The sequence below is a fragment of the Mugil cephalus genome, chromosome 20 (genome assembly GCF_022458985.1).
Source record: "Mugil cephalus isolate CIBA_MC_2020 chromosome 20, CIBA_Mcephalus_1.1, whole genome shotgun sequence".
Lineage (NCBI taxonomy): Eukaryota > Metazoa > Chordata > Actinopteri > Mugiliformes > Mugilidae > Mugil > Mugil cephalus.
This window is the reverse complement of record NC_061789.1, coordinates 22,014,724-22,158,902: the sequence shown is the minus strand read 5'-3', so window position 1 is coordinate 22,158,902 and position 144,179 is coordinate 22,014,724. Positions and strand designations below refer to the sequence as shown.

At 40.8% G+C, this 144,179-nt stretch overlaps 1 protein-coding gene and 3 long non-coding RNA genes across 5 annotated transcripts; 2 read left to right on the top strand and 2 right to left on the bottom strand.

Annotated features, from left to right (window-relative positions):
* Positions 1 to 35,759: 35,759 nt before the first annotated feature.
* LOC124998293 lies at positions 35,760 to 40,396 on the bottom strand. The gene is made up of 2 exons (XR_007111045.1): positions 36,524 to 40,396; positions 35,760 to 35,961 (listed from the first exon to the last, which is right to left on the bottom strand). It is a non-coding gene; the product is annotated as an uncharacterized LOC124998293 (long non-coding RNA).
* A 1,523-nt stretch (positions 40,397 to 41,919) lies between these two features.
* LOC124998292 lies at positions 41,920 to 81,500 on the bottom strand. Its single transcript, XR_007111044.1, has 3 exons — positions 81,004 to 81,500; positions 43,278 to 43,352; positions 41,920 to 42,210 (listed from the first exon to the last, which is right to left on the bottom strand). It is a non-coding gene; the product is annotated as an uncharacterized LOC124998292 (long non-coding RNA).
* Positions 81,501 to 88,718: 7,218 nt separating this feature from the next.
* LOC124997349 lies at positions 88,719 to 90,653 on the top strand. The gene is made up of 6 exons (XR_007110957.1): positions 88,719 to 88,775; positions 88,917 to 88,964; positions 89,053 to 89,163; positions 89,251 to 89,370; positions 89,469 to 89,549; positions 89,640 to 90,653. It is a non-coding gene; the product is annotated as an uncharacterized LOC124997349 (long non-coding RNA).
* Positions 90,654 to 104,120: 13,467 nt separating this feature from the next.
* c20h17orf75 (chromosome 20 C17orf75 homolog) lies at positions 104,121 to 132,146 on the top strand. 2 transcript variants are annotated; one of them, XM_047571747.1, is made up of 10 exons: positions 104,122 to 104,423; positions 105,343 to 105,417; positions 105,710 to 105,835; positions 107,295 to 107,423; positions 109,335 to 109,395; positions 109,483 to 109,602; positions 129,612 to 129,676; positions 129,805 to 129,944; positions 130,023 to 130,126; positions 130,356 to 132,146. In XM_047571747.1, exons 1-10 carry the CDS (start codon positions 104,260 to 104,262, stop codon positions 130,563 to 130,565), a joined length of 1,194 nt encoding a protein of 397 aa, XP_047427703.1. In that variant the 5' UTR covers positions 104,122 to 104,259; the 3' UTR covers positions 130,566 to 132,146. The 2 variants fall into 2 exon arrangements, with proteins under 2 accessions (XP_047427704.1, XP_047427703.1); XM_047571748.1 differs by lacking the exon at positions 105,343 to 105,417 and having other exon boundaries at positions 104,121 to 104,423.
* Positions 132,147 to 144,179: the final 12,033 nt, after the last annotated feature.

Sequence of the window (144,179 nt, the reverse complement as noted above, 5' to 3'; positions counted from 1 at the left end):
CAGTGAGAATGTGTATGAATGAATAATGGGTTCTGTAAAAGTGCTTTGGGAACCACTCTGTGCGTTGAAAAGCGCTATATAAATCCAATCCATTATTATTATTATCATTATAATTCAAGCACCTGTAAGACTGTAAACTGTAAGACTGGGTTATTTATCTTGGAGATGGCTTTGGGATTATACCATGAAGCTGTAAAAGTTATGTCTTTATTATACGTTTTGAGGATGTTTTTCTCAGGCCACTCCTAACTACCAATCTCCCTAACACTAGTATAGGCCCACCGAAGAGGGTATCTAGAATTAAATGCTATATGCTGATTATTAATTTTAATACCAGTTATATCTTTCTGAGCAGGTATGGCAGGAGGATCTTTGCAAATATTTTGTAATCACTATTTAAAATGCTCAAGGGTCTATAATTGCTCATTTGTAAATGGTCCTTGCCTGGTTTAGGAATTAAAGAGATAGTTGCCTGATGCATAGTTAATGGCATAGAGTGATCGATTATTATGTCATTGAAAAGCTGCGTTAACAGTGTTGTAAGCCTGTCCTGAAAACATATATTATAACACATATTATAATGGAAGAGAGTTGATAACAGATTTTACTTCATTTTCAAGGATGGGTGACGCCAACAATTCCTTTCCTATAAATAAATATATATACATAAATACACACACATGTATATACATATAAAAGTTGTGAAAATAGCAGATCTAGAAGTTCAACACATCGTAACACATTGGGAGCTTGTAATTTGTCTATTTTCACCAATAATTACAATAATAAAGGAATGGTTTTAGACATAAAAGGTTTGCACCCAACAGCAAATACTTTTGAATCTACTAAGAATTATGCATTACACACAGATAAAGTGGTAACAGTGTAACAATGTTAATTACTCAAAATGTAATGTGAATTACTCAAAAAAGTCAAGAACAAAAGCAATCTTACTTCGGCAATTGTGGCTTTATTTCTGAAAATGTACTAAAGTACAATGAACATATACAAGCCCAAAATATGAGCAATGGATGAGAGCACTTAAATGCTCAACTTGATCTTGTCTGCCAGACCATACTGTCACTGAATGTAAACGTGGCTGAAAATGCCACTAACGTTACAGAAGCCCAGTGTGCTGTTCATTTAGATTATATCGGAATGTCCGTATCGATCCAGAAATACCACTTCTTCCGAAACTAGAAATATGTTTTTCAGAATTGATCTTCACATCAAAATATCGATACCACGTACATTTATGACACCGAATCTGTAATCAATTCTAAAAAAAAAAAAAAAAAAGCAAGAAGCATGAGAGAACCCAACACCTGAGACAGACCTCTATGATGGAAGTCTTTAAAGTCAGAGACAAACTATATCCAGGTATACATCACAGTGCCTGTCACAGGCATATACATGTAGATCATGTCAACAGGCTGCTGTTTCTTAACAAAAACATACAAATGGTAAATGATAGAGAATTTAGAATGAGACCTTGCCAATGTTCAAGTTTATTCAAGTAATAAACTGAAGACCAGACAGAAAGGTCACAGAATTATATTGAAGCCAGAACAACTGTTCTTATTTACATTTTTGTTCGAGATCTTTTAAAAATGTGATTTGCTTCGATTTTCAGTTGACTTCAGTTCTCTTAAATTCTCTGTAATTGCTCTGATTAAAGAGAAGACTGATATATGGCAGGCTTTTTTAATTCTTATACAGAGGTATAGAATACATTTTTCATAATTACATTCACAAATGTTCATTGTAAATGTCCTAATTTTCATATACACAAGTATTGGTATCAGCATTGGAGTATTAGCCTTAGTGAGAGTGGATACACTCTGGGTACAGATGAACCAACAGCTTGGAAGACAAACCAAGATCTGGTTGAGTCGCATGTGCAGGGAAAACCGCCTAATAATATCACAGGAGCTTCAACAGCAGTGGTCAAACCAAACTGGTTTCCAGTGTTGCACCCACATCGTATGTGGTCGACTTTTAGATCGTGAGAAGCTCCAGATCAATGAGAGACCGAGACACACAAGAACTAGATAGTCAAGAATTGGAAGAACATTCTGTGGTCAAATGAGTCCAGTTTCCAGCTTTATTTTCCTGCTGCTAATGTGTGGTTAGGCAGAAGGCCAGGTGAAGGTTTATCTCCAGCATGTACAGTACCTACTAGGCGATTTTTGGTATCGATCCAATATCAAGTAAATACTGGGCTAGTGTCGCAGACACCGATACCTTTCCTGGAACGTCATGATCACTGAATAATTTCGTAATTTGGCCTTTAATTAGTTGATTGTGATAAACTACAAGACAAGCCTGTCACTGATGGAGCTTTCCAGGGCTCTGACAGTCTCGTACAGGGGGTGGGAGGTACCCATGATTGACGACAGCTTCGCCAACATCCTTCTGAGGACGTTCTATGGACCTATTCCTATGGTAAAATCATCTTGCGCTTTTCTACCTACTCAAAGGCACTCTTAAAGGCAGAGACACATCCATTCACTCACACAAGCATACACACATTCACACACCAGTGCCAGGATACTTCGGCATATGGCACACTCGGGGGATCGAACCACTAACCCTTTGGTTCATGGACAACCCGCAATACCTCTCTACCTACTGAGCCATAGAAACATTACATGTCAAAGGAACCCCTGATATTGGTCAAGCAGTGAAATTGCATAGTGGAGCAAGATGGGGAGCTCTATTGCAAAGTCTTTTCCCCAGAAGGTGATGAGATCTTGCAGCTGGTTTTACCTCCATCCCTGAAGAACCAGGTTTTACACCAACTGCATTATGTACATGACCACTCATACGCCTCTGATCTCTCTCTATCCACAGAATGCTAATGCTTCGTCACATCCAGTTCCACCTCAATGGATACACATCACAACCTCAGGAAACCACTTGAGGGTAGAACCTCCGGACCCTCAGAGTGCAGGCCAACCTGTTGAGTTTGAAGGTGCAGTAAGAAGGACCACCCATTCCACTGCTGGAAGACACACAAACATCCACCACCTTCCGCAGGCCATGGGCAACAGGGCGATTGGGGCTGCTATTTCCCAGGTACCTGTCTGCAAAATGTAGGTCAGCTCCTCCCTGGTCCAGCCCTTCCTATCAGCCTGATGGCAACACTTGTGTCCTCAAGGCTGTAGCTCTGCTTTCATCTGCCTGCTGGGTTCTACGGGTTGCCTTGCTGTCTCCTGCCTGTTCTGCCTGCCTGGTGTTGGTAAGAGTTGTCACAGGTGGCAAAGTTAGGATCAAAGTGTCTATTTCACACTAACATGAAGTGGTTTCTGATTCTAGGTGTTTAGCTGCCTCTTGATCCTTTTAGTATTAGTTCTGCCTTGCCAGGAGTGGCCACCCGACTAAAGCTAAGCTTGTGTATCAGGTCTTAACAACTGGTCTAAATTTATTGTGTGTTTTTTTTTTTTTCATCCTTATTGTATTAATTGTTTAATTTATTCTTTTCAGTGGAGCTGGTTGCTAGGTTAGTAGGGGTCCCCTCACCGTGTATAGTGGTAAGAGCACTGGGGCACTGTGTTTTTATAACATTTGCTTGCTGTGAGTAGTGGTGTGTCATGATTGGTTGCTGTGAGCACTCGTGTGGTGGGTTGCATGCTTAGGATATATATATATATATATTTTTTTTTTTTTTTCAGCTTTTGACAGCACAATAGGCAGAAGTGTCATGCATTTTTAACATCAGTCAGATCACCTGCTAACATATACCCCCAGTCTCATGTTGTCAACAAAAACTCACACACACAGCTCGACATGGTTAGCTCATCACCATCATGTTAATTAAAAAAAAAGGGTGTCAACGCAATTACTTTGTTACGAAAACAACAATGCAGTATGCAATTGTCAAGTCAATGTTGTCAACAACAGCGCAGCAAATATTTGGGATATTTTATCTGTTTATCTCGGAAAATGACATTTGGATAGACATTTCTTCAAACAATATCACGTAATTCTAAGAAACTCTATATTCACCTTTTACTGACTATTGCCATTACATATCATAATTGGAATCTTGTCTTGTTGCCAAGTATCTTGTGTATCACACAAAGAAATTCTCTACAATACTGCCCTCCCAGTGAACCATGTTCTGTGCCCTGACAAAGTAAAGGGTAACAACAGAGCTTATGGCTATGAGACGAGTAAATGCAATGGCAAATAAGGAGCTGTTTATGCAAGTAACATGATACTTTCTAACGCAGGATGTGATTTTTTTTCTCACTGTAAAATAAAGAATTAAACCTCAAGGAGAGGGTAGCATTATAGAAACAATACCGTTATCTTTGTTTGTGGTGACTGACAAGCAACATGTTCCCAAACAGTGCATGTCTTATCTTGCATAAAAAAAGGGCACACAGTTGAGGGCGGTCCCTATTACCTCCATGATCAGCTCACCTATTGTACCTGTTTGCTGGCACCTTTGCTAATCCATATGCAGTTTCCCATGCATGTTGAAATTAAGTAAAACAATAATGTGAGTGTTATATTTTTAGACCTTGAAAACAGCGGAGTCAAGAATGTTGGACTTCTATTGAGGACACTCACAATACATTTATATGGTAAAGTACCACTCACTAAGCTTGCTTATTACCCAGCACCATCCCATCAATGGATTTCTTTGAAGGCTTCCGATTCTGTCATGAGTCATCAAAACTATTTAATTCAGTTCCCTTAAAAGGATGTGATGCTCATGTGAGAAGTTGGGCTTAATGTGATATCTCTGTGCCACTGCATTCTGTACTGTGGTGTTATAAGCTGGTTTAAAACAATGAAAAATATGGGCACAGCATACGAGTACATCCTACACTGATCAAGTGTATCAAGTTACAATAATATAGTGTTATATTTGACCAGGATATGTCCTTTAATTCTCACATAAAGCAGGTGACCAGGACTGCTTTCTTTCACCTTCGTAATATCATCAAAATTAGGAACATCCTTTCTCAGAGTGATGCGGAAAAACTAGTTCATGCATTTGTGTCTTCCAGGCTGGATTATTGTAACTCGTTACTGTCTGGCTGTCCAAGTAGCTCTTTAAAAAGCCTCCAATTAATTCAAAACGCTGCAGCAAGAGCACTGACAGGAGAGAGCAAGAGAGATCATATTACTCCAGTATTAGCTTCTCTTCATTGGCTCCCTTTAAAATCTAGAATTGAATTTAAAATCCTCCTCCTTACATACAAGGCCCTGAAAGGCCTAGCTCCATCATATATGAAAGACCTCATAGTACCATACTGTCCCAACAGATCACTACGATCTCTAAGTGCAGGTCTTCTTGTGGTTCCTAGAGTTTCTAAAAGTAGAATGGGAGGTAGAGCCTTCAGCTACCAGGCTCCTCTCCTATGGAACTAGCTCCCAGTTTGGGTTCAGGAGGCAGACACAGTCTCTACATTTAAGGTCAGGCTCAAGACTTTCCTTTTTGAAAAAGCTTATAGCTAGGGATGGACTTAACCATCCCTTAGTTATGCTGCTATAGGCCTAGCCTGCAGGGGGACGATGCACTGAGGACGTGTCCTCTCCTCTTTCTTCTCTGGCTCCTGTCCTCTAATATCTTATCATTTTATTTTCTATCTCTTATAATTTACTAACCACTGTGTCTTACTCGCTCCCCTCCCCCTCCATCTTCTTGTGAGGGTCTCTGGTCTGGAGTGCTGAATATCTGACCTGTGGAGTTCTAAGCTACATCTGCTGCTGTGGCCTAATCAACCAGCCCAGTCTTCAAGGTCTGGAGTGCTGTGTATCAGACCTGTGGAGCTCCATAAACTTCATCTGCCCCAGCCCCTCCTACCCAGATGAACAATTCACCAACCTGCCCAAGATTCCTGTTATACTCACAAACTGTCTCACAGATCATCAGCTATGTGTTATATTACTAGATCCTACATGTTTCCTTCAGCTTGATGTATGTATCTGTGACAGAAGTTTGTTTATCTTGTTTCTCCTGTTCTTCTTTTTTCTCCATCTTCTCTGTTTCTACCCGGCAGATGGGTCCCTCCATATGAGCTGGGTTCTGCTCAAGGTTTCTTGCTGTTAAAATGGAGTTTTTTCTTCCCACGTCACCCTCAGGCTTGCTGTGGAGGTCTCAGGCTGGTTCTTCTGAAGCATCTTGAGACGATTTGTATTGGTTTTGGCGCTATATAAATAAAACTGAATTGAATTGAATTGAACTGAATAATCCAGCCTGGAAGACACAAATGCATGAACTAGTTTTTACGCATCACTCTGAAAAAGGATTTTCCTAATTTTAATGATATTACAAAGGTGAAAGAAAGCAGTCCTCGTCACCTGCTTTATGTCAGAATTAAAGGACATATCTTGGTCAAATATAACACCAAGGTTTTTCACTGTAGTACTGGACGCCAAGGTCATGCCATCCAACGAAACCAGGTGATTAGATACTGAATCTCTGACATGTTAAGAGCCAAACACAATGACTTCTGTTTTGTCTGAGTTTAAAAGTAGAACATTACAGGTCATCCAAGCCTTTATGTCTTTAAGGCATGCTTGGAGTTTAACCAGCTGATTAGTTTCATCTGGTTTCATGGATAAATATAGCTGGGTATCATCTATGTAGCAATGGAAGTTTATGCCGTGCTTTCTAATAATATTGCCTAAGGGAAGCATGTATGATGTGAATAATATTGGTCCTAGCACAGAACCCTGAGGAACTCCATAGCTCACTTTGGTATATATAGAAGAATTGTTGTTTACATGGACAAACTGGAATCTGTCTGACAGATATGATTCAAACCAGTCTAGCGCAGTTCCTGTAATCTTGATCACACTTTCTTTTTTTTTTTTTCTTCCTGTCTGCATTTGTCTGCATAGTTGAACACCACAGGGTGTCAAAATTATATGAGGTTGATGCAGTTATATTCTTGCAGCTGAAAGCTTTATTACTTCAGTGCGTGAGTGTGACCATCACCAGCCCTCCCTGATAACTGTCCTGTTGATCTTTATTGAGTGTAGTGACCTTGTGTGGCAGGGAGGGCAGTGCTCCACCTCAGTGAATAGAGGGGGGGAACAAAGGAAAGAAAAGATGTAGAAGGATGGACAGTGGAGGAGATACATGTGGTGCTAGTAGGAACTAGTGGAGTGCAGGGTTCTGTGCTTCCCAAGTCACCTCACTCAAGTATGACTGGGTACAGTCATCTCTGGAGAGATGAGAGAGTCCAGGGGGGGTAAGGGTGTCCCAATGGAAGGAGAGAAGTCTGCCATAGGGCACGTAGTGACGCAGGGCAGCCATGGACACCTCTCCAGCCGAGAGGACTCCCCCAGGAGCCCAACAAAGCCCCCGCAGACGGGCACCGGCCAAGCGCCAAACCAGGGACGGGCCATCCGAGCAGGGGGGCCAAGGTGCTGGCCCCATGCCCCTGGCGCACCCAGGCCAGGGAGACCACGGGAAGAGGGAACCCCCACCCGCCAGGGAGAGACCCCAGCCCCCCATCGAAGGGAGAGGGGAAGCACCAAGCCACCACCCGAACCAGTCGATACCGGAACAACCGGGTACCCAAGGGAGCCGCCACGAACCCGTCGCCACGCAGCACCAGGAGACAAAGCCAGGCCAAGAGGACACCAGAGAACCCAGGTAGGTACCCCTACCAACCGCCGTGGGGCCACAGACCGCCAGTCCAAGATCCCCCTGCTAGCGGAGGACCAGGCCCCCCAAGCCGTGCCAAGGGATAATGAAAAGTGACAGTGTTCCTATTACTGTGCTTCCTCAGTCCCTGATGAGGAAGCAAGCCCCTACACCGTGACCCTGTGACCCTGGATGTGGTGTGGTGCATTAAGACAGGGGGCAAACAGGAGGGTCAGGTGGGTCAGAGGACTGCAGCACACTACTGTCCTGCAGCCTGCCCTGACCCAGACCGATCCTGGGTGGACCCCTAAGGTGAGGTGCATTAAAAACTTGGGATGGGCGTGTGTGGTGTACCTAGCCTTGGTTGTAATGGGCGACATAGTGTATGGTGGAGTGTGAGGTGAGTGCAATTTAGGAGGCAGGCAAGTGAGGGCCAAGTCCCCAGCAGCAGGGCCAAGGCGCAACAGCAGCCCATGGGACCCACAGACGGGGCGAGGGCCCCCAGGACTCAGGAAGTCCCCCGACCAGACCCCGCCCCCAGCCCAGAACAGCAACCAGGATGCGACAGACCCCCAGGAAACCCCGAAGAACCAACACCGACCAGCCGAGCAATGGCATCAGCTAACCCCCCATCCACCCCCCGCGGTGGCAGGGGTGCCCCCAAGGCGGACGGAGACCCCACCCCCCGCAGCCCTCCCAGCCCCAGCGCGACGGAGCGACCGGACATGCCCAGGGTGGTACTCAGGCAGCCCCCCACACCCTCAGGCTCCGACCCCAAGGCGCCGGGTGTGGCCCCGACCGCCGGGGCCCCCGGACTCCAGGAAGGCCCCCCACGACCAGCGTGGGCCCAGCCACCAGCGGAAGGAAGGAGGGGCCGGAGGAGGAGCCGGGCGAAGGGAGGAGGGCAACCCAGGGGTGAGAAGGAGTAGGGCACCCCTAATGCATGCTCAAGGTGTTGTGGTCCGGGGATCCTCCTTAGTGAACCTGGATGAAGAGGGCAATAAAATCTTTTCCATAACAACATTCATCACTGTAAGAGAAATATTAGTGACTGTTTGTTCTTCCAGTTCATAAGGATTGTTTTCTTGGCGATGGTGAGAGCTACAAGGACAGATTGTGATAGATGGTGAGGAAGACTGATTGTTTCCAGGTCACCAATGAGGCACAAGTTAGGGGTTAATGGGATTCTGCAGTCCAAAATTAAGGTGAGTTTCTGTGTTACAAGTGACCAGAAGTGCTGTACCGGAGAACAGAGCCAGAACAGAGCCATCTTGTATTGAGTTGTGTGTGGTCTGTGGAGTACTTTAAACTGGATCAGCTGTAAATTCGAGTTTTCGGTCATTTTAAATATATTTTGGCAGATCTGAGTCCAGAAATCAAAGTCTGTAGACAGGGAAAGATCGGCTTCCCATTTTGATATTGGTACATGTATTAAATGTGTGGTAGATAGCAGCTTATATATTAAAGAGAGGGTTTTCTTCTTTTTCGGTATGAGTTTTTTAATGTTGGTGACGAATTGTGGTGGCTGTATGCAGTTCTGGAGCACTGGGATTTTCTTTCTGATTGTCTTGGTCACCTGTAGGTATTGGAGGAAGTTTCCATTTCTTATTTCAAACGTATCAAATAAATCTTTGTGATTCATAAGTAAGTTCCCCTGGAAGAGGTGATGGAGGTGGGTTATTCCTTTATGCTTCCAAGTGCTGAGGTGAAGAGGGACTTTGTTATTCACAAAGTCAGGGTTGTGCCAAATTGGGGAGAACCCACAGGGTTCCAGCAGGGATCCTGTGGTCTCTAGACTCTTCCACCAAGCCGACAGGGTGGTGGCAATAATGGGGTTTTGGAAGCAGTTATGACGCTTAAGGGTGATTGTAATGAAGGGCAGGTCCGAAATGCATATGTTGTGGCAGTCGGCCTGTTCTAATTCTAACCACGAATTGTAATCTGCCTCTGGGTTTATCCATTTGGTGATGTATTGTAGCTGATTTGCCAGGTAGTAGATTGTAAAGTTCGGTGCATCAAGTCCTCCTTCTGATTTATTTTTTTGAAGAGTGGTGAGGCTAATTTTTGTCTGTTTGTTTTTTGAGTAAAATTTGGTGACTGCAGAATCTAGGTTCTGGAACCATTTTGCTGTGGGTTTGAATGGGATCATGGAAAATAAGTAATTAATTCGTGGCAAAATTTTCATTTTAACTGTTGCTATGTGTCCCATCAGAGAGATAGGAAGATTAGTCCAGCGCTTCAGGTCATCACAGATTTTATCCAGGAGTGGATCGAAGTTCAGTTGCACTAACTCTGACAATTTAGGTGAGATGTTTATGCCCAAGTATTTGATATTACCTATGGAAAAGGGTAGTTGGGGTTTATGGTCTGCAGGATCCCATGCTTTGTCCGTTATTGGTAGTATTGTTGATTTGGACCAGTTGATTGAGTAGTCAGAGAGGGCTGAAAATTTTGAAATACAATTATAAGCTTCCTGTAATGATCTCTGAGGTTGTTGCAAGTAAAGTAAAACATCGTCAGCATATAGATTGATCTTGTGTTCAGAGATGGATGAGTGGATACCCTGGATACTGGAGTTCTGACGTATTGCTGATACGAGCGGTTCAATAAATATAGCAAACAGTAGGGGAGACAGGGGGCATCCTTGTCTGGTGTCCCTCTGGTGACTGTGGCCTTAGGTGAATTATACAGTGCAGCAACCCAGTGGATAAATGACTCTCCAAAGCCAAAATTTTGAAGGGTGGCAAAGAGGAAAGCCCAGTTAACTTTATCAAAGGCTTTCTCAGCGTCCAGTGATAAAACAATGGCTTCTGTATTTATACGCTGGGACATGCTGATCAGGTTAAGGAGCCGTCTAACCTTATTTGTAAATTGTCGGCCTTTGATGAAACCTGTTTGGTCATTGAGAATTATTGATGAAATTACTTTCTCTAGTCTAGATGCTAGTGCTTTGGAAATAATTTTGATATCTGTATTAATCAATGACAGAGGGCGATAGCTGGAAGGGAGTGTTGGGTCTTTATCAGGTTTTAAAAGTAATTTAATTGCAGCAGTATTCATTTGGGATCTTATGCAACCTGTGTTTTTGATTTCTGTAACAGTCCTTAGGAACAAGGGGGCCAGATCTGACCAGAACTGTTTCATAAATTCGGCAGGAAAACCATCCGGCCCAGGAGCTTTGCCTATAGGCATGTTTGGTGGCAAATCCAATATGTTTCTTTGTTCTGCCGTCAGTTGGGGTAGATTGAGTTTTTTGAGGAAGGCCTGAATGTCGTCAGGATTCGGGTTGGTTGTTGTTGAATATAATTTTTCATAGAAGCTGTAAAAGATATGATTAATTTCCTGTGGTGATTGAGTGTGTTTGCCACTTGAGTCCTGAATTGCATTTATAAGAGATTTTTCTCTGTTGCGTTGGAGTTGATTCGCAAAAAAATTGCCTGATTTGTTGCTATGCTCAAAATTTTGGTATCTAAGTTGTTGAAGTACGAATTCTGTTTTTTTGGTCAAGATATTTTCTAATTGTAGTTTCGCATTTTGTAGTTGGGTCCATAATTGTTCATTTGGGTTTGCGGTGTATTGTTCTGTTATTTCTTTAATTTTATCCTCGATGTTTTTTTCTGCTTGTTGGTCCCGTTTTTTCTTGTAAGAGGAGTAAGATATAATTTTGCCTCTGATTACGGCTTTCCCTGTTTCCCAAATCAGAGATGGGGATAAATTTGGAGAGTCATTTATTTCTAAAAACCCCTTTCATTCCTCACTTATTAATGAGTCAAATTCAGGGTCTCTCAGTAATGAGGTGTTAAGGCGCCATGTGGGTGATGGTTTTAGGGAGGGTTCTATTTGAAGGTGGAGGGACACCGGTGCATGATCACTGATTATGATAGGGTGTATACTGGTGTTGATTCTTTGTACAATAGAATTGTTTGTCAGAAAAAAGTCAATTCTAGAAAAGGAGTGGTGTACTGGGGAAAAGAAAGTGTATTCCCTCTTTGTGGGGTTTTTGATTCTCCAACCATCGCCAAGTCCAAATTCATCCATGTATTCTTTGACGACTTTGGCTGATTGTGATTTTTTTATGTGTGTCGAATTATGGGACCGATCTAGAGAGGGATTCAGGACTGTGTTAAAGTCCCCTCCAATAATTGTAAAGGGTGTGACGGCTATGTCAGATAATTGTGAAAAGACTTTGTGAAAGAAGGCCGGATCATCGTTATTCGGGGCATAAATGTTTGCAATTGTGTATAATTTATTAAAGATTGATGCCTGAATGATGATGTATTGACCTTCTGTGTCTGTTATCAATTTGTTTAAGGTAAACACGAGTCTCTTATGGACCAAAATCGAGACTCCTCTTTGTCTACTGTTGAAACAGGAAGAGAAAACTTGGTTAAAATTTGGATCTATAAGAGATTTTTTTTCTGAATCTTGTAGGTGAGTTTCTCGAATTAGTAAGATATCGGCTTGTAATTTGGAGATATAATCCATAATTTTAATTTTTTTCGCCTGCGAGCGAATGCCATGTACATTCCAAGAGACAACAGTTAACTGCGACATTGAGATTGAGAGCATTCAGTCCTTCTTTGTATGTTGTGTTGGTAGAGGATTTTGTATGTCTTTACGGGGTCGTCTGCTGCTGTCAGCATGAAAGGATGTACAGACAATGGAGAGAAATCAGGAGGTGAGTGTTGGAATGCTTGATTATACCTGGTACAAACAATGTCATACAGACATATCAACAATAGCATCAGTTCCTGGAAAATGGATTGTTAACTTAATAACATTAGCACCACGAGAAAGGAAATTATTGTGTCGGAGATATGTGGGGGGGTGAAGGGGTGAGTGGAGGTAAGTGTGGAGGGCAGGGAGACATGGACAGAAGGAGAAGAAAGAAAGAAGAATAGCAGGGGGGGATGTATGAGGTGAGTGAGTAGGTAAGAGGAGTGACATACATTAACGTTTTGTGAGGTTTTTTTTTTTTTTTTACCCTATTCTTAGTATTTATATTTATATATACAAATGTACACCTTTATAATATACATACAAATAACAAATATACATGGCTTATTTTTCTTAATACTTATCCGTCAGTAGAGCCAGGGGGTGATGTTTGCATCCCGGAACAGCTGACGGTCGATGTAAAGTTTGTCCACTGTAAGTGCGGCCCTCTTTCCTCTCTGCCGATGATCCTTGAGGATCGGGTACAGCACTTTACGCCTCTCGTTGATTTCTTTCGGGAACTGGTCGTTAATTCCGAAAGTGGTGCCTTTGAGTTCACGTCCTTTGCTCTTCACAAGTACCTTCTGTTGAAAATGTTAAAATTTTGCAATGATGGGACGCGGACAGTTTCCTCCTCGGGCTCCGAGCTAGTGGACGCGGTGAAAGGAGATGTTATTCACCGTCTCCGTTGGCAGCTTGAGAGCGGTGGTCATGAATTTTTTAATCAGGGCCTCTGGATTGTACGGGGAGCTCTCAGAGATCCCTGAGAAAATTAGGTTGTCCCGCATACTCCTTGATTGTATATCCAGGACAGTCTCTTTCAGTTGTTTATTTTCTTTTTTGAGCTGGTTTACTTCCACTGAAATGGAGGTGATGTCCGCTCGCAGCTCGGCGTTATCTCTTTGAAGATTAGCGATCTGATCGTACGAAAACTCTAAGCTTGACTTGAGATCCTTGATCTCCTGGTGCATAAGGCTTAGCAGATCTAGTTTTTTATTGATAGACTCAAGTACTGATACCTCAGCTGTTATTAGATCGCTTGTGTCCGTGGAGGAGTCAGCTTTCTTTCTCTTGGCCGGACTGTCAGGATGCTCCATGACGCACCGCAGGTAGCACTCGTCGATAAAGTTTTCTAGGGCCTCCACTCTGGCGGTATTACAATGTTTTAATTTAGCCTCTTCGATTGCGAGTGGAGTCCGCGGATCTCTGTTGATGTTATTCTCTAAAGTCTTGATTTAATCGGTTTAATCGTGCAGTGTTATGCCGCCATGTAACAATTCAAAACCTCACCCGTCTCGTGAGATCACAGCATCTCGCGATCACCTCTATCACCTCGCGATCACACTTTCAAGTCTCTGTAGTAGAATACTGTGATCAATAGTGTCAAATGCAGCACTAAGATCTAACAGGACAAGTGTAGAGTCAAGTCCATCGTCTGAAGCCATGAGGAGATTGTTGGTAACTTTAACCAGAGCCGTTTCTGTACTATGATGAGCTCTAAAACCTGACTGAAACTCTTCAAACAGACCATTCCTGTTTAAATGATCAACCAACTGATTGGCAACAACCCTTTCTAAAACTGTAGAGATAAAACGAAGGTTGGAAATTGGCCTATAGTTGGCTGAAACATCTGGGTCAAGAGTGGGATTTTTAAGTAATGGTTTAATTACAGCAGTTTTAAAAGAGGGGGCATATATCCTGTTAATAAAGATAAGTTAATCTGATTTAATATGGAGGTATTAATTAATGGAGAAACCTCCTTGAGCAACCTAGTCGGGATAGGGTCTAGAAGACAAGTTGATGGTTTAGATGTTGTAATAACTGCAGTGAGCTCGGAAAGATCAATTAGAAAGAAAGAATCCAGATATTGACTCTGTCCTACAGAGGTTTCTAATGGCACTGTACTTACATCTTTGACAACTGGAAGGGTGCTATGAATTTTATTTCTAATGCCAACAATTTTATTAGTAAAGAAGCTCATGAAGTCATTACTGCTGAGGGCTTAAGGAATAGATGGCTCAACAGAGCTGTGACTCTTTGTCAGCCTGGCTACAGTGCTGAAAAGAAATCGGGGGTTGTTCTTGTTTTCTTCTATTAATGAAGAATAATATGCTGTCCTAATCTTACGGAGAGTTTTGTCTTATAAATTGTTAAACTATTTTTCCAGGCTATGTGAGCTTCTTCAGAATTAGTGGAATGCCAAATTGTTTCCATCTTTTGAACTGCTTGCTTTGAACTACGCACCTGTGAATTATACCAAGGAGCTACCCTCCTCCGATTTACCACCTTCTTTTTCAGAGGAGCAACTAGATTTAGAGTTGTGCTAAGTGATGCTGTTGTGCTGTCAACAAAATAATCTATTTGTGATGGAGTTAGATTGTGGTTTCTGACATCCACATCACTAACATAAGGTTAGTGGTAACATAAGGTAAATACTGAAGGAATTAATTCCTTATATCTAGTTATAGAATCATCAGATAAGTGTCTACCATAACGAAATATCTTTCCAATTTCTGTGTAATTTCTTATAGTAAATTCAAATGTTACAAGGAAATGATCAGACAATAGAGGGTTGTGAGAATATATGGTTAGACCTTCAGTTTCTATAACGTAAGTTAGTACAAGATCTAAGGAGTGATTGAAACAGTGAGTTGAACCATTTACATTCTGAGAAAACCCAATTGAGTCTAATAATGACATAAATGAAGAGCTAAGACTGTCACTACCAACATCATACATGGATGTTAAAGGCACGTACTATAATGACTTTATCTGTTCTAAGCACTAAATCACATAGAAACTCAGAGAATTCAGCTAAAAATTCGGTGCAAGGAGCAGGTGGGCAATACACCACAACAAAGAGAATAGGTTTTTGTGTTTTCCAGTCTGGATGAGCAAGAGTAAGAGTAAGGCTTTCAAATGAATTAAAGCTTTGCTTAGGTCTAGGATTAATACATAAATCAGAGTGGAAAATTGCTGCCACTCCTCCTCATCGGCCTGTGCCTCGAGGAATGTGATAGTTAGTATGACTGGGTGGCGTGGACTCATTTAACTGACATACTCATCAACCTGCAGACATGTTTCAGTCAAACTAAATAGATCAATCTGATGATCAATCATCAAATCGGTCACTAAAAGTGATTTAGATGAGAGAGACCTGACTTTCAAAAGACCACATTTAATTTTCTAATTGCTCTGTTGTACTAGTGAATTTGTGTTGATTTGTATACGGTTAGTATGAATAACTCCTCTATTGTTATTTTTCCATTTAGAAAATCTGGGAGCAGACAGCACATCTATGGAGTTTGGGGAGTTATGGGTGTGAGAAAGTACTAGAGAAGTGGCAGGGAGGCGACTGCAACTCTGCCACCTGGGCTGAACTCTGGTTTGTCATGGTTTTGGGGTGTTAATAAAATCGGCCAAATTCCTAGAGATAAGAGATGCACCCGCCAAGGTGGGGTGAACTCCATCTCGTCTAATCAGACCAGGATTTCCCCAGAAAGAATTTCAATTATCAACATAGACCATGTCGTGTGCTGGACACCACCTAGATAACCAGCGGTGGAATGACGACATGTGACTATACATATTGTCACTAGTCAGATTGGGCAGGGGACCAGAGAAAACTACGGAATGTGACATAGTTTTAGCAAACTTGCACACCGATTCAACATTAAGTTTAGTGACCTCCAATTGGCGTAACTGTTGGTCATTACTGCCGACGTGAATAACATCCATATCATACTTAGCCTTAGCCTTAGTCAGCAGTTTCAGATATGATTTGGTGTTGCCTGCTCTGGCCCCTGGAATGCATCTAACTATGGTCACTGGTTTCTCTAACTTCACGCTCCGCAAAATCGCCAATTACCAGAGTTGGCTTCTCAGCGGGTGTGTCGCCAAGTGGGGAAAATCTGTTAGAAACGTGATCTGGTTGGTGGTGTTCCGTGGGCCAGGTAAGACTATGCTTCCTTCGTACTGTCACCCAGCCGCCCTGGTTTCCTGGCTGCTCTGGAGCTGCAGGGGTACAGCTAGCAGGAGCTATGCTGGCAGGAGCTGCGGTTGGTCGGCCCGCACTGGCTACAGGGCGCTGGCTAGCTATTAGGTTTTGCATGATGCGGAGCCGTGCTTCCAATTCAGAAAGCCTGGCCTCCAAAGCTACAAATAAGCTACATTTGTTACAGGTACCATTAACACTAAAGGAGGCAGAGGAGCAGCTAAACATGTGGCACGACGAGCAGGAAAAAAAAAGGGGAAATGGAAAAGCAGAGGGAGAGAAAGTAGTCATGGTTAACCGCTAAATACACCAAAGCTGATTAAACTGAGAAGAAACGTGAGATTAACAAGATGCTACAGAGGACAGGTGGTTGGGTAAACTCAAAACACAAGTTTCACCACTTATACAGAAAATGTTTACGTGATTTCAACAGAGCTAAAACAGTGCAAGCACACACAGCGGTGCACAATTGGGAAGTGACACAATACGCTTACTCACGTGACGAACGTTGGAACGTAGGAATGCAAGCGGGGTCACAGTTGTTACTATACTCATCATCACTGAAGTTGCAGGTAACTTCCTGGACTATTTAATATGCTTTCTTAATATTTTGAACAAAATATGACAAAATAATAAATGCTACTCACACAAACTACAGCCAATATGCACAAACAAGTATATTTTTAAATGAATAGCTGGTACCCATGAATGAAATGTTGAAATGTTGATCAACTCACTTACAGTTCTCTACTGCAGCCCCTTATTTCTAATTGCACTGTTTCGCAATTTACTGCGTAACTGCTGCTAATATTGTTATATGTATATGCATCAGATATATCTTGTATTATTAGATTCGATATGTTTCCTTCAGTCCGATGTAGGTATCTGTGACAGAAGTTTGTTTATCTTGTTGCTCTAGCTCTTCTTTTCCCTGTTTCTGGCCCACTGGCCTTGGGCAGTCCTTCCATATAAGCTCACACACTGGATTAATTGTTGTTATCTGTGTCTGTCTGTCTTTTAATGTGAGGACAGGAAGAAATTAGCTTTGACCTAAATCTGGCATATTTACATGATGTCATGTATTTGCACTGATTGTTCATCAATGTGAATTATCCTTATCAAATAAAAATAAATAAATATACATTTATAAACTGACTTACCACCAAAACCATCACAGAAGGGGGCCAGCCAGGTAGACAAACACAAATAGAAGCAGTAAATAGGGCTGAAAAGAAGGGAGTTGTGGGAGAGAGGAGAACAGCTGAAACAAACTGATAAAGTGCACATTTGCGTGTCCCTCTCTCCATCTCCTTTTCCCTTCCCTCTGGTACTAGTTAATATCCACTAGTCGCCACAATGGCTGTTTTATTAGAAGTGCAAGTCACTACATTCAATACACCACAAGACTAGCAAGCCAGGAACAGCGAGAATCTTTGTGGAGTCAAACGAGAGCCCCACGAAAAAAACAACAACAACCTGTTGACTATGTCGGGGGCACCACAACAAGTTAACCAAATGGCGAGGTGAAGTGCAACACACAGTTATCTGACATACTAAGTGAGTACCCAGAAGTTTGATATTGATAAATTCCAAGGTGAGTGAAGCTTCAGAATACACCGCAGTGTAGCACCTGTGGTCCACAACAGGGGATGCCATTCACCCAAAAAGATCACTTTGATATGTTTTTTGTCTTTCTAGAGGAAATATTTTGGATACGCTTCTCTCTTTCAAGCAATTTCAGTGTGACGATGTGATGCTCTCTAGAACAAATTTCTACAAACATTTTCATGGTCATTGAACAGTGATTGATCAAAAACTATAAGACCTATCAGAACATGGATTAATACACAAGGCTTGTCTACATTGTAAAGTTAAAATGAAGTGTCTAGGTGAAAGTATGCCTGAGCAGTAGACTTTTTAAAAAACTGTCTTTTTTGCATTTTTTTTCCCCGCCCGTCCCATTCATTTTCAATGGGAAATATTTTGCACTTTGCGATTTACATCGCGAGAAAAAATAAGTATTAAGTATTAAGTATTTCGTAAAGAAAAGTAATAGCACACCGATCCCGATCAAACCGCATGTTTTGATATATAGCTCTAGTGTAACTCTAGTCTAAGGCCAATGTTCCACTGAGGCCCATAGCAACTGTTCCTGGCCAGAGCCCATAATTTCATGTATGGGATTACCATCTAACCAGCCACGAGGACCATCAAAGTGGTGGCACGGAGAGACAGCAGCACATTGAGGTATAGTTATAAAGTCACTAATATGCACATTTATACACATAAATACATATAATTCTTTTCTTTGGGTAAAGTAAACATTGTAGATCTTGTTGGACTTTTTGGAAATAAACAAACCTACACTTAGTCTATGGGCTTAGATAACCACTCAAGCGCGGTGGTAGAAGTTAGATGGCTGAGACTTCATCAATAGTTCATCTGCATCAATAGGATGTGCCTGATCAGAAACAAACACATTATATAATTTTGTTTGTTTGATCTGTTTTTCATATTGGCTGAATTGCGACCAATTGAAAATTCTTGAATATGAATTGAACAACTGACCGTTCTCATTCCCAAGGCGTAATATATCGACGATTTGTCATGCCCCTACACGTCTGATAATGACGCAAAAGGCACCCTTCCACGTCTGTATGAGACACTCTGGGTTCTCAATTGACTTCAATGTAAACCTGCTCGTGGCAGCAAGAGACGCTTAGAGCAGAGGCTGCAGTCCTCCATTCACTACAATAATAACCCGTTCCTGGCGAAATATGATGCTGCGATCTTTAATCTGATTGGAGAATCGAGAACACTGTGCCCGGAAGTGGTTTTCTCACTATTTTAAGCATTTCTTTTACTGAGATCGTCAACATTTCTCAACACAAACACATCTGAGTATCACTGCTAATTCAACAATAAAGTAGCTTCATGTTGTGGCCATCACTCTTAATTTTTCCTCCTTTGATTCTGAGAAATAAACTTTTATTCGGATGTTTTCGATAGCGAAAAAAAGCCTACATTACACATAAGCCTCTGTTATTGTTGTTGCCTGTTCTCATTCCCAAGGCATAATATACCGACGATTTGTCCCTAGACGTCTGATAATGACGCAAAAGGTACCCTTCCATGTCTGTATATGCGCTGGGTTCTCAATTGACTTCAATGTAAACCCACTCGCGGTGGTAAGAGACGTTTAGAACAGAGGCTGCAGTCCTCCATTCACTACAATAATAGCCAGTTCGCGGCGAAATAAATGATGCTGTGAGCTACAGTCTGATTGGAGAACCGAGAACTCTATATCACTATTTTAAGGACTTATTCTAATGAGATCGTCAACATTTCTCAACATAAACACATCAAAATATCCCTGATAATTCAACAATAAAATAGCCTCATGTTATGGCTCTCACTTTGAATTTTTTCTCCTTTGATTCTGAGAAATAAGCTTATATTCGTATGTTTTGGATAACGCAAAATACCCATAATATATATATATATATATCTAAAGAAAAAAGAAAAGAAAATAGGTCCTAAGATCTGTTTTGAAACGTTGCTGAACATGGTATGCCATTGAACACACCCCTTTTCGGCGGGATAAAGCTGTCACGTAAAAACAGTGAAAACATGCCAAAAATAGCACTAATAATACTATTAATAGCGTATCTCTACTCAAGATATCAACATATAGGTTAGGAATATACCTTTCTGTTTGAAAATGAGTGGATATATGTTTTCTGAACCCTAATATCAACATCCTAACCCTGAAGAAAAATTCAGGAACTACATTTTTTTCCAAGTCACAATAGACAACACTGGGGCGACAAAACCCAGATGATAATAGATGCCTTTCACAGTTGCTAAGATGCCTCGACGTGTGGAAAGCTGCTCCTCCTCAGAAATCTTGAAGATAAAGGTGTCTGACATAAGATCCCAGTTGAGGCCCAGACTACGCTGTACAGGAAGTAAAACTCAGTCTAAGTCCAAGTCCTTGAATTCGTTGGTGTGGTCCTGAGATGGGAAGGCTTCCATGACCTCTCTTTTCTGCGATTTTGTGTAGACGTAAGTTGGAGTCTGACAGCACGTCTTGCATACTCTTGAGTAGGTCCACTGCTGCTTCAACTGTAGGCAAAGACTTCAGGCCGTCGTCCACATAGAAGTCATGGTTTACAAACTGCTTGACATCAGGCTCTGCATCTCGCAAAGACTGCCTTAGACAGTAAATGGCTACTGCTGGGGAGGGGCAATTCCCAAAGACATGGACCCTCATGCGGTATTTGACAATGTCTTTGGTCGTTGTCCCTAAACCAGAAAAACCTCAAAAACTTGTGGTCTTCTTCTCTAATAAGGAAGCAGTGATACATCTGTTGGATGTCTGCTGTTATAGCCACAGGCTCCTGGAATCCGCTGAGCACAGAGTATTGTTGAGGTTAGGTCCAGTTAACAATATTTCATTCAAAGATACTCCGTCGTGCTGGGCACTGGACTCGAACACTACCAGAATGTTCCCTGGTTTCCTAGGATGATATACACCGAAGGACGGCAAACACTATCACTCTTCGGCTATGGCTCAGTAAGTAGAGTGGATTGTCCATGAACCGAAGGGTTAGCGGTTCGATCCCCCGAGTGTGCCATATGCTGAAGTGTCCTTGAGCAAGACATTGAGCCCCCAGTTGCTCCCAGTGGTGTGTGTGCTTGTGTGAGCAAATGGGTGGATGTGTCTCTGACTGTAAAAGTGCTTTGAGTACTGTAGGTACCTTATATAGGTAAATGCGCTATATATAGCAAGACCATTTGCCTGATCCGTTTAGCATGCTCAGTTGACTCTTTGGCCATTTGACTAGTAAGTTCATTTCCTCGTTAGACGTCAAATCTAGCCCTCTGACTAGTCCTCTTCCACGCTTTGTAGCTATATGGTGGGTCGTTGAATTGGATCAAGCCTGTAGTGACTAGCTCCAACCAAGTGCTGTCTGATGTATTGTACTAGGTTTGCCAGGTAATAATTATAAAAGTTTGGTGCTCCTCCGTCGGTTTTTTGGTTTCTGTAAGGTTCTGAGTTTGATTCTTGGTGTTTTATTTTTCCAGTAAAATTTTGCATGATGCACTGTGTTGAGACGGAATCATTGTAAATAGGTAGGTAATTTTGGGAAGTATTGTCATTTTGATCAGTGCTATATGGCCTAATAATGAAAGTGGTAAGTTCATCCAGCGGAGGAGACTGTCTGATACTGATTTCAGTAATGGTGTGTAATGTAGACTAAGAACTCTGTTAGCCTGGGGGAAATGTTGATACCCTGATATGTGATGTGATTCATGCATATTGGAATGGGAAGTGTCTGGGTTGCCATATCCGTGCTGTTGCTGTATAGTGGGAGAACTGAGGATTTTTGCCAGTTAATGGCGTAATCAGAGATGTTGGAAAATGATTCAATGGTTTTAATGTCTCTTGAAGGGATGTGTGGGGCTTTGTAGGGAAAGTAGGATATCAAGTGGTTTATTTCTGAGAATTTGCTAAAGCACAATGAACATACACATGCTCAAAATATGAGCAATGGATGAGGAACACATATGTTCAACTTGACCTTGTCTGCCAGACCATCACTGAATGTAAACATGGCTAACCATGCTGCTAACATTACAGTAGCTACAGAAGTGTGCTGTTCATTTAGACACAGAAAAAGGTCTGAAATGCTACATTTTCCTCCATGGTTGACAGTCACTTGGACATGGGTCAATATAACAACACATCACACTTGCCCGGCCAAAAATCCCTGCATGTTTTACACATATCAGTAACACCCATAAGCTAATGAATTGACTTTAGCGCGACCAAGCTAACTTTAACCTGAAGTTAGCAGCCCATTTGTGCCAGGAGGTGTGGAAAACCTTAAGCTTACTATGACATGTCTTACAAGCAGATTGTCGAGTAACATCGTATGACAACAATGAATAAACACAATGTGTGTGTGACTAGTGACTGACTGACCAGTTGCAGGTGTGCTTCATGGTGATAGCTGTGACCAAACAAAGAAAGGATGCAACTTTTTAGCTTTTGACACATGTAATAGATAAAAAAGTCATGCATTTAGAATGTCTGACAGACCACCCACTAACATGTACGTCCAGTCTCATCTTGTCAATGGAAACTCAATCAAGTCTTGTCATGTTTTAGTCATGAAAGAGTCATATTTAGCTTCACTGTAAAAAAAAAAAAAAAAAAAAAAAAAAAAAAACGGTAAAAAAACGGTAAATTTCTGGCAGCAGGGACGCCATAAAAATACTGTAAAATAACGGAAAATTACCTTCTCGTAAAAATAGAATTATTTTCCATAATTAAAATACAATTTGCACTTGTAATTTCAACAAGATTTAATAAGAAACAATTTCACATTTCAACAATTAAATCACCTAGAAATATGGTAAATAAATGTTGTAAGAACAATAATGCTTAAATTTACAGAAATGTGCTGTTATTAATCGGTTTTAATTACATTATTTTATGGGAAGAGATTGTATAATAATTTATATTTGATGTAATACAACAGTATATGACACAAAATAATGTGATTATACACGTCAAAAAACTGTTGCAAAACTAGATATTTGGTTAGATTGCAAGAATTAACTGTTAATTTTAGAAAACATCAAATGGACATTTAATAGTTTTACGTTGTTTTTAACGTTTAATTTACAAACATTTTACATTTTAAAATATTGAAATTACTCATAAAGACGGCAAATTAACATTGTAATATGAATATTAATGCTTAAAGTTACAGAAATGTGCTCTTATTAGTTGTTTTAATGGCATTATTTTATTTAAAAAGTCTGCAGGCCTATTAGATTAGATGTAATATAACAGTATACAACAATCATTTGATCTTTTCAAAACATGAGAAAAAATTAGACCAAGCTGAACAAAAACAGCTACAATTTCCCATTCTCCGTATTTTTATTCAACTGTAGCAGGTTAGCAGCACCATTATTACAGCAATATTCAAAAATCTATTCAATTAAAATGACTGGTTCTGAAACAAACAACAAAAAAAAAACAATAAAATCCAACTTAACCGGTAATGAAAGAAAAAAGTGAAAAAAAAATGAAAAGAAAAAAAATAGTTGAGTTACCAATTTACATACAAGTCACCATACATCCACAATACTGATTAGAAACTTGGTGAAACGTCACTGGAAATGAATCCATACTCTATACCAGGGGTCGGCAACCATCAACACTCAAATAGCCATTTGGAAAGAAAACACTGGGACCCACAAAACCCCTTTGACATCTAAAATGAAGATAACACTGCATATATTGTTTTCACCTCTATACTAGGCCTATGTTTTTTTGGTTGATGTTACAACCATGAGTGTGGTGTGGCATTCAGTGTCATTCAATTGTTGTGTAACTCTCGTTCGTTCACTCATGAGTGACTCGTTGCCGCTATTCTGAGGCAGTTAGTTAGTGTGAAAAAGTGAACGGCTTTGATCAGCTTCCTTGCTCCGCACCGGCGCTGCAGAGAGCTGCAACAGAGGAACAAAAGAGCCGCATGCGGCTCCGGAGCCGCGGGTTGCCGACCCCTGCTTTATACAGTTGACGAGGTGTGGTGTCCATACTTGAACTACTTGTTGATCGTAGTGAAGTTGCAGTTTCTGAGCTGTAACCACCTGAAGAGAAGACAGAAAACATTAGCTGTAATTAATAATATAGTTAGCTGTTATTAAATAATAACAGCTAATAACAGTTCAAGAGGCAGGACCAGGATAAAGGTGCAAGAAGATAAAGCCTTTTCCAACACCACAGCAGTCACACGAGTCCCACTATAGATGGCACCATTGCTTTTGGACAGACAAGCTTGCAAGATCTCAACATAACATACTACGAAGAAAATACACACCAGACTGACGATACATGGGAACTAAATGAACAACATATTGTTGTTGGGGGAATTATTGCTATTACTGGATACAAAGGTCATTTTTTTCTGTACATTGTGATAAAATATCCTGTGTTCATCCCATAATCCCATCCCATCATTAGTTGTGTGTCATTTGCTACCGAATCAGAATCTAGAGAAGAAAGACCCAACTGATGATATTGATTTATAAGCACACTGTCAATTCACTGCTGCTGATTGTACTATATTACAGTAAGTTACAGGTAGATTCTATTATTTTTCAGCCCATCTAACCCAAAAGAGTAATTGTGTGCAACAGATGCATGTACTCACCAGAGAGGGGCATCTGGTCAGACTGTGTTACTGGACTTGTACTGGTACTGGCTCTGCTCAACTGTTGTTTGCTCTGGCTGCTTGGAGGACTGTCCAAGTCATGTTGTTGGCCTTATTAAAGGACAGATAGTAGCAATATTTAAACACAGACATCACATAGCTTATTCTGGGTATATTATTAACTAACATAATTCTATCCTCAGTAGCCATTGATATATTTTAAACTGTTCCTTTCTTAATATGATGCAGTACACCACCACTAAGACCCACTATGAAATCAATGATGAATAAGGTGCGGTGTATAGTCATCACCTTTTTCAAAACATCAACAAAAAATTTAGAGAAGATTCTTTGAAGTATAATTCATAGTAGAACTGCTGTATTGGACTGGATTGATTAGCACAGGTGGACCTAATAAGTAGATTTTGACTATGCACATTTTTTTTAAAGTGAAAGTTTATTCTGTACAAATACTTGTCTTTTTGAGCAGTGACAGACGTTTCCTGGCTTCAACTGGTCTGAGGACAGAAAGGAGGTCACTCTCCTGCAGGTAGCTCAGGTCCTCAACTCCTAAACATTGCAGATGCTCCAGCAAAGCCTCAGGGTCTCTCAGTTTAGGCACTGATTTGATGAAAGACAGAAGCGGACTCTCTGCATCCATGACTAGGAGGACTAGAAGGGATGAAAAATACTGTTACTGTCAGATTTTAATCTCTCAAACTCCAGATGACTCTGAGTCAACAATGCTATGCTTGAGTGAAATTACTATTGTCCCACAAAGCTTGTACACATGCAAATGGTAATTTGCATTTCATGCTTGTTTCACTTCATACAATGCAAATGCTGGCACATAGGACACATCATGAGGTGTAACAAAGTATATGTGCTGGTCCTGCATCACAAGCATGAGCTCAATCTGTCTGAATTCAAGTGCCTCACCTTGGTTTAAACACAGAAAGAGTACCTTCTCGTACTGAGTGCCTTTCCACTGCACCTCGGTAGCTGCTCAACATTGGGTTCTTTGACTGAGGTTTCTCCTACTGCGGAGTGCACTGCTTCACTGTACAGTTCAGCATGGAAAGGAGTGGAGTTCTTAACCACCAGTTTATGCCATGAAATCAACTCTCACCACTTATCTGCAGAGAGAAAGAAAAAAAAAAGATGAATCATGAAATTTGCCGAAATCAAAATAAATGCTATTGGTTGTGATAAAGTCGACCTAAACTGTGTTAGCAGATCTCCCCTCAATAAACTAGAAGATGATCGTTAGCTTATCCTCTACATATTTTTCAGTATTGTTTTGAATTTCATGTTGACCACTGATTAGTGTGGCACCAAAATGAAAATTTGAAAAACCTTGAAAAAGGCAAAGTAGGTCGCTCCTCTTATATTTGTGAGAGGAAAGAGGAAGATGAAAATATTAGTTTTAAGAAAGAGTAATTGGTTGAAATAAACCATTACCAAATCTCAGTATCATTTATAAAACATTTGTTCTCTCTTCTTTGGAAGAAAATCCACTTAAAATGTCTCACTAGCGACACCTGCATGCGGAGGAGTAGGAGCAGTCTGTGTGGAAAGAAGACTTTGACATTTTGACACGTTCCATAAAATCCAGCTTTCTATCCTAGCCAGAAATCATGCCATTTCAAGTCACGCAGTCAAGGTTATGGCCAAAAAACTAGTGAAAATGTAGAAGAGGGTTAATAATCGATTATTGTTCATTGTTGCAGCTCTAAACAAATGTTGTTCCTCTTTCTCTCCGCCTGTGTCAGTTAGTTCACAAAAGTAAATGTAATGACTGACTGTTAAGTGCTAAGCTAACGTTAGTGTAAATAAAATAAAAAGTGTGTGGTCTGGCTGACTACTAACACTCATAGATATATATCTATGACTAACACTGGCAGACGCCACGCGAAGACGCCGCCGCCGGCCATACTTTTGTCATCATAGTAAGCTAACATTTCAATTGACGACATGCTAGCGGATTGGTTTTGTCGACTGAGTAAAGTCAGAGGCATGGTGGAAAATAAAGCTACTAATACTACTCAGCTTCAGTTTTAAACTTGCCTTTGTCCTTCCTCCAGCCTCGATATTAGCTGCTGTTTGCTCCAAGTTTCTGCGGGAACAGTCGCGTGGTGGTTGTTGACCTTGTTAAGCGTAACGTCAAAGATGGATGTTTAGTGTCCCAACAGCCAATGGCATGTCTTCTTCTTCTTCTTCTTCTCCAACCGTTTCTGTCGACCAATCGAAACGGGACCCGCGCTTTTCAAAGTACGCACTCCAATGACATGTCGTCTTCATGTTTTTGTCTTTTGTGTTTGCGCAGGGAGAGGTTGCAGCAGTAAAATGTCTCCTGATTACACGTGTTTTGTTCAGACATGCTGTGAAATAATTCAAGACATTGTGATTTACATTGGATTGTATATATATATATATACACACACAATAGCCTACAGTGTTAAATAGTTATTTTACTATTAATTTATCAGTAATTTTAAATGATTTTTGAAGTTTTAATTGTTGACTTTTACAGTTCATTCTATTAAATAACAGATAAATATTTGTAAAATGACGACACATTTGCGAACATATTTTAACAATAAATATCTATATTTCTGATGTTTTTTTGTAAAAGAACAGAAATATCATGTTTTAATACGTGTTTTCACAGCTACAATGATTTCATTAAAAAAATCACGGTCTCTTTTCGTTGATTGTCCACATTGTTTCTGTATTTTAAAAATACAGAAATAATCTGTAAAAATAAACAATAAAATTCCGTTATATTACTTTTTTTTTTACAGTGTTGTTATCATCACATTGTCGTCAGCAAATAATTTGGTAAGCATGTTACTCTAAAAAACGAACATGTCAAAATCGAGTTAAAAAATTGTGCTGTACCATATGCTGTTCACACTGCATGCCATTTCCCATGCTGCAGAAAGTCTAAGAGGAACTAAAAAGGAGGGAGAACAACAACGTCATCAAGTGGGTAATGCAACCGACTGAATGGGGGAGCAACTCAGTTCCTCGAGTTCTGGCCATGGGTGCACAACCCATCGTCCCAGTTCTGAAAAGGAACAAAGTCAGGATCTGTGCAGATCTGACAAAACTGAACACGTCAGTAAAAAGAGAGCACCACATTTTGCAGACCCAGATGATATAACAGCCAAGCTGAGTGGAGCCACAGTGTTTTCCTCTTTTGATGCTGCCAGTGGATTCTGGCATAACAAGTGCACTCTTCCAGCGGAAGATGCTAGAACTGGATGAAACTCTGGATGGACTAGAAGGAAATGGAAGTCTTCATGGATGATATCCTAGTCTATGGAACCTCTATGGAGTAACATGATGCCCGGCTGGAAAGGGTGCTGCAGTGTGTCGAGTGTGCTGGCTTGAAACTCAACAGGAGAATTGCTCTCTCAGACAGAGCCAACTATGCTTCCTGAGTCATCTGACCAGTCAGAGATTAGGCCAGACTCAGACAAAGTGGAGGCCATTCAACAGCTTCCGCCGCATATAAATGTGCTGGAGCTAAAAAGAGTACTCGTTATGGTAAATTCTCTGCCAAGGTTCGTCCCAGCCCTTGCAACAGTGGGGTAGCCGTTATACGAGCTCCTAAAGAGTAAGAACATCTGGACCTGGGGACACTCACACTCACAATTCTGACACATGCTCCAGTTCTGGCCTGTTATGTGACAAGGCCCACAGCTGTGGTTGTGTCTATAAATAACGGAAGCCTTGACAACATCCCCCTGAGATGTCACCACTGACACCTTGTCCCAAAGCCCACAAACTTACACAAAGTAAAAGACTGACACACACAGTAAGGTGGAATACTATGTAGCCATTTCCAAGAGCTGGCAAAACAGCTTGATTTCACTCATATCACGTCTAGTCCTCAACATCCTCAAGGAAATGTGTGTGGAGAGAACAGTACCGCCTGCAGAGAGAATCTTCCGTCAAGAAGATCCACTAATAGCCTTGATGTGCTATAGGTCAACTCCCCGTGCCACCATGGGAGTCAGTCCAGAAGTGCTCTTAATGGGGAGGAAAATTAGAACAACAACCTATTTCAAGGGAATGTGTAACTCTGAGGTTGTACCTGATCAACATATCACAAGAAGCAGTACTAAGGCAGAACCGCCGCCACCTCTGGGGAGATGTCTTTGCAACCTGTCTGATACACCCCTCTTGCTCCAGCTGATGGTGCCGGCGAAGGTTCCCGATCTGCAAGTGACGTCACCCCAGAGGCTGTTCCTTCACGCCCAGGTGAAGTCACAAGCTCTGCACACACTCCTACACAGGCTCCAGGACAGTTTTGTAGCAGAGCTCGAAGAGAGCGCAAACCAGTCAACAGGCTAGATCTGTAGACAGAAACTGACATGCCAGTCATATGGCCTTTGGCGGGCAATTGTTGAAAGACAAAAAAGTTTGCTGACTGTATTGTTCAGTTTATAGCATTAATATTGAAGTACCCTGGTTGAGTATATTCAATAATTATTGCAATATTTGACAAGATACTTTGAAATTGCACTTTGAATTAGATCAGATATAATTATAGTTTACTGCACTTTAAGTTTGTTTATATAATTACCTCATTTGAGATGTTGAGGGGAAGGTCTTCTTCAGTGTTGTAGCACACAGGCTGTCCAGGTACTTGGAGGAAAATGACTTGATTGATACATCGGTGCAAAAGGCTGGAATCCCCAGCTTTTCTGGATGCTTAGAGGACATGAGTATGATCTGGCACCAAATTTAGTTAGCAAAGCGAGACAAGAGAGACCTTCATGCTGTATTTCTAAACCTGGCTAATGCGCTTGGTTCAGTTCCTCACAGTTTGTTATGGGAAGCGTTTGATTTTTTTAGAGTTCCAGGTAGTATCAAAGGCTTAGTCAAAGCATATTTTGCAGATATACAGCTCTGCTTTACCACAGCAGAGTATACTACAGCATGGCAGCAGCTGGAGGTAGGCATCATGGCCGGGTGTACAATCTCATAACTACAATGGCAATGGAGATGATTATTAGGGCCTTGAAATGGGTGGTAGATGGAGAAAAGCTGCATGGAAGGCTTCGTCTCCCCCCCAATTAGGGCCTATATGGATGACATGACGACTGTGACGTCAACTGCTCCATGTACTAGCAGACTGCTAGATAAGTTAAACAGCAACTTGCAGTTTGCTAGGATGAAGTTGAAGCCGAGTAAGTCTAGGACTATCTCAGTTGTTAAAGAAAAGGTAGTAGATAAGAAATTTGTCATAAATGAGGAGGTGATTCCCACAGTGCTAGAGAAGCCAGTGAAGAGTCTGGGAAGGTGGTATGACGCAAGTCTCAGCGATGTAGCACAGTTTGAGGGACTGAGACAAGAAATGATTCAAGACATTTTAAGCATAGACCGGTCAGGGCTCCCAGGAAAGCTGAGATTATGGTGCATGCAGTTTGGGTTATTGCCCCGACTAATGTAGCCACTGACAGTGTATGAGGTCACTCTAACAAAGGTAGAGAAGCTTGAAAGGATGATTAACTCATCAATCAAGAGATGGCTTGGTGTCCCACGCTGCTTAAGTGGTGCAGCCTTGTATGGGAAAGGCATACTGGAGCTCCCAGTAACTAGTCTAACAGAGGAGTTTAAGTGTGCTAAGGCTAGACTGGATAAGACTCTTACTCAGTCAAAAGATCCAGTAGTCAGGTGGACAACCCCCACGGTTAAAACAGGGAGGAAGTGGAACCCGAGAGATGTGGTTCAGGATGCACAGGCTGCCCTCAGGCTTAGGGATATCATGGGACATGTGCAGCAAGGGCGTGGAGGCCTGGGACTGTGTGCAGGGAAACCTCTGTGGAGCAAGGCATCCACAGCGGAAAAGAGGAAGATGGTAGTGGAAGAAATTCATAGGCAAGAGGAAGCAATGAGATGCACTAAGGCAGTGCTGCAGGCTAAGCAAGGACAGTGGGTGAACTGGGAGATTGTAGAGAACAGCTAGAGCTGTGGAGCATGGAGGCTAGTAGGATTAGATTTATGATAGGAGCAATTTATGATGTGCTGCCATCTCCCCAAAACCTAAAGCAGTGGTTAGGGGAGGATGCTGCCTGCCCACTTTGTTCTTGTGTATGTACACCTAGCCATATTTTGACAGGTTGCAGGGTTAGTCTCTCCCAAGGGAGATATACCTGGGATCAAAACCAGGTTCTGAAATGCTTAGCAGCTGCAATTGACCCTCAAAAGACCAGACTTGCTGTTGTGGTCAGAGAAAGAAAGGATAGTGTATTTTGTGGAATTAAGTGTCCCGTGGGAAGACAGAGTGAGGCAAATGAGTGCAAGAGAGATGGATACGTGGAGTTGGCATCGGAAGCGTAGCAGGGTGCGCCCTGCGCCCGGGTTTGTCCAGTGGAGGTCGGCTGCCGTGAATTTGTTGCGAAATCTGCCATTGCTCTTCTGTGTGAGTTGGGCATTTGCGGGAAAGAACAGAGGGTTGCTGTAAAGAATATGTCCCTGGCAGCGGAGCAAGCGAGTCAGTGGTTGTGGCTACAGAGGAAGCACACTAACTGGGGAGCATGCTAAAGATAAGGCTAGCTATGTACTGTCAATAGGTAGCAGATGTAGTAAGATTAATCTAATCTGTCGGTTGAAAGGCACACGGTGGCGTGGTGGCTGCAGTGAGGGGGGTGACTCTGGGACACTGGAGCTCACTGTAAAGCCTTCTTGAGGTGTCGTAGGCCTAATTTAACGAAACATTGGTGAAGGGAGGTGCCCACTTGAAAACCCCAATGCTGTGCTGCACACTGCCTACTTTTGCTAGTTAGGCTTGTTTGCTGGCGTTTTCTTGTATGTAACTTCTGTTCACTTCTCTTCTGTTCTGAAACGTTTATAAGGTAAATGTGTTTACTAGAGAAGTGACATTACCAACCTGTTATGGTTACAACTGATGTTTATGGAGAATGCTATTTACAATATTTTCTGGCTGTTGAAGTGTCAACTGTGGTTTATTGTACACTGTTAAGTGGATTTTGTGCTATTAGTAATAACACAAAAAAGGGGGCTGTCATATATGGTTTATATGAGCCAGAGTAATGTTAATGGTCACAGTAGTTTTGCTTGCATCTGTTTAAGAAACCCCGGGAAAGCTGTGTGTTTGGAGACAAATGGAGCCTCCCCTCGATCCGAGGACACCATCCTCTACCTGCTCCATAGGATGTTTTTTTGACTTTTCCAGCACACTCATCACCATCCAGCCCCTGCTGCTGAGAGACATGCTAATAGAGATGGGAGTGGACTCATACCTCACTTCCCTGCCAGTCCCAATCCCCTTGAGGGGATAACAGGTTAAGTAAGTGTATAATTTTTCAAAAATCTTATATTCATTTCACCAAAACACCTAAAGTTTATATAATTTTCATTAAGTTCTTCTTTCCTGCCTGTCGGCATTGCGATACTCCAAAAAGGCGTGCCAATTTTTTTTTTATCTTTTTACAGAACCCTGAATTGTGCATCTGATTTTTTTCTAGCTTAAGAAATGCCATCGCCTCATGGACCCAGCGTGAATGGGATGGAGGTGTGGTCAATTTCCAACCCAAAAGGGTAAGTTGGCAAATGTAATGTCGAGAATGCTATGAAGTCTGAATGATATTTTGATAGCACGCTGTTGCTAGGGGTAACCCCGAATACTGAGACAACTGGATGTGGCTCGATTCTTTATTTTACCTATATAAGAGAATATACTGAAAATCTCTGACCACAATGTGTATAATTATGAGCATGTCCAAAACACGTGACCCAGAGTGGCAGGGGCCTGATGGCATCTGATGCAGTTTTGATCTACGCTGGGGTATATCTGGGCCAGTCTGACTCCACAGAGGTGCAGGCAGTTGAGTATCTTAAATTGAACCAGTCCGTGGCTAACACAAATTGAGGATGTATGTACTCTTTTGCTTGCTCTTTGCCAGGTTTCCTCAGAAAGCTCCATACCCAAGTCTTCACCCCACCATTCAGGTGATGGAGAGAGTTACCTTCCATGTCCTGTAAAATACTATATAACTGAGACACTCAGTCTGGTACATGGGGCTTAAGCTTCAGACATTTATCAAGTGGGGAGGCAGGAGGTTTATGCGGGAATGATGGAAAATATGTACGAGTGAAATTGTGTATTTGAAGGTACCTGAAGAAGTGGGACTTTGGTAGGTTGTACTCTTTTGCAAAAAGAGTCAAACAGTCCATCAATGAATAGGTCCCCTACACAATGAAGTCCCTTCCAGGTCTGAAAAGCTGCATCCAACAAAGAGGGTCTAAAAAGGGGATTGGTGATAAAAAGGCACTGACACCAAAGCTTGCGCAAGGCCCAAGTGTTTGCGAAATTGGGTCCATATACGTAAAGTGGCTCTCACAATTGGTTTGTTTGTATGAGCCCCCACCACTAATGGTAATGAGCCACACAACACAGATGCTAAGGAGACTGGTGAACATGCCTGTTGTTCCATGAGAGACCAGTTTGGACCTTCCCCTTTCACAAATGTATTGTACCAGACAGTCACTTTATTTATATTGGCTGCCCTACAATAATATAAAAAGTTTGGTAGCGCTAGACCACCATTTGTGTTGTGTTTCTCCAAGACAGATTTGCGTACATGTGGTATAGTCTTATTCCAAATGAATGAACTAATATATTTATCTAGTTCTTTAAAATGAAAACTGTCTGGCATAAGAATAGAAATTTTGGTAGAATAATCATCTTAACATCGGTGTTCTTCCTAGCTTGATCTATAAGTGCTCGAAAGTTGAGTTTGAGAAGGTCTTTATAGTTGCGTGTTATCTTGACTCCTAAATATGTTAGGGGGCCAGGTGCGACTCTGAATTTGCATGACATTGTCAGTTCTTTTCTATTAACGGGGAATAATACACTCTTTGTTAACTTGATTGCATAGCCTGAGGCGAGACTAACTGTGAGATTGTGTCCAGGCACTTTGGAACAGAATTTTCAGGGTCTGATAAAAATAGCAAAAGGTCATCCACACATAACGACACTTTATGGACTTGCCCTCCTCTATTAATTCCCAATATTTCATTGTTTTGTCGCAGAGCTACAGCCAATGACTCAATGGCCAGATTAAATAGAAGAGGGGGCAGCAGACAGCCTTACCTCGTTCCCCTATGGAGGATGAAATACTCAGAATCGATATTAATGGTCCTAACTGAGGCCTGTGGCATAGAATACATTGTTTGGGGACTTCCGGTCGGAACACCTTTGCAATGGCCGCATAGCGAAAGAGCTCCCAGTGAATCCATAATAATTGGAGAAATTTCCCCCTATAATCAGAGCAATTAATCTTAATTTAAAGCTTAAAGAGGGGGGTATACGACGTCCACCACCACCCTGAAAAAGTAAACACCGGTTGAATTCGGGCTGGCAAGAAAAACGGGGCGCAGCAACGTGAACAACTAACAGCTAATAAGCTCAAACTAGTGAAGAACAAGTCTCCTTGGAGAGATGGCCGACTTGGAGCTGATCTTGCAAGAAATAAGAGGGTTTCATCAAGAAAACAAAGAACAATTACAAATAATAAAACAAGAAACTGTGAAGGCGAACGCCAGATTGGATGAAGCTGAAGGGCGAATTGAGGAAGTGGAGGAATGCGTCCTCAACATGGAGGAGGTTATCACGCCCATAAATTTACAGGCTAAGCTGAAGAACATATAGTAAGTTTAATTGGTGGTGGAGGTCCACTATTTGACAGACGGGTTAAACCTTAGACGGATTTAATTCTCCCTTTCTTCCTTTATTTTCCATTTCCCTTTTCAACATGCGACTGTCGCAGGTAAGGGCCTCTTCCCCCAGACTGAGGAGGGGGACTTTTCCCTTCTGGCCACCTCGGATGGCTCAACAGGGGCAGGTTAGCAGACCCCTACTTTGGTAGTCTCACGGACATATTAAGTTTAGTTGGATGTTAACTCATGTTTTAGTTGTTTATTATTCACTGATGTATTCCCTGCCGGTTCTGGCGGGTAGGGGGAAGCGTACCAGGTTTCTGAGTGAAGCGGAGGGGGAAATCACATAAATGCATAACAGATCCTTGAAAATAGCTTCGTTCAATATAAATGATATACACAGTGGAGTTAAGAGTGGGAAAACATTGGTAAAATTAAAGAAGGATAAAAGCCAAATAGCTTTCTTACAAGAGTCACACCTCAGTGACTCTGAGCATGCTAAGTTGAATACATCGGGATTTAAACATGTTTATTTTTCTTCCCATGGATCAGGTAGGTGGAGAGGAGTGGCGATCTTGATATCTGGTACTATAAATTACAAACACATATCAGAACATAAAGACAACAAAGGTATATTTGTTATGATTACAGGCAAAGTAGAAATGATGAGTCCCCTTAACATGTATGTTCCTCCTGGTAGCAGGGACGGACTGGGACTAAAAAACGGCCCTGGACTTTGACTAGGCCCGGACCAAAGCAATCGGCAAGCAGAAACTCAACAACAACAACAACAATAACGCCTGGCATGAGTGTCACAATACTTTAATTGTGGCTCATGATACTGTACCATCCAAAGTATAGCAATAGCACTGATGTTGACTAGATGTTGTGTTAAGACACAGAAATGAAGGTAACATCACACTGCAGTCCCTCTAGCTGAAAAACAGATATATGAAACACACAACACATAGTATTGTATGATTTATGATAATCACAATGTAATCAGGCTGTAAATATACAGTTTAACTTGAGTATTGACATATAAATGAAGGCAACACTTTAAAAAGTGAAAGCACAACATATTTCTTAATATTAGCTACTACTGCATGTGGCATTTTACAACTAAAATGTTTAAGTTTAGCTGTTTTAACTTCTGTAATCATTATTTAATTTAATTTTTTGCATTGTACTGAGCAACACAAACTGGGTATAGATAAAAATATAGCAACCTGAATAACTTTTCTTAACATCAGCCCAAGTACCACAAGTAACTCTCTTTCTTCCTCTCTCATGTTCCATACTTACTTGCCCTGTGTGTCTGTGGAACCAGGACATTTCTCTGACCCTCATCATCACAGGTGGCCCTATCATGTTGGATGCTGCTAATATTAAACTGAACTTCAGTGTTGCTGCTGCTGGCTGTGCTGCTGAACATTTCAGTTAATTTGCGGCATTTAGTTGCTTCACTCTCTAAATGACGCTTTTTTTTTTTTTTTTTTTTTTTTTGCCGTCGTCTTCTCAGTCCCACCCATTTCTTTCCGTTATTTTTATTTATTTTTATTTTTTTTTACCGGCGTTCTCCATATTCTTTCTATGCTTGAACATCTTGGCTGCTGCTCCTCCGCTTCTTCTTGTTCTTCTCCTTAATTGGCGGACACGACCGGGCCGCTGGCATCCAAGTTAAAGGTGCCCTGCTGCCACCTACCGTACTGGAGTGTGAAACAGTAGATTAGCAGGTGGAAGTGAACGTCCTGGACTACCGGCCGTTCTGTGATTCTCCAGATCACACAGATGGCCAGTCCGCCCCTGCCTGGTAGTCATGGGCGTAGCGGACACGGGGTACGTCCCGTATCTGTGCCCTCTGACCCCCGCACTTTATTTTACAGCCACTACAACCACTCAATTAATTTTTCACATGTGGAAACACGTTTTTCCGAGCCGCCTCTAAACGCATCATGAGCAGGCGGAGCAAAGCGCACGTTCAAACGGCAGAAGGCGGCAATATTGCGATTATACAACAATTACACACAGTTCACTAGTTCAGCAAGTAGCCCGAGCCTTAGTAACGACCTAGCAACGGAGAAACTTTCTAGTCCTGTCAAAGCTTATGGAGATCTTGGAGTTTAGTACCGCATATATAAACACTAAACTGCTTTGTTAGTTCAATCTTGTAGTAACTAAGATATCTGCTGACAAAGAGATTTTTCCATGGACAGATTGGCCTCCTAACTTCACATTTATTTTGAAGCTCGTGCCTTATCACCGACTCACCTGATGGAGGATGAGCCAAACATTTCCAGTAACTCCACAGTGTTGTAAAGTCCAAAAGTCAAAGTGTGTTGAACAAAGATCGATGGAATCAGAATGAACATCATGTTTTTATCTAACGGAGTATTCCTCTCAGTCCAGATTAGTCCACCTGTAGTCTAAATATAAATATTTTCTCTGCGCTCACTGAACTGTTTGATCTCCAACATGCTGCACACAGACGAGGTACACACCTGTATTAACGAGGTAACACAGAGAAAATTCATTAAAGAAAGCTGACATTGTAAATTCAGATGTATTACTTTATTAAAGTTGACTTCCAGTGGACTTCGTATTCGTATTTATTTACATGTTCTATATTTTCAGGAGGTGACAATGTGGAGATGGCGGAGTGATATTTTTAGTGATTAGTCAGGTGTGTTGTCATGCTGACTGAAGCACATTCTAAACGTCTAGTTGACCAATCGGATTGCTTGACCTACTTGTATAATTTTACTTGAGTTTGTGTTTTATTGGCTGTATTTTTGTGGTAGTTAAAGTTTAAAGTACATGAATTTGCTGATTGCTGATTATTATTTTTGATTGAATGATTGCATCAATGTTATTTGATGAATAAATCAGACTTTAGGCTACTCAAAAGTTACACAGTCTTTGAGTATTTTTTTCACTAAATACTTTTTCACTGTGATTTAAGCAATTATTTGGATGAGTACTTTTTACTTCTACATAAGTAATATTGTTCTAAAGAAACAATACCCTTACTTAACTACAATTTTTGGCTACTCTACCTCCTAGGAATAAACCCACTCTTCCAAAATTTCTGCACAGAACTTGTGCTCACTATTGTTCTGCACATATTTTTTCATCTTTATACAACAGAAAGAGCAGGGTGGGGGAGGAGAAAGCAGCAGGGATGGACATGGAGGGTCTTCACAGCAGGTGAGGAGAAATTCGAACTAAAGTCCTTAGAATGTCTCAGTTATAATTGGCTGAGAAAAAATATCGATAGCATAAAAGAGATTTTGAGGTTAAATTCTACTACTACTGTATCACTTCTATTTCAAAATTATGCTGTCCACATGTTTTTTGGTATTCTGTGTTTGAGCTCCGGTGAGGAGATATAATTGAACGTTAGTACTTGAGTTTTCTGTATGTTCAGTTTATAACCTGAATATGTTCCAAATACATCAAGGAGATCATATAAAACTAGTCAAAACTAGTCTTACCAAATGTTTTTGTCCGTGTTGCAATAGGCAGCACAGGGGATGATACAGTAAATCACTCAATAGGCCTCTGAACAATGTGTAACCCCTCACTTCTAAAATGATGACTACGCCCCTGCCTTAACCTTTTTTAAACAAATATAAGTAAACTGCCATAAACTACAGGTTGCAATAAACTATATAATTATTTTAAGTGTAACTGTTTTCAAGTATCTGAACTGTGTAATAATGTTCAGTGTAACAGGTTTCTTTTTTTAAAAAAAAATAATAATTCAACAATGAATATTCAACAAAGTCAACATATTCAGCATTTTACAAAAAAACTGTCTCTGTGCAAAAATGGGTTTTAAAACGTGACCAACTCCCTGAGAAGAAAAAAACAAAAACCTAAAGGTTTGTTGTGCAAAAATGACAACTTTAATCTTCACGTCACATTCAGCGACTGGTGTGGGCCTTCTTTATGCTGCAGATCTTCTCAAATCTGGGTTGCAGTTTTGAGATTGCCACTCTGATTTTCAAAGTCCAGCTTTGATCTGTATTTTGTCTTGATTGAGGCAACAGCAGAAAAACCTATCTCACATAGGTAGGATGTGGCAAAAGGAAGAAATATGGCCAGGGCTCTCTTACGTAGCATTGGGTAATCTTATCCACTCCAATCCAAAATGCAGCCAGTGTCTTTGACTGAAACTACAGCCTCATTGTTGAATCAGCTGCAGCCTCATTGTTGAATCAGAGGTGACATCAATGAACCGTTCCTCCCCTGATGTACTGAAGTCAGCAGGTCGTGTTGCACTGATCCAGTCATATTCTTTGGGTTCCTGCATCAGGAAGTATTTCTGGAAATGTTTCTGAAGGGCGGAGATGTGTGCTTTCATGCATGGGATCACTGTGTTCTGCAGTTTGTTGACTTCAATGAATGCTTTCAAATGAGTCCACATTTCCATCTTTCGCTGCAGCCACATCTCAAGTTTTCTGATGAATGATGTGATTTTATCTGCCAGATTGGGGTGTGTGTATTTGTGCCCTGCAACTGCAAATTCACTTCATTGAGAATTGAAACATGTCACTGAGGTATCCAAGTTTCATGAGTAACTGGTTACAGTAAAATTTGTGGGCAAGATCATTGCCCTCTTCCTTCAAAAAGATGCAGATTTCATCTTGCAGTTCAAATACCCTGGACAGCATCTTCCCACATGACAGCCAACAGGACTCGCTGTGAAACAGAACAGCTGTGTGGTTGGAGCCCATTTTCTTGCACAATGCTGAAAAAATCCGGGCTTTGACAGGTTGTGTTTTGATGTAGTTGACGGTGGTGACGTTGGTCATTACATCATTCAGCTCGGGACTCAGCTGTTTAGACGCCAGTGCTTCACAGTGTGTCATGCAGTGCGTCCACTGCGCATTGGGGGAGATGCGCTTGATCAGAGCTTGCAGCCCTCCCCATTTCCCAGCCATAGCCTGCGCTAAGTCTGTGCAGAACCCCACACAGTCCTCCCATTTCAGATTGTCCTCTTTCAAGTAACAGTCAATGACTTTAACAGTTCTTGCTGTGGCTCTGCCCGTAACTTGTTTGCAGAAAAGCAGTTCCTCACTCATGTCATCTCCATCTATGAATCTGATGTAAGTAATCAATAAACAGTCTTTGTTACCGTCGGTGGCTTCATCCATCTGCAGAGAAAAGCTGCTGTCACGCACCTTATCATTAAGCTGCTCCTCTATGTGCTTTGACATGTCATAAATGCACCTGCCGATGGTGTTGTTGGACAGAGGAATAGCCCTTAGTTTGCTGGCTGGCTGTTGTGCACAGCAGTTAACATGGTTTTGTTTGAAAACTCAACTGGCTTGTCTTTGTGCTCTGGATGTTTTGTCTCCAAGTGGCATCTAAGCTTGTTTGGCTTCAAGCTGCCACAAGCTAGCACTTTAAGACAGACACACTGCGGTCTCTCCTCATTACCCACTGTTGTACAGGTGAAGTCATAGACAAGATATGTGTCCTCATATTTTCTAGTATTTGCCTTGGAAGGCAGTTGCTTTGGAAGCACATTTGGCAATGCTTCATCTTCTGCTTTGTGTTTACGTGGAACCCCGCCAAAAACTTGTCCATGTTATGCTAGCTAGTGTCATTTATTGATTGATTGATTCATTCATTCCATTTGCACCCCATGCCCCCCCTTCAATGCTGCTGTGATTACTGCCGTAATCTAACATGTTACCCCAATTGCTGGCCTCTCCCCAACTGAGAGGCTGCACCCTTCCTCCCTCCTAAGAAAGAAACCTGTTCAACATCTTACCTATCAGGGCAGAGGCCCCATAGGAACCTTATGTACCAACAATTTAGCTTAACAGCTGTAACATTTGAAGTCAAGAGACCTGTTCGGTGTATGCGCATTAGTGTCTGTATTCATATCTATGAATATATGTGTGTGTGTGTGTGTGTGTGTGTGTGTGTGAGTGTGTGTATGTGTGTGTGTATTTGCGTACCCATATGTCTGTGAAGTCGATGATGTATGAATATGCATGAGTTTGTGTAACTGAAACAAAACAAAAATGCTAGGTATTACAGTATGAAAGCTCACAAACTAGCCACTTGTTAGCAGGTTGACTCCATGTCATATTACTCAATATTGTAAAGAATATTATCCCTCGCTGGTGATCCCAAACAATCCTTAATCAAGCAACAGTATTTATGAACCAATTCAGTGTCACTGTTATCAGCCTTGGCATTCACAAGGGGTAAAGCAAATTGTACTATATGACAGTACATCCATATATATACCAGTTGGGGTCAAATATGTGGGGTTTAAAAGAAAATACAAAACAAACAGAAAACTAGCTAACAGCAACCATGTTTTACTGAAAAAGTTAAATGTCTCTACTATCGGCATCAGGGGCTTATATAAAAAGAACTAAAATGGCTGGGAGATGCGGTGGATGTAGTCTGCTGCCGCCCAATGGTTGCCATCTTGGTTCCTTAAAAGGCGGTAGAGCATCCCATCGACAACTTCACAAATAAAGTACTCTTTACTTAACAACCAGACCTTCTCTTACTGTCCAGTTAGAACGACACTGTAAAGAAAATTATCTCATTGAATAGTTAGATGGCAGAAGAGGAATCGAATCCTAAATCCTAAATAATTTCAATGTCTTTCCTGTCAGCCATACCTGCTTTTTACCTCAGATCGCAATGGCAATCTCAGCCTAGAGTGGCAAAAGTGTCTAATTTCTGTAGAAATTATGTGCCAGTTGAGAGTTCTTTTACAAACGGTTTAGCTTTGACTGGATCCATGAAGCTTCTCTGCATTCCATCCCGCGTTGTAATCCTCAACTTGACTGGGTACCACATCCCGTATTTTATACCCTCACACTGTTGCAGAAGTTGTTTCACCTGCTTGAATGCCGCCCGCTGCCGTGCCACTGACTGTATATAATCAGGAAAAATCCAAATCCTGTGACATTTTGTGCTGCAAGTGATTTCCGCAGGATCGCTTCAAGATCGCTCCTGGTAATAGTGACATTTGACCACAAAGGCTCTTGCTAGCTGCCCTTCATCCGGAGGTTGTTGGAGGGTGCAGTGTGCTCTATTTAAGACGGTCAGCTTATCCAGGTTCAGTGCTTTCTGTAGTACTCCAGCTACAAATGTAGTCGGGCGGGTGCCCTCTTCACGTCTTTCTTTGATACTGAAAATGCGTAAATTGCATCTCCGCAGCATTGCGCTGCTCCAGAGCCTTAGCCCTAGCGTTAACACGCTCAATGGCCGTTTTCATTTCGTCTTTAACAGTGCTTATTTGTTTGTCTCTGCTTTCTCATCTATTTTTGCCAGCAGTTCAGCCTTCAAAGACGTAATAGCGTCGAGTATAGCTGATTGAGCAGGGTCCGTGCTCTCTGGATGTTCTGTGGCTTTAGTGCCTCACCTCAAATCCAGCATCTTGTGTCGTCGGAAAGTCATAACATAATTAATAAAAACTCACGTTTTCACCGTCTTTCAGTCTACGCTATGGCTCAGTAGGTAGAGCAGCTTGTCCATGAACTGAAGGGTTAGCGGTTCAATCCCCCGAGTGTGCCAAGTGTCCTTGAGCAAGATACTGAACCCCCAGTTGCTCCCAATGCAACTGGCGCTGGTCTGTGAATGTGTGTGTGCTTGTGTGAGCGAATGAGTGGATGTGTCTCTGACTGTAAAAGCGCTTTGAGTAGGTAGAAAAGTGCTATATAAGAGCAAGACCATTTATACAACACTCAAGCTACATCTCTCCGAGGTCCAACCGGAAGACCCCTACATTTTTATTTATTTATATTATATATAAATTTCTTTCACAGGACCGCACAGTGGATTGTGCAATGAAATCTCCCACCAAGATGGTCCGTGTCCGAGTCCAGCTCGGGCCTTTCTGGGTGGCTTTCTTCCTGTGTCCCTGTGTTCCTGTGTCTGCGACGGTTTTCTTTCGGTTTCCTCCGACCCTCCAAAGAAAGCTACACAATTCATATGGGATAAATAAAGTATATGTCTATCTATTACACACAAATATTTATATATTATATATCATATCTTTAAAGCAGAAACTCTACCCGTACAGTTTTGAGAAACGTTTCGACAGTCATCCATATAGCTTCTCCAGTTCTAAGGGTTTGAGTCACCAAATTTAAAAAAATGCTAAATATGTGTGGCAGACTGACAAGGGTATCCTTGGACCAAGCTAAGGAGTAAGTGAAGCATAGGGCTCATCTAAGCTCAAAACTATGCAAGTATCAGACCTGTAACTACAACACAAGCATAAACACAGGTGATGTTAAGGATAACGCCCTGTAATACTGCCGCAGGAAATCAAAGACAGCACAGGTTTACTCATCCATTCTGCCAATGGAGGTCTGACAGCTCATCTTCTCTTGTTGACTGTGTGAAACTTGTGTAAACATCTGTGGACGTCTAATGTTTTCTGTATGCATGAGTGATGAATGTGATCCATAGGTGAGGATGACACACAGACATGTCTGTGTAGCCTATGGTGTTTTAGAGTGTCTTATAAGTACAAGTATCTTATATACTGTGCATACACCATAAAGGCAATGTAAAGTCACACAAGTCCTACTAGGAGGAAAACTACGTGTTTACCGATAACAATGGACATTTTTATTACTTTCTGTTAGCATTAAGGAAGTGTGCTGGCATTAAAATATACCCCTGAACAGGGCGTGTTGTACATTAAGATTATGAGAACACATTATAAAGTCAAAACTGAGCAAACCTGTGATGTAAGAAGTGGATCTCTATGATCAGTAAGCAGTATGATATAAACAAAAGTGTGCTACCTCTTTAAAAAGGGTGCATGTACATGATACACTGTTTTGTCCATTTTCTAGAGCCAGGTGTATGCTGCTGTTATTTATCACATGTTCCTTCTTTTTTCAGCTAATCTATAAGGCTCATACACTGAGCAGCCATAACGTTAAAATCACTGACTGGAGAAGTAATCAAATGGAGTAATAACATTGGACTTTTTTACTTTTGGACTTTTGGCATTTGTGAAGATATTACTTACTTTGCACTGCCCTGGTAAAAGAGAGGTTTGTGTGCACTCCTCCACTCTATCAAGTCCTGCTTGTTGAAAAAGATACTGTATGAAAACAGAATGGGAAAGGTAGTTATATTTCAGACCTGTGGACACCATTATTGCATCCAAATGGAAATTAAACCAAATACATCTCTGTTGTCATATTTCCAGGACTGAAACAGTCAATTAAAGAAAAATAAGGCAGAAAGTAATTGTCAGGTACCATATTTTGATGACTGCTTAATACCGTAAGTAATATATTCACAGTATAGTCACATATTTATGAAAAAAAAACTACACCATAGCTAAAATGATAAAACAACTAAATAGATCAATGAATCATAAAAATAATCATTAGTTACTATTGCAGCCATTTATAATTTTCATACACACTGTCATGACAGCTATAATGTGAGTGTAAAAGGGAAAGATACAGCTCAGTAATAGTCCCACCTTTTTAACTGTGATAACAAGCTGTCACAATGATCACCACAATGATCGCTGACAAGGTCAGTGTGCTGTGGTGGTGAGTAGGGTGATGGAGTTCACAAAAAGTTTCCAAGCTGCCTTACACTATTAAGTTGCTAAAGCCTGTGGCACTTTTTCCAAAGGAGTCAGTGCCAAGACTCCACTTCCTACACAGCATGACAAGGCAAACATGTCATTTGCACACCAGGGATGAAAGAATGGCAATCCCGCAGAAAATGTATGCATTCTAGAGAAAATGTTTCAGATATGTTAGTAATATTCTTCTATGATCTGACACGTGGAGATCAGCAGATGCAGCACTTCCTGCCACCCAGGTGCGCTCGTTCAGGAGATCAATGACGTCATCCCACAGCTGCTCTCTCAACGTCCATCAGTCTCCACTGTGGTCGTTCGCCCTGGTACGTGCGACCTAAAACTGCAGTAATCAGAGAAGCTTAAGGAGGACTACATCTCCCTCATAAGTACTATTATGGACTCCAACAAACAGTGTGTAGTTTCTGGCCCCTTTGTTCCCCCCCGTTTAGGTGATGTAAAATTCAGCCGACTCAGACAACTCCACATCTGGCTCAAAGGATAGTGCCGCAGCCGAGACATCCCATATGTGGACAACTTCACCTCTTTTTTCAAAAGAACTGACCTCTTCAAAAATGACCATTTCCACCCAAATCTTAACGGATCTCGCCTCCTTTCCCTGAACATTGACCTCACCCTGCACTCCTCCATGGCTTACTCTGTTTGACGGTCACCAATTCCACACTCCAAGCACTATAGCAGTCCAGTGATAATCTCATTTATCCCTGTTATCACAAACTTAAGGCCTAAGAAATGCACTTCTGATCTCACCAGTTCAGCTAACCTCAGTAATCTTGTCCATATCTCTCCAGTTATCAGCTCCCCACACAGAAATGCACCTCAAAAAATAAAAATAAAAATGGCTCTATTAAATGTCAGGTCTCTTACAAATAAATCATTTTTAATAAATGGACTCATTAGTACCCACAGTCTAGACTTCACTCTACTAACTGAAACCTGGCTGGATAAAAATGGAACCGCTACACTCATTGAGTCTCCACCTCCAAACTTCAATTTCTTCCAAACGACCAGAACTGATAGGAGAGGTGGTGGAATTGCTGCTGTATTCTCTGACACTTATGGCTGTAAGGAAGTCCACCTTAAATTCATATAATTTGAATACCTTGCCTTGTCAGTACACTGCAAATCTACAGTCTTAATAATAACTGTTTACCGTCCACCAAAATCCAAATGTGGATTTCTGGAAGATTTGTCTCAGCTATTATCTAAAGTTTCCACTGATTATGACTGTCTTATTATATCTGGTGACTTTAACATTCACATTGACATTGAAACTGATCAAGATGCCATAAGCTTTAATAGTCTGCTAGAGGCATTTGACCTCTCTCAACATGTCCGTGGACCCACCCACAATAAAGACCATACTCTTGACCTTGTCATCTCAAAAGGACTTAACATTACAATGCCTCTTGTTGTGGATGTATATTTTCTGATCACTGTTGCATTTATTTTGATGTTTCTGCTTTCCCTGTACAACGTAACAGCTCTCGATTACTCAAAAGACACATAATTAAAGACAATACTATCGAAAGCTTTCAGAAGAATGTAAAAGAGATGTCGCTATCCACAATATCTTCAACTGGGGACCTTGTGGACAACTTCAACTCAAATATACAAAGTATCTTTGACAAAATTGCACCACTCAAAACTAAATATGGGCTCCCTGGAGAAATGGAGTGGACATCAGATGCTCAAAGAGAAAGTGTCATCAGGCAGAGCAACAGTGGAGAAAAACAAGACTTCCGGTTCACAACACCTATCAGTCTGGTTTTCGTTCCCACCATAGCACAGAAACGGCACTTATTAAAGTTTTAAATGAGCTACGTATAAACACAGACTCAAAAAATTTCTCGATTCTTGTTCTACTTTATCTTAGCTCTGCGTTTGACACTGTTGACCACAAAATTTAACTGGAAAGGATTGAAAGGTGGGTTGGCTTGTCTGGCCCAGTTCTAAATTGGTTCAGAACCTACCTCTATGATAGGCAGTTTTATGTCTCCATTGGTGAATTCAACTCAAACAAAATGAACATTACATGTGGGGTACCTCATGGGTCAATTCTTGGACCACTGCTGTTCAATCTCTACATGCTTCCACTCTCTCATGTCATACGCAAACATAATCTTAGTTACCATAATTATGCAGATGATTTGCAACTTTACATTTCGCTACACCCAGTTGACCTATCACCAATGATATCCCTCACTCAGTGCATCAAAGATATTAATCAATGGATGTCAGAAAACTTTTTACAACTAAACAAAGACAAAACAAAAATAATCATCTTTGGTGCATAGGGTCAGAGACTGAAAATCGCAGCACATCTCAACTCTCTCTCTTGATAGCAAAACTGAAGCAAGGAATCTGGGCGTAATTATCAACAGTAATCTAAATTTCAGAAGCCATATCAATCACATTACAAGATCATCTTTTTATCATCTCAAAAATATCTCCAAATTGAGGGGCTTTCTGTCAAAATCAGACTCGGAAAAATTAATCCACGCATTTATAACAAGTAGATTAGATTACCGTAATGGTTTATTCACTGGACTCCCGAATTCCAGTATTCAGAGGTTACAACTAATTCAAAATGCAGCTGCATGTATTCTCACAAATCTTTGCATTGGTTACCTGTTAGAACAAGAATCAATTTCAAAATACTGCTCCTGGTTTATAAAGCACTACATGGCTTTGCACCTCAGTACATCACAGATATGCTCATCACTTACACCCCAGCAAGAACACTTCGGTCAACAGGCAGTGGCAATTTACTCATCCCTCGCACCAGATCCTAAGAAGGGGAGGCAGCTTTTAGTGTGTATGCCCCACAAAAATGGACCACCTTGCCTGACACAGTTAGACATGCCACATCAGTAGCCATCTTTAAAAACAGATTAAAAACGTATCTTTTTTCAACAGCATTCTGCTGACCTGTGTGTGTGTGTGTGTGTGTGTGTGTGTGTGTGTGCATGTGTGCGTGTGTGCATGTGTGGCTGTGTGAGTTGGTACGCATGTATGCGATTAAGTGTGAATGTGGTGAAAATGGCATACATATGATTGTTTACTTGCACTTATACCTTTCAATTGATTCCAAACTGATTTTTATGTAACTGTTTGTATTGTAACTATGTATACCTCTTGTAAAGCACATTGAGTCTGCCTTGTGTACTCATGTGACGAACGTAGAACGTAGGACCTACGTTCTACGTTCTACGTTCGTTACATGAGTAAGCGTATTGTGTCACTTCCCGATTCTGCAGTGCTGCTGTGGGTGCTTACACTGTTTTAGCTCCGTTAAACATTTTCTGTATAAGTGGTGAAACTCCTGTTTTTGAGTTTACCCAACCACCTGTCCTCTGTAGCACCTTGTTAATCTCACGTTTCTTCTCAGTTTAATCAATTTTGGTGTATTTAGCGGTTAACTATGGCTACTTTCTCTCCCTCTGCTTCTCCTTCTCTCTCCTGCTTGTCGTGCCACATATTTAGCTACTCCTCTGCCTCCTTTAGTGGTAATGGTACCTGTAACAAATGTAGCTTATTTGTAGCTTTGGAGGCTAGGCTCTCTGAATTGGAAGCACGGCTCCGCACCATGCAAAACCCAATAGTTAGCCAGCGCCCTGTAGCCGGTGCACCAAATCTTACCTGAAACTGCTGGCTAAGGCTAAGGCTAAGTATGGTACGATTGTTATTCACGTTGGCAGTAATGACCAACGGTTACGCCAATCGGAGGTCACTAAACTTAATGTTGAATTGGTGTGTAAGTTTGATAAAACTATGTCGGACTCTGTAGTTTTCTCTGGTCCCCTGCCCAATCTGACCAGTGACGATGTATATAGTCGCATGTCGTCATTCCACCGCTGGTTATCTAGGTGGTGTCCAGCCAACGATGTGGCCTATGTTGATAATTGGAACTCTTTCTGGGGAAAGCCTGGGCTGATTAGACGAGATGGAGTTCATCCCACCTTGGCGGGTGCTTCTCTTATCTCTAGGAATCTGGTCGATTTTATTAACACCCCAAAACCATGACAACCCAGAGTTCAGCCCAGGAGGCAGAGCTGCAGTCTTACACGCCTCTCTGTCGCTTCTCTAGTACTGTCTCACACCCATAACTCCATAGATGTGCTGTGTGCTCCCAGATTTTCTAAATGGAAAAATAACAATAGAGGAGTTATTCATAGGAACCTTATCCAAATCAACACAAATTCACTAGTACAACAGAGCAGTAAGAAAATTAAATGTGGTCTTTTGAATGTCAGGTCTCTCTCATCTAAATCACTTACAGTGACCGATTTGATAACTGATCATCAGATTGATCTATTTAGTTTGACTGAAACGTGGCTGCAGGATGAGTGTGTCAGTTTAAATGAGTCCACGCCACCCAGTCATAGTAACTATCACATTCCTCGAGGCAAGGCCGAGGAGGAGGAGTGGCAGCATCTTCCAATCTGATTTATGTATTAATCCTAGACCTAAGCAAAGCTTTAATTAGTTTGAAAGCCTTACTCTTAGTCTTCCTCATCCAGACTGGAAAACACAAAAAACAATTCTCTTTGTTGTGGTGTATCGCCCACCTGCTCCTTACTCGGAATTTTTAGCTGAATTCTCTGAGTTTCTCTGTGATTTAGTGCTTAGAACAGATAAAGTCATTATAGTAGGTGACTTTAACATCCATGTTGATGTTGGCAGTGACAGTCTTAGCTCTTCATTTATGTCATTATTAGACTCAATGGGCTTTTCTCAGAATGTAAATGGTTCAACTCACTGTTTCAGTCACACCTTAGATCTTGTACTAACTTATGGCATAGAAACTGAAGGTCTAACCATATATTCTCACAACCCTCTATTGTCTGATCATTCTCTTGTAACATTTGAATTTACTATAAGTAATTACACAGAAATTGGAAAGATATTTCGTTATGGTAGACACTTATCTGATGATGCTGTAACTAGAAGGAATTAATACCTTCAGTATTTACCTCAGTGCCTTATGTTAGTGATGTGGATGTCAGCAACCACAATCTAACTCAATCACAAATAGATTATTTTGTCGATAGCACGACAGCATCGCTTAGTACAACTTTAAATCTAGTTGCTCCTCTTAAAAAGAAGGTGGTAAATCGAAGGAGGGTAGCTCCATGGTATAATTCACAGTTGCGTAGTTCAAAGCAGGCAGTTCGTAAGCTGGAAAGAATTTGGCATTCCACTAGTTCTGAAGAAGCCCACATAGCTTGTAAAGATAGTTTAACAACTAATAAAAAAACTCTCCATAAGATTAGGACAGCATATTATTCTTTATTAATAGAAGAAAACAAGAACAAGAACTCGTTACTATCTGGCTGTCCAAGTAGCTCTTTAAAAAGCCTCCAGTTGATTCAAAACGCTGCAGCAAGAGCATTGACAGGAGTTAGCAAGAGAGATCATATTACTCCAGTATTAGCCTCCATCATTGGCTCCCTTTAAAATCTAGAATTGAATTTAAAATCCTCCTCCTTACATACAAGGCCCTGAAAGGCCTAGCTCCATCATATATGAAAGACCTCATAGTACCATACTGTCCCAACTGATCACTACGATTTCTAAGTGCAGGTCTGCTTGTGGTTCCTAGAGTTTCTAAAAGTAGAATGGGAGGTAGAGCCTTCAGCTATGAGGGTCCTCTCCTATGGAACCAGCTCCCAGTTTGGGTTCGGGAGGCAGACACAATCTCTACGTTTAAGGTCAGGCTTAAGACTTTCCTTTTGAAAAAGCTTATAGCTAGGGCTGGACTTAACGATCCCTTAGTTATGCTGCTATAGGCCTAGGCTGCAGGGGGATGATGCACTGAGGACATGTCCTCTCCTCTTTCTTCTCTGGCTCTTGTCCTCTAATTTCTTATCATTTTATTTTCTATCTCTTATAATTTACTAACCACTGTGTCTTACTCTCTCCCCTCCGCTCCCCTCCCCCTCCATCATCTTGTGAGGGTCTCTGGTCTGGAGTGCTGAATATCTGACCTGTGGAGTTCTAAGCTACATCTGCTGCCGTGGCCTCATCAACCAGCACAGTCTTCAAGGTCTGGATTGCTGTGTATCAGACCTGTGGAGCTCCATAAACCGCATCTGCCCCAGTCTTCATGGCCTCCTCCAGTTGTCCACTCCTACCTAGATGAACAATTCACCAACCTGCCCATGATTCCTGTTATACTCACAAACTGTCACAGATCATCAGCTATGTGTTATATTACTATACCCTACATGTCTCCTTCAGCTTGATGTATGTATCTATGACAGAAGTTTGTTTATCTTGTTTCTCCTGCTCTTCTTTTCTCTCTATCTTCTCTGTTTCTACTCGGCTGGCCTTCGGCAGATGGGTCCCTCCATATGAGCTGGGTTCTGCTCAAGGTTTCTTCCTGTTAAAAGGGAGTTTTTCCTTGCCACCATCGCCCTCAGTCTTGTTCTGGAGGTTGCAGGCTGGTTTTTGTGAAGCGTCTTGAGACGATTTGTATTGTTATTGGCGCTATATGAATAAAACTGAATTGAATTGAATTGTGCATTTTTCTTTTGCAAATTATATGCTTATTTTAGCAGTCAATCACACCTACTGTGAGATGACCTTGTGGTTTGGATGGGTGACAGATTTGTCATGAAATTATTAAGCCTTCCTTTTACCTTCAAATTTACAGACCCTTTTTATCGTTGTAGTCAGTTTGACCCCAGCAATTTGAACCTCCAGATTATGATAACCCAGGTTTATGTGTCAGGTTTGTTGACTACCTAAAGAGTTCCTTTCATCAAAAAGATTCCCCCACTCCACCAAGAGTTTGCAGATTACCATAAAATATTAATTATTGACATTGGAAAGGGACATGTTTAAGTACATATTCTTGTTCTCTAGAACATTTTGTATTAAAACAATTTCTGTTATCAAGAATAATAATGTGTATTATATTTGAGGTCCGTGTCCGTGTCAGCCCAAAATGTTGCTGAAGCTTCGCCTTTTGACATACATACCTTCTCATTCAATTCAATGAGAAGGTGTATCCAAACTTTTGAATAGTAATGTATATACTCCTGCCAAAATGAGCTAAATAATGTAGTTTGTAGTGGGTCACCTCCAGTCCAAAATCCCCATACGCTCTCTAAATGTATCATCTCAAGTATATCCTTTCCCATACACATGACATGCTACCTCTCCCACGCGTCCATCATGTCGCCAGCTGTGAACGTTCCGGCAGGACGGCCCAGCTCCCCCGAACCCAGGCTTCTCGTCAAAATTGTGTCAATTGCGCTGAGAGACCAGTTTATCAATTCCATTTGGTAGTTTGGAAAGCAGTGCGGAGAGAGTCTCTCACAAAGTATAGACAGTAGACAGATGAGATGAGAAGAGCAAAGCAGGGAAGATAAGGGAAAAGAGAGGGAGAGTTAAAATGTGACTGCCTTTGTTGAGAGCCAAAGTTATTTTTATGTAGTGTCAGATACTCCCTCTGGACACCTTCGTGGCCAGAAATGCCCCATAGACTTCTATTATTATTATTAACTACATTATTTGATCATACTGTCATTACAAATGTTAGCATTTAATTTCATTAAGAAGAAAAGTAGTGATATTTGTCATTTTTCGTATTTTGTATTTGATCAGATTCAACCATTTTCCCATTGTATACCGACCTATGAAACTCTTGTAAATTATCCATTTACATTATGGAGCAATGTGACTACCAGGGGTCCCAAGTGTGTGTTGATAAAAGAGGATCTTCTTTATGTTTTTCATGTGTCTTTGAAGAGGTGTTTGAGAAAAATCATGCCCTGTGTTTTACCAGATTCAACCATTTTCCAGTCAGTTATATTATGGAACCATGTGACTGCCATCTTTTGTGCATTTGTGAAATAACTTTTTAAATCAACATCTAATTCATCAACGTAAACATTCCACGTCAGATTCCCCCTAGAAGCTTGTGTCTTCTTCAGATGAGTCCTGCAGCTCACTGGTAGATAAAGGTTGCATGACTAAAGCCTCTGCAATGAAATGTTTCATCTTCGTCTTTTGCAAAGTATGGAATTTATCAATTTGTACTTGTACTTACTTGAAAAGTGAGTAAATTTGCACACAAGTCTGACCATGTGTACACACAAAATCTATTGATAGAACTATTTAATTATTTCCAGTGTGGGTTATGGAGAAGAATTTTGGATCTGGAAGACCATCCCCGACACACAGAAGTTGGAGTGTGATGTTCCAATGTGTCAAGGACACAAAGCACAGAATAACCAGAGGGACATTTTCAAGTCAAAAAAATAAAAACACCAGAGGCTGCAGTTCCAGTATTCGTTGTATTTCTGTTGTTTTTATTTTTGTGAAGCACCTTGTGTTGTATTTTCATGTGTTTAAAGTACTGCATAAAGTCCGATTGATTTGATAACAAAAAGAGCCAGAGGGAAATTAATCAGTTTATTAACAAAAAGTTACCATTTGTTAAACTACAACATGTATGACTCATCGCTGCCGAATTATAGTCTTAACAGACCCACATCTCTGTATTATCTTACATTTCAAGAAAACATGATAAATATATATTAAATCTAGCAGCCACAAAGGTCTGGGCCTCCTGTTGTGATGGCTGCCAGGCACTTATCTCAACAATCAGATTTAAAGCCTGGTATCCTTTATATCAACATACAAACTAGCTAAAATAGCGTTAGTAGTAATTTGAAGTTGAGCACATTGTAGTTTGTCTGCATTAGGTTATCAAATAGCTGAAATAACTCCACCCAACTCCCAGTTTCTTTAATGATGTAATTCACAAGTAGACGTTGGACTGCCTGGGCGTGTAGCTGAGGGCAGCGCTCCTCGAGCCTCTCTGACCGAGGATAAGCCTGGAAGTCAAAAGCTAAAGGCAGTTTCACCCTGGATCGTTGGTCAGCAGTGACCGCTATCATTGGTGCTTGCGCCCCCTGATGGTATGGACCTGTATAGCTATGGAGGCACACAAGTCTCTGCTCATTTGCAAATCGCTACACGCATTTGTGGATCTTCCACAGCAGGAGTGTAGCAAAAGTCACGTGTAAGAAGATGCCCAATCTAGATGCCGGATAAATCATATGAATCAATTCATGTATTTGCAAATCTATTTTACACAGTTGTGGATTTGGTTACACATTTGTATATCTTGTTATACATTTGTGTATCAGGTTACGCATTTGTGGATCGGGTTAGGCATATGCAAATTTATTTTACACATTTGTGGATCAAAATACACATTTGCAAATAGTTTTGCTACAATAATGGCTCCATACAGAACAGTGAAACTACACATAGAACCCATTAACAGAGTGGCAGTATTCGGCAGCATCTCAAACTTCACACCACATATTGCCAATCTCCTCTAATAATAAAAATGCTCAGTTAGTAATTTAGCAGACACTTGGAATAATTGGTGTGACAAGTTATAAAAGACAACCTGAAAAGAAAAGCTGAAGTACAAGTATGCATGTCTTATTGGGGGATTTTGGAGGGATTCAAAGACCGTTCTGATTTGTTCATCAAAAACATACTGATGGATTTATGCCGTGATTTAAAACTCTTGTTGGAGTGAGAGACAAACTGCATAAAAGCCTCTCAATACACATCCAGCTCCTGTCCACCCTGGGATGTTTGGCCACCGAAACATTTCACTGACAGTTTGGAGACATGTAGCCGACACTAGCAGAATCATCACGGCAGATGAAATAATTTCTCTGGCCTCAGTTTACATCCAGTTCCCATACAGATATCACCAACAAGCCCAAATTAACGAGGATTTCTGACCATTGCCGGATTCCCAAACATAATGTGGAGCCATAGATTGACCCACATCGCAATTAAACCACACAATGAATTCAGGTACGTGAATGGGAAAAAAATTTCATTCAGTCAATACACAAATGTGAGATGCAACTATGTCTCTATTAAACGTTGTTAGAGAAACGCACTTCAGTGTAAACCTCAATAACTCAACAACAATAACAATTACTATTTTCTATTTATTTAATCATTTGTGATGCGCATGCATCAATCTCTTTCAAAAACACACTCCACTGTGGAACTTCGTGGAATACTGCAAAGTCTGCAGCCACAGCATAGCACAACAACAGAGAAAACAGAACCCAATAATTATATTAGAAAAACCTGAGGTAATGAGGCTACTTGTTTTTTCTCATAGACCTGTGACAGCATGCTTTTACTGTGACCAAGAGGTCAACAGCATTTCACACTGTTCGAAAATGATATTAAGTGTGAGAGAGTTTGGCATTACACATTAAGGCTAAACGATCTAATCTATATTCCAGGCACAACTCGGTGGATGACAGCTGTGAAATAGAATAGTGGATATAGCAACAGTTTAATATTTATTAAGTTACCATAGCAAAACAATCAAGAAACAGACACTAATAGATGATCAAAACACACATATGTTGTTATCATTATCCTAGCATCTCCGCTAATGGCAGAGCTAAGACCCAGAGCTAACAACAACACTTAGCTTCATAATCAAACAGGTAATGTTCTATAAAGAACCTGCAACCCTCTTCAAGTTTGAAGGCTGGAGTTCAATACAGTTTTTTGCACATCTCCCAAACGAAATTTGAGTAGCTGGAGGAGGAACTGTATGAATTCCATTTCCAATTCGAAAACACTGCTCACTAAGATAGCGGAAGTCAGGATACCATGCTTTGCCCCAAACCTGACTCGTTCTCGTTTTCCTGAGATAACGAGATAAATAACTCTAGATCCCAAGAAAACAGAAAAAAATATGTGAACCCATGGCTGGTTGGGGTCAAATGGGGTCAAATTAACCTCAAACATATAAACATGTAAACCTTGTGCACATTTTCTGCAGTAGAAATGGAAATATTTTATTCGCAGTCGCAGATATTGGGCCATCTCACACAGACCACATGTTGACAGGCTTGGCATTGGCAAACAGGGCTTTCGATATTTGATCAGCTCTTCTTGCAGAAACTATAAACCAGCAGCTATACAATAGGAAACATCTCAACATAACAGCTCATAGAGACATGTACATAAACTAACTTTGATCCTTATTGAGTAATTTCAAGAAAACATTCTCTTAAGTGACAGTCCTTGTCTCTTGTACAAGCACTGCCACAAACTCTCTGTTGAACCGGTTGGTGGTGTAATCACTGTTCATTGTAATGCTTGTTGTCATAGATGCACCAAGTTGTTGCTGACAAGCCAGAGCTGAAGAATCAGAACACCAAATTACTCACTAATCCTTCTCCATACCACAGTGTGTCAATAAAAAGGAATGCACTGTATTAACTAAAGCATTGTTCCTCTGCCAACAAAATCACTAACATAAGCACTAATACTGCCTCTGGGCACTGTTGTCTCTGGTACAGGAAACAAAATGAACTGAAGAGCTAAACTAAGAGTCAGGGTTTGAAAAATAATCCTTTGAGATCTTAGAAGACAGCTCAATACTGTCTAAAGTGCATCAGCATTGAATGTTTCAGTTTGATTAATCTTTTGTGTGTGTGTGTGTGTGTGTGTGTGTGTGTGTGTGTGTGTGTGTGTGTGTGTGTGTGTGTGTGTGTGTGTGTGTTGGTTACTGGTTACTGGGTGTGCTGTGTTCCAAAGATCCATCAGGCAAACTATTTGCTTATATAAATATGAGGTAGCATAGTCCAAACAAACTGTTCTGGAGACAAATAGTACTCAAGATGTGTTTATGTTAATATAATGTTAATATGTGTCTTTACATATGGTGGGACTCCAAACCAGATAAGTGCAGAATGGGGCAAATGCATGCAACCAGTGGAACAATCAACAGTGCAACAAACAGTGGAAATCCCATTTAATTAGTGAATTAGTCCATGCAATATGTAGACAAGTTTGGATATCTCCAGAGAGATAAATGTGTATGTTTAAAAATTGTACAAAGACTATGAAGTTACCTTGACCATATAATCTTGAAATAACAAATAATGTCTTCACTTTAATGGTTTGGGATGTTTTTCTGTCATTTGTGCACTTTCATTAAAAATCTGACTTTAGATGTCACAGAATGCAGGGCAGATGAAAGCTCACTTACAAATAAAACAAAGACGTTATCACTCCAATGTCTGTATTTATTTGACATGAATGCACCCTGGAGAATTAAAAGTATAATTTACCTTGTTAAGTCAATAAGACAGAGACAATCAAACTGTAAGTCCTTCACAAATTAAAGGTCAACCTAAACTTGCCCCCTCAGTCACCTGATTTAAGTGCATGGATTTTAGACAGAGCAACCTGGTTGAGGATTAACTGCCTCTGGCTGGAAGAACATGGCCTTCCTCACTAGGCAAGTACACACTTGTCTTGATGTCATGCATCTAATTGCTTGCGCTGTGTGGGATGTGAAGATATAAGGCACATTGTTGACTGTGTGCATGTCTATGACATCAGAAGCCAAGTTAACACTTGCCTGCCACAATACACACACACATACAGTCATGTCGTCAGCCGCCACACCTATCATTACCACTGTCACGTAGCCACCTTCACAGCAGGCCTCACATGTCCAGACAACCACCAGCACACACCTGGAGGGCCAAAGACTTAGTTCCCAGCCCTGTGCTTCATAAACACAGCCTTTTTTAAGACATACATAAAATACAGTATAAATAAACACACACGCATTTTCATATCTTGCAACTTCACTGTATTACTTTGATCTCTGATTCTCAAATAAATTTATCATAGTTTGCTTTTTTCTACATGTAAATGTTTCCTGCCATTTAATTTAGTTCTTTTGTTATTACTTGCCCAGTAGTTAGGACCTTCAAGCAAACCATAGACTAAAGTATTTGTTTGAAAGCACTCAGTCAGACATAGAACAAGTTAAATAATATAACTCAACAGAAGAAAAGAATATTTCTTTTTAATTATTTAATAATTCTTGTTATTATATGGACCTGAAGTTTAACTGTGTATCTTCTATAATATAATATTATATGTGTGTGTGTTTTCATCGTGGGTTATCTTCATATTTCTTGATATGTTCGCTTTAGTCAGGGGTACTTGAGAACAGCACACAAGTGTACTTAAGCAGTTATTCCATATGACTTTTTAATTTTATCATATCAATGAGTCTTTTGCTCATTTGGTTAATTACTATTTGTATTATAACACGGTTAAAATGTGGTGTACTGACTGCCTACTGGAAACTGGAAAAATCAAACCTTATAAGGTGTGTGTTGATATGATCAAACAAAGCACACCCAGGTATTGTATGGCATGTGTCCTCCCCCCTCTCCAAAAAATGTACTTTCTCTCCATCTTCCTTATCTGTCTTTTTGCGCAATGTGTACAATCTGAATGAAAGAAGCCATGTCTAATACCCTGGGGTGACCGGTCAAGATGTGTTGATTAAAAGCTAGTAATGCCAGATGACAGGACCAACAAGGCCTTAAGAGTTGATAGCAGCAGCAGCAGCCAAAAAGGCTTGAGTGGAGCAGCAGGAACGCTAACACAGCAAGCAGCCCTGCAAGAATAACCTCTTTGTTTTTCTTGTTTTGTTTTAAGCTTCTAAAATTATACTTTGCATTCATGATCAGTTTAATGCATTAGTTAAACTGATTTTTCTTTCTTGAAAATATAAGAGCAGCACAAGTCAGTGACAAAGAGAAAGACTTATCAGAATTAGTTATACAAGAACAGGAATATAATACTATTTTCAAGAAATTAACATCATTTCAATAATGTCAAAATATGGGGCAAAGGTATCACATATGTTGCTAAGGCCTTGGCCCCTTGATGGAATTCTCACTCTAGCATGCAGAAAGTTCTGTTGCTGGTAGAAGAATAAATGCATTATTGTAACATGCAGTAAAATAAGTCCCAGTGAGGGATTAACTACTGCATCTCACAAGCAGCAGAAGCTGTGAGGAGCTGTGGCTCTGTAAGTAGAGCAGGCTATACTAATACTGAAGGGTTAGCAGGTTGAGTCAATCCACATGAAAACAAATGCACACACGCAGTCCCCTTTATTTTACAGTTTTTCTCAGTTGCTTTGATACATTTATCAAATCATCCTTGAAATTTGCAAAACAGTTAGTGCATTTCTCAGAACAATTTGTACAAATAGCAAAGCACCATGTATTACCTACAAAAGTCAATCTCTTGCTCAAAATCCTTAGTTCATCTCTCAAAAGTAAATAGTGTCAATGAACATGGCAATGCCATCAGAACAACAAGTCCTTGTGTCCTTGTGTACAGATAAGACAGGGAAATTGCTTCGTTATGTTGTCAATATAACAGTGTACTCTGGAGGGATGTTGTGATGTAAACTATGGCTAAAGTTTTGATGTGTATGTGGGAGTTTGATTGGAAGAGACTGGACAAGATTCACATTTACGCTTTTATTGTTTATACTGTAATTTTTCGACAGACCATGTCATTGTGATACTGAAAGGAAAAGACAGCACTGCATAGCACAAAGAAAAAAAAACTAAAGTAGAAATGTGAACATAGGACAATCTCCTTAGGTAAAAAACTGTACATGCAATGCTGTAGGAATTACAGTGCAGTCTTCCTACACCTCCTGACGTTCCTGTCAAGAGGTGTTTGTTGGGCCACCAATTCTCATCCACATCACAACGAATATCTTCTCTTGCGATGCAACGTGGAAAGAATCTTTTAGAGTGTCTTATCCAGCCTCTGCAGGCATCTGCTGTAATGTCATCACACGCTGCATCCATGGCAGCCTCAAGGGTCATCTGTGTATGTGGCTGATGATCATATATTTTCCATTTACATGCTGAGAAAAATTCCTCAATGGGATTAAGGAATGGGGAGTAGGGTGAGAGGAACTCCATCAGCATCCTGTTGTGGGTCGCAAACCATTGCCTGATGATGTTGGAGTGATGGAAACTGACATTGTCCCAAACTATCACGTACTTTGGCAGGTCATCTCCAATCTGGCCCCTCTCTTCTTCAGGGATGAGATCCCTGTAGAGAGTGTCTAAAAAGGTGACAAGATGCTCTGTATTGTATGGCCCAATAATGGGAATATACGTTAGCACACCATTCTCAGAAATAGCAGCAGCCATAGTTATGTTCCTGCCCTGTTGGCCTGGCACATCAACTGTAGCTCTGTGGCTGATGATATTTCGACCACGCCTTCTGCGTTTAGTTAGTTTGAAGCCAGCCTCATCCATGTAGATGAAGCTGTGTGGTGATTCACTTGCTTCCAGTTCCATTATACGCTATATCCAGAAGACACAAAATTAATTTAATGGATTACATACATTTTCATTTTGGGCAAGATACAGTTACAGCAAATGTATACAGCACATATTGCATCTTCTTTTCTACAGCCATAGCAAATGTGTAAAAGTCACACTTACTGTACTGTATTTTACTATACGACATTGTACTGTTTACTGTGAGGTACAGTTGCTGCATGCTCATACATGCTTTACCTGTACGTAGTGGTAAAGTATACCTCCCGGGCTGAGCAACCTGTAACTAGACGGTTAAAGGCTGTTTCACCTGGAGCAAACGGCTCTGTTCCTTCCTCCAATCAGCGATTCATGACGCACGAGGGTACCTACCAATTCCGGGTTTGTTAATATCGTTGTGTTTACTAATTTGCCGTTGTGTTTTCTCTTTTGCTGTTTTGTTTTGCACTTCAGGGCCACATAACACCTAAAGATTTCTTTTAAGTAATGTGAAGAAACTAACTTCCATGAGTTATCAACTTAAAAATGAACATTTATGTTAACAAATTTTAAGCACATCATAATAAAAAATATGTATAAGAAAATATAATTCCCGTAACTTGAACTATTTGTTCAAAGTAATTTCATGAGAAGTGCAGAACTTAAAAAGACTAATGGAAATTGTTGCATTGATTTTCTTTGTTGAGTCAAAAGATTATTTTTTAGAGTATATGAATATGCAATACAGGGTGTTTACACAGCAATTTTGCTCATACAAATGTTATATTTTAATCAAAAAGAACATGCAAACGGTTTGTTCTATGCGTAATTGCACGCACATGGCTGCTGTTATTATAGCAAGGAGTAATTCACGCATCTTCAATTTGCAACTAAACACGGATCCAATGTATTCAATAAATAATTTGTGTGTTACCGTGGTCTACAATGACCATTCCATTATGTGGGCCTCTTTTATTTGACAGTCTGTCACTGCGCCGTGTCTACTTTCTTGAAACTGCAATTAGCTGGTATTGATCATTTGCATATGGTCAAAACATGCCATTGTGTTTGTATTATTTAACTACAGCAATACGGAAATTGTACTTGCAGAGTATTTCCAAAATTGGCAAAAACAAAGGTTCATCAGTTCAACATGTGCTGTAGGACAACCAAATTAGGGTAGTTTACACCATCATTTTACATATGAAGTGTGTGTGTGTGGGAGCACTCCCAATCCTTCCTGTCTCTGCTTCTCTTTACTTGACTCTCTCTCTGCGTTTCTTGTGTCTTGTAACAGGACAGAGCATGCTCGCTGTAAACCTGTTTGGGGGTGAAAGCTGGGAGATTAGATTTATTTTGAATTCCTTCCTCTTAATGTGGAAATTACCCACTACCTTTCCCTCCCTTCTCTCTTACCTGGCAAATCACAGCACGCCGTCTGTTCCAAATCATCTCTTGTATGTTTTGTACACAAAGCATTTCTTTCAACCTCAGCTGACTCTCAAACTACATGGCAGACATGTTGTCCCTCTCATTTGTCTTAAAGTACAATAGATATGTGTTCTGATGAAAAGCGTGGGCCAAAACTGAATGCCTTTGTTTCAGAAAAATGCACTAATCATTGTTAGCATTCACTTATATATTGTTTGTATAATTATGTATATTTTAAATGGACTCCCACAAGAAAATCTATGATTTCACTGCCCATAATGTATTTTTCTGCAAAATCCTATCCACAAAAACTGTGATTGAATGAACATTCGAAATCTTGGATGCAAGTGTAAGATTACACTTCCTGTCAGTTTGTGGAACATGGAATTTGTGACTTCCCTCTTGTTTGAGGTACAATGGGTTATACGTTTTTGTTAACTCAAAGATGGCAATCGTCAAATTGTATATAAAATCTTCACAAGCGTTTTTTTTTTTTTTTTTTTTTAATACATTCACAGATTAGTTTGAACATGTGAAACTGGTTTTGCATATTTGTAGACAGCTGCCCCTTAATTTGAAACTTCGTATTTGTTTGCAGATGTGCGTCCAAAATGCAAAATGCACACAAAATTACAGGGATTTGCAAATTACTTAATTAGTAATCAGGCATTTTCATTTTATACACATTTGTGATGATTTACAAATAATAAAAATAACAAATAATATTTTTACTACTATTTACTACTATTTTTACTTTACTTTTATTTTTGTTCATTTGTGAAATCACTTCCTGACATTTGTGATTTCGCTCCTTTTTGTCTGTCATTTTGCCCAGTTTGTACGGCTACGGAATGCACTATATATTGTGCTGTGCACAAAATACACAAATGTGAGGTGGAATTGCCAGCTGTTGAGCCCGCCAGCTCAACAGGTAGTAAAACTCCCTCCAACGAACTGAGGCATCTACAATCTTTACTCGAAGACAACTAAAACAATAGTCTACAAAGAATTTGTACCCTACAACAAAACAGTCTGAAGAAGTGCAGCTTCTCTTCAGGTTCAATTAAATTTAAATTACAGAGTGTCAATAATCGTACAGATTGTCTCAAGACGCCTTTCAAACCTTTACCTGACCTGAAATGCTCAGAGCAAGCACAAAGGCAGCTTATGGCCAGCTTATGATCCCAGTGGGGTATCTGATGACTGGTAGTACATACATGTTGATGGCTCAGACCTTGTTCTTACCATTCACCTGACTTTTCGGGACTTGCCTTACTCTCTGGAGGTATTTCGTTGTGGCCTCCTCATGGTTTCCATTAGCCTGTGGGATACCAAGGTACTTGTAGCTAACTTCGATGTCATCTATGTTGTCCTCTAGTAGGTCAACCACTTCAGTTCTGATCATCTTGCCTGTCTTGGAGACCATCCGGCCACACTTGTCCAGTCTGAATGACATCGCAATGTCGTTGCTGTAGATTTTGGTGGTGTAAATCAATGACTCAATTTCTTGCTCGTCGGTGGCTGATTGTTGCTCAACTTCGGAATTGGTACCCATCCGCTCTTTGTGGTGATCTGACTGAGGGGGTTGAGGCCTATGCAGAACAGCAGAGGTGATAGCACATCTCATTGGTATATGCCGCACTTGATTTTGATTTGGGGACCACTAGCCATTGGGCACTGGTATTGTGTGATGCTTCTCTTTCCCATATCCCACTCAAGTATTCTTCCACCTCAGCTCTTGGTGGGTCTGACCGGTTGTTATTTCCCTGCCACTGGCAGTACACCTTGGCTGGTTTGGTGGAGACCATTTTGTTTATTCCCTTATCCTCTGTCATTTTCGTGTGCTCTCATGTTCCTGAGGTAAGCATTGGTAACATTAAGAAGGTTTAATAAAGATTACATTTTTCATGTGTGGTCATTTCATTTGAGAATACATCATCCTCAAAGAGGCATAGTTTTCAGGTCATTGGTCTCCATGCACTATATGAATAATTGTCTTTGTTTGTAAACATAGCTTTGGGAACTTAAATGTCTAAAGGAACTGACGGTAGGGCTGGACATAATAATTCTAACCATCAAGTTAAAAAACAAATGGTGGCGACAAAAAGAGACAAACACAGACAGCGGAAGAGAGAGACAGATATAGAGACAGAGAGAGTACAAATTTTCACAGTTATATCCAATAAAAAAAGTTAAATAAAATGATATTGGTATATTATTACATTATTGGCTCAGTTATTACATTTGCAGAGATTTTTTTACAGACCAATGAAGTAATAACCAGCCAATAACCTAAGAAGTTATTACGTTATTGACCAAAAGTTATTACATTATCAGTTCAGGACTTTTATTCCATTATTGGCCAGTTATTGCGTTATTAAAGGCAAATTTATTGCATTATCAGCCGTTGTTATGTTGTTGGCCATTATTATATTATTGGCTTCTACAAGACCCTATCAAGAGTGTATGTCAAGAGTTAATGTAGTGACTTACTGGTTTACAAAAAATAGCTTGGAAATGAGCCAATAGTTGCTAAGAATGGAAGGGTCACGATTGTTTTTTTATGGAGTGGACAGAACCAGAAACCAGCAAGTAACTGGTACTCATTTTTCAACAGATTTGTGGCAAGATATCTAGTGGACAGGAAGTGGTCTTCATTTTATGCACAACATCTGCTAATTGGAAAATAGACACTGGGGAGAAATGATCAATGATGGGTTGTTGTTCAAGAGGATCAGGCCGGGAGGAGTTAGAGACGGGCAGTGTACTGGCATTTACACTGGTGACTTTGTTCACAAAAAACAATAAAAAGTTACTACATCAGAGGACAGAGGTAGAACAGGCAGTACACCAGTAATATTACCTTGGGTTTCACTTAATGGAGGCAATAAGATTTGAAAAATAGTAGGCTCTGGTCGTCGTAACCATGAAATTGAGCTCAACTAAAAGTTCTTTAAAATGAAGATTCCACAATCACTCAGCTCTCCATTTATGATGAAGGCAGTGAATGTCATCATTTGAAAATCAACATCAATACTAACAAACAGATTAAAAAGGATATAACTGTGACCAATGACTGGTAGCTCCTCTGGATCTGGACATTGATTGTATCAGCTCTAAGTTCCTCAGTCAGTGTGTTTAGATGCACAGCTTATTCGATTAATTATATTATTTCTGAATGCAGCCCTTGTCCCAGTTTACATGCAGCTGAGAAAATCGAATAACTAACGGGAACATATCCTCCTCCTTCACACTAGGTGGCGATATGTGTCTTTTCAGTATTACATCATAAAATATACAATGGGATACTTATCCCAATTAAAAGGTCAAGAATATTATCAGAATCATTATCCTAGAAGGGCAATTAGGAGGGCGAAGAGCAGTACATAAAAATAAGAGCAGGAGCAGAATAACATTACAAAATGAATAAAATCACAAAAGTGGGCAAAAGCACCATATTACGTACAATGGCAGGCCTGCTGCCAGTAACAGTAGAGAGAGATGAATTGTGAAAATAATATCAAGGCCAATATGCAAAAAACTGTTAAAGAGGTGTTGATAAAATTAAAAGTGACATTGTAATTAAAGTGACATTGTAATATTGCACGTGAGGACATGTGATATTCAGTGATGGGAATAACGGCGTTAAAATAAATGGCGTTACTAACGGCGCTACTTTTTTCAGTAACGGGGTAATCTAACTAATTACTATTTCCATCTTTGTAACGCCGTTTCCATTACTGAAAATTAAATGGTACACGTTATTTGGCTCTCAGCCACGGCAGCTGCAAAGCTGTTTTGGCGAGGAGAGGAGGGAGGGGCGAAACAACCGCACAGATGATGATTGGGTAAGGTGAACTAGACTTATGTGATAAGACAATCACAGGCAGTGTTCAGTTTATACACAAATCACACCCACACACAACTAGCAGAGGTGAGTGGCAGCATTGCTGGATGTGGAGGCGCTGGAGGCGTCACTGGTCGAACCAGGTTTTCTCTCTGACACTGATATATCTGCCTGTTACGTTCTGACTCGACGGCCTGACAGACTGTATGATTGTAGAAGCTTCAGCTCAAAAACAAGTTTTGATCTACTCCCACTACAGAGGTGGGTAGAGTAGCCAAAAATTGTACTCAAGTAAAAGTACTGTTCATCAGAATAATATGACTCAAATAAAAGTAAAGAGTAGTCATCCAAATAATTACTTGAGTAAGAGTGAAAAAGTACTGGGTGAAAAAACTACTCAAGTACTGGGCATAAAAATCATGACGGGTAAAATACAGAAGAGGTAAAAAGAAAAGTAACGAACTCATTGTAGCCTAATGTAGCAGAGTAGGAGTACAGTTTCTTCTGCACAAATCTACTCAAGTAAGAGTAAAAAGTATAGTGATTTAAGACTACTCCTAGAAGTACATTTTTTTTTTCAAAAACTTACTCAAGTAAATTTTACGGAGTAAATGTAACTTGTTACTTCTGCTCCCAAAAAGACCTCTAAAGGGGAGAGATTTTTGTTCCTTTTTTTTCAATCAAACAAATCAAATGTGTTGTTACACGATCGTTAATGGAAGTGCATGAACGGTGACTGTGTTTATAACCAGCTTGTATAGTGAGCTCCCGCACTTTAATGATCATGGCAGCGCTCTGGATCCGAGAAAAGGGGGGATTTGGCAGCAGCTATCGGACTCTGTGCAGGACACAGTGATTTATTCTAATAATAGCAGCCTTTTGAAAGAGTGGGGGTTTGATGGGTCCATTCTTCAGGTCATCAAAAAACTGTAACTTCATTTGCAATGTACGCGATGACGCATGAGGGAGGAAAAAACAGGCAGCTCTCACAGCGGGAGATCCGACCCGGGACTTTTGCAATGTGAAAGCGGTATATATCTAGGGTCTGAGGTGCAATAAATATTAAAAGTTCTGTGTAAGTACATGCCTATACAATTCTACTCTATGCAACTGGGTTGTGAAACCTGCTAAGAAAAAATTCTAATTATTAAACATATTTAAACTTAAAACAAAGGTTACTCTCCTCTGGGTCTTACAGGCCGGACAGCAGAACCTGCGACCAGGTGGCAGCAACTCAAATGCCGGGAACAGAACATTAATGGAAGCACATAGGTGAATTAGCCCTATGTCATGTTCAGGAAATCGCACTGGCGAATCTTGATGTGAGGCCTTTTTACACAACTTGTACAGCGATACGGCACACTTGTTTTTATCAATCATGGAAGCGCACTGGCAAGACCATGAGATTCATGATCTGCTCTGCATCCATGAAAAAGAGGAGATGTCAACCTGGGTGTGAAAATCCTGTGTCAACCAGGTATGTTCGATGGGAGTAAAAGGCAAATGAAATAATCTCAGCAATTTCCAAGTTGAAGACAAGCAACCGGGGGTGTTGGGGGCTGCAGGTGTCCCCTGTGGGTCTGGTGTGACTCAGGGCTCCCCAATATTCAATTCAAGTGAATATAAAACATATTGTTTCTCTCATCCTCTCCTTCTCAATCCTCTGTTTTTATTATTGTCATCATCATCATCATCATCATTATCATCATGTTATTATTATTATTATTATTATTATTATTATTATTATTATTATTATTATTGTTATTATTATTACATTGGTAACAGTAGTAGTGGTAGTATTTGCATGATTGCTGTTGTATTCTTGTGTATTATTATTGTTATATTATTATTGTCACCATTTAATTCACACTGCATTTGTCTGTCCATGTCATTGTCTTGTGTCATAGCACAATAAAAAAATTAAAAAAAGAACTCTTCAGTTGCCTAAAGATAAAGAAGGACTAGTCCTACCATGTCTTAAGATCTAATATTAGGACTTACATTTTGCCTACAGTGAAAGGTAGAAGAACATTGAGTGTCTCACATCAAACACTGTTCCAATACAGGCAATAATAAATGATAAAAAATAATTTGACTGACCAGAGGGAGGTGCCTCAATGGATTGCATATGATTCAGATTTCACATCAAACACAGTAGATGGTAGTTTCAGTAGATGGGGCGGGGCACCCATAATATTTTGGGAGCTTTTTAAAAAGAACATTATCAAAAGTTGTCAAGATCTGAAAGACCAATATAGTTTAAACATGAATGGATGAACATTGTAAGATACTTTATCACACCAGTACACTGACTTATCCTTCACATCTGAAAACTGTCAGGCCTTCCTTTCATTTTTTCAATCCAAAATAGAATCCATCCACAACAGTCTCCACTTCTCCAAGTCCACGCCATCCTCCTCTCTTGCATCGAAAAATCACTTCACATGACTGGCTCTGCACTCACCTGGATTAAATCACACCTCTCCAACCAACAAGAATTCATACACATAAACAACGATTCCTTGTCCACTGCCCCCCTGGCGCAAGGTGTCCCCCAAGGCTCAGTACTTGGCCCCCTCCTGTTCATCATCTACATCCTTCCCCTCTGCAATATCATTCGCTGCAACAGTCTCAACTTTCACTGTTATGCTGATGACATTCAGCTATATCTCTCCACCAAATCCATCACCTCCTCCAAACTCTCTACCCTCTCAACCTTAGAAATAAACACATGGATGGAAACCAACTAGACTGGACTACAGCACAGAGTTAGTCAACTCTGTTAATTTTTTGACTCAGAATTGTTAACCTTACTTTCTGAAACTGACCTCTGGTGGAGATACACTGGTTACATGTCCTCTCCTCTCTTCTCTCTTGCACGGAGCTCCTACTTTCTTTTCTCTGGCAACAAGTGCTTGTCCACTCATTTCTTATCTAATTTGTGCTACTCCTGTAAAGCATGTTAACTGTCAGTATCAGATTCTACATGTAAACTTTAGGCAAATATATGTATCTATGAAAGATGTATGTTTATCTCAGTTCTACCCAGCTGGCCTTCAGCAGATGGGTCCCTCCATATGAGTTGGGTTCTACTCAAGGTTTCTTCCTGTTAAAGGGGAGTTTTCCTTTCCCACCTCGCTCTGAATGTTTCAGACCAGATTTTGTAAAATGTCCTTAGACAATTTGTATTGTTATTGGCACTATATAAATAACAATTAAATTACAATACAGTAGGTTTATATTAAAATGCTGAAGAATTGTTCTCATGCTGTTAATCAATTGATTTAGTCCAGTATCTCAAATTATATGGGCTTAGAGTACAATTAATATCTTCTGGTATTATGTGTCGTCCTGCAAAAGATTAAAAATTTAAGGAACAGACAGACAGAAACACAGACAGACAGATAGATAAATGCCTCACAGTCCACCCTGCTATGTCATTTTAATCCCCATGTTCCTGTCCATTTCTTTCCATGCCATGTTTTTGTCTCCATGTTCCATGCTGTGTCCTGATTATTTTGCCTTTTTTGTATTTTGTATTTACCTGCCTCTTGCAGCGCATTTTTTTACGTTTTGTGTTTATTAAATACCCCGTTATTAAATACCCCTTTTGTTTGTTTCCCAGACTCATCTCCCTTCGTCCTGCACCTGGGTCCTCAATCATAACCTCTCACCTTGACACAGTGAGCATGAGGTATTATTTTCACACATGGATTGGCCACCACAGAGTCCAGACCTTGACCCCGTTGAGAATCTTTGGATTGTGCTATAGAAGGCTTTGTGCAGTGGTCAGACTATCCCATCATAAATATAAGATGTTTGTGAAAAAAGAATGCAACACTAGATGACAACAAATCTTGTGACGTTGCAAAAGCTTTTCAAAACGATGCCACAGAGAATGTGTGCTGTAATCAAAGCTAAAGGTGGTCCAACCTAATAGTGTGTGACCTCCCTTTGTTGGCAACTTTTTTCCTGAATTCCCTGTGTCGCTTTAGAGCAGACGCCAACATATTCAAGTCTCATAGCTGGGTTGGTGGACTTTTTGGAAACCCGAGTGTACTACCTATTCAAGGGTACTTCCTTACAGTGAATCTTGAAATGGCTACACCACATTGCAACAGCCATAAGTCACTGACAGGGTGAGTTTTTGCATCTCTCCCTTTGATTTAAAAACAGATACACAAATTGACTATAAAAGTTATTGAAATTATAGGAGCCATACATCAGATTACATTTATAGCAAGTTAAATAAACAAGTATGCCAAATGTATGCATGCAGGTTCTCTGACATGGCTTCAGTTGAGTTTCCCCGTGGCCTCTTAATATACAGTGCCTGGGTGTAAACCTAAGAACTAAACAGTTGTTTTACATATATGTGTATGGATGCAAGAATCCATTTCAAGAATAATCATATAGTGTAGCTGTTGAAATTGTTAACCACACCGTGCAGAAAAAGGGAACAGTACCTTCTGAATTTATTCCACTTTTTCAATTGGTGTATTTCAGATGGATAAAAGTTCTATTTTTTATCGCCACTTTGAGAACAATACTATGCTGTTGTTACTTGTCGTATTTTACTTGTTTGCACATGTTCTCTGTCACATGTCTTTCTCTCGCCTCTCACCCCTCCCCTCCACACAAAAACACACAAAAAAAACAAGTCTAAATCCATGGGCAGCTAATGAACTAAATGAAATAAGGTAAGAATAAAAAGGCAAAGAATAAAAAATAAGAATAAAATAAATCGGTAATCTGTAACAAGATCTGTAGGAGGTGTCAGTCTGAATTTAGGAGATTATATTACTCCAATACAAAATGACTCTTTTGTTGACATCACTGCAGCTTCACCAAGTACCATTCTCACGACAGTTGCCACTTTGAAAAACAAAGTCTGTATCAGAGATGACTAGCTAGCTCTCTGGTATAGTTTTCAAATGCACACTTTGAAGCAAACGGCAAAAAAAGATGGAAAGAAGGTGGCATTCCACACCTTCAAAAGAAGCCCACATAGTCTGGAATGATATATTAACAAATTATAACAAAAAACCCTCCATAATGTTAGAACTGAAGTATTCATCACTATACAAGAAAAGAAGAACAACCTCAGATTTCTTTTCAGCACTGTAGCCAGGCTTACAAAATCATAGTCATCTATATTGGCATTGGAGAGAAAAATCAAGGCATCCTTTTGACAGCTGTAAAAGATGTACAGTGAAATTAGAACCATCTATAGGGCCTAATCAATATGTCCACTACTTTCTCCAATAGATTTTTCTGAGCTAACTGAACCATTAACTTGTCTTTTAGATTCCATCCCAACTGTATGGCTCAAAGGAGATTTTTTTTTTTTTAAAAATTCCATATTAAACCAGATTCTTTTATCACCAGTTTGTCACCTCCTCTGTTTCTTTAACAAAGATTCACTTCAACATGCTTACTTTGCTAGCTCTGCCATTACATTACTGTTTTGCAATGTTATTTGTGTTGTGCCTCATGTCAGGCGTGTCATGTGGAACAAATAACTTCTACAAAGACAAATTAGGTTCTACAGAACCTGCCTACTTTGTTATCATGAGATGAATAATTGTGGAAACCTTAGTAGTGATGGCAAAGATACAAGCAGTTACAACCATTCACTTTTGATGTGGGTTGGTAAATGCCATTGTGAAAATCACTGAGTTTCATTGTAAAAGGACAGAACCAAACTGTGGGTAGTGCAAACTTTCACTCTACAGCACTTTCCTGTGAGGAACCAACTGGACTCTGGTCACTGCAGATACCATTACTATATATTTTACACAATTTTTACACAGTTCATTTGACTGCATAACTTTTGTGTCTTTCTTACCTGTTTCTATGTGATGAAGCTACTGAACATCAGATTCTGATGAATATGCCAAAAGTGTGCATATTTTTATTAGTACACTAATTCCTAGCAGATCTCTTCAAACTGGCTACATTTCAGAGAGTTGAGATTTAAACACAAGGCTCAGTACTTGGCCCCCTCCTGTTCATCATCTACATCCTTCCCCTCTGCAATATCATTCGCTGCAACAGTCTCAACTTTCACTGTTATGCTGATGACATTCAGCTATATCTCTCCACCAAATCCATCACCTCCTCCAAACTCTCTACCCTCTCAACCTTAGAAATAAACACATGGATGGAAACCAACTAGACTGGACTACAGCACAGAGTTAGTCAACTCTGTTAATTTTTTGACTCAGAATTGTTAACCTTACTTTCTGAAACTGACCTCTGGTGGAGATACACTGGTTACATGTCCTCTCCTCTCTTCTCTCTTGCACGGAGCTCCTACTTTCTTTTCTCTGGCAACAAGTGCTTGTCCACTCATTTCTTATCTAATTTGTGCTACTCCTGTAAAGCATGTTAACTGTCAGTATCAGATTCTACATGTAAACTTTAGGCAAATATATGTATCTATGAAAGATGTATGTTTATCTCAGTTCTACCCAGCTGGCCTTCAGCAGATGGGTCCCTCCATATGAGTTGGGTTCTACTCAAGGTTTCTTCCTGTTAAAGGGGAGTTTTCCTTTCCCACCTCGCTCTGAATGTTTCAGACCAGATTTTGTAAAATGTCCTTAGACAATTTGTATTGTTATTGGCACTATATAAATAACAATTAAATTACAATACAGTAGGTTTATATTAAAATGCTGAAGAATTGTTCTCATGCTGTTAATCAATTGATTTAGTCCAGTATCTCAAATTATATGGGCTTAGAGTACAATTAATATCTTCTGGTATTATGTGTCGTCCTGCAAAAGATTAAAAATTTAAGGAACAGACAGACAGAAACACAGACAGACAGATAGATAAATGCCTCACAGTCCACCCTGCTATGTCATTTTAATCCCCATGTTCCTGTCCATTTCTTTCCATGCCATGTTTTTGTCTCCATGTTCCATGCTGTGTCCTGATTATTTTGCCTTTTTTGTATTTTGTATTTACCTGCCTCTTGCAGCGCATTTTTTTACGTTTTGTGTTTATTAAATACCCCGTTATTAAATACCCCTTTTGTTTGTTTCCCAGACTCATCTCCCTTCGTCCTGCACCTGGGTCCTCAATCATAACCTCTCACCTTGACACAGTGAGCATGAGGTATTATTTTCACACATGGATTGGCCACCACAGAGTCCAGACCTTGACCCCGTTGAGAATCTTTGGATTGTGCTATAGAAGGCTTTGTGCAGTGGTCAGACTATCCCATCATAAATATAAGATGTTTGTGAAAAAAGAATGCAACACTAGATGACAACAAATCTTGTGACGTTGCAAAAGCTTTTCAAAACGATGCCACAGAGAATGTGTGCTGTAATCAAAGCTAAAGGTGGTCCAACCTAATAGTGTGTGACCTCCCTTTGTTGGCAACTTTTTTCCTGAATTCCCTGTGTCGCTTTAGAGCAGACGCCAACATATTCAAGTCTCATAGCTGGGTTGGTGGACTTTTTGGAAACCCGAGTGTACTACCTATTCAAGGGTACTTCCTTACAGTGAATCTTGAAATGGCTACACCACATTGCAACAGCCATAAGTCACTGACAGGGTGAGTTTTTGCATCTCTCCCTTTGATTTAAAAACAGATACACAAATTGACTATAAAAGTTATTGAAATTATAGGAGCCATACATCAGATTACATTTATAGCAAGTTAAATAAACAAGTATGCCAAATGTATGCATGCAGGTTCTCTGACATGGCTTCAGTTGAGTTTCCCCGTGGCCTCTTAATATACAGTGCCTGGGTGTAAACCTAAGAACTAAACAGTTGTTTTACATATATGTGTATGGATGCAAGAATCCATTTCAAGAATAATCATATAGTGTAGCTGTTGAAATTGTTAACCACACCGTGCAGAAAAAGGGAACAGTACCTTCTGAATTTATTCCACTTTTTCAATTGGTGTATTTCAAATGGATAAAAGTTCTATTTTTTATCGCCACTTTGAGAACAATACTATGCTGTTGTTACTTGTCGTATTTTACTTGTTTGCACATGTTCTCTGTCACATGTCTTTCTCTCGCCTCTCACCCCTCCCCTCCACACAAAAACACACACAAAAAAAACAAGTCTAAATCCATGGGCAGCTAATGAACTAAATGAAATAAGGTAAGAATAAAAAGGCAAAGAATAAAAAATAAGAATAAAATAAATCGGTAATCTGTAACAAGATCTGTAGGAGGTGTCAGTCTGAATTTAGGAGATTATATTACTCCAATACAAAATGACTCTTTTGTTGACATCACTGCAGCTTCACCAAGTACCATTCTCACGACAGTTGCCACTTTGAAAAACAAAGTCTGTATCAGAGATGACTAGCTAGCTCTCTGGTATAGTTTTCAAATGCACACTTTGAAGCAAACGGCAAAAAAAGATGGAAAGAAGGTGGCATTCCACACCTTCAAAAGAAGCCCACATAGTCTGGAATGATATATTAACAAATTATAACAAAAAACCCTCCATAATGTTAGAACTGAAGTATTCATCACTATACAAGAAAAGAAGAACAACCTCAGATTTCTTTTCAGCACTGTAGCCAGGCTTACAAAATCATAGTCATCTATATTGGCATTGGAGAGAAAAATCAAGGCATCCTTTTGACAGCTGTAAAAGATGTACAGTGAAATTAGAACCATCTATAGGGCCTAATCAATATGTCCACTACTTTCTCCAATAGATTTTTCTGAGCTAACTGAACCATTAACTTGTCTTTTAGATTCCATCCCAACTGTATGGCTCAAAGGAGATTTTTTTTTTTTTAAAAATTCCATATTAAACCAGATTCTTTTATCACCAGTTTGTCACCTCCTCTGTTTCTTTAACAAAGATTCACTTCAACATGCTTACTTTGCTAGCTCTGCCATTACATTACTGTTTTGCAATGTTATTTGTGTTGTGCCTCATGTCAGGCGTGTCATGTGGAACAAATAACTTCTACAAAGACAAATTAGGTTCTACAGAACCTGCCTACTTTGTTATCATGAGATGAATAATTGTGGAAACCTTAGTAGTGATGGCAAAGATACAAGCAGTTACAACCATTCACTTTTGATGTGGGTTGGTAAATGCCATTGTGAAAATCACTGAGTTTCATTGTAAAAGGACAGAACCAAACTGTGGGTAGTGCAAACTTTCACTCTACAGCACTTTCCTGTGAGGAACCAACTGGACTCTGGTCACTGCAGATACCATTACTATATATTTTACACAATTTTTACACAGTTCATTTGACTGCATAACTTTTGTGTCTTTCTTACCTGTTTCTATGTGATGAAGCTACTGAACATCAGATTCTGATGAATATGCCAAAAGTGTGCATATTTTTATTAGTACACTAATTCCTAGCAGATCTCTTCAAACTGGCTACATTTCAGAGAGTTGAGATTTAAACACAAAAGCAAAACTGTTATTAGCTGTAGATTTCTGGCGATTTCACAAACACTGTTGCTAGTACAAGAAGTACATTTATTACACTGTTTTTATTACTAAATTATATATCACATCATATAACCTTTACACACAGGAGCAAAGGTGAAATACAGCCCAGTATGAATTCTTGGACTGAAAGTGAAATGAAGGACTCAAAGATGCTAAAAGCTCAAGAGCAGACAATACAAAATACTGGCATTTCTGTGCTATTACTGCCCCACCCTTTACTTAACCACGTCACTGTAAACAGTTCACAGAGTGCACAAACCCAAGAAAGAGCTGATAAACTTAGTAGTTCCTATATTTGTGTCATGATTCAACTGACCAGACTGGGTGTTTGTGGCTATTTGTAGTTTCATTCACTGCTTTTTAGCGATTCCTTTTTATTTTGTTTTTTGCTGGTCCCTTTCTTGAAATGAATGTGATTGTTCATACTGTGTAGCATAAAATGCTACATGTGGCCATCATGTGGTCGAAGTTAAGACTAATGTTTTGTCCACAAGATATTTGGATAGGCTAATGTGTACCCATAGATGTGTCTAGCAAATTATTAAGAGCAAACCTCAAGCAAACCTAAACTATGTCCCAGCATCAAACAACGTTTGTCTATTCTAAGACAACAAAAATAAATTAGCACAATAGTAGAAAGTATGTGGTTTAAACATAATATTTTAACAAGGACAGATTTGCCTCTGTCAATATGAGGCAGCGTAGATTAACTCTCACAGAGTAAGGTGAGACTTAGTTTTAAATTCTAAGAGTGGAATGTAAAAACCAAACATTTGTCAGTATCTTAACTGTATACAGCTCAGACTTAGCTTTACATAATATTCATTAATGTAAAGGGTTACAAAAGCAGGTGCATGTTACACTCGCTCTACAAAATGCCATAACTCAGACTATTCAAATTTTATAGAGACATAAATGGCATTCACAGAAAGCTTAGAACAGTGCTTGACAACAGGTCTCTGTATGTTATGTTTTGCAAAGAGGAAAGTGTCAAATGGTGGATTCAAATAACAAAGACTCAAGTCCTTGGAAAAGGATCCAACTGTGACCTCTAGTGGTCTTACTAGTGGACTGAAGAAAGTGTTGAGACTAGATTTTTCTGTCTGACTTTTCCTTATTTAGTTATACTGAAGATACTGTGAAACACAACTGTTTGTACGCCATGTATGGTTTATACAGGATACATAACAATGTTAATGTGTTAATGTGTTAATTTATATATATATATATATATATATATATATATATATATATATAGGCATTGTTTATAGTCAGATTGCGACTGTTGTGAGTACAAATACTACCTTAACTAAACATTTTAAATTAAGGAGGAAGTGGTTGCATGATTAAAATGTTTTGTACCTTGTCCACAAGGGGGCAACCGAGTCTAAGAAATGTATAAAGGCAACACCAAACATCAACCAGACTGCTCTCCATCCTAGCCTACATTACAATAAATTTTGTTTAAAACAATGTTAATGTATGTAAACTCTTTAAAATAACATATTCTACAGCCAGGCCATCATTCAAACACTACAAAAGGATAACACAAAATCCCATCAGCAGCAATTCACTGCTAGGCGTGGATGTGTTGACAGCATGTTTCTCTGCTCATCTATGCATTTGGTCAGGAATACTGACATAAATGTATTTCACTTAAGCAGTATGTTTTTCAGAAGATATGCTTGACAGTACAACACACAGGTCTACTTGGAGAACCTTGAAAACTTATGAGCATCTGCCTCCCAATTGTTCAGTCTGTAGCTTTGATATGACATTTTTCGCATCTTCTCAAGGAATATTCTACAATTAAAATTAATTGTAGGATTTAACGCTCAAAAGAAGATTTGTTCTATGATCTTCTGTTCTTGTAGATGCTAGTGTGGCTATGTTTAAGAAATCCTGGGAGAGTCTTTAATCAGTCTTTAAGGATGTATACCAGATTGTATTACCTAATGTGGAAGGCCAGGCTACATAGAAGTAATGTAACTTCAAAAGATCTAAACACAAGGTGCACAGGGAAACCGTAAAGAAGACCCACAGGCATTACTCTTAAGAATCCCTATTCATGTTCTCCGCTTCTTCAGCACACTCTAAAGATGAACCGACACAGAATTCCCAAGTGCAGAGAACAGAAACACACACACACACGCATACATACAGCAGACATACATCACAGACTATTAAATTCATTATTACTGATTAAAATTAATGCTGAACAAACTTTTTTTAGAAATAGAAGAACTTTAATGTCATTGCGCAACAAATTACAAGCAAATTTTGATCGGCAGGAATCTCTAGTAGCAGGTTGATGTCAGGTGTTTAAAGGTAATAAATATCTCATCTCATCTTCTTCTACAGCACAGTGGTCAGCGCTGATGCCTTGAGTCCAGCTCGGGCCTTTCTGGATGGAGTCTGGATTTTCTCACTTGGGTCGCTGGAGCCTATCCCAGCTGTCACTGAGAGGCGGGGTACACCCTGGACAGGTCGCTGGTCTATTACAGGGCTAACACAGAGACAAACAACCATTCGCACTCACTCTCATATCTAGGGTCAATTTTTTGCGGATGATGTGGTCCTCTTAGCTTCATTTAGCAATGGCCTCCAGCTGTTGCTCTGGCAGTTCGCAGCTGAGTGTGAAGGAGCTGGGAAGAAAATCAGCAGGCTATGGTCCTCACTCCTCACAAGTATGGATTGAGACACATAATATGTATGTTTCAATGATTTGCACTGACACACCTAATAAGTATGTGTGTCAATGCTTTGCATAGAAAGTGCAAACTCTACTTCTTACATTTCATGTAATGCTTTAATAGGCTTTTATTTTGACAACCCAGCATATGTGTGAGTTATTGTTGGGTTACTTTTATAAATTTGGAGCTTTTATTTTGAAAGTTTATCATATTTCCTATGATTGTTACTTCCTGTAAGTAGTTGTGGGTTTTTAAATCCAACATACATTATATGTCCCTTATTATTTGTTGTTCCCCACCCTGACCTTAGTTAGACCTGCACAAAAATCAGATTATGGCTCCAACTCTGGAAGTTTCTTTATGCACTGCATTATCTCTGGTAATAAAGGTAAATGAAGACACCAGTAATTGAGAAACTAGTAACTTAACCACACTCTGCGCCTTTTACATGAACTAATTAATATCACTAATCAATATGTAATTAATATGTTGACACATTATTTGATGTCACACAAGTGTACTCATATTCAACCATTTCATTTGTTAATTATTGCTTACATTTATTTATTACTAAGTTAAAAACTACAAGGACTGAATATTTTAAAACACTTAAATTAACAATGAACCAATATCACATATGGTGACCTCTTTTTTATTTTCTGGCAATCATAGCTTTTTTCTGAATGAGTGCGGCAAAATTTTGCAATCCTTGCAATGTTTAATTTCAAGCTACTCCAAGTGGAAACGATAAAATGATAAATTATTACATAGTATTTAAGCATCACATCATACAGATACTGAGATTTCTTCCCAACAGCTAAACAAGCTATGAAAAAGGCTAAGAAATCATAAAAGAATGGAGAATTACCAAATTTCTATGTGAAAAAACAACCTTACACATCATCCCACTTTTCAGATCCTCTTGCTTTCTCCCTTTCCCACACATATAAATACACAGGCACAGACACACACTGTGAAAAAAGGTGTAATTTTACTCAAGAACAGTCAGTAGTTTTCTCCATCAGACAGAGACTTGTTTTTGGAAGCTCCAGATTGTTCCTGCACCACAAATAAATAACCTGCAGACTAAATTTAGAGACAGACTTTGCCCATTCTAAACACAGACAGGGGTTTTTGTAGCTTGATATCTGTCACAGAGCTCCTTAAACAATTATCTCTGGCTAATTATGAGCAACAGCAGAGCTATGCCAGGATACTCTTTGTAGATAGCAGCTCGGCATTCAACACAATCATCCTGGACATTTTGATCACCAAACTGGACACCCTGCCCCCCCCCAACTCACATGTTCCTGGATTAAAGACTACTTATCCTACAGACCCAAAACTGTGAGACTTGGCTTCCACCTTTCCTCCACCCAGACACTGAGCACAGGTTCAGATTCAGGTTCAGGTTCTGTGGGCTGTGTGCTGCCTCCACCCCTACGACTGCAGTCTGGCCCACAGCAACAACATCATTGTCAAATTTCCTGACCCAAATTTGATGACCACCACTGTGGCTGAACTAATCTCAAAGGGAGACAAGGCAGTCTACAGACAGGAGGGCCAGTACTTAGACAACAGCCTGGCACTGAACACCACAAAGGAAATCATCAAGGACTTTAGGAGGAACAGAACTAACCCACCCCTCCTCTACAGAGAGTCCACACCTTCAGGTTCCTGGGAGTCCAGATCTCTGATCACCTGTTCTGGACAGACAACATCTCTGCTGTCATCAAGAAGGCCCAACAGCATCTCCACTTCCCACGAGTCCTCAGGAAGATCAACCCTAACAGGAGGCTGCTACTGGCCTTCTACCACTCCTCCACAGAGAGCCTGCTGACGTAATGTGTCCACATTGTACAGGAGCTGCACCGAGGCAGACAGAGCGAGGCTTCAGACAACAGTCATGGCAGCCCAGAGGATTGTTGGCTGCCCTCTCCCCTCCCTGATGGACATCTACATTACACGTTGCCTCAGCAGAGCTCACAACATCTCAGCTGTTTGAGCTGTTGCCCTCTAGGAGGTGCTACAGATGTATCCAAGCACGGACAGACTGAAAAACTGTTTCTTTCCGAGCGCAATCACCACCCTGAACTCTCACATGCAACAATCAATGTAACAAGAGAATAGACCTCTAACTACATTAATATTTCTTTCTTTCTTTCTTTCTTTCTTTCTTTCTTTCTTTCTTTCTTTCTTTCTTTCTTTCTTTCTTTTTTTGCTGCTATTATGTCTACCCTGTCTATTCGACAAATCTTGTGCAATACAAAAAACTCACAAACAATATGTATTTCATAATTTTGTACATTGTATATTTTCCATATTTTTTTAGTAGTCATATCTTAACTTTAGCCTGTAAACCCTGTAAATAATATATTCTTTGCACTATTTTGTATATACTTGTGATTTTTGCACTGAAAAGGTGAAGTTCTCCAATCTCGTTGTACACTGTATAATGACATTAAAGGGCATTCTATTCTATTCTAAAGGCCAATGCAGACAGGGTGAGGCAATGCAGTCTGTAAATACACACACACACACATACACACACACACACACACACACACACACACACACACAATATATAAATGTTCCCTCTACTTCACTTTGAATTATTATGATGTTGTCATACGCATGACAAACCACAGAGACAAACTGAGAGTCAATACATGATAAAATGATAAATCACTATTCAGCTTAAAGTCCTAATCACACCGTCAACATGCACAATCACATTACCCTAATCTCTATGGTACATACAGATAATGCTGGACATCATTGCTCTCTTGTGTCCCTGTAGTAGCGTAGCTGCCAGCTCCAATTGTGTGTTGCTAAAATGTATCAGTTATTTTTACAGCACTCTGTGACATGTGACCATTTCTGCAAAGATTGAGTTTTTATTTCAAAGACAACTTAATAGAGATATAACCCATCATATAAGAAATTCAGTGTGGAAACAGTATGGGTTGGTTCATTCTGAAATATTTGAGTGTGTTTGGGTTGGTTTTACTTAGGTGATATTTTGATATCAAGCTACAGCTTTTTTATGTACTGCAAACTGATGTGATCTGAAAGGTCTAGAGTTGTTAAAGTAATTTTATGTAGAGCATTACTTCTTTTCTTTTCATCATCTGATAAACATCATCTGTACCATGTGAAGAACTGACAGACTGCATATACAAGTTTTACAAGTGTAATGCAGCTGACAGTACTGCTTAACCTGAATTTGAAATTCTTAAATAGATTGCAATTGATGGAAAAGTTCTGCTATTATTCTCAGCTATGGATACAGACATTAACACAAACATTCAAAATTGTCACTGCATTGATGTCTATCAGACATTTGTGGGAGTTTGTGCATGGGGTTAGATGCTTGCATTTGTGATTTCACAGCACTGGTATGATATTCACTGTGTACAGCTGCTGGGCTGTTGAAACTCAAAAACAAGGAAGAGGAAAAATTGATCTTTAGTTGTGAGGAATACAAAGGTTTAGCCAAGCCTGTCATCAGCTCCCCATGATGGCTGATAAAATAAATATTGTGTGTTGAGGAGTTTATTTGACACATAAGGTCCTTTGGTAATGTGTTCAATAATCAATGCTAGCCATGGGAGTCACTTGGCATTAGACAAAGGGTCTAATTTTAGTGGAGAAAACAGTGTTGTCTAAGAACATAATTTAACAAGCCATTATGTTACATCATGCTTGTAAAAGATGGACATGCAAACTAGCAGAATAATTACAAATATTTTAACTTATATGAACAAGTGTTCCTGTACGCTCCACTAAAATGAAACATTGGAAATACTCACACTAAAGCAAAGTATAAACCAAAGCAATTTTATACATGCCATTAGCTCAGTGGGATGAAAAGTAGACTACTTCACCAGCCTCCCTGTGGTCAAAATGGCGTTCAAACGTGCGTTAATTTGCTCTCATCGGATTATCAGAATCTCAGGAGTTAGTATAGGAGAAGTGGCAGGATAACCTGATTTCTAATGCAGACTGTGTATAGACACCGTGTATGTATGTATTGTGGAGCACATGCACATGTCATGACAGGTCATATCTGAGCCTGCAGGTGTAAAACACTGTACAGGTAAGGCCAATTTAAAAAACTTCAAGTCATGAACGTACCATCCAGCGTGATAGTGAAGTGTGAGCCACTTTAAAGACTGGAAAGATTAGAGATGCACACGTAACAGAATAAGGATGCTACACCCTCAATTACACTGGTGAACCAAGCGCACAAGGGCTTTAACAAAAATTTTCGTATTTCATGGTATTCATGTATTCCTAACTGGCAATGAGATCAGGACCACGGTTTGGTAATTATTGTTACGGATCACATGCGAGATAAAGTTGATAAGATGTGCAAGGGAACAGACAAGACCTTTTGGCCAACGTCTTTGAAAAGCTGATCCAAAACCCACAAAAATTTTAACGCTCCCCAAAATAAATTACCATATATATATGTAATCTCATATTGCTCAAAAAGAATAAGTCGGGACATCTTTACATACCTGTGGAATCAAGAGATGTGTATTCACATTATCCAAACTCGACCAAAATATCATCCATCTCTTGTGCCAAAATCCACAACGCATGCCGATTTCCAAAAGCACAAGATGGCATGACCCTGGCCATCGCTGACAGTGGACATAGTGGATCACACGTATAACCCAAGTGCGTCGACTGTTCATATTTCTAGCAGAAATACTGCGTCAGTGATACACACTACTTATCCCGGACACAAGAACTCCCGAATGACGATCTATAGCTGAAGTTTCCAACCCATCCGTTGTTGTCATCGTGATGCAAAGCAAAAAATAATTCCTCTCGCGTTTCAGTGTTAATTCCAACATGCGATAATTTCCGTTTAATCATCTTTGAAGGTATAATCTTACACTTTGGTAAAATAAGTAATGCTGTGAGCGCAATTATTCCCAGAGGTCCGCTGGTTTCCTACGTTTAAGCTGGAGCTCAAACTAGCGTCTCTGCTGACAGAGACAGTTGTAGGAATCGCAGCTTGATTATCCAATAGTTTGAGTGGGACGCTGAAGCACATGTTGCTTTCAAGTGCGCATGGCAAGGCGGTACTTGTAGTCAATTGTTGCACTGCCAAATACCAGAAAACTGTGCAATAATCAAATTAAAATGATATTACAAGTACATTGGCAATAAACAATACCTGAAAACTCTATACTTCAGCTTGCTTACTGTGAGGGAACGTGTTTGTTCACTAACACAGGGTTATAATTACAATTTAATGGAAGTTATTATCTGGAAAAAAAGCTAAACTGTGCAATCTGATCATATGTAGATGTCGAGATAGACTACTGAAATGTTGCTTTCAATTACAGTTGCTTTCTTCCTTCCTTGAACAAACTCCAAAACCAGGATTCCTAGGTGGGGAGCATCAATTAAGGCTTCACTCCACCTAAACTCCTCACTAGCAGAGGTCAATTCTTAATCAGAGGTGCTAAGTTATGTCATGATGTTTTTATTTCTACATTATGTTGTTAGTCACTATTTTATACAGTCATATTTTCTGATGTTGTGTTTTATACCAACATGAAATTGTAATATGAATATATTATTATATTATTATTTTTCGTATTATTCTAAGGTGGATGCTTTCAATAAGCCCACCGTGTTTTCATTTACATCTCCCTGCATGGTTTTATTATTATTTGTCATATTTTACGTGTATTTTTATAAATTGCACAAGATAAAAACTTATGCTTATTCTTTTACTCAATTGCCTGACACACTTCTGTTAGTGCAGGTGCTCAATGTTTACGTTGTGTACCTGGGTTGAAAAGATTTTGCGCACTACATTGCGTGACAAGAGCTGGAGATGAAAACACAAAGACATTGTATTAAGTGTTATAGTAACACATACCACGGCAGTGTAGACACCTTTTTGCTCCCTTTGACAAGGAGAGTTAACTGGTTCACTGTGTTGACTTTATTTCTTGTGTGTAAATGTATTTTTTTAGCTCAGTAATCATTTCTAAAGAGATAACAATGAACAGTCCTTTTTTCTTCTTTTTTTTTTTTTGTCTTTTGAAAAATGCGCCTGAATGAGTGGCTGCATGCCACCAGTAGCTCAGTAATGTAAACCGTTTTTAGGGTTTTCTTAGTGTGTTACTGTTTTTTTTTGTTTTTTTTTTGTCTGACTTGTTCTGTTTTTTTTTTTTTTTTTTTCTGTTCCTTGAACTAGTCAAAATGTTTGCTGTTGTGCTGTTTTTACTTTGTTTCCGGACTTTTTGTTTTTGGCTGCGTCGTTGGTTGTGGTGTTCTGCAGAACGGCCATTGTGTCGGGTGGTGTGTTCCTGTGATCAGCTGCTGTCCGTGTCCCCTGAGTGAGGTCTGTGACTCCAACTGAACCTCAGCAGAAGTACTGGGAATGACAGGCTGGAGTTGGTGGTGGAGGAGCGGACAAGGTGGTTCGGGTCGGCAGTGCCGTCTCTACACATGGGGAACGTGAGGTCTTTGGCAGCGGGATGGATGGACTGTGTGCGTTCGATGGGACCCAGAGGGAGTGTGTCATGAGAAGGGCTTTGGAGACCTGGTTCACATCGACCACAAAACGCCTGTGCCCAGCTTCGGGACTCTATGGGTTGACACACTCCGTTGGCGTTTTTACCCCCACCTCAGCGACAAAGAAACACCATGCGACATAAACCATGCCGCTGTTGCTATGCAACTGGCCAAACAACCACACTGTTTTTGCCAACTACTTGCTAATTCTGTATTTATTATTATTATTTTTGGCCTTATTTCATTTTTTTTTTAGATTTTTCTTGTGTTTTTTTTAAGAGTGTTTACATTTATGTGCAATGAAGCTACTGTGACAAACTAATTTCCCTCGTGGATCATTAAAGTCTGTCTAAGTCTAAGTCTTACCTTAGAGAATCCCGTGTAAACAAAGCTAATGAAATGCAGAACAACTTTTTTAAGCCATATAAACAGTACTGAATGATTTTAGAGTACAGTCACAGTCGCATAACTTAAAATTTACTACAGGCAAAGAGTTAGCTTGCTTCGACTCCTTTCCTATTCCTCTCTAAAACATACTCTTACTGTGGATAAATTGGGAATTTATGTAGACAAAGTTTCCCTTCCTGGACCCTTCTTCTTTTTTTTTCTTTTTTTTCCCTATTTAAAGTGGTATGTGTTTATATATTTTGTGTGAAATAGTAAACCTCAAAAATAAGAAAATTGTTAAAATTATAAGAATTTAAATTTTGTAAGATGAGTATGATGGCATGCCAGTTTTGTGTAATTTAAAAAAACATGCTCTGCTGTGACATCTGTGAGGTGAGTGACGTATGTGAGAGCTTTTGCCTGAGGATGCATTTCTAGATGTGAGTGTGATCTTTGTGGCGAGTAGTGTGTAGGCAGCTGGTATTGTGGCACTATGCCAGGGCTATGCGTGACTAGGAGAAATACACCTGTCTCTGTGCTAAGGTGTGATGGGAGGTGTGTGTGTGTGTGTGGGGGGGAGGGGGGGGGGGGAGGCACGTAGGGGCCTGCCAGGTGAACAATGCTTACTTTTGTATGTGCACTCTGACTAAAGATATTCACAAGAGAGGAACCTGTGATCCCAGTGTGGGTGTAGCTTGTATGCTCTCCCACTCCTTACTCACACAATCACACAACATACACAGTCAAATTCTTTTTAGCACACAATTTGTGCTGACTGCAGGCGCTTTGGGTTGAGTCTCAATAACTCTGCCTTTTACACGCAAGCTGCCAATCAGATAAATGATATAATTGCAAAAAACTGACATTATTAGTCTTAATTAGCCTAGTGTAGCAAATACTCTGTAGCTATACACGCCTGCAGAAAAAGATGATTCAGATGTTTTGCAAATACAAATCTTATCTAATCCCTTCTCAATCCAACACCTAACCAGGTTTGGATCACCTTTTGACACTGAAACCACAAGCAGGTCAACCATAAAGAAAATCTTGAATGAGAGGGTGTGCTGAACACATTTTCTTAAAATTTTATTTTTGGCTCTGAGCCCCTATGTCAAAGTGTACCTCTAGCTGTTCAATAGATGTGGTCAGTCAGTTAGTTATAATATGAAGCCACATGAGTGTTTCTGTGACCCCCTTATATGGAAGTGACATATATATGACATATATGGAAGTTCTTCACAATTAACTTGTGTGTACAGTGAGTCCCATTACTTAGTAATCTATTCATGTTAAATTCCTTATGATGTTCGAATGTGTGTTTGTGTGTTCTCACTTACTAGTTCAATGAACTCTTCATAATGGCAGCATTGTTAAGTTGCGTGCGAAGCTCACGTCTTAGCCTTTGTGTCTCCACCCACCCCTGTAAACCACAGATGTTTTTTCTCTCTTTTTTTGCCCTCTACACTTTTCCCTTTCTTTTTGTTACAGGTAAACATTTGAGGTCCGCACGCAATCTCCAGAAGAGTCTCCTCCCCTTATGCTCCATGGTTTCCACTCAGCATTACTCACACTCTCTGACATACTCACCACACAGGAACACACCCCTCTCCCTCTTTCTTGCTCACACACACACGCATTCTTCCCTCATTCTTTTGACACGTATTCTTTTTCTCTCTGACTTAGCACCTGCTTTCCTGATGGGTTGAATTTCTGATTTACAGTGCGATGCAGATTTTGCACCATGGCTTCATGTTGAAAAGAGAGCTCTACCATGTTGTACGTCCCTAACCTCATCTATGATCAACATTTGGAGTGATCAAAAATTGATATTTGGCTAAAATTAATTTTCTGGCCAAGTAGTGTCTGAGAATCCACAATAGAAGGTTGCTGGAGAAGGGGGGTCTGGGCGTTTTTGTTCGCCCTTGTCACTGAAGCTACCCTGAATGGTTAAGTGGTTAAGAGGAAGAATAAAGTATTGAATGAATTGTTTTAAAGGCTGCTGGTAGAGATTATGTTTCTGTACATTTTGTAATGTTACAAAAAGAGGAGACCTTTTTGCGCCAGAAAACAATTTCATGTTTGCAGTGCAAAATATGTTGGCTCCATTTAGGTCTTTCATTGGCTAATGTCATGGAACAACCTCACCCTTTAGTTTGCTGTCTTGTGTGTTGTTGCTACATGGTTCGAGCACAGGCATGAAAGCACTGTACTTGTAAATAACATTGAAAGTATTTATTATTGTGGCAAGGTAATAAAACATATCTGATTCTTGACTGTGTACTCTGTTACCAGCCTTAGTCATGTAGTTCCTTCAAGAGTCACTCAAGTATAAGGGTTTCTGGCAGCACAATTAGTGTGCATTACAAAATTAAATTAGTGTGTTTGTATCTCCAAGAAGAAGAAAAAAAACTGTCTCTACCATGTCATTGCAGGAACTCATCCTACCCAAATGCTCCACAGAACGCCACAGGAGGTCATTCCTGCCTGCTGCCAACAAACTTTAGAACTCCTCCGGATGAGTGTCATAAAACAATGATAGAGACAATGTCTTTTGGAAGCCAGATGTATTGCTGCATGCCATGCAAATGATCATGGGTATTATAGATGTTGTTTGTATTTTTATTTGATATTTATATTGTATGGGTAACTGGGTCACTTGGAGTTAATACCCAAACATTCCATGGAATTGACTTCTGTTTTAAGCCTCTTTTTACAACTAAACTTGAAGTCAATCAGTGTAAAGATGTAAGGTGGCTAGGTGTGATACAAGAAGCCCCATTCCTTTGTATTAAAGATCAGTGTTGCTTGGAGGGGAGCAGGAGCAATATGGTGTTCTGGAAACCAGAAAAGTGGCTGTGTTTTTTGATAACTGTCATTGCACTGTGAGTGTGGGTTGGCACAAAGTCAAGACCTGTCCCTCGTGAGGGAAGATTAATGTCAGCTAGTCACGGAGAGGCTTTACAGCAGCAAAGAGGAGAGCAGAGAGATCAAGTGAGAGAGGAAAGAAAAAGAGAAGGGACAGAGAAATGCAATGGAGAACACCCAGGTCCATTCCTTCATGTGTACAATATGTATAGAGTAGTACTGTCAAATGTAACGCATTAACACGGATTAATCCATCATGATTAAAACTTTTAACACAACTAACCCATCTGCAGTGCAGAATGACTGAGTGTCTAAGGCAACGCATTTCGTGCAGTTTAGTTACCATTGCGGGAATAGGAAATTTGAAGGAAAAACAAGACACAAAAGTTGATTGACTCAAAGTATTATGCACATTCTGTTGCAAGGACTTTTCTCTTCATCAAAGAACTTACAACTTAGAATTCTGCTAGCACTACAGCTAATGTGTCACCCAGCATGTGACAAACCAAGAGAAAGACAAGGTGGCAATGCTGGCTTGCAAATATTGGAATCGTTAGGCCTTTTTTAGGGGGTCTGAAACCTCCTTAAAATATTCTTAATTTATGGAATATGGGTTTAAATAATTAATTATATGAATAATTATATATTATAATTTAAATATGATAATAAATCTGTTACTTCACTTCATAGTGTAGGGTTCAGTGAACCCCTTATCCAATTAATTCCACTTGCTCATATAGAGAGCACCCACTGAAAATCCAGTCCACTTTTTACATGCGTGTATGTGCCTTTAAAGCACACAGAGATGATAAGGATAGATATAGGAAAGTTTTTTAAGAAAGTAAGTATTCATCAACACTTGGTCAGCGCTGGTCCCCAACTAACGGTAGAAAGTCCCATGTAATTAATGAACCAAATGCTCCCTGTTTGACACTGCTACTTAGCTAGTTTGTTAGTCTGAAATGCATGGTGAAGGTCCTGGTTGTTAATAGAGTTAAGTGTGCTCTCTTTTTTCCATCTTTAGGGTGACTTTCTTCTGCAGCATCAGCTGCTCCAGACCAGGCTAACAGCGGGTATTCTTTCTTCTTCTATCAGCATCTTAACCATCAACTTGTCTTCTAGACCCCATCCTGACTAAATCACCCCATCCTCACTAAACCTCAAGGAGGTTTTTCCATTAATTAATACCTCCATATTAAATCAGATAAACATTCCCAAGATATCAGAAGTAATTAAGGAAGAACTAGGGAATGATATAACTTGAGTGTAAATATCTGTTGCCATTGACAGTATCAAAGGAGGGAAAACACCTGGGCCAGACAGGATACCCATAAAAAAGAAAGAAAAACACCATCTGTCACTTTTTAATCGAATGAATTTGATGGATCAAAGTGGGCGTGACCGATCAAGTGGGCGTGACCGATCAAGTGGGCGTGACTGAGGAAGTGGGCGTGACTGAGGAAGTGGGCGTGACTGAGGAAGTGTGCGTCACCAACTTTCAAGGTGGGCGTGACTGAGGAAGTAGGCGTCAGCAACTTTCAAGGTGGGCGTAACCAACGTTGATTGGATGTTGTGGCATTTCACTTTCCTTGGGGGTAGGAAGTCGGGGTCTGTGTGAGAATCTTTTTTTAAGATGAGTCAGCGGGGTCACGACCCCCGAGGTAGGAAGTCGGGGGTATGTGAAAGCATTTTTATTACCTGAAACAGCGGTGCCACGACCCCCGAGGTAGGAAGTCGGGGATTATGCGAGAATCTTTTTATTAGGTGAAAAAGCGGTGTCACGAACCCCGAGGTAGGAAGTCGGGGATTATGTGCAAGTATTTTGATCAGGTAAACACAGCGGTGTCAAGACCCCCGAGGTAGAAAGTTGGGGGGTATGTGAAAGTATTTTTATTACCTGAAACAGCGGTTTCAAGACCCCCCGAGGTAGAAAGTCGGTGGGTATGTGAAAGTATTTTTGTTAGGTGAAACAGCGGTGTCGCGTATAATACCGCTGGTCAGTCGATGTCATACGCGCATTTCATCACGGCCTGCCGCTGAAGACATCACATCAGTCCTGCCTGAGAGTCTCCAAAGAAGCTAATTATCTTTTTTCTGGGGAGGGTAAGTAATCTCTGTACCTTTATTAGCGGGTGATTCCTTTTACTACACCTAACATAGTTTTTTCCGAACCTGTTTTTCAGAATAAAGATATCTTTTCGTGAAAGCATCAAAAATGGATTCTTGTATGTAACATTTTAAGACTTACATGATTTTATACATGTTTCATTGTTACGGTATAAGGATAACACAGGGCCTTTCTTCCAGACACTGAGAAAGCGGCCTTCTTTTGCCGTGCATATGATGAGGACAGCCAGGGCACCTTATGTAAGGCAGTTATTTCATTCAAATGAGGCTATACATTTTACAGAAATTTACAAGAATTACTCTTGTATTTTTTTTTTTGTAGGCACCCCTGAAGTAGTCCCATCCACCGCATCTGTATCAGTTCAGAATGGTTAGTTACTTTCCTTTAACAAAAAAAAAACAAAACAAAAAAAAAAAACAAAAACAAAACTGCATGTGTGAATATATTTATATGTGTGTGTGTGTGTGTTTCACTAAAGTATTATAATAATAAATTGTTTTCTGGTTATAGTATATCCTTCTCAGACCGTAATCTGGCCAGGGAGCGGACTGTTTGAAGGTAGAAGCACTAACACTCTTCCGCTATCCTTTGACTGTGTATCCCAGAATGTATGTGATAGATTCTATTGACTTGTATTATACTTTAGCAGGTGACGAAGCAATACTAGACAGCGTTTTGGATTACGAGAACGAGAGTGGGCTTCTATCTCTATCTGAAATTCATGCAACAGACAGGCCCGAGACACCTCCGACTAACGGTAAGAAGAAGAAGAAAAGAAAAAAAAAGTATACATTTTAAATAAATAAGTAAAATAAATCTAAACCCGTCTCTCTCCATTTTGTAGAGTGCAGACCAGAACCCGCTCACAAGGTGGACAAGACTACTTGTACCAGCGAAGACGGTGTCTACCCGCTACTCGTCATACCCGACACGCCAGAAAAGCAAGTCAGACAACCGGCTAACAGTAAGAATTATTATTTATTTTATTTTTTTTTTTAAGAAACTAAATGATTATAAGTAAGCCATGTCACTCATTGTGATATTTTAACATGATTCTGATAGCTAAAGAAGCTGACACTGACGGAGGACCATCTGGATCCGAAATTAGCATACCAGAAGCACCAGGGAAAGCCGTGACTGACGGTAAGAATAAAATACAAATTTTATACAAACTAAAAATAAATAATAGCTAATCAGCTAAATAAAATAAATACTTCTTTATCTATTCTGTAGACTCCAGGCCATACCCCAAACTGAAGCATTCCACTAGAAGAAGCGGCAGGAGGAATACGAGGAGATCAGCTTCAGGACGTCGGGGTCTATCGAGAGGGAAGGTTGTGAAAACTTTTTGGAAAATACTGACTTCTGTTTGTGAATTGACTTCAGCGTTGACTAGGTAGAGTCGTGTGTGTTGTAATGATGAATGATCAAGGGGAAAATTCGGTCTCGCAGTCAGCTCTGTTATCTTTACAGTCTTCGGTCTCGCAGTCAGCTCTGTTATCTTTACAGTCTATGGTTGAAGTGTTAAGCGATATCCCTCACCCGCAAACTTTACCTCCACTGGTTGAAATACAACAACAATTAGAGATTTCAAACGAGCCTCAGGCTCGCCACGAACCTTCGGATTTACAGAATTTGGAAAGTATCGATGTAGCCCTTCAGCGTTTAAGAGAAGCTCCGTCCAGTCCTCCATCCCCCGAGCTTTTACCTCCGCCGCTTGAATTACAGCCTTTAGAGATTTCAAACGAGCCTCAGGCTCGCCACGAACCTTCTGATTTTCAAAATTTGGAAAGTATCGATGTAGCCCTTCAACGTTTAAGAGAAGCTTTGTCCAGTCCTCCACTCCCGGAGCTCTTACCTCCTCCCTCCCAACCCCGCGTCGTTTGTCCGTCTAATGTACCATTACCTCGGCCGACGCAGGTTCCCTCTGTTCGTCCAACCGAAGATTCCGTGCCTGGTCCGTCTAACCTTTTACCCGTAAACGATCCGTTACCCGGTCCGTCCTCGTACTTCCCACCTACAACACCAGCCGCTCAGAGGGGTGCGGGTCAAAATCCTGAATCCCCCGGGAGGGTCTCCAGAGATAGGTTTAATAACATTGAAATAAGACAGATGCTAAATTTCAACTTTCCCAATCCTGTGAGTAATTACGCAGAGTTTTATCTTAATGTGATGGAGACTCTCCAAGCAGCGGTTGAACGGGCTGTATCCTATGCCAGACAGGGGGATGTGCTGCAACTAGAATTAAGGGGGAAAGATCAAACAGCGCCTCTGTCATAGTCACACACAACGGCAGTCTACCTCTAAACCATGTTCAAGAGGCTCTCGACCGCCTTGTGCAATCAAACATGGCCATTATGCCGGAAGATGAGATGGAGTTACTTGTGGGTGGTACGTAGTCCTAGAGGGGGTGTTAAAAGAAAACTGCAAACCATTTTTGACGATGAAATCTGCAGGAAAAAAGCCCATTGCCTGAACATTGTCATCAATCCTGGCAACCAGCTCTGCTTTGCCATTAACCTCGCTCAGCTTTTAAACCGTGAATTAACACGCGGCAGGCCACTGAGCACGCTAAAGTGCTACAGAATCATGCGGGGTTAGCGGACGACACGCCTGTGACTTTTAATGATATTATCAAATTTGAACAGGCTTTAGATTGCAAAATCGTCGTCTTCTTCAGAGCAGACGGTGAGCGGGCCCTGTCTAAATTCCAAACATCTGAAGGAATGCATCCTAAAACCCTCTATCTCTTCCTCCATCAGAACCATTACTATGGTATCACCAACCTGAAAACATTTCTAGGTGCACGGTACGTCTGCGGTTACTGCCACACAGGTTTTACTAACTTATGGCAGCATCAGTGCCCGGGCCGTTGTTCTGTATGCTTCACCTCAGACTGCACAAAAACCGAGACTAAACTGATTAATTGCCCCGATTGTAATATGACGTGTCGATCCGACACGTGTTATTTAAAACATAAAATACCTCGTCACCGCCCCACCGCCGGTACAGCCGCCAGCAACTGCGGTACAATTAAAAAGTGCAATACCTGCAAAGTGGTGTATTACTCAGCCATCAGCGGCAGCACCCAGCACAAATGTCGAGCTAAGACATGTCCGGTCTGTTCCGTAAAGGACCCGGGCGAGGATCATCTGTGTTACATGACTCCTTTGAAGGTCGAGACTGATTATTCGAACCGCATAGTGTTTTATGATTTTGAAACATTTGTAGATGGAACAGGCAGACACATCCCATTTTACATCAGTACACAGTCTATGCTTGGAAAGAAGTGGGGTTCCTGGGGCATGAGTTGCACAGCTAGCTTCTTTAAACACTTCAGAAAACAGAAATACAGAGGCTGCATCTTCATAGCTCACAACGCTAAGGGTTTCGACAGTTACCTGCTTCTCAATCATATAATTCAGCAAGGTATGGCACCCCGTATAATCATGCAGGGCAGCAAGGTGTTGCAGATGGTGGATGAGGCGTTCCGTCAAACATACATTGATTCGCTTTCCTTTTTAACCATGCGCCTAGCAGATATGCCCGCAGCCATGGGCCTCGATGCTGTGAATGCTCCACGCGACCAGGAACTAAGCAAAGGTTTCTTCCCCCACCTTTTCAGTTCAGAGGCTCACTTAAATTATGTAGGCCCTTACCCTCCCCCAGACACTTACGGCGTAGACAGGATGCCTTCGGACACGCTGAAAAAGTTCAATGCCTGGTACGCCACCAAAGCTGGCTGTACATTTGATTTCAAAAAAGAGGCGGTGCTTTACTGCAATCTCGATACTGAAATCCTGGCAGCATCATGCTTAAAGTTTCGCGAAGAATTCATTCGAGAGACACGCGTTGACCCCTTTACGTGCATTACAATCGCTTCCGCCTGCATGAAAGTCTTTAAGACAAATTTCCTCCCTCCAAACACTCTGGCTCTACCGCCCCCCGATAACTACAACCGGCAATTCAAAAACTACTCCGACTCTGGCATCCAGTGGTTAGAGTGGGTCTCGCAGAACGAAAACGTCGCTATTCGACACGCTCTGAATGGAGGAGAGAAAAAACTGGGGAAATACTTTGTGGACGGCTATGCAGAGACTGACGGTGTTAAAAAAGCATGGGAGTTTCTCGGGTGTTTTTTTCACGGCTGTCCAAAGTGTTATTCGCCTACTGAAGTGAATCGTTTGTTGCAGACTCCCTTTGAGCAGCTCCACTCAGCCTGGCAGGCCAAGCTGCTGACCCTGCGATCGGAGCTACACGTCTCGGTACAGTTCATATGGGAGCATGACTGGATCCGAATGAAAAAATCTCATGACGGAGTGAAACAGTTCCTCCTTCAGTATAGTGCACCGCAGCCCTTAAAACCTCGCGATGCGCTGTTTGGAGGTAGAACTTGTCCCATCCGTCTGAGGTACACGACAAGTGACACAGAGCAGGTTCGTTACGTCGATGTTACATCCTTGTATCCGTACGTTAACGCGCACTTTCACTACCCCCTTGGCCACCCCGAAATTATCCGTCAGGGTTTTAAAGATCCGCGTGAGTACTTCGGCCTGATTAAAGCTGTCGTGTATCCCCCTCGGAAGCTATTTCTACCTGTTCTACCGCATAAAACTGAGCGAGGTAAACTGGTGTTTACTCTCTGCCGCGTGTGCGCTGAGATCAACCATCAAGCCGGTTCGTGCATGCATAGTGACGGAGAAAGAGCTCTATCCGGTACCTGGACGACGCCTGAATTCACGAAAGCCCTAGACAGTGGATACCGTGTAGCCCAGATAACAGAAGTCTGGCATTTCAAGCAAAAGAGTGACTCCATTTTTAGGGGCTACATCAACACCTTTCTGAAGGGTAAACAGGAGGCTTCTGGTTTCCCCCCTGAAGCATCGGATGAGGCTAGCAGAGAAAATTACATCAGAGACTACGCAGCCAACCAAGGTATTGAATTAGACCCCAGTAAAATCGCACCTAATCCTGCAAAAAGACAGATTGCCAAACTTTGTCTCAACAGCTTTTGGGGAAAGTTTGCCCAGAGAACCAACTTAGGTCAGACCACCCTCGTCAGAAAACCTGAAGAGTTTTTCAAGTTTCTGTTTTCAGAGCAGTACGATGTAAAGTATTTTGGCTTTCTGAATGATGAGGTGGCTATGGTGCAGTGGCAGTACGGTAACGGGTACATCCTCCCTCCCGGGAAAAGCAATAACATCTTTATCGCAGCGTTTACCACATCCTATGCTCGACTGACTCTTTACAGGTATATGGAGATGGTACATGATCCCGAAAGGATTCTGTACTATGACACTGACAGCTTGATTTATGTCGTCAGAGAGGGGGAGATGCCTCTTCCCACAGGTAACTACCTGGGGCAGCTGACGGACGAGCTGGGTGGGGACTACATTCAAGAGTTTGCAGCAGCAGGTCCTAAAAGTTATGCATATCAGACCAGAGGGGGTAAAGTGTCACTGCGCGTGAAGGGTATCACACTGAACCGTCAGAGTGGTGAAGAAATTAACTTCAACAGTATTAAACAGTTGGTAGAGGGTTACATTGAGAATCCTCTCAGCGACGCCGTCATTACAGTGTCTCAGCAGAACATCGTGCGAGATAAAAAAGGCTTCACCCTGAAAAATTCTTCATTCCAAAAGAGGTTCAGGGTGGTGTATGACAAAAGGCGTCTTTTAGCTGGCGGGCGAACCGAACCCTTTGGTTATTAATCAGAAAATGTCACACTCTCTAGGAGAAGAGATTGAGTTTGACCCCAGATTGCAGCTTCCTTTTTCGTGTCTGGTGGTGGGTCCGAGTGGATGTGGAAAAACTGTTTTTGTAAAAAATGTTCTGGAAAACTGTGAACATGTCATGAATGATGTACCTAATAATATTGTATGGATTTATACTTCTTTTCAACCTTTGTATACTGAACTGCAAAAGAAAATAAAAAGATAAGATTTATTAAAGGATTACCGGATTCTTTTGAAGATGAGTCTCTTTTTCCAGCCGACCAAACACACTTGGTTATTTTGGATGATGTCATCTTTCAAGCGTCTGATCACCCAGAGGTGGTAAGGATTTTTACCCAATACCGGCATCACCGAAATATGAGCGTCATAATGCTCACTCAGAATGTGTTTCATCAAGGGAAATTCAGTCGAACCATCGGTCTAAACACCAATTATCTGGTGCTGTTCAAAAATCCCAGAGACAAACTGCAGATGAATATACTAGCTCAACAGATGTTTCCCTCCAGAAAAAAATATTTTTTAGAAAGCCTCGAAGATGCCACTAGTCAACCGCACTCCTATTTATTACTGGATTTAACTCACCGTTGTCCAGACAGGTTCAGACTGAGAACGGGGCTACTACCCTATGAGTGGCCTGTTGTGTACATTCAGAAAGAATCATGACCAGCGCTCGTCTGAAAAGAAACGCACCCTTGCTTAAAGTTCTGGCCAAGGCCACACCAAAGAGACGGAAGGATATATTAAGGGGGTGCTCCCCAGATCTTCTCCAGACGTTGTGTGAGATCGCGCTGAATCTTTTGAAGGGGAATATACCCCTTTCACCGCAACAATATCAGAAGTTAAAAAGATATAAGAAAAATATCAGACTCATTGCCGATAAGAAAGCCAGCGTGAAGAGTAAACGCAGGGTGTTACAAACAGGAGGCTTCCTTTTCCCTCTGCTTACAGCGGCCATTCCTATTATCGGGGAATTAATAGGAGGACTCGCTAGACGATAATCCTCCCTCCTACTCCCATGGCTCTGAAGACGACGCAGAAAATGTTTTTGGTGTCCCCGCATCAGTTAAACCGCCTGAGTCAACCCACGGCTGCTACAGGTAGCACCATCAGGCAAACAGCCCAGCAAGATTTGGATGTAAAGATGCGTGAGATATTAGAGGAGAGAGGTTTAAATCCTTATGAAAAAATTAAAAAGTACAACGCTTTGCTCCAACGCTATCTCAGCCTCAGCAGACAAGGGGAGAATGAACTTCAACCCATAACTCTGAGTCTACCGCAAGAAGAGGTACATCAGGCAGAGAACGCAGAGGTGAAAGGTCAGGAAGTGGGGGAGGAGGAAGATGTTTTAAAAAGTCTTCCGACACGCAGTCGAAAAAACGCAGAGTATGTGATGAAAAAACTATCCAAGAGCCCCAGTAGCTGGACGCCGAGAGGTGAATTTATCTACGGGGTAAAGCCGTGAGAGGCTCTCATATGCTTGATCTGGTAAAACATCTGACCTCTTCCTATAAGAAAGTGAATGATCAGCCACCGGAAGGATGGATAGAATTTCTAAGTACTCTGTCAGAGCTCAATATTCCCGAGAGCTCTGTGACTAACCCCCAGGCCCGTGAGCAGTTCAGGAGACTCAAAAACTCTGGCCCCCTGCAGACGCACGCTGCTGCTGCTGCTGCTGTTGCAGAGTCCCCCTCTGTTCATCGAATGAAGGGGAGAAAAAAGAAAAAACGTCCGACTATGGAGTGGACGGATTTCTCTCCTTAAGATCACCAAAAAAAATAAATAAATGATTGCGATAATTGTACGACAATAAAGACTCTGTAAATCAGTCATTGAATAATAATAAAGCTTTATTGAATCCGTTCAACGTTGCAGACTTTTTCCTTTCACAAACGGTAACAATCTTTAAACATTTGCAGAGAACAGGCTAGCTGGTTAGAATTCCCGCCGCAGGGGTATGCTAGACATTTTTGATATTTTTTAACAAATTCAGATACCATGGCATCGTTGCGGACAGGATCGTCTTTATAGTGAGATAGCACGTCGGCGTACGATAGGCCGCTTCCTCTCAGACACAAATAATATGCACAGTGCTGACCACAGACATCCGATAATTCATGCTGGAGCTGACGATTGTGATGCAGGATCTGTTTTATTCCACGTTGACGTTCCAGGAAACGCAGGATGCTTGTAGGATAATATTCAAATTCAGGGCTGAGTCCGAAAGAGTCAAAGAATGTGGCCTTTCCATGTTTTTCCACAGTGAGCGCTAGCCAGTGCTCTCCTGGCAGATGACGAGGGTGGGTGTTCACGATATAGTATGCGGCAGCGAGGGTTGTAGGGAGGGTAATTCATCCGAAGCCCAGACACCACGGAATACGTTACCCAGTAGTCCGCTCAGGAGTGTTTCCAGCTCAGTAGAATTCATTGTTTCAATAATAATCCACCAGCACCTGGCGTTTTGAATTGATCTCCAGAATGGAGTCGTAGCAGGCGTAGACAACCAGGGTCAGAGTGTGAGGTAAGGGGACTCGAAATCTCATTTCCAGCCTCAAACTCCCGCTGGATACTGGGGAAAGAGCCGCCACATCTTCGTCGGGGCTCAGGTTGAAAACAAATAAAGTATATCCTCTTTCGAAATCTTCGCGGTCGATGGTCAGAGGTAAATCTTTCAAATGTCTCCCAGTGGCAGTAAACATGTTATAATATTCTCTCACGGAAATGCCGTTGTTAAATTGGGGCTGGAAAGCTTTGGCCGGTACTTGTCGACCGTTATGACACAGAGCCAAGTACTCCACGTCATTGTGAGTAAAGTTGAAAGGCGAGAGATCTCTTCTTCCCGTGAAAGCGTGATGGTTCACCATCCCCAGAACAACGTATTTAGGCATGACACCCAGAAACAGGTTCTCCTGATTGCATAGTCTGGAGTTTTGAGGAATGGAATAGGTTTTCACATTAATTCTCGACATGGGGTAGAGGGCGTTGCCTTTCATCAGAGCCGCTGAATGACCTAATCGCACTGCGGGGGACACGGTTACTTTTTTCATAAACAGAGAAGCTCCCAGTATTTTGAGGCGGAAGTTGGCGTTGGCCTGACTCATCAGACAGAAAGCGTCACTCGCCCGAGTTAGTTTAATCCGCAAGTCGACGCTGTTCAAAAGAAGTCTCTCGCTAAAGAAGATGTCCCCGTGCAGGGGGCCCATCACGTGAAACTCGCTCGAGGCAGCACTAAACTGAGCTCTTTTAACCAGACCCCGATTCGGACCGTCAGCCGCCACCACGGTTGAATCCATAAATCCGGCTGTGTCTTTATAAAACAGACCGGCTGAACACTGACTAGCAAGTGTTTCATGACTGTAGTTCAATAAAAGCTCTATCAAAGCTCTGTAGGGGTGTGTAGCGCTGGACTGAGAGATTAATCTATCTCCCAGGGTCACGTCGACCTGTGAGAAAATGGTGTTGAGGGGATAGTTGATCAGGCCCACACGAGCGTCCTGTGCCAAGTTTGTCCCATCCTCGTTAGTAATTTGTAGACGCAGGAATAGCAGAGTGTTGGCTAGATCCAGATATTTCTCTCCATCTCCCGGGATGAAAAATTCTATGGGACCGGTGTCCGTGAGAGCCGATAAAGGGGAAATCTCTGTATACTGACTCTGCTCGATAGACATCTGCGTCACCGGAGCAGCAAATAAGTCCAGTTCCGTCATGCTGCATTCTGGTGATTTGTGATGTAATAGAGCCATTTTCAGGAGAAAATATCTTCGGCCTTCCTTCCTCTGGACCTTCTTCTCTGCACTGAATTACTATTAGCGGTTGACTTGCGCTTTTTATGAGCTGCTACGCGACGACCGGGGGGTCTCTTCCCGGCTCGTCGAGCGAGAAGCATAAGTCCTGATCCTTCTTGGTTCTCTTCCTCTGAACCTCTCACGCGCCGAACAACCCTGCTGACCACGTCAGATGCTATGTTCTTAGCGGCGTTTTGAAGATGAGGTTTTGCAATGGTAAAACCTTTTTTAACCATCGGCGTCACAAACCTAAATAGTTTTGAAAATATGGATCCCAGCCCCCTACCGTACATCATGGGGGCTCCATGAAATCCTGGCAGGCCACTTCCCACTTGATCTTCATAATAACTTACAAATCGATAAAGATCAGGGTGAGGCTCCACCACCATCATTTTCAGCTCACTGTTTTACACGGTTTAAAATGTAACGTCGCAACCACTTTCCCGAACTTGAAATCTACCGGCCGGTTCTGATCGGTCTTGAGCTCGACGCTGATGTTTTCAATATGTCTTTTTGCTACCGGTAAGTAATAGGCGGGGCTGAAGGTGTGTGAAATAACATCTCCAAATTTACCCTCAATTTGAACCGTTCTTAAGAGCGGGGCATAAGCGTCGCCCACCGCCTGATGCTGAACCACGTCGCTATAACAGAACATATGATAAAACCCCGCTTTTATATCAGCGGTCTGAGGAGACTGTCTGAGTAACCCGCTCGTAAACCACTCACCGGGTTTTAATCCTAACATATAGGCCATGGGAGGGAAAAAACGTAGTCTATAACGGCCGCTACCTAGCCACTGAAACTTATGTTTACACTCGTGATATAGTAGAGTAACATCGCTGCTAATTTCCCTCATACAGGCGTTTATCTGTTTCATGATCTGCTCTTTGTCATCATAATATCCGCTTTCAAAACGTTTGACGTGCAGGGTAAATCTTTTCTCGTCCAATTCGATAACGGGTTCAGTCGCCTCCGGGGCGCCATGTTCCCACGCGTCAATCCAATGAAAGAAAGAGTTGTCTTTAGGAGTATTATACCACGTGTGTGGATAGGAAATTTCCGTCAGTGCCACCTGCCATGGGCCCTCCAGGTGGAGATGTTGTGCTAAATCCACTCGGTAGCTGGCTATAGTGTTTTCAGTAAACACATTGAGACTGGCGTTAGAGGGTAAAGTCACGTAAAAACCCTCTTCTGTTCTCGCGTCCATGACTGTTTGTGATACGGAGACTGTCGCGAGCAATGACTTTATACATCAATCAGCTGACCTGCGGCTACCCAGCTATTAAATTTCTCAGGCCAGTTTTTCCAACGCACCAGAACCTGTTTTCTACCACGACTAGTGCGCTCATCCAGAACGGCTTCCACTTGGTACGGTTTATCCTCGGTGACGGTTACTTTTTGTAGTTCGGCCTCATAAAAGGTTCCGTCGATAGGTTCCCCATCATAATCTTTTATTTTGTACACCGGTGGAAGGCGGGGAATACATTCTGATACGGTGAAAAGCTCGTCCGTGTAACTCTGCTCATACTTTTTGTCAAACACACCCCTCAGCTTAGAAATCCTCACTACATCACCCTCTTTTAAATTAATTTTCCACGTGTTTTTGTGACGAAGAGGAAATTTACCGTACAAGTTTTGAAATACCACAGGAGAGTTCTCAGCTGTGACGTCGTTCGGTTTCATTTTTATACTCGTATGATAGCTCTCGTTATAACTTTTAAGCAGATCCTGCAAAACATCTACATATCGACGCGTGTTTCTGGCCGTAAAGTATCGCCACATTCTAGTCTTTAGCGTACGGTTGAACCGCTCGACGACGCAAGCTTTGAGGTCGCTAGCGGTGGAGAAGTGAGTAATACCGTGCTTCTTCATCAGAGCATTAAAAGTCTTGTTATAGAATTCTTTACCCGCGTCCGTCTGTAACTTTTCAGGCACTTTGCTCTCCTTTAACACCGAGGCAAAAGCCCTGCTCACTTCACTTCCCGTTTTTGTCTTCAGTGCTCTAGCGTATGCCTTCTTTGAAAAAATATCGATGACCGTTAATAAATACTTATACCCATCATTGAACTCTGCTAAAGCTTGCATATCACATAGATCCGCTTGAAACTGGTTCAGGGGCCGTGATACAAATACTCTGTTTCTAGCAAAATGTATCCTGGCCGGTTTGTGTAAAGTGTAGGCATCCTGCTTCGATAAAAAATCTTTTACTCGATCAATTTTTACTTTAGCCCCGCCTTCGTCCTGTACAGCTCTCTGAAGCCGTTCTACCCCTCCAAAACTTCCCGGATGTGAAGGTGTATAATATAGCTTTTTCATCAGGCGTTCTTCCTTTTTCTCCATCTTTCACCCTCGTACGTTAAAGAATGACGAGACCTCTTTACTGTTTTCGACTTTATAGTTTATTAACAAAAGGCATAAAAGAAATCATTATTATTATTATTTCAACATTTTCCAGGTTTGGATGAGAACAGCGGCTGTGAATTTCCGATGTATAATAACATGCAATGTTTGCAGCATTTGTAAGATATCATCGCTCGGCCGATCTTGAACGTAATGGGACAATGCATCGACGATCAGAGCATAAAGTGCCAACAGGTGAAACACATTCATTTCAACAGTTTCATCATCATTGATTATACCACAGAATGTATCCATCACAGAGCTTTCAAAGAATGATGTTACAGCCTTTTGCACAAACACTTCCCATTCAACATTTGTAGCCCGAGCACGTACTAAATCCAAAAACATTTCTAATTTTTTAACTTCGTCAGGTTTCGGGCTACCGCTGATTTTAAATTTTTTATCATCGTTCACTTTGTTGGCAACAGCTTGCTCTAGTATAGCAGATAGCTCCCACACGATGTACCTCAGCCTCACAGCCCTGAACACTATTCTCAAACAATTCCCCATGGTAAAGAACAAAAAAAAAAAAACAACAACGACAAAGATGTAGATAAATGCACATACAAACTCAAAAAAGTAATCTAAAGATAAATGTGTTCTAAATAAGAAATTTATTCTGGCGGTTTTCAGGCTCCTCTCCAGGTATCGGCGACCATACGAAGTAGAGCTATTTTCATGATGTCCTCTCCAACCAGCGAATCGTACAGCTCACCGATTGTCTCAAAGATATTCTCACAGGACCTCAGGTCATGTAGCATGGCTTCAGCCGCACCTTGAATTCTGGATTTATCAACGGAGATACGAAGGCTAGTCAGCAGCTGCTGCAGGGCCGGTATAAACTTCGGTGTCCAGAGTCTCCTCATCAGCCGGTGAAAGTGACTCCTGTAGAAGAAGCTGGGGACCTCAAAGAGGCACTCATGGTTCGTCTGGCTAGGGTGGTCTACCTGACAACCGAAGCAGATCTCACGACGAAACTCCTGCAGGACAATGTTCAGCAGATGGATGATCCCGGCTTTAATATTTTCTTGGAGGGTGGAAGACAGCAGCCCAGCATCCAGCTGGTCTTCAGTAGTAGGCTTGGGGAGGCACACGCAGAGCTCTCCTCTTCTTCTACGCCTGACCCAGGAGATGAAGGTGGAGTGGGTGGTGGAGTCTCCTCTTCCTCTTCCTCTTCCTCTACGAAAGGAGATGAAGGAGGAGTGGGTGGTAGAGTCACCTCTTCCTCTACGAGAGGAGACGGAGGTGGAGTTGAGTCAAAGGCGAGAGACATGATGCTCAAAGTTGAAGTTGGTGTCTTCTTCGGACCTGGGGCTCGGGTGTTCAAATTTATGCTGTGGTCAGGGAAGTGGGCGGGTTGGGGGGAGTGGCCTTGTAGTCCTAAAACAGATGAGAAATGTCTTTTCTCACCAGCGTCACATCTTTCCAGAGGCGACTGTTTTGGAATAGAGCGGTGATGCGATCGGCCGATTCATCCAGCATCTTCATCCACTCAACAACCGGCACACTCAGGCACCTGAGAAATACCCCATTTTCAGAGCTGAAACGCTCCAGCACCAGGTGGCCGCCTGGACTTTTCTTCCCGTGCATCTCCAATTTTACTCGGTAAAACCATTTACTGGAGCTGTCAGATTTGGTCTCCCATATTATCTTGATGAATTTTTTGATTTCTTCTTCTCCCTCATGGAACTCAAAGGCATCCCCCTCCTCCTCCTTCAAATGGGCTTCTCCCTCTTCGTTTAGCATGACACAAGATGGAATGCTCTCGCCTCTCATGCATCTGGCCACCAAGCCGTTCAGTACTCCCCAGTCATTGGAAGTGATTATGGCATTCGGTTGTGTCAGGACTGAAGGTTTGTCCCGGATAGAGATGATACATACAGACTTCAGCGGTGTGATAGTTGAAAGAATAGCCAAATTTCTCACCCGTCTCCAAACGCCACTCTTCCTGGAGAGGGCCCGTTGGCGGCTGCTGGAATCTGCACTTAAACACCATCAGTTTTCTCGGCGCCATCCCTGGCAAGGCTTCCTGAATGACGCTCACAGGCGTCTCACTAATGATACCGGATGTGTAAGTTCTCTTGCTCATTTTTATTTTTCAAGTCAGGCGCGGACTGGAGAATGGACTGCAACGATCTTCAGTTATCATTAGCTTTTCACTTGGCCGGAAGCATGGGCGGGGTCGGGTGGCATCACGTGACTTTCATAGAAACATGTCTGTGTGTCTGTGTGTGTGTGTGTGTGTGTGTGTGTGTGTGTGTGTGTGTGACTGGGGTCTGCGCGCGTGTGTATCTGCCTGTGTGTGTGACTGGGGGGGGGGTCGTGACCCCACTGACTCATCTTAAAAAGATTCTCACACAGACCCCGACTTCCTACCCCCAAGGAAAGTGAAATGCCACAACATCCAATCAGCGTTGGTTACGCCCACCTTGAAAGTTGCTGACGCCTACTTCCTCAGTCACGCCCCCTTGAAAGTTGGTGACGCCCACTTCCTCAGTCACGCCCACTTGATCGGTCACGCCCACTTGATCGGTCACGCCCACTTTGATCCATCAAATTCATTCGATTAAAAAGTGACAGATGGTGTTTTTCTTTCTTTTTTCCCATAGAAGTTTATAGAATCTTCAAGCATAGACTGATGCCAGCATTATTATTACAAATGTTTAAGGAATCATTTCACAATGGAATCTTTCCAACATCTTTAAGGGGAGTACTAATGATGTTGTTGCCAAAACCAGGAAAACTGTATAACAAATGTAAAAGCTTTAGGCCTATCAGTATTTTAAATATCGATTTAAAAATTTTGAGTTAAATAATAGTCAGGAGACTTGAGAAAATAACTGAATATTATTGACACAGATCAGAATGATTTTGTACATGGCAAAGAGGATGTAGACAAGGAGATCCCCTATCCCCTCTGCTGTTTATTATGGCCATAGAACCACTGGTAATAGGGATAAGAACACGCCAAAATATAAGAGGCATACCAAGCCCTTCCCTCTATACCTATAATCAGCAAGTACTAAAATCCTTAATAAGAAAACAATTGTAAGCAATATGATTGTAGTGTTGCATCAAGTTAAAAAATATTTGACAGAAATGCCCTCTCTCTCTTTCTTCAGTCCAATATGGGCAAATGACTCCTTCCCTCCAGATAAAATAGACGGGGAATTTACATATTGGGCTACTAAGTAAGGGATAATGCCCTATGAGGTGTCCATTTTCAGAAATGAATAGACGACACCGAGGCGTGAACGGTGTGATGGTTGCTTCTGGAGGATATATAAATAAATAAACGTTTTCACATCAATAAGTGTCACACAAAACCGCCAATCAGTGTGCAACAGTCACACTGCACGTTCATTTCACATTTCACAACTTTCCTTTAAGTGCCGAATCGGAGGCTGGCGAATCGGAAACTAACTTGAGCGTTTGACCATCGCCGGCTGGTTGCTGCTGTACTGTAGACAATGGCAACGCCGTCACTGTTGGAGAGCTGGTGGCTGGGCGCTCGTTAAACTGAGCTGCGCTCAGAGCGGAAACAACTAACTTTTGACTAACATGTTTTAAATACGTTGTAGTGGGTTTTGGTAATATTGCGAAATAAAAGTATACAACGTAACATTAGCCGTAGGCTGTTTGTTTGGAAAAAAAAAACTCGTTCTCAATGCGCCCCCTATGAATCCACGGCGCCCTTGGCATACTGTCTATGCCTAGGGCCGGTGTTCTGAGCTCCATAGGAACAAACATGAGAAAAACATGTTGGAGTCGAACAGATTTGAAAACGTACACCGAGGACATGCGCATTTAGCACATTATCGAAAGACTTCCGGGTTCGCTTTTTAATTTCAGCCAGGGATTCCAACGTAAATAATACGGATCTTCCAACATACCACATCGAAACCATAAAGTTGGTGTTATCAGCGGTTTTAGTCTATGTTAGATTTTTCTAGGATCATGTTTAGCTCCCAAACATCGTCCTTCCAAGATTCAATCGACGTGGAGGAGAGAGATGATTTTGAGAGCGAAGAAATTACTGGCTACAGCCCGAAAATACAGTTGAATTGCTACTACACCATCTATCTTTATCAAGGCACAAGGTAACGATGTATATTACTCGTTCCAGTTTTTACTTCTGACAAGTTTACTGTAGCTGACGTTCTTGTATATTACCAAAAGATATAAACAACGGATCATTTTGTAAAGGACGTTAATGTTACTCGCTCCTTGTGACGTGCAGCATGTGATATGATGATTACTATTTTGGAATCATTCTTCTTTTAAATTATTTGATATTTTCTGATTATCAACATCTATTGAATTTTATGGTACTTTGCCTTTATACTCCCACATTTTTAATCAGGAAAATCGTTCCTGACTAATTATTGTGCATACACCAATCAACCACAACATTAAAACTACTGACAAATCACTTTAACCATCTCGTAACAATGCAGTGTTCTGCTGGGAAACGTCTGGACCTTGCATTCATGTGGTTGTTACTTAGACATATACCACCCACCTAGAAATGACCAGGCACCCCTCCCCATAGTAGTGACACTACTTGATAGAAGAAGGATACAGCCTGATACAGGCACACACACACACACACACATGGCTTATGAGCAATTCAGAAAACATGAAAATAGCACAAGGTGTGGACCTGGTCTCCAATTTTCCTAAACTGATCAAGTACCCATGGGATGCTCAAGAACAAGCCTGATCCAGAGAGGCCTTCCCCTCAATCCATAGGACCCAAAGGTCCCCACTACCAACATTTGACACCACTGGATACCCTCAGAAGACCCATGTCCATTCTCTGATGAGTCAGAACTGTTTTGGTGGCGCAAGGGAGACCTACACAATATTAGGACGGTGGTTATATTGTTATGCCTGATTGGTGTATGATCTGCTTTAGTTGCTGTGACAGTTACCTGATGACTGTGACATGCAGGTAAAACCAAATTTACATGTACATTAAATATCAACAAGGTGATGAGTAAACTGTAAACCCCTTAGATCTGAGACTTCTGGGGAAAATGTGTCATGGAACCAGAGCCGAGCCGACTCCACGACAAGTCAGGATGACTTTAGGTAATAGCCATCCATCTACATGCTTTCAGTGGTCATTTCTCTTTGACTTTCTCTGTTGTGCATTGGTGTGTCAACAGGCTGCCACCCATCAGAAATCCAGCACTCTTTTCATTTGTGATTTCGCTCTGATTGATACTTTCTGAGCTGCTGAGTCATGTGGCTATGTGACTCAGTTGTGTGTTCTCATAGATGTGTGGCTTATGGTCATCAGCTTTCTCCACTGACTTTTATCAGCTTCCAAATTCTCATTGCCTGGCTGCTTATCCATATTGATCCTATCCCTTACCAACAGCTTGACACTAATCGACAGCAGCCTCCCATCGGAGGCAGAACCAGACCTGCAAACCTATATTTCAAGGAGACTGAGCAAAGGAGCACTGCTTGGAAGTATGGGAAACATTGCCACAGTGGAACTCAGGTAACAGTTTTCTGCGAAATCACGAATCAAGGCTTCATGTCATACGAACTTGTTACTTACTTACTTGTTGCTAAAACAAAATGACAAGCAGGGAACTTAAATTAAGTTAAATCTATTAAGCTAACCAAAAACTAGTTGATGATAAGTGGATGGGAGAGAGACACAGAGTAGAGAAGCATATGGGAGAGCGGCAGTCACCGAGACAAACTGTCCTGTGTACTGCCTGCAGTGAGTACAAGAAAACCCACGACACCTTAAACATAGTGGTACATCGTGGATTACTTGAAGCTGTACATTATCAGGAGAACATTAAATGTCTTCATTGAGAATTGCTGTAAATCAAGTCACCATCAAGTGCTGCATATACCAAGGAGATGCTATTTCTCTGCTGTTGTGGCCTAAACCTCCTCAGTCAGACCATTTTTACGGTGTATTTTGTAGAGTTTGTACTGACGGGTCGAGCTTGTCAATTTCAATGACAATAAAAGCATTTATTCATCCACATGGAACTGCATTACCAATTTGCTGGAATAGTGTATGGAAACATCTGAGTATGGAAGAGAAATTCCAATGGAATGTCAAAATGGAAGACTCCTCTGAAGATATAAGAAAATGGTCGAACCAGTATCCTGTGGGACATCCAGATATAGACTGACAAGACTGGTGATGGCTAACCAACCAGACATAATAGTAGTAGACAAACAGTCAAAGTTGCAACTGTAAAACGTCAAAGTAAGATCAGAAAGAAGCAACGTGATAAATCCGAAGGCCTGAACGAAGGAATGGAAAATATGTGGAAGGTGAAGTCAATACCAGACCCATGGCAATTGGAACTCAGGGGGCTGTGACACCCAAATTGGTGTGTGCAAGTGGCTCCAGCTGATTTCAGGATGACATTTGAGATCCTCAAGCTCCTAGGCTGTTCTCTGTAGAACTGATGTTCTGATTTTAAGAGAATCCTCTGAACAGTAATGCAGTGGCCCAATTCTAATTCTTGCCTTCTGCATGAGGCCCAACTCAGTAAACCAACAAACAGCAGAACAGGTGTAACATAGAAATGAAAGGAAAAGAGCACAAGTTTACTTATTTAGCTTAACCCAAATCCTTGAACCCATACAAGATTGGTCTAATTATCTTGAACAAGTCTCCACTTGTCACAAACTTAAATGAGAATGGACAAGGAAGGAGTCCATGTGTGGGGTTTCATGAAATTGAGAACACTGAGAACAAATTGAAAATGGGAACTCATTTGGAATAATTAAAATCAGATTGATAAGACAACCCCCTTGCTCATATTGCATCTGTGAATCTCAACATGAAGTGGAGCCCAGGTACTAGTTTACAAAATAGAGGTTTCAATAAAAGAGAGAGTGACAAATTCAAAATTGCATGATCTCATTATTGATGTAGCCTGTTTGATTTGGCAAACGCAAATATGTTTAATATCTTGTCTTCCCAGTATTCCAGAGCAAGCAGTTGGCTGCTACTGCTGTCTCCTAGAGCAGGAAACGTCTCCTGAACTGCCGGATGCTGACGGAGATGGATATGTCATCTGTTTAATGGGGGGGTCTGAAAAAGGGCTAAACTTATATCCTTTTGCAAAGTGGAAGCAGCCAGCATTATAGGAAACACTCAAGGTCTTCCAGCATCACTTTTATACATTTATGCATGATAAACTCTCATTTGTGAAGTTCATTGGGTACACTCGTGAAAGTAAATTAATTTGCAGTCATGCATTTACAACCATGTTGAAAACCAAATTAGAAAGGTGGTAATTCTTCCTCTCCCAACAACATTTTTCTGGAGGAAAGCTGGTCTGTAGTGGCTCAGCTGGGCATTGATTATGTTCCGACTTCATGGGGATGGAGTCATCTGAACGCTTTCAAGTGTCTGGGCTTGAGTTCAGTTTGTTTACAACAAAATTGTATTGGCTGTAGTAGTTGGGAGTTGGAAAGGTTGATCCAACTGCAGGTACTACACAAGGATATAAAATGCTGAAGGAGAGCACAGCGTTGGTAAGGTGCTGAGAGCTGGAACAAAAGTAAAACAGAAGAAACTGGAGTCGCACACTTGTAGCGCTAATGTAGGAAGTTAAACTTATTTTAATGAAAAAGGCATGACCATACATATGTGAATATTTTAAATTTAATTTTTACATATTTTTCTTTCAAATGTGTTATTTTTATATTTATTATGTATATGTATGTATATACATGTATGTATGTATACTCTGAAAAATGTTGAAAAATATGAAATAATATAAATAAAAAAATAACGTAAAAGTTGATGAAATGAGAAAATGTGTGAAAATTAAATTTAAAATATTCACATGTATGTTCATGCCACATTTTTCATTAAAATAAGCTTAACTTTCTGCAACAGAGCTACGACTGTGTGTCCCCAGTTTCTTCTGTCTGTGCATAATGATATGTAAATGGATTGTTACAAGCTTCATATTCTAGTCCTGACTTCTGACTAAAATGGAACGTCAAGGAAATAGAAATCTGTATCAATACAACAATCTTGTGTTTACCACAAGATATCAGGTTCTGGGTTCAAATCCTTTGGCCGACTGGGGTCTGTCTGGGTGGAGTTTGCTTGTTCTCCCTGCCTTTCTGCCTGGGTTCTCTTCTCAGGTATTCTGGCTTTCGCCCACTGTCCAGACATGTTGGTTCATTGGTAAACGTTTCTTTTGGTTTTTGACCAACTCTAATTAATAATTATATTCTCTATAGTCTATAAATAGTGCACAAAGGTTTTAAAAAGTAGCGGTAATGTTTGTATTTATTTGTGATCAACACAAATAGCTTTCATGTCATTTTCTCCATAAGGTTACACTCTAAATTCTGCTTTCAGAATTAAAACATAGCTCTATCTGTTATTTTAAATAATTGCTGTGTACCATCTTCGTGAAACTAAGATTTAGTGCAGGACTTGTATAGTGGTGTAAAAGTGTTTGGCCCCATCCAGATTTCTTATCTTTTGCATGTTTATCACACTTATTTTTTTCAGTTCATCAAACAAATTTAAATATAAGACAAAGATAACACAAACCTACACGGCCCTGTATGAAAAAGTGTTTGCTCCCCTGTTAAAACATAGCTATGGTTTATCATAGATTGAGATTGAGATGCTATGGCATGACTTTAAAAAGGTGGTTCATGTTCAAAAACCCTCCAATGTGGCTGCATTACGACAATTCTGCATAGATGAGTGGGCCAAAATTCCTCCACAGCTCTGTAAAAGAGTCATTGAAGTAAGTGTATCGCAAACACTTGATTGCAGTTGTTGCCGCTAAGGGTAGCCCAACCAGTTATTAGGTTTAGGTTGCAATCACTTTTTTCACACAGGGCCATGTTGTTTAATTGCTTAATAATAAAAACCTTAATTTAAAAACTGCAGTTTGTGTTTACTTGCGTTATCTTTGACTAATATTTACATGAGTTTGGTATGTATTTTTCTTTGCAAACAAGTAAGCAAATTCCTTGACCTAATATACATTTAGATTAGAGCTTGATAAATACATCCAAGGCCTGCGTAGCAGCCTGCGAACCCCAGAGGTATGTGAATGCAATAATAGTATAATGAAGCTATTTGTTAATGAATTAACGATGCAATATTAAAATGTCTCACTGTGTGTATTTAAGCTGAAAAACCTTGAGACTGAGGTGCGACCCTATCTGGTCCAGTGGTACGAGGAGTCTGTGATGCACATTTATCGAGTGGTGATGCTGATGCAGAACAACATCAGCTTCTTGCTACATGCTGTGAGTAATTTTTCATCATTAGCATTAAAGTATGTCCAATAAACAAACTGTGCTGATGATCACAAAGATTTGTAAGAGGTACAAACTGCAGTATATAGACACACACACAAACATCTACATGATATACACTACAGCAAGCTAACAGCCACAACATTATGACCACAATAATGTTCAAATGAATAACATTGATTACATATAGACAACACTGTCGGTACCCTTACATTAAAGAAAGAAAAACCTACAGTGGTCACTGAAATAACTTGAAATTGATAAAAAATAAAAATGTACTTAAAATTAACTCATGAAAATCAGACTGCTTTTGATTTGTGGTTCAACAGAATAATTAAAAAAATAAAATAATACAACTGGTCTGAACAAAAATGAAAAAAAGATAAATAATTTGACCATGAGGACATGTTAAACTAAGCCTGAGATTGGTGTTTAAGATCTTAGGTGTAAACTTAAGTTACTGATACAGATCAGCTTGCATTTTCTCAGTCCCTTGTGATGTTCAAGAGGGTGCTATCCACCCTTGCTGCGGGTTTCACTTGGCACTGTCCTGCTCTCAGGAAGTGGTAGTGGATGAATGTTTGGATTTTGCGAAAGGGAGGCTACTGATGGAAGATCACTTACCTTCCAGCTTATGCCTCCAGGTGCATACAATATTTAGCATATTTGTAATTTTTCATCATACAGTGGGGGAAATAAGTATTTGATCCCCTGCTGAATTTGTAAGTTTACCCACTTCCATAGAAATGATCAGACTCTGGTTTTTATGGTTGTTTACTGGTTATGGGTATAGACAGAATATCAGTCGAAAATGCATAAAAAACACACAATCTAAAAGTTATAAATTGTTATGTATTTTATTAAGGGAAATAAGTATTTGATCCCCAAGCACAACACAAATCAGTACTTTGTAGAGAAACCTTTGTTGGCAAGCACAGCGATGAGACGTTTCTTGTAGTTGGTCACCAGGTTTGCACACAGCGCAGGAGGGATTTTGGCCCATTCATCTTTACAGACAGTCTCTAAATCCTTCAAGTTTCTTGGCTGCCTCTTGGAAACTCAGAGCTTCAGCTCCCTCCACAGGTTTTCGATCGGGTTAAGGTCTGGAGACTGACTAGGCCACTCCATGACCTTAATATGCTTCTTCTTGAGCCACTCCTTTGTTGTCCTGGCAGTATGTTTTGGGTCATTGTCATGTTGGAAAACCCACCCACGAGGCATCTTCAGTGTTCTTGCTGAGGAAAGAAGGTTTTTGTCCAAGATGTTACAGTACATGGCTGCATTCATTGGCCCCATAATGCGGTGAAGTTGCCCTGTACCCTTTGCTGAAAAACAGCCCCAAAACATGATGTTTCCACCTCCATGCTTAACCGTGGGTATGGTGTTCTTTGGGTCATACTCATGTTTTTTCATCCTCCAAACACGGCGGGTCGAGTTAATGCCAAATAGCTCAACTTTGGTTTCGTCAGACCACAGCACTTTCTCCCAAGCCTTCTCTGAGTCATTTAGATGTTCACTGGCAAACTTAAGGCGGGCCTGTACATGTGCCTTCTTGAGCAGGGGGACCTTGCGGGCACTGCAAGAGTTCAATCCATAACAGCGCAGTGTGTTGCCAACTGTTTTCTTGGTGACGGAGGTCCCAACTGCTTCCAGATCATTAACAAGCTCCTGCCGTGTTGTTTTAGGCTGCTCCCTCACCTTTCTCATCATCATCCTCACTCCATGAGGCGAGATTTTGCGGGGAGCTCCAGACCGAGGACAGTTGATGGTCCTTTTATGGGTCTTCCACTTGCGAATAATGGCACCAATAGTTGTCACCTTCTCACCAAGCCTTTTGCTGATGGTTTTGTAACCTATACCAGCCTTGTGCAGGTCTACAATCTTGTCCCTGACATCTTTTGACAGCTCTTTGGTCTTGCCCATGGTGCTGTAGAAGTTGGAATGTAAGAAACTGATTCTTAGAGCAGGTGTGCTTTATATACATGACGAGTTAAGATCAGGAGTATTGGTAATTAGTTGACTGAGCACAGCTGTGTGCCACATGCGCACCAGCCAATCTGTAGGAGCCTGAATTCTAAGTGTATTGTTGGGGATCAAATACTTATTTCCCTTAATAAAATACATAACAATTTATAACTTTTAGATTGTGTGTTTTTTATGCATTTTCGATTGATATTCTGTCTATACCCATAACCAGTAAACAACCATAAAAACCAGAGTCTGATCATTTCTATGGAAGTGGGGAAACTTACAAATTCAGCAGGGGATCAAATACTTATTTCCCCCACTGTATATGCTACATATACAAGTGAGCCAGGAGGATCAACAATGGCTTAACAATACATACAGTGGTCTGAAAAAGTGTTGGGACCCTTCCTTATTTCTTTTTTTTTTTTTTTTTTTTTTTGCATGTTTGTCACACCTAAATGTTTCAGGTCATCAAACAAATTTAAATATAAGACAAAGACACGTAAACACAAAATTAAGTTTTTAAATGAAAGTTTAGCTATATTATTAATGGGTAAGAAAATCCAAACCTACATGGCTATGTGTATGAAAAAGTGTTTGCCCCTTCTGGTAAAACATAATTTAACTGTGGTTTGTCACACCTCAGTGCAATTTCTCTAGCCAGACTCAGGGATGATTACTGCCAAACCTGTTCTTAATCAAGAAATCACTTAAATAGGTCCTGCCTGATAAAGAGAAGTAGACCAAAAGATCCTTAAAAGATAGACATCATGCTGAGATCCACAGAAATTCAGTAGAATAAAATCGAATTGTAAATAGATGGTAAATTAAATCTCAATCCTATTAGGGTAAGCAGCCCAGGCACACATTTCCCCCATTCAAGGACAGGTAAGTACCAGCCATTATGGAAATTAGTGACCCCAGTTTCTGGTCAAGCATGTTTCGGGTGGGTGGTACCCACAGAGTTTTTCCTATTTAAACCTCAATTTCCCACTAGTTTATCAGAACTGAAGAAGCTACTCGGATGAGTGGTGAAACGTCTTCAAGAAATTCTACAAGTCCACCTGACCTTATTCAACGCTTTTTTAGATTTGGAAGTCAAGTGAACCACAATGAGAGCCATTATCCACAAATGGCGAAAACATGGAACAGTGTTGAACCTTCCCAGGAGAGGCTGGCTGACCAAAGATAGCCCAAGAGTGAAGCAATGACTCATCCTAGAGCTCACAAAAGAACCCACAACAACATCCAAAGAACTACAGGCCACACTTGCCTCAGTTAAGGTCAGTGTTCATGATTCCACCATAAGAAAGAGACTGGGCAAGAGACTGGCCTTCATGGTGGAGTTCCAAGATGAAAACCACTGCTGAGCAAAAAGAACATAAAGACTTGTTTCACTGATCCCCCAGACTTTTGGGAAAATACTGAGGCAAAAGTTGAACTTTACTTTTTGTGATGGTCTGGGGCTGTTTTGCTGCTTCAGGACCTGGAAGACTTCCTGCAGTAAATGGAACCATGAATTCTGCTGTCTAGCAAATAATCCTGAAGGAGAATGTGCGGCCATCTGTTACTGACCTCCAGCTGAAGTGAACATGGGTTCTGCTGCAGGATAATGCTCCAAAACACACCAGCAAGTTCACCTCTGAATGGCTTAATAAAAAGGCCAAGTAAAGTCCTGACCTGAATCCTATTGAGATGCTGTGGCATGAACTTTAAAAGGGGTGCAAACAGTTATTCACACCATTGCAATCATTGTTTGACAAATATAGTATTAAAATACCAAATACAGTAGTGGTTGAAGGTTTAAAAGAGTCAGAAACTGACGATGACTTCTTGGAACAATATGGATCCACTATCAAAACTGAAATTATTATGGAGTCAGACATTGTTGCTCAAACACAAGTTGTGTATGAAATCTCTGAGTGTTTAAATGCTATGCTATGCACGAAATTCTACTTTCTGAAAACAGTCCATGTCCCAGTTTAAAATCGAATAACTGACGGGAACATGTCCTCCGCCTTCACAGTAGGTAGCGATATGTGTCTTTTCAGTGGGGTAATACCATGTTAATACGGCCCCCTTTTCCCGTTGACCTATCATATAATAAACAAGAGCTGTTCATGCGGCAGACCGGGATTTCAAACAACCAGATGGATAATAGTTCAGCTTTTTCTAATCTCATATATAAAGTGCACGCTATTTTTATGCGCTATCTTTCAGACGGTTCTTCTACCAGCTCTGTTTACCTCCTACTTCTGTGACCGGCTTTCTTGGATGTTTTGGTTCTGGGGTCACACGCCAGCACAGTGGTTGTGCAGCACGCGCACATGCGTTATCCTTTTGTAGTTCAGTTTGGAGTGTACATGCCGGAGAAAACCGAATTCTAATCACATAATCTGGGTGTCTTTGGATAAAGAGAACTCGATTTTAGTCAGAGTAATGTGTTCACATGCACTTAAGTTCTCCAGTTAGAGTAAAGCAATAATTCATTTTTTTCACGTGCATGTAAACGCACTCTTTGATCTGCTGCACAGGGAGAGAGATCTGCAACAAAATCTTCCATTTCAGAGCAAGAAAACCTTGCCAAAACCTCGAAAAGGACATTGGGGAAGTCCTGAAGAGCGCAATGTCACAAATTGGTCACTCTGTCAGAGCATGGTATCCAGTCCCAGCTTTGGCGGTGGAGCTGTGCGAAGATGGTGAGAGTGCATCGTCGCCTTTGCCTTCACTTCCTGTGTCCTCTGTTGTATTCCCCGCTGCAACCCCTGCTTTTTCTACCACCACTGTTCCCAACCTGAAAAAGGAGACATCCTGTTTCTTATCTGCATCTCATCCATGCAGCTATAGCTGCTCATGAGGTCAATCCACAAGGTGCAACGTTACATTGTTGAGCATATAGTCAAGAGTGAAAACATTTTTCATCTCAGCTGCCCCCTGCTGCTGACATGATCGAGCACCTTCGGCCTGACACACTACCAGCAATTGACAGACTCTAGATTCCACATTTGGCCCTATACATGATGAAGATGAATATTATGCCAAGTTTATAGACACCTTTCAAAATGTTGGACAGATGCCTTCTGCATGTCTTCAAAGACTACAAGTTACCTTGAACATTGCTGTAAAAAAAAAGGAGGAATTCCTGATGCTGACAGTAACACTCATTGTGAAGATTATGATTCTGTGCCTTCTATGTGCTTGGCTTTGCTGACTTTTGGCATAATGAGAGTGGGCACTTAATAGACCTCTCCCCTTTCTAATTGATCACTTCAAACACTTACTGTCTCCAGGTCAGAACCAATCCGAGGCACAGTACGTTGGGTCATCATGGCAGCAGAGTGACATAATTTCTGAGAAAGCTCAGCCAACTGATTTACTTCCGGTGTCATCCGGTTTTGTGTTTGATTAGTGTTTTTCAGTGTCACTACCATGTCCCTTAAATGGATTTGTGTATTGGAGCAAACCGAGAGAACAGCAGCAGTACACCTTTGTGTCAACACGCATTTGTAGCTAGTCTGCATTTTAAAAAGAATCCCAACTTTATTTGAGTGGGTCAACTATTCAGTTCCTCTACCAGGACTGAGGGTGTGGGAGAGCAGAGAACAACCCGCGGAGAATATTGCTGATGAGGAGGAAGGCGATACCGTCTCTCCTGACGACGATTATGTTTTATCTCCGGGTCCTGCTGTTGTTGATTTAACGCTTCATGAAAATACTCTGAGAGGAAGGAGGTAGAGGTGCTAACTTTAAAGCAGTGGTTGGGATACATCATTTTGCCGCCTCCGACAAAGACATTCGCTTTTTCACTTGGTAAGATGTTGCCGCTGCACTGCCAAAAATATTACTTAATGCGTAAACCTGTGTATATACCATGACAAGGATGAGTGAGAACCTTGACGGACATAAACGTATGTGGGGCATTGGTAAAGCAGAACATTAAATGATAATGTGTCTGATTTGTATCACGTAGAATTGCATCCTATGACAACCTCATGTGCTTCTGGAATAATAGAGCCATCACTGCCATTGTATGATCAACTTGATAAAGGCACCTTCACAAATTCAATGACATTTACAGTAAGTCCTGAGTGGTTTATTATTTACATGTAACTGACTTTGTGTCTCTGTATAGAACATTCTACTAATTTTATCAGTTCATTACACACTTCAATTATTTAAATAATGTAACAAAATCTATTAAAAAAAAGCTCACAATATATATTTGGATTAAATGAATCCAGGTCATCATATTGAATAATAATAATAGCTAAGGACCACTTATGGAGAGCTTCAGAAAGACCTGGAACTAGCAGGTACAATTGTTTCAAAGAAAACAATAAGTAATGCACTCAACGGCCATGGCCTGTATGCACGCTCACCACGCAAGACTCCATTTCTGAAGAAAAAGTGTGTTGAAGCTCATTTAAAGTTTGCTGCACAACATTTGGACAAGCCTGTAAAATACTGGGAGAGCATAGTCTGGTCAGATGAGAGCAAAGCTGAACTCTTTGGATGCCATAACACACACCATGTTTGGAGGTCAAAATGCACTGCACATTACCCCAGAAACACCAACCCAACAGTCTGGAGGTGGGAACATCATGGTGTGGGGCTGTTTTTCTGCATATGTTACTGGAATACTTCATATAACTGAAGGGAGGATGAATGGAAAAATGTACCGAGACATTCTTGAGAAAAATCTGCTGCCATCTACCAGAATGATGAAGATGAAACAAGGGTGGACATTTTTAGCAAGACAATGATCCCAAACACAGAAAGAAAATAAAGCTACTAGAATGACCCAGCCAATCACCTGACTTGAATCCACCTGAAAATCTATGGAAAGAACTAAAATCATAGAAGAGGCCCATGGAACCAACAATTTTAATAAAAAGTATCAAATAAATATTATTAAGCGTGTTCAATACTCTTTCCCTGTGTCATTTCACATTATTACATATAACTTAATTTCTGAACTTATTTGTTTTGGTTTCTTGCTATGTATGGATTACTTGGGTTGTTACCAACACCTGGTGAAAATTTCATGTCAATAGCACCTTTACAAATATGTTTACTATGTAAAATTGCGATGTTTTCAATACTTATTTTACCCACTGTATATTTATTTCGTTCTTTGTTTACAAGACAACAAAACTAAATTCTTGACAGTTTCAATATGTCAGTTCTCAACATTGTCAGTATCAAAATAACAGAGAACAGAGAAAACAAATAACAGAGAATGTGCTCAAAACTAAACAAAAAATAAACCATCACATCATCAAATTAATATTTAGTACTCCTGCCATTAGCACGCAATATAGCTCTAATCCTGGCTGGCATGTGCCCCACAAGCCTTTCACACTGTTGATGGCTAATCTTGTCGCATTCTTCTGAAATAACTACTTTTAATTCTTCTAAATTCTTTGGTTTGCACTTTGAAACAGACCTTTTGATAATCCAACAGGTTTTCAATGGGTCTCATGTCTGTGGATTGAGCTGGTCACTCTAAGACCTGGCAAGCCAAGTTCTACTGGCCCTGGATGTGTGGCAAGGGGCATTATCTTGTTAAAACATATGATTTCGACTTCAACAGAACAGTGGACATGCAGAAGGGAGCATGTGGGTTTGGAGAATAGCACATTATTTGGAAGAGTTCAATGTGCCATAACTGACAGTGAGATGATTAACACCAGCAGCACTCATGCATCTCCAAACCATGATACTTCCAAGCTGTTGGTTCGTCTTTCTGCAGAGTGTGTCCAACTGCTGAAGGACTGCATCTGTACTTTCTTGCAATCTGGCGGGAGCTGTACCCTTCCTAGCTGAGAATCTGTATCTTCAGGTATGTTTCTTGCATTAGGTTCCTTGTTTTAGCCATTTTTTGTCTCTGAAGAACTTTCAAATGTGCTGGCTGTATATAGACACGAAGGACAGCAACAGAAAAATGTGTCTTTTAATAAAAAGAATTGCCTTCATTAGTGGATCACTGCTACCAAAATGACCCAGTAGTCAAAATTTCTTATGTATTTTTATGGAACCAATCAATTTTAAGTTTTTAAATTTAAATAACCAGCGTCGCATCTTTTCAATGCCAATATCAGTCTCAGCTTCTAACAAAAATCCAGGAAATGGAAAGATAAAAGTTAAATGAAAAAGATAAAATAATGTTTATGCTGGCTGTTATACAATATATATAAACATACAGTTTGGATCCCTTCGTCTTTTTACTTATGGCCTAGAGGTATGAAAGGATGACTGAAAAATTCCCCTGACGATCATTCAGGACAAATCTTGGAGAGACTGAATGAAAGACTTCCTTCGGTAGCAAGGACGATGACTATGCACTGGAAGTAAAATAGATGGGTAACTCCTGCTGCCATGATGACCCACTCAACTGTGCCTCTGACCTGGAGACAGTAGATGTTTAAAGTGACCAATCAGAAATGGAGCTCTTTTCAGTGCGTACAGAGATACCATGAGAGCGCAGAGTGGTCTTAATACCCAAGGATTTTTGGCACTAAATCCTTGGGCTACTAAATCCTTAACTACTCAGTATTTAAACTAGAACCACTTCATGTTGAGGAACAAACAGGCAGCACTGCAGACCATCAGTGTGCCACAAATCAGAAACCTTCATGATTTCCTACAGGTAGGATTTGCAGCAGGTCAAGCTGTCACATACATTAGGTATGTGTGTAACATCCCCACAACTTTTCCTCGGCACAGCATTTGAGGTTCCCACCCCTGCTCTCATTGTTCCTGATGTCGGAGCAGAATACCAGTCCTCTGTCTTGATTGGTATGAATACCTTGACTGTGTGTTGCAAATTGTCTGATAACACTTGAGTGGTCCGAGGTCATCAGCGGGACTTGCTTGAGGCTGGTGTAATCCGTGAGTCAGAGTCACCATTCCCAGCACCCATTGTTGCTGTCTGTCAGAAGAACAATGATGTCCGTCATTATATTGACTACAGGAAGCTGAACTTCCAAACCATCAAAGATGCATATGCTCTTCCAGACCTGGAAGAGTCGTTTTCAGCACTCTTTCAGAACCAGGTTCTCGGGGGTTCAGTGTACTCAACCTGAAATCTGGTTACTACCAGATTGAAATGAATGAAGCAGACAAACCTAAGACAGCTTTTGTGACACTTCTCAGATTCTGGGAATTTAACAGGATGCCCCAAGGCGTTTCATTCAGTTTTTGTCCCTCTCTTTTGAGGGGAGTGTCGTGGAAATTTCTCTGTTACTGGTGAAGAATGAAATAGAGACTTCTGCCGGCTGACAAGGTTTTATTTTCTTTGCAAAGAAAAGGTCAATCAACACGCGAGCGGTCAATGATGAAGAAAGACCCCGAATACGGGGAGACCTAAACATTTATACCTGAGGACCGCCCCCAGGGTACGTTTCACACCCTTTGTCTGCTGCAGGTATCGCCCCCCCTACCCAGAGTGTTTTCACACCCCTTTGTCTGCCGCAGGTATTGGCCCCCTACTCAGAGTGTTTTCACACCCCTTTGTCTGCCGCAGGTATCGGCGCCGATTCCCTTGGGTGTGTTTTACACCTGAGGTGTCCTGCAGGGTCTTGTATTTAGATGCAAGTTAAGTCTAACCATCACACAAAACCATTTGGTTCCTTATGTTAGAAAGGAGAGAGGTTGGGTGTCTCAGATGGTTAAAACAAATGAATTGAAATTGCTATTACAATTCCCCCCTTTTGATTATTGATTAATCACTAAATAGTAAAAAAAATCAAATAAATAAAATAATAATAAAAATAAGATAAAATAAAATAAAATACATAGTCGCAACTTAATTATCCGACACATTAATTCACATGGATTTTAAAATGTATCATCATGGCAGTTGTTTTAGAAAAGGAAGGAACAAAAGAATTTGAAAGAAAAGAAAGAAAAAAAATGTAAAACTAAAATGAACAAAAAGCAAACAAATAGCAAAAACAAGGCATTCTTAACATTATTTACATTAACTGTAAATTTGATTAAGTGTCATCATCAGAGTCATAATCTGAGCTGGGAAAATGATGGGGATCAAAACTGTGAAATGAAGCTGGGTTTTGATTGTCATTGTTAACGTTTACATGAACATACATAGGGGACTGGGTTATCCTTTTGGTGAGTACTTCAGATAGACATTTTAACACACATGGAATCAAGGTGCTAAGCAAAAAGAAAATAACTATGACTGGGATAATCATTCTTAAGAACCATGATGACCATCCTTGGCTCCAAGACTTTAGCCAAGAGAACCATGAGTCATCTGCTACTGGTGGGGGTTGAATGGCATCTTGCATGTGTTTGATGATGTCGGTGATGTTCTCGTATTCGTCAGGAACATAAAAACAACAAGATACATTAAGTATTTTGCAAATACCTACTTTTTCAGCTAAAATAATATTGAGAACAAGTCTGTGTTGGTTAACTGCTGTTCTAATTGCAGACATTTCAGTATTCATTAAGGTAAGAGTCATTTCAGTTTGGTTTGCTAATGAAAGAACAGACCAGGCTAGTCCATTAATTTTGTTCAGGGCAGCAGATGTCCCACCTCCTAGAAACAGGGACCAGCCAATGTTGCCGCTTGGAGAGGTCCAGGGGTTAGCTAGCACATAACCATCATATTTGGAGGGAACACCAATTATGTCTCTGTGAACTCGAAAATGCGTGGTGGATTGAATATTGTTGTCAGTAACCTTCTTATGGAAGATTTTCATATCAGTTGTAACAATTGATGGGTGACAACAACCGGACCACTGAAATTGAGGTGGCAAATTATGATGGGCCTTATTACCACAAGACCACATGATTCCTGACTGGGATGAAAGTTGTTTAAATGGGCAGGCAAATCTTGTCAGAGTATTATTAGGCCATCTCTGAGAACAATTGGTTGCTGTTGTAACATTCACAAATATTCTAGTTTGACAACTTGATTGGCCTAGGTAAGGACCTGATGATGATATTGAACAAACACAAGTCTCTGCATGCTGTAGAGGAACTTCAAATGCCATGTTACTAAAGGTTGAATGGGAATCAATACAGGTAATATTGGGATATGAAACAACTGAGGCATGGTTCCTGATTTGTTGGCCGGCAATTAGTAACATCATCATTCCCAAAGGCACAGTGCATTTTCCATGATCTTCTCTGCCCCAGGATTCTTTCATATGACCCTGTAACACAATATTTGCCGTCAGGGGTTTCGCTTGCCATTTAGCTGCAAAGGCATGACAAACCCAACAGTCACCAGGAATCTTCAACTCTTTTTTGTGTAAGAGAGCTAGGGCACATGCACTGTTGTCGTTGCATTGTCTGAGTGCTTGTTGCACTGTGTCATCTTTGTGATCAGCGATGTGCAACTTGTCGAGGTGATAGTCTATCTCGGGTTGGTGAGACTGTCTTAAAATCTGACAGTATGTTAGGAGGGGCATCATATGGGTCTGGTGGCCTATCGACTGTGATTCTAAGTTGTCTGTACATGTCCGAGCTTGGATATTCAATTCCACACCAATATGTGCCTGCATCAGGGGATTTGACATCAGAGATGGTGATCTTGGCTCCGTTGGAATTTTGAATTTTTGTTATTATAAAGCGGGGATCTCTGTTTGGAGCAAAAGTTCCATCAGTAGCGGCCACGATCAAGTGCCAATCGTGTGGGCCACAAGGGTGTTTGCATAGGTACTTGTCATATTTAGCATAATATGACTGAATTCGACCTGATCCCCAAGTTTCGGGATACACAGTGCAGGTGAAGGTTGCACTTTGTCCTTCTGTGAGAGTGATGATCTTGGCAGGTTTGTAGGTGTAGGCCTCTGTCAGCATCGTCCAACATGACAGAATCAGGACCAGGTGGTGCATGGTGTAGTCTAATGGGAAGAGGTCTGCGTCGTTAATCCTGCTGTCGAGTTGTGTTTGTTGAATTTACGGAGTTATTCCTTGTGTCATCCTCTCCTTGTGCTCGTCCGTCTTCGCGCTGTCCGTCTTCGCGTCGTCCGTCCTCGCGTTGTTCAGGTTGACAGCTGAATTCCTCTGCTAGCTCAGGGACCTTCCTGCAGTGGCTGGCGTGAATCCACGTTGCTCTCTCAGCGATCTTGAAAGCAGTATGCGTTGTCAGGAGTACCTGGAATGGACCTCGCCAACGTTTGGAGTGCCAGTGCTTCCTTCTGAAGTCCTTTACCACCACCCAGTCGCCAGGCTGGAAGTCATGTAGTAATGTGAAGGCTGGTAGTGGAAGGGCTGATTTTACCTGTTGAGAGATTTGAGAGAGAGTAGACGATAAGTTTTTGCAATATTGTAACATGCCATCATCAAATGTTCAAATGGTCTATCTGGTGGTGGGTGTGCGGCGTGTGTGATTGTTTTGGTTTTACCTGCGTTATGTGTTGCACAAACCATACATGATTGACAAAACTTCTGCGCATGAACTGAAAAACCTTTGGTGAACCAGTGTTGAGTTATGGCATCCAACATCCCCCCTTTTGACACATGATCCAATCCATGTGTCAATTTTGCAAAGTGAGGAAAGAAATGTTTGGGCAGGCAAGGTTTGTTATCGGGTCCCCGCCACACTGCTTCTTTCTGTGTGGCACCACAGCGTCTTCAAGAATGGCATAGTTTGAAATGAATTGTCTACAATAAGAGCACATGCCAAGAAATGACATCATTTGCTTCTTTGTGATAGGTTTTGGAAGATTCTGAATTGCCTCTACTCTTTTTGGTGAAAGTGTCTTCCCTTCAGAAGTGATGACATGACCTAAGAAAACAACTTTTTCCTGAACAAATTGCAGTTTGGATAAGCTGGCTTTATGACCACCATTAGCCAGATGTTTCAAGAGTTGTAAGGTGTCGACTTCACACTGTTCTTTGGTTGGGCTGCAGATCAAAAGGTCATCAACATACTGTAACAAAGCAGATCCTGGGGAGAGAACAAGGGATTCAAGGCTTTGTCTGAGAGCTTCATTGTAAATGGTGGGACTTTCACAGTAACCTTGGCATACGCGAGTGAATATGTAGCCTCGTCCATTGAAGTTGAAAGAAAACCAGAATTGACTTTCTGGATGAACTGGAACACTAAAGAAAGCATTAGAAAGATCCACCACTGAAAATTATTTTGCATTAGATGGAACCTGAGACAAGATGGTATAAGGATTTGGAGCATTTGGCGCTCTGGGTTGAACTGCTGCATTTACTGCTTGCAGATCCTGAACAAAACGCCATTGTGTTGGTTGATCCTTATCTCTGATTTTCTTGACAGGGAACAAAGGTGTGCGCACTGGAGAGTCATCACAGGGAATAATTACTCCTGCTGCTTTAAGAGACTCAAAGACTGGTGTTATGCCATCAATGGCTTCTTGTTTAAGAGGATATTGTGTCTTGCAAGGTCTAAAATCTGATTTTGGAGTAATGACAACAGGTTCACAGTTTTTGATGAGGCCAACATCATACTTACTAACAGCCCACAGTGTCTTAGGGACCTCCTGGAGGGCTGCAATAGCTGTTGCTTGTTCTTCGGACAAAAAAGAAAAAGATTTAGAAGCGCTTTTAGGTACCAGCTGGATTGTTCTTTGAGTGTGCACAACAGATGGAAAACTCTTAGAGTAACACTGCAGTGTTGGTGAAAAAAGAATAGATCGATCAGATGTTTCTTGCCAATCGGCTGCGCGCTGATATGATTTTATAAAAGGGCCCAAATCTTCCCAATTATCTGATGTGTGTTTTGCAAGTGTGATATGTTTTTTAAACTGAGAGACCCCCTTTTTGGGAATCCAAACTGCCCTACCGGAGGTCCAACCTCGACGGAATTTTTACTCCCCATTCCAAATGGAGGTCATGCACGACAATTACAATACAGACGTCTCTGTAAGGATCACTTCTTTAAGGAACAAGTAACAAAGACCTGATCACTTTGTCTGTGCTACAAGCGAAGGAAAAAGCAAATCACTTCGTTTTATGGCTACAAGTGATTTAAAAAACCGTCACTTCGTTTATGCTACAAGCGAAAAAAGCAAGATCACTTTGTCTGTGCTACAAGTGAAGCAAAAAGCAAATCACTTCGTTTATGGCTACAAGTGATTTAAAAAACCTGGTTACTCCGTTTAAGGAACAAGTAACAAAGACCTGGACGATTGTGTATATGTGAGAAATGGAAATGCTAAGCCAATTTTAAACCCAAATTTTAAAGAAAGGAAAACTTAAATGTCAATATTTCAGTGCTCACCAGATGAATTTTGCTGAAGTATGTTCGTGGAAATCCCAGTGGCGACGATCTGGGGCGTTTGCGGTCAGGCCTCCCTTCTCAGAAGAGAATTTTGAAGTTGGAGGCTGAAAAGTTTTTCTTCCAGGATGGCCTGTCACTGTCCGTGTCCCGTCCCAGACGATCGCTCGAGGGATCCCACTTCTGACACCAAATTGGCGTGGAAATTTCTCTGTTACTGGTGAAGAATGAAATAGGGACTTCTGCCGGCCGACAAGGTTTTATTTTCTTTGCAAAGAAAAGGTCAATCAACACACGAGCGGTCAATGATGAAGAAAGACCCCGAATACGGGAAGACCTAAACATTTATACCTGAGGACCGCCCCCAGGGTACGTTTCACACCCTTTGTCTGCTGCAGGTATCGGCCCCCCTACTCAGAGTGTTTTCACACCCCTTTGTCTGCCGCAGGTATCGGCGCCGATTCCCTTGGGTGTGTTTTACACCTGGGGTGTCCTGCAGGGTCTTGTATTTAGATGCAAGTTAAGTCTAAACATCACACAAAACCATTTGGTTCCTTATGTTAGAAAGGAGAAAGGTTGGGTGTCTCAGATGGTTAAAACAAATGAATTGAAATTGCCATTACAGGAGTGACACCTCCAGCCACTGCGTGGGGTCGTTCACCCATTTCTCGGTCGGTAGATGGACATACTGCTCCTATTTTTAATTATTTTTTTTCTATCCAACTTTGCTGATCATCGCTCTGCAACAACATTATGTGTCTGCCTGAATAATGGTAGACATTACACCCGCTTTTCAGGAGATAAATACTAGCAACGCAAAATAAACATTGATTGGGGTGGATTTGTATTTACCGATGATGGTATGTTTTCACCCTAATGGGTACGCGACCTTTCCAGTGACGTAAGGTTACTCCGCCCACACTCGGATACTTCAAATACGGATATGGGGCTCATGTTGGGGCGGAGTTAAAGCAGCCTGAACGTTGAAACCCACCCTCCCAACTCTACACTACCAGATTAGCTCAGGCTACTGAGCTAGGCTAATCACTATCTGAGGTGCTAGTAGTCGGCTAACACGGCGGTCTCGCTCCTGATTTGATGACTTTTGTCCTGACTGAAATATAATATATATTATATATTAAATACCGTTTAGAGATTAATGTCTTTAATTAAAAATATATATGTTAGAGTTATGTTACAAGTTATGGGTCACTTTTAAATTAGTTCTTTTGCAAGCAAATACTAATACATACAAATAAATCATTAATCATAATAATTTTAAAAGCAAAAAGGACAAAATCAAAATCATGAAACATCAACACTAAAGTTAACCTTTCTGGGCTGTAATGAAAATCGGAGTGATGACTTTCAAAGTGTTCGACCTGCAACTGTATGCGACATATCATCCGACCTGCGACTGTATGTTCTGAACACTTGGGTGAAGAGAGGAGCAGAGCTGTCAACTCATCACCTGGTGGTGAGTTGGATCAGATGGCAGGGGAAGATGCTGCATAGACCTGGTAGGCGCAAACGGATAGTGAGGGTCTGCTGGGAATGCCTGGCGGAAGAACCTGTCAAGATGGTCTTTAACTCCCAACTCTGACAGAGCTTCAACCGCGTCCCGAGGGTAGTGGGGGACATTGAGTCCGAATGGGCCATGTTCCAAGCCGCCATTGTTGAGGCGGCTGTTGTGAGTTGCAGCCGCAAGGTAACTGGTGCTGGTTGAGGTGGTAACTCCCACTGCTGGTGGACACCAGAGGTGAAGGGAGCCGTCAGGCTGACGAAGGAGGCCTACAGGGCAAGGTTGGTCTGTGGGTCTCCGGAAGCAGCTGACCAGTACCAGATGGCTAAACAGTCTGCAGCCAGGGCAGATCGCTGAGGCAAAAACTTGGCTGTGGGAGGAGTTTGGTGAGGCCATGGAAGAAGACTATCCATAGGCTCCAAAGAGGTTCTGGCAAACCATCCAGCGCCTCAGGGGCGGAAGACAGCAACTTGCCCACACCATTTTTGGTGGGGGCGGGGTGCTGCTAACATCTCCTGGGACTGTTGCCTGGCGGTGGAAGGAATACTTTGAAGAGCTCCTCAATCCAATCAACATGAGTCTACTCAGTCAGTTTACTCCTCAGTCTACGCCAGGGTGCTGGAAAAGAGGGTCTGATCGATAGTATCTCAGATCGAGGAGGAACAATGGAGTTTTATCCCGGGGCTTGGAGCCACGGACCAGCTCTTTACCCTCACTAGGGTGCTGCAGGGGAAATGGGAGTTTGCCCAATTTGGAGAAGGCTTACGACCGTGTCCCCAGGGCCATCCTGTGGGGGCTGCTCCGGGAGTATGGGGTGGATGGCCTCTTGCTAAGGGCCATTCAGTCCCTGTACCGAAGGTGCGTGTTCTCTGTAGATTTGAGGGGTACTGATCTGGCAAAAGGTCTCTTCCCATTGATGGCAACTTCAGTTTGAACTCTACCATCATTGCTGGCCATAACCTGGGTTACTTTACCCACAGGCCCCAAACCCCTAGGCACATGGGGGCCCACAAGTGAAACCATTGTTCCTCCATTTTACAGCTGTCTTTCTGCCATTTATGACTTGATTGATCTCACTTCTGTCTCCCACATACAACCAAAGTGAGGAGCATTTGGTGGGCTGAAGTGTAAATGTGTTTGTTGTTTTCCAAATGTTCCTTTAAAGTTGGGTTGAGTTTGGAGAATGCTCTTTTCATCTCCCTTTCTCCCCTTTAAATTGGTACCACAATCAGATAATAACTAGTGTTGGGCATGTTTTTAAATAGTAATTAGTTATAGTTACTAGTTACTTCTTCCAAAAAGTAATTGAGTTAGTTACTGAATTACTCCACTATAAAAGTAACTAGTTACTAGGGAAAGTAACTATTACGTTACTCTTCTTCTTTTAAGTTTAATCTTAATCTTTGTCTAATAATTTGGATTTTTTTCTAAGCAGGTTTCACAAGCCAGTTGCATAGAGTAGAATTGCATAGACACGCATACGTGATCTTTCAGAAGGCTGCTAATATTAGAATAAATCACTGTGTCCTGCACAGAGCCCGATATCTGCTGCCAGATCCCCCCTTTTCTCGGATGCAGAGGGCTGCCATGATCATTAAAAACAAGTGTGGGAGATCGCTAGACAAGCTGTATATAAACACAGTCGCCGTTCACCTACCGTCAGGTCCATAAATATTGGGACATCAACACAATTCTCATCTTTTTGGCTCTATACACCACCACAGTGGATTTGAAATGAAACAATATGTGCTTTAACTGCAGACTTTTGACTTGATGGTATTTACATCCAAATCAGGTGAACGGTGTAGGAATTACAACTGTTTGTATATGTGCCTCCCACTTTTTAATTGACCAAAAGTAATGGGACAATTGGCTGCTCAGCTGTTCCATGGCCAGATGAGACAAAGATCAACTTGTACCAGAGTGATGGGAAGAGAAGAGTATGGAGAAGGAAAGGAACTGCTCATGATCCAAAGTATCCCACCTCATCAGTGAAGCATGGTGGTGGTAGTGTCATGGCGTGGGCATGTATGGCTGCCAATGGAAATGGCTCCCTTGTATTTATTGATGATATGACTGCTGACAAAAGCAGCGGGATGAATTCTGAAGTGTTGCGGGCAATATTATCTGCTCATATTCAGCCAAATGCTTCAGAACTCATTGGACGGCGCTTCACAGTGCAGATGGACAATGACCCGAAGCATACTTTGAAAGCAACCAAAGAGTTTTTTAAGGCAAAGAAGTGGAATGTTATGCAATGGCCAAGTCAATCACCTGACCTGAATCCGATTGAGCATGCATTTCACTTGCTAAAGACAAAACTGAAGGGAAAATGCCCCAGAACAAGCAGGAACCGAATACATTTCCAGTAGAGGCCTGGCAGAGCATCACCAGGGATGAAACCCAGCGTCTGGTGATGTCTATGCGTTCCAGACTATGGGCTGTAAGTGACTGCAAAGGATTTACAACCAAGTATTAAAAAGTGAAATTTTGATTTATGATATTTTAATTTGTCCCATTACTTTTGGTCCCTTAAAAAGTGTGAGACACATATACAAACTGTTGTAATTCCTACACTGTTCACCTGCTTTGAATGTAAATACCCTCAAATTAAAGCTGAAAGTCTGCAGTTAAAGCACATCTTGTTTGTTCCATTTCAAATCCAGTGTGGTGGTGAATAGAGCCAAAAACATAAGAATTGTGTTGATGTCCCAATATTTATGGACCTGACTGTATGCACTTCCATTAATGATTGTGTAACAACACATTTGATTTGTTTGATTGAAAAAAAGGAAAAAAATCTCTGCCCTTCAGAGATCAGTCTTATGGGAGTAGACCAAAACTTGTTTTTGAGCTGAAGCTAGCCTCAATCAAATTGGAGAGAGGGGTAGAAGAGGACTCTGAGTGGAAATCTCTTTACCAGCTTTCAAGGAGGCCACAAAACATAGGTTTACGCAAGTCAGAGGGAATCTCCTGGGCTGGAGCTGGTGTTGTAGGTCAGTGGGTAACAGGCAAGTAGAGGTATAATGGGCCCTTGTGCCATCTGTCTTGAGTGATGTGTTCTTAAATAGTTTTACCTCTTGATGAGCTCCTCGTTCCTATAGGGAAGGACATCTACCGGCCACAATTGGTCCGTGTCACGCTTTAACTCAGCAAGGGCTTGTTGACGAGGTAAAAAGACACTGTGGTGTGTCCTGTGGCCCTTGGAGAGCCCAGCCCACTTGGGTGTTCACTGCTACAGTTTCCCTCTTAGGACCAAATGACATATGAACAGGTTTGACAGGAGTTATAAGGCGGGGGTTGTCAGCTCCAATGAGTATTGTTCCTGGGATTCCTGTTCCTGATCCTGGGATAATCCAACTGTGTAGTCTTCCCTGGACGTTCATGCTTTTTTATTTTGCTGAGCTCACCATGGTGTTCTTTGTGCTGAAAAAATGGTCGCATTACTTACACTTGCACTGCATGTGAATCACTTTAAACCAGTATTTTTTAACTATAGTTTGAATATAGCTAGAATAAAGTAAAATGGTCAGTGTCCAAACTGCACTTATCATGTATCATTGAATAAATGAGTCTTGCACAGTTACATTTTAATGTCACATTCACATTGCTCTCATTACCTTCATCAGCATTATTTTATGCTCTGATTAGGCATAATCAGAGCAATCCCCATATCATGTAGCTCGCCCTTGTGCCTTCAAATGAGTTGTGACTGATCAGAGAATGGACATGGGCCTTCTGGTGTCTAGCCAAAGAATGTTGTTAGTGGGGTTTTTGGGTTCTATGGGTTTATGGGACGGGCCTCTCTGTATCAGGCCTGTTCCAGTGCATCCCACAGATACTTGATCAGTTTGGGATCTAGTGAATTTGGTGGCCAGGCCAACACCTTGTGCTGTTTTTCTTGTTTTTTTAATTGTTTCTAAACTGTGTGTGTATGTGTGTGTTTGTGTGTGTGTGTGTGTGTGTGTGTGTGTGTGTGTGTGTGTGTGTGTCAGGGTCAGGGTCAGGATGCATCCTGCTGGGGATGGCTGTTGCCATCAAGGAGTGTCATTGTTATGGTGTGGGGGTACCTGGTGTGGTCTAGGTGGGTGGTACATGTCTAAGTAACATCCACAAACATGAATGTCAAGTCCCAAAGCTTCCTAGCAGAACATTGTATTATCGCAAGACGGTCAATGTTATTTATTTGTCCTGTCAGTGGGCGTGTGGTAAACATTTTATCATACTCAAAAAGCTACTGACTTATGCTACGCTGTGCATTTCATCCACTGAACTTATTGTGTACAGGCTCTGAGTCAGACACATGTGGAGATCATCAATTCAGATGAGAGGACAAAGACTGATGTGTGCAGGTGAGCCAGATGACCGTCACCCATATTAAAACCCAAAACTACTAAAGGGAAAAAAAGATGCAGTTCCATCTGTTATGCATGTCCATATAGTACAATATGCAACTGCTGTTTGTTGTATCCTGTGCCAGGTTCATCAAAGCAGCCAGTTTGCAGGGCTTGTCCCAGCAAGACACCACAGCAACTTCTCTGTGCAAGCCCATGTCAGAGGAAACACAATCAGAACTGATTATTGACTGCTCCACCAGCCCACCCACACTCACCAATTCTGGTAAGTCATGTGTGAGTTATTTGTAATTGTTATATGTATTGCAACCATTTGTCTAACAAAGATGTTTTCTCCCCTAAGTCAGTAATCGTTTCTGTGATGACTGGATTCAGGCATTTCTAAACTCTGCAGAGCGTTGCAATCCCTTCCTTCTCAGGCAGATTCTGGAAAACTTCAAACTTAAGGTTGGAAAGTTGCAAGTAGTTTATAGCAAGGCTTGTGTAGTGTCTGGATTTGGTTTTCTGATTGTAAAGACAAGTTAAGACAAATCAAACATATGTCAATTATCAACTGGTCCACAAATTTCACAAACTGTTGCACTCAATTCCTATTTTTTCTTGTTTTTCACACTGATCTCTTTCATTTTTTGAAATTACTACTACCCTTTTATCAATTACCACTCCCACTCTACAGGCTATCCAGGACATGAACAGCCTGAAGCGATTTGTGCGACAGGCAGAGATGAGTCACTACGCCCTGTTTCGCTGCTACCAGTTCCTACAAAGCTGTGGAAATGCACATGTGTTGCTGAATAATTCCAGGGCAGAGCACAGTGATCTGCCTGAAGCCTGCAGCGTAATTATTGTCCTGGAGGAGTTCCTCAGGGAACAGGCCCAGGCCTGATTCCATTACAACATGATTTTGTCTGCGCTAGCATACTACCAAACCCTAAACACTACAGCTTATGGAAAACATTCAGTGTCCTAATACAAAGTTTGCCATGTTGAAAATTTGAATATGTTACGGCGGACACATATATAAATCTATGAAAAGTAGGTTTCTTATGCTGGCACTATTCTTGCCTCAGATCACCATAAAACACTGACAACATACTAACACTTAGCTTTCTTTAACAAATAATGTTTTGTTAAGTCACTGTCTTAAATGGAAAACTGCGCCATTAGTGCACGTTCAGATCGCCAGAAGTCTCAGGTCGGACCTCCCGCTGTGAGCTGCGTGCCTGTTTGTTCCTCCCTCATACGCCATTGTGTCATATCAGTTCACATTTCACAGATAAACAATGGACAGCATAGTGTATTTTTTAACGCTTTCAGTTTGATGATGGCTTGTAGAATGGTCCGATCAAACCCCCGCTCTTTCAAAAGGTTCTTGATATTAGAATAAATCCCTCCTACACAGAGCCCGATATCTACCACCGAATCTCACGGTCTTACCAGTGCGCTGTCATGATGTTAAAAAAGTCTGAGATGTGGCTATATAAGCTGTATATAAACAAAGTCGCACATGCATTCCCTGATCAGTCCAATTTCCTAAACATGGCTTAGGGCTTATTCAGTATGCGCTTCCATTAACGATTGTGTAACAACACACAGGCGGTCCAGTGAACAAATCAGAAAGTACAGGCAGATACATCAACGCCAGAGCGAAAACCCAGGTTGACGTGGCATTCCTGTTCACATCAAAGCTGAGCCGATAAAATCCCGCCCGAGTCTAAGTCGACAACTTACATTAATCTTATACCGAATTCATTTCATAAAGAATTCATCTCAACAAAAGCTTCTATTCACAGAAGTGAAATTATCTTTTGTGTATTTGATGCCCAAATGTTCTTTTATTCTGTATTTTATTTAATTGTACTGGTTTTATTCTGGCAAGAAATTTGCCAGAATTTCCCAAAACACTTTTGCATGCTTTTACGTATTACTTGGTTTGCTTACATTTCATCCTAATATCTACACTACTAAATTGCTTAGATTTGATGAATATTGGTACTGTTTGTATATGATGTATGTCTAGGAAATTGATATTAGATATCTGTTCAACACTAAGTCATATAGTGTAATTTTTGCATGTTGTGTAGATTCTTTATGGTTACAGATGTCTTCACTGACTTCATGAGAGTGGTTTGGGTACTATATCAAAAATATGGAGTGAGAAGAACATTTCTGACTATAGGAGGTTTTATGAAATTAATACTGGTAGGCTTAATTTTTTTAATACCCTCCCTAAATAATAAAAGTCTAAAGTATATAATACAGCAAGGTAAATGCTGGTATGTACTTAAACTGTGAACTATGTGATATGTACATGAGTAATTTTGCTATTGTGGGCAATTGTGTAAAGCGATACACAGCATGCATGTGTATATTATGTAGTACTATATAGTATGTGTATGTCTGTACATGTTCTCTGTAGTTACAAATGATTGTTTATAATGAGCTGAAATAAATGCTACATAACCTCTTTGTGTGGTTGTCTAGTATACAAAGAAAATGTGGCATTTACACTTGTTATTTTTCGTATCGTATATACAATTAATTTCACTTAAATCTACAATGTAACATTGTTACATGACATAAATGGTCTTGCTCTTATATAGCGCTTTTCTACCTACTCAAAGGTACTCAAAGCGCTTTTACATTCGCTCACACAAGCACACACACATTCACACAGTTGGGAGCAATTGGGGATTCAGTGTCTTGCTCAAGGACACTTTAGCATATGGCACACTCGGGGTGATTGAACCGCTGACCCTTCGGTTTGTAGATAACCCGCTCTACCTACTGAGCCGCGCCTCAAAACTGACCTAACCTGAGCTTAGATTACAATTATTCTGCTGTGTTGTCATAAAATAAGGTAAGATGCATCAATTAGTCCAACAGGAGTAATGCTCTTAAGAAAACAAATTGCAAAGAAATTAAATATATGAAATAAAGAGAGATACAAAGGGTGTGATCCTTTTGGTGTAGAGATAACTGAGGGGCAATGCTGTGGTGAATCCCCTGTGGAGCCCCTATGCTCATCAGCCCAGTTCATACCTTGCATTAACAGCCATCTTGTGGAATCTGATCACAAGTGACCAGTGTAAAGCACAGTTGTGCACTCTCAGGACGCTTTGAGGTTGCATTGAGAGATCTGATCTCTGACTGCATTTGGAGGTGGTCTTGGTTGCATTTGTTCACTTTTCTTTGGTAGAAACACAATGTAATCCCCTCCAGGCAGGTTGGCAGACTCTACAGTCATAGAAAGTGTTCAACAGAACACATGTTGATTTTCTTTATACATTGCAATATAAGTCTACCAGCAGCATTACTGCATTACATCAACTGTCAAAATTTAACATTCAATAGTAAAAATAGTAGTAAAAACAAAAATGAAAACACAAAATTATTAGTTTTCATTATTTTTTCCTGTGTTAATCTTATGATTTGAATGTGGTATTGAAATCAAAAGCATTGCCTGTACACAGACATTATACAATATAAAAAGGCTTCAGAAAGGCAGTCTCCGTCTCGTCTGTCCACTGTCTATACTTTTGAGAAACTCTCTATGCACTGCTCTCAAAACTACAAAATCATGGAATTGATAAACTGGTCTCTCAATGCAGCTGGCTAAACGATGGACACGTGGGAGAGGTGGCAGGTTGTGTGTCTGGAGGACATTGAAGGCATCTACCTATTCGGAACCATGATTTCAGGTCTTTTGCTGATTGGATTAGGCACTGCCCTGATTTATCGAGGAAATCAAAGAATGGAGACAGCTGTCCAAAGCCCCACATGCGGAAGTGCAAAAAGATGCATTTTATCAAGTGGCAACTTGAGGCTGGTTGCAAAAGGGAGCAAATCCCCATAGACCCCCATGTTAAAAAGCCCAACTTTACAGCATTATTAAACATGTTTACAGCCTGGTTAAAAAAAAAAAAAAAACCTTTTGGTCTCAATCGTTTATTTCATTATTCGTGACAACTGTACGGGGGGTGAATTTTTATCTAACTCATTCATTTATTTTTTATTAACATTTAAAATTCTACATAATTAAGGGTGTTCCTGCTTTGAGTGACAGGCGCTGCCAGAGGCTGCTAGCTGCTAGCCCTGGTCTCTCTGCTAGTCCTGACCTGAGCTAATGACAACCTTTCGGCTGAGTTTGAGGTTTTGGTTCATTTGGATCATTTTAAATAAAAAGTAGCGGTTGTCTGCTTTGCTGCACCTCCCATAAGACCATCCGGTAAATGAATTTGGAGAATTATTCTTATGGTCGGTGTCAGTGCCCAATGTAGCTAGTCTGGTAGCTGAAGTTAACTATCTAATTAGCCAGCTAATGAATAAACCTTAGGCTAGCCTTCCAGCGAAGCTCCGGTTTGTTAGCCAGACTAACGGGAGGCTATCAATCAAACTGCCACCAAAGTCAGAACGTAAATAATAATTAATAATACTTTGAAGTGAAGTGTGTAATTTGGGAAATATCAATCCACCACGTAAAGTACGAAACATCAATGTCTCGTTCATGTTACTTTTTCCATACGACCAATGTTACAGTAAAATACGGAAATAAATATTAATCTTATATGATAGTATGGGTTCATATATAACGTTACACCATTGAAACAAGGTTATGAGTGGGAGCCTCTGTGTCGTCCATTAATTTCTGATGATGGACACCTCGTCGGGCATTAACTCTTACGTACTTTAAGTTAGACGGTAATATAAATTAAGATTGGGGAAACAAAACGTGAATATGTGTAATAATATTCTGTACACATACACATTATGTACATATAACACATACATTATTTTACATCTTACATTTTACGTCTGTTTGTGTAAAATTCAGGTGATCCAGATGTTCTACATGAGATGAAGAACTGGACTATCAGGACTTCAAATCTGGCAGAGAACACTTTGAAAGTCATCACTCCATCGCCAATTTTTATTATAGCTCTTGGGTTTTCAGGGGTTAGGCCTTCAGCCTGTGTATTACACTGGGAAAAATCAGGAAGAATGTTACTTCCGTTATCTCACCATATAAGGAGTTGTTTTCCGCTTTGCTACAGCTTGCTCACAGATTAGGATACATCACACCCAATATTTCATACACTGGAAACCAGATAAAGCTTATTGACTACACATAGAAACTCACTGACACATAAGAGGTAGTGTTCCTCCCTTCTGGATGGGCAGTGTCTAGGCAGAATAAGGTCACTGTACGTGCTTGAAGGGGGGCTTTTGTTTTTTTCTACTCCTCAGGTGGATTGATTGAAGTCACAGTGCTGAAATGAGTACTACTCTCTGTGTACCAAATAAATATCCTAAACGTTGTGTCGCGTGATTTGTGCGTACGTGGACTATCCTTTCCAAAAGGTATAAAGATCCTGGGCTGAAGGAGAGGAAAATATCCTCCTTCGACAAACTGGGGGCTCCAGGAAATTCCAGGAAAATGAATTTAGAGGACTGGAGGACAATCTCTTATAGCCAGCGACTGCAACTAAGTGAAAAGGTGAGCAGAAAACCTCTTAACCAAATTTCTGTATGTCTATGAGACATTACGTGGCTGTGAGAGTATGATTCAACAGTAGTACTGTTGGTAAGAATAAAACACAGAGAATACGTATGGATTAGTTGTATAAAAAGGACCAGAGAAGGGTTTCGAGGTCCCCTCATCCAGATAGTCAGGCCCGATATTGCCTGATTGTCTGAATGTAAATGACACCCTCTGAGTGTAAGACACGAGAAGGGCCAAATGGCACGGTTTAAAGGCCAGAGGGGTCTGATCAGCCCCCAAATAGGAATACGAATAGGAATTAGGGTTTAAAAGGTGACTCTTTGTCTGAATACTTAGGCTTGTAGATCGCCTGGGTATTCAGAGAATAAAAGCTACCACTTCGAAAGCTCGAGTAGATCAGTCTAGGAGTTAGGGTTTAAAACAGACCTGGGCATTTTACGGCCTGCGGGCCACATACGGCCCTTTGGGCATTCCTGTCTAGCCCGCGGTATGTCAGTCATAAGCACAAATGAACAAGTATTTATACCATGCATGCACGACTGTGTTGCTTTTATTTTGAGCCATGATGTATTATTTACGTCATTGCACTGTTAGTTTGTAAATTCTTCAAAAAGTAAGATTGAAACAGCTTCTTGCCATCTATTAACCCTCAAAAGCCTGAACGGATCGCTGGCATCCGTCAAAGTGGCCGATTTTGAATTACTGTAAGTCGCAGTGGTTTGCGCTATTGACAATATTCATTGTGACTGAACACTGGTTAGTTGTACTTTTGCCTGGGAGACCTTTGTGACATCTCAAGGGTATAACTAACTTTGTTTTTAACAACAAACTCCTCCAAACAACTCTCTCTTGCTGGGGCTCTGCGATCGTTACTCTCCAACCTGCAGCCGACAGCAGTGGTGCGCCATCATTACTGTAATGGCAGCATTTTTTTCTAGAAAGCGCAACTTGAATATTGTCCATCGGGTAGTTACGGTAATTCAAATAATTAAAGCTTCTCTTTGTGGGCAGACATTTGGCTGAGAACTCGGGACATAGCGTGCCATACCTCTCAGCTGGCCAGAGTGTGTGAGTGTGTTGACAGTATGTGTGATTCAGACACAGCTGAAGCAGGGTCATTAGGAGCCCATATAAAGGAAAGGAGGGACAGAATAAAATAATCCTTCCCGGAGAAAAGATCCAAACGAAGGAAGGAGAAAAAAAAGGATCATATAACATTTACAAGCATGCATTTTAGCAATTGCTTTTATAGCCACAATAGCATTCCAGTGTAAGCAGTCTAGACCGGAGAAAATCAAGAAGATAAGGACGGACTAACGAGGACAACCGCTGCGACAACTGGTGAGATACCACCTCCATACACAGCACAGGAAGCGCAGGCTAATGCACCAGCATCAAAACATCTGTATGTGGACACTAGGACTATGATGGAGAGAGCAGGACAGGACAACTCTAATGAACAGTATAGCCCAAATAATTTGTTTGTACAGATGCCACAAATGATTGTAACCAAAGGCATACTTACAGTTTACAGTTACTTACATACTGAATTAAAAACCCATGACGGGGGAGGCTGTTGAGCAAGCATATAAAGAAGAGGCAAGAGAGGAGCAGTTAAAAGAAATGAAAAGTACGTTGAATGAATTAAAAGACAATATGGCCAAATTAACCATTAAAGCCATTGAAGTGGAGTCAAGGTCAAAATATGGAGACACAGGAGGGAGTGAAGAAGGTAGTGAGGGAGATAGAGCATGGGGGTGGAAGAAAGTGGGAGAGAACACTGCAGAACAGATTGAGGCCTTGGAAAGATTAGAACATGGACTGCACCACAGTTGTAACAAACCGTGTCCCAAACATACCAGTACAGAAAGAAACAATCATGGAGCAAGAGCGGAATCAGACCGTTCTGATAGAAGGGGCTTCACCAAGATACATGCCGTATCCACGTGACTTGACCCAAGATACAGAAAGAGTATATGGGCAAAGGGGGAGAAGGAGTTTAAAATGTCCAAATCTAAATTACAGAAAATGCAGAGCTCGAGTGATGTTACTTGGAAGAATAATTTCAGGCCATGGTGTAGGTATGACAGCAAACCACAAAAACATCATAGTTTCACATGAAAAACTGCTACTGTGCAACATATGATGGCAATACTAAGCATGGCTAACCACAGTAAAAATGACATACCCGAGTATGCTGAAATTATAACCCCTTTACGAAGGCTCATTAAACGTGAAAAAAAAAAACAAACACAAACTAAGATCCTTTGGATTTACTTAATTTTAATGTATACATTGCTCCCACACAATTCTAGTGTGCTAAACTAACATAATTTTCTCTTTTCCTCCTCACTTAATTATTACTTGTCAAACCGAAATATTTCAATTACGTTACGTTACCAATTTATTGTGTAAGGTTAAAGTGATTTCATCACTACCAGGGTACCTGATTTTCACCTGTTACTCCAAAATTATTTCTTAGTATTATTCAATAGTGTTATGTTACTTTGACAAATACTTGCAAAATGATTTGCATGAACAAAAAAGGCAAAGAGTCAGAGTTCAGTACCAACTTGTTCTTATTAAACTTAATAGTACACTCAGTTCACAAAATGGACCCAGTACATGTTGATTGTTTAGTATGGAAATTGCATTGACTGGACATTGCAAACCACAGGATTCAACGACAAATGTGCAACTGTGCAAAAAACTGTTTCACAATGGGATTTAAAACAAAATCATTTTTGTCGATCATGTTTATGGTTTATGGCGGCTTCATCCATGCCCTATGGAAAACACAGATAGGTAAATAAAAGAAGATAAAGACTTATAAACTAAGCCATATCGTGAAAAGAATAAATCAATATCAAATTAAATTGTGATATTAGTAGATGATACTAAAAGAGAATATTGATTAAGTAAACATCATGCATCTAGTGGTTTATTTAGTTTACCTAGTCTTTTAACAGTGGATTTCCTTGATCTTTAAATATAATTCAACTGAAAAATAAATTCAAAACAAATAAATTATCTGTAAATAATGCCAAGTTACATTTTAATCGTAATCAAATGACAAATAAATAACTGATTGATTGTTTATTCTGTGCAAATAGACCTATGAGAGAAGGTGAACTCAGGGGATAGCCTTAAATGATTAAGACCACAAACAAAGGCAGAAAATCAAAAGCAGAATTAGCTCCGAGGTAAACTGTAGAGTTTCATTGGATATGCTATGTTTTTATTCAGAAGAACTTCACCTGCCACAACGAATAGGAATAGGTAAAGTGCAATGGTGGGTAATGTTACTCAGTTAACGCTACACAATAAGACAAGATACGCTATATTCATTCAATTAAACTGAGGCCACAGATTACAAGCAATATTATTAATTATATTTCACAATGTTTGATAAGAAGATCACCCCTTGTTCTCACTCTAAATCCACAGACTTTACAATGCCATCTCATCTGATGGATCCTAAAGAAAACACAAAGTGTAAGATATGAGAAGTGCCTTTCAGCTTCACATTTATACAGATGAAAATCAGGTGAAAGATGAAATTCATTCATTCAAAATATTTAAATATTTATAGATCCTGGATTTTTTTATGAGAGAAAATAAGAACAAAAGGGAGAGAATAGACAACTTATTATTTTAAGTAGTATTTTATAAAATAAAATAAATAAATAAAAATTGGAGGCCTCTAAGAAAACGCCACAAAATTTTAAATATGACGTAATATGGTGTAATTTAAAACATTTTAATGAGATAATTGAAACTTCCACACCACACACACTTCCAGAATTTGATGGCATTTTAAAAATAAAGGTAGGAGCCACTGTTTGATTCTGCATTTATGTTGTGGGTAAACGTGCACTTAAATATAACGTGAAACTACAATTTAAATGACTAGCTAACAATCCGTTCATCGGTCATCTTTTTATGTCAAATAGTTTTTCCAGTATTTTGGCGGCCGGCTCATGAAACTCCAACTATCAAACTAAACACCGCTAATCAGATGGGAGGCAGTATTCTGTCCATGAAACTTCTTTAATGTACTGTTTAGCTGTCATTACCAAACTAAAATTAACAGATTTATGCATGAAAATAAAATAAATTGCGGCTCTAAAACGTAACACTGTTAATATACTGACTTCATGTGTGTTTAGGTAAGTTACCTTCACATTTGCCAGTTTTCATCTCCCATCTGGCCTGGGAGCGCCTGGGGATTCCTCTGGAGTTGCTGGTGGAAGTGACCGGGGAGAGGGCCGTCTGGACCTCCCTCCTAAAGCTGCTGCGGATGAAGACGAAGACCTTCACATTTGCAAGTTACAACAAAGCACCAAAATAACAGAGAAGTTACTTACCTGTCCGAGAAGACGAGATCCACACACAAAGGAAGTAACCGGAAGTCAAGCCAACGGATATAAGATGCTCTTCCAGTGATAACCTTCAATATTTTTCTTTATGGAAATGTGTCTAAACTTAATATAAAACACAATGTACTTATTTTCGCAATAGCGAAGCCGAAATGCTAACTCAAATCCAGCAAATAAAGTCTTGCCTTCAATCCATATTAATTCTTCCAAAATGTATAATGCCCTGTTCATATTATAGACGAGCAATATCACACAACTACATTAACATGCAGCCCTCACAACAGACGCCAGCTTTCTGTTGCTATGAGTCTCTTCTTCTGTGATAGCTCATTTTATATTGTAATTTACCACTACATGCGTTCTTGTTACTAGCCCAGTGATAACAAAAGAAGTTTCTTATATTAGTCAACCAGTTAAATTTTGTAAGATGAACATTCAGTGTACCTACTCTCTTCAAATGTCTTTTGGGTATGATAGCCTCAAGAAAAAGCACACTTTGACAGGAAGTGCTTTTCAATTAAAAGTTCCTTGCTTATATTAATGTGTATTCAGTCATTATTCTCTCTATTCGGAATTAAATAAACATAATTCAATTCAATTCAGTTTTATTTATATAGTGCCAATAACAATACCAATCGTCTCAAGACGCTTCACAAAAACCAGCCTGCAACCTCCAGAGCAAGCCTGAGGGCAACGGTGGCAAGGAAAAACTCCCTTTTAACAAGAAGAAACCTTGAGCAGAGCCCAGCTCATATGGAGGGACCCATCTGCTGAAGGCCAGCCGGTTAGAAACAGAGAAGATAGAGAGAAAAGAAGAGCAGGAGACTTTTATTTTATTTAACTACAATGGGTGGGTGTTATTTCAAACTTTGTTTTTTGAAATTTAATTAAATATTTGCCACAAAATGAATATATTTTACCAAACACATTAATTAAATCTATATGACCACAGAATCCTTTTTTACAGTGTAAGGAATGAAGTCTGAAGAACCCAACTTTACCTACGATACTGTTTCAACACAAAGGACAGGGAAGCGGTGGACACTGCTCATATTCGCCGATCCTGAACCCCAAACCGGCCCAGGTCATAAAAATCCCAAAAAGAGGCCCACTGAATGACTAAAATACACTCTACATTATACTGTTGCCTGACACCTATCACTAAATGAACACTAACATATATTAGTTTGATCAATTTACTTACTCAATATGTGGCCTCTTCCCAAACAGCGCAACATGTTGACAAAAGGGATGTAAATTAATTGTATTGTTCTTTTGACGTGAAAGAACAAGATGGTTTTGTGAGCTCCGTACTGTGGCAGCCCAGAGCTCAAGGGAGGGGAGTGTTATGCTGTTATAGCACTAAATTAGAACCAGTGGAAAAAGACCATCCTACTTGCACCAGAGCATTATGTGCTATAGCTAAAGCACCAAAAGGGACAGCTCACATCACACGATGACAGGACACCACAGTACACATAAACCACACGGTAACAAGCTACATTTAAAGCCAAAAAGTTCACCCTAAGCCAACAAAGGACCAGTAGAATGCATTATGTCAGTTCATGAAGGATGAAAGCAATGACACCATGGAACAGAAAGTCATTAGTGAAGTGTCGAGCATGCAAGCTAAAGCAGCCCCTCATGAGAAACCGGCGTGGGTTGACAAAGGAGCCAGTAAATATAAAATAACAGGCATATGGAGGTCACATGATGGGAGAATTGTCACCTCCTCTGCCTTGCTGATGATGTTATGTGAAGAGGGACATAAAAAGGAACATCAATCAGGAAGAAGGCTTACTGAAATAATAGGACATAAATGGTGGCATCCCTATCTATCAGAAGTGTGTAAATATTTTGTAGATACATGTCCAGTTACTCCAAGTTTAACCCTCGAACAACTCTTAGGAGGGGATGGAAGTGTTTCCCGTCCCAAACAGAAGTGGTGATTGACTTCACTGACTAGGGTTAATCAGAGAGTGAAAGACTGTAGATATTTGCTTGTTTGTGTTGATACTTTTACTTGATGGGTGGAAGCTAAACCCACCAAAACTGAGACAGCTCAAGGGGTTATAAATTGGTTCATATATGACTAATACCTCGCTACGGGGTCCCAGAAAGTATCCGTTCTGACAATAGGATCCATTTTACAGAAGAGTCCTTAAAGTTGGACAGAGGCTCTACCTCTGGTCCTATTCTTAATGAGATCCAGGCCAAGTGACACAATAGGACTCTAGCCTCATGAGCTGTTGACAGAGAGAAAAATGCCCTGTCCATTTACAAATAACCTGCATAATGGTGAAGAAGAGAGAGATACAGGAAGCTGTTTAGTTTTTGTCTTCCTAGGTACAGGAAATCCTTTTAAAGAAGCCCACTGGAGCTCCACCGGAGTGGATTTACAGAAAGGTGTTCCACAGGACGTGGGAGGAGCCAAGTTGGATCGGTAGTGTCATCAACCACATACGGTGTGAGAGTCTGGCTGAATGAGGAGCAGACTAAGGTAAATAAATATTGGCACAAAACACACTGTAGAAAAGGACAGCCGTCCACAGAGAGAAACCTTAGAGAAATCAGAAAGCACCTAAGGGACATAGGCGAAAAAACAGACGGAGAATAAGATGTTGGCCTGTTTGGCAGTGGTAAGTCTGATAGTGATCACACCGTTATTATGGCTGAATGTAGAGGAGAGATCACAGATTAAGGAGAAGGATGCTGTAAGTATCCCCCACAGAATAATTATTCCAACAGGGGGCCCAAAATTCGAACATGACGAGAAACTCAACAAGATCAATGTATACAGAAGTATGGCGGGGGTTGAGCTTTATTATGAACAGGGTACTGGATGAGTATAAATTAGCTGATCAGATCGCAGCCGGGTGGGGATCCATATTCCTCTGGATTACCCCGAAAAAAATGTGGATGAATAAATTATTTACAATACACATTTACAATATCTAGAGATTGGCAAACTATACAAGAGATGGGTCTCTTACAGCACATCAGAATAGACTTGCTCTTCCTATGATCTTGGCTGAAAAGGGAGGTGTCTGTAGCATGTTTGGAGAATGTTTGTGCTGTACATTCATCCCCTATAATACTGCCCCTGACGGATCCCTGACCAAAACCTTGAGAGGCCCTAGAGCCCTCTCATACAAACTAAAAGAACATGCTGGGGCCACTGGCCCCTTATCTGGCCTGTTTGACAAATCTTTGGTAAATGGGGAAAATTAGCGTAGCGTAGCTACCTTGCTGGCTATTGCATTTGTGGTGTTTGCTCTGCGTGGTTGTTGTTGCATCCCATGTATTAGGGCTCTCATCGTGTGGTGTATCGACAAGACATTGGGGAATGTGAAATCCAAGAGAGCGCCCCCAGCATATCAGATGAATCTCAAGGAGAGGCCATTCCAATATCCAGATGGGGAATCCGACAACGACCCTGACCTGGATGATGTAGTGTGAGCTCAGGGTCTACAATAACTGATCTTACGATGTCAGAATAGCATTTTGCTTCGTGGCTTGCTTCTAGGCTTTGGGTTTGGTATATATATATGAATTTTATATACATATAGTGAATGTTAGTTCATTTTCCAAAGATGTTGCACACACAACCTGAGCCCTTAAGGCACGCCAACAGGGGGATTTGTTGGGTTTTAAGGGGTTAAGAAGGCCGGAAGAATGTTACTTCCGTTATCTCACCATATAAGGAGTTGTTTTCCGCTTTACTACAGCTTGCTCACAGACTAGGATACGTCACACCCTGGAAACCAGATAAAGCTAATTGGCTACACATAGAAACTCACTGACACATGAGAGGTAGTGCTCCTGCCTTCTTGATGGGCGGCGTCTAGGTAGAATAAGGTCACTGTATGTGCCTGAAGGGCTTTTGATTTAGTCTACCTTTAAGGTGGAATGACTGAAGTCTCAACGCTGAAATTAATACTTATTATCTGTGTACCAAATAAATATCCTCAACGTGGGAAATTGCAGCGTGATTTGTGTGTAGGTGTATATATTAACATATATTAACACTAAACTGCCTTGTGAGTTCAGTCTTGTAGTGACTAAGATATCTGCTGACAAAGAGATTTTTCCATGGACAGACTGGCCTCCTAACTTTTTTTTTCTATTTTGAAGCTCGTGCCAGCGAATCACCGGAACAGCTGATGGAGGATGAGCCAAACATTTCCAGTAACTCCATTGTGAAGCCCACAAGTCAAAATGTGTTGAACAAAGATCGATGGAATCAAAATGAACATCGTGTTTTTTATCTAACGGAATATTCCTCTTCAGTCCAGATTTGACCACCTTTAGTCTAAATATACATATTTTCTCTGCGCTCACTGAACTGTTTGATCTCCAACATGCTGCACAAACGAGGTACACACTTGTATTAACAAGGTGGTCTAACAGCTCCGTAACACAGAGAAAATTCATTAAAGAAAGCTGAAATTGTAAGTTCAGATGTATTACTTTATTAAAGTTGACTTCCAGTGGAGTTATTCGTATTTGTTTACATGTTCTATATTTTCAGGAGGTGACAATGTGGAGATGGCAGAGTGATATTTTTAGCGATTAGTCAGGTGTGCTGTCATGCTGGTGAAAGCACATTCTAAATGTC

Bases quoted from the DNA above. Each gene is read 5' to 3' on its own strand.
- c20h17orf75 (XM_047571747.1), top strand. From the start codon at position 104,260: ATGTTAGATTTTTCTAGGATCATGTTTAGCTCCCAAACATCGTCCTTC. The intron at 105,418-105,709 runs GTAATAGCCATC...CCTTACCAACAG, and splicing joins ACAAGTCAGGATGACTTTAG to CTTGACACTAATCGACAGCA. The intron at 109,603-129,611 runs GTGAGTAATTTT...TATTGTGTACAG, and splicing joins TCAGCTTCTTGCTACATGCT to GCTCTGAGTCAGACACATGT.